This window comes from Neoarius graeffei, chromosome 8 (assembly GCF_027579695.1).
Source record: "Neoarius graeffei isolate fNeoGra1 chromosome 8, fNeoGra1.pri, whole genome shotgun sequence".
Taxonomy (NCBI): Eukaryota; Metazoa; Chordata; class Actinopteri; order Siluriformes; family Ariidae; genus Neoarius; species Neoarius graeffei.
In genome coordinates this window covers 64,031,991-64,176,169 of record NC_083576.1, presented here as the reverse complement: position 1 = coordinate 64,176,169, position 144,179 = coordinate 64,031,991, and the positions used below count along the sequence as shown (strand labels likewise).

At 41.8% G+C, this 144,179-nt stretch overlaps 6 protein-coding genes across 19 annotated transcripts; 1 reads left to right on the top strand and 5 right to left on the bottom strand.

The window, feature by feature from the left end:
* Positions 1–1,600: 1,600 nt before the first annotated feature.
* On the bottom strand, positions 1,601–33,086 carry b4galt7 (xylosylprotein beta 1,4-galactosyltransferase, polypeptide 7 (galactosyltransferase I)). 3 transcript variants are annotated; one of them, XM_060928016.1, is made up of 7 exons: positions 33,067–33,086; positions 32,585–32,984; positions 9,035–9,364; positions 5,767–5,992; positions 5,577–5,660; positions 5,368–5,472; positions 1,601–2,574 (listed from the first exon to the last, which is right to left on the bottom strand). In XM_060928016.1, the coding sequence occupies exons 3-7, from the start codon at positions 9,316–9,318 to the stop codon at positions 2,419–2,421; spliced, it is 855 nt and encodes a 284-aa protein (XP_060783999.1). In that variant the 5' UTR covers positions 9,319–9,364; positions 32,585–32,984; positions 33,067–33,086; the 3' UTR covers positions 1,601–2,418. The 3 variants fall into 3 exon arrangements, with proteins under 3 accessions (XP_060783999.1, XP_060783998.1, XP_060783997.1); XM_060928015.1 differs by having other exon boundaries at positions 33,063–33,077; XM_060928014.1 differs by lacking the exons at positions 32,585–32,984; positions 33,067–33,086 and adding an exon at positions 25,046–25,625.
* Positions 33,087–45,135: 12,049 nt separating this feature from the next.
* tmed9 (transmembrane p24 trafficking protein 9) lies at positions 45,136–55,889 on the bottom strand. The gene is made up of 5 exons (XM_060928013.1): positions 55,722–55,889; positions 50,865–50,965; positions 50,629–50,754; positions 50,302–50,448; positions 45,136–46,615 (listed from the first exon to the last, which is right to left on the bottom strand). Exons 1-5 carry the CDS (start codon positions 55,867–55,869, stop codon positions 46,466–46,468), a joined length of 672 nt encoding a protein of 223 aa, XP_060783996.1. The 5' UTR covers positions 55,870–55,889; the 3' UTR covers positions 45,136–46,465.
* Positions 55,890–60,118: 4,229 nt separating this feature from the next.
* lman2 (lectin, mannose-binding 2) lies at positions 60,119–86,488 on the bottom strand. Of its 3 annotated transcripts, none has more exons than XM_060928010.1 (8): positions 86,235–86,488; positions 72,792–72,910; positions 69,837–69,954; positions 69,395–69,468; positions 67,278–67,439; positions 66,385–66,499; positions 64,268–64,387; positions 60,119–61,358 (listed from the first exon to the last, which is right to left on the bottom strand). In XM_060928010.1, exons 1-8 carry the CDS (start codon positions 86,401–86,403, stop codon positions 61,198–61,200), a joined length of 1,038 nt encoding a protein of 345 aa, XP_060783993.1. In that variant the 5' UTR covers positions 86,404–86,488; the 3' UTR covers positions 60,119–61,197. The 3 variants fall into 3 exon arrangements, with proteins under 3 accessions (XP_060783993.1, XP_060783992.1, XP_060783994.1); XM_060928009.1 differs by lacking the exon at positions 69,395–69,468 and adding an exon at positions 69,508–69,590 and having other exon boundaries at positions 86,235–86,480; XM_060928011.1 differs by lacking the exons at positions 69,395–69,468; positions 72,792–72,910; positions 86,235–86,488 and adding an exon at positions 69,508–69,590 and having other exon boundaries at positions 69,833–69,909.
* A 1,668-nt stretch (positions 86,489–88,156) lies between these two features.
* On the bottom strand, positions 88,157–115,335 carry pld7 (phospholipase D family, member 7). Of its 5 annotated transcripts, none has more exons than XM_060927999.1 (11): positions 115,250–115,335; positions 98,107–98,964; positions 93,618–93,802; positions 93,346–93,529; positions 93,075–93,189; positions 92,861–92,988; positions 90,567–90,770; positions 89,346–89,485; positions 88,982–89,147; positions 88,785–88,884; positions 88,157–88,652 (listed from the first exon to the last, which is right to left on the bottom strand). In XM_060927999.1, exons 2-11 carry the CDS (start codon positions 98,887–98,889, stop codon positions 88,444–88,446), a joined length of 2,214 nt encoding a protein of 737 aa, XP_060783982.1. In that variant the 5' UTR covers positions 98,890–98,964; positions 115,250–115,335; the 3' UTR covers positions 88,157–88,443. The 5 variants fall into 5 exon arrangements, 4 of the variants coding, with proteins under 4 accessions (XP_060783982.1, XP_060783981.1, XP_060783983.1 ...); XM_060927998.1 differs by lacking the exon at positions 115,250–115,335 and adding an exon at positions 108,931–109,009; XM_060928000.1 differs by lacking the exon at positions 115,250–115,335 and adding an exon at positions 108,464–108,700.
* Positions 109,188–123,427, top strand: gpr137 (G protein-coupled receptor 137). 3 transcript variants are annotated; one of them, XM_060928007.1, is made up of 9 exons: positions 109,188–109,272; positions 117,844–117,987; positions 120,252–120,937; positions 121,026–121,075; positions 121,170–121,410; positions 121,545–121,694; positions 122,042–122,170; positions 122,590–122,705; positions 122,860–123,427. In XM_060928007.1, exons 3-9 carry the CDS (start codon positions 120,566–120,568, stop codon positions 122,951–122,953), a joined length of 1,152 nt encoding a protein of 383 aa, XP_060783990.1. In that variant the 5' UTR covers positions 109,188–109,272; positions 117,844–117,987; positions 120,252–120,565; the 3' UTR covers positions 122,954–123,427. The 3 variants fall into 3 exon arrangements, with proteins under 3 accessions (XP_060783990.1, XP_060783991.1, XP_060783989.1); XM_060928006.1 differs by having other exon boundaries at positions 109,221–109,306; XM_060928008.1 differs by lacking the exon at positions 122,860–123,427 and having other exon boundaries at positions 109,219–109,306; positions 122,042–122,186; positions 122,590–122,683.
* Positions 123,419–140,732, bottom strand: syvn1 (synovial apoptosis inhibitor 1, synoviolin). Of its 4 annotated transcripts, XM_060928002.1 has the most exons (17): positions 140,559–140,732; positions 140,094–140,204; positions 135,751–135,889; positions 134,696–134,788; positions 134,443–134,595; positions 134,115–134,163; positions 133,589–133,692; positions 129,123–129,249; positions 128,907–129,006; positions 127,467–127,532; positions 127,264–127,380; positions 126,972–127,132; positions 126,729–126,881; positions 126,399–126,524; positions 124,354–124,537; positions 124,156–124,241; positions 123,419–124,068 (listed from the first exon to the last, which is right to left on the bottom strand). In XM_060928002.1, the coding sequence occupies exons 3-17, from the start codon at positions 135,880–135,882 to the stop codon at positions 123,905–123,907; spliced, it is 1,815 nt and encodes a 604-aa protein (XP_060783985.1). In that variant the 5' UTR covers positions 135,883–135,889; positions 140,094–140,204; positions 140,559–140,732; the 3' UTR covers positions 123,419–123,904. The 4 variants fall into 4 exon arrangements, with proteins under 4 accessions (XP_060783985.1, XP_060783984.1, XP_060783988.1 ...); XM_060928001.1 differs by lacking the exon at positions 140,094–140,204; XM_060928005.1 differs by lacking the exon at positions 140,094–140,204 and having other exon boundaries at positions 123,419–124,065.
* Between the last annotated feature and the right edge of the window lie 3,447 nt (positions 140,733–144,179).

Genomic DNA, 144,179 nt, shown 5'->3' with positions numbered 1-144,179 from the left:
GAGCAAACACATTGTACCATTAGAACACTGGAGTGATACGGTAGTTGCTGGAAATGGGCCTCTATACACCTACAGGTATGTAGATATTGCACAAAAAACCAGACATTTGCAGCTAGAATAGTCATTTACCACATTAGCAATGTATAGAGTGGATTTCTGATTAGTTTAAAGTGATCTTCATTGAAAAGAACAGTGCTTTTCTTTCAAAAATAAGGAAATTTCAAAGTGACCCAAACTTTTGAACAGTAGTGTATAAGGTTGCCTGAAAAAATATGGAAATCTGAGGTCAAAGTGGAAAGAGAGGCCTTGTTGGGTTAGATTTCCTATCCAAAAGTAGCAGTGATTTAACGCAATTGGCCTTTGAACAGATGAACCCCATACCCACTGCATTATGGTGGTGGAAGTCGGATACAAATACTAGACACTTCAAACATGCATTTCCATAACAATCTCCCAGAAGCATTTTGAAAGAAGTCAAGACTTGTTCCTGCATATTTTCATCTGTCAAACTGATTCATCTCATCTTGAGCACTATGTGCCAATACTATTAGTTTGCTGTCAGTTTTATATATTCCAATTAGCATCAGAGTGGGTGTGACATTCATGACATCAGCTTTAAAAAAGGTGCCTTTCGTCACACCTAAGGCATGTGTAATACCAGTTGCCAACTAGCACACACCGCTTCAAACTGGATATCCAGTGCCCTGATTTGGTGTATCTGTATTAACCAACAATTCTTCAGCAGAACTTGGAGCCAGCGGGCAAAAAGCCAACAATCAGCTAAATTTACTCTCAGTAGCTCAGCATTTAAGCTACAAGATTGAGTTCAAATCTCATGTTAACGTGTAAACATTGTAAAGCCCTGTCTCTCTTGCAAGTCAATTTGGATGAATGCATCAAAGTAAAATGCCAATATATTAGGAGAAGTTGGGGGAAATTCCCAGGTGACAGCAGCTTGGTTGGGCAGCTTTTGGTAACGTGAATATTATCATGAAAAATTAAAACATGACTAGAATAATAAAGTTTTGAACGAATACATCCTTCCTGTGATGACCTATGGTAGCAAAACTTTGGCCCTAACAAATGCTGAAATGGAAATGCTGGCAGTAGCACAAAGAACGATGGAACGCATTATGTTAGGGATAATGCTAAGAGACGAGAAAAGCAACACATGGATAAGACACAAAAACAGGAGTGGTGGACATTATCGATGTCATCGGAAAATCATTACATTGCTGGACAGGACATGTACTCAGACTGCCAGATAACAGGTGGACTGCCAGAGTGACAGAATGGACACCAAGGAGGTGGACAAGACCAAAAGAGACCAAAAATGAGACGGAGGGACAAACTTCTGGGACCATTGTGGACTAGGTTGGCTCGCGATCAGGATGCCTGGAAGCAGGTCGGGAAGAGGTTCTTCCTTCAGGAGGGAAACAAACCATAGATTTCATTGATTGATTGACGGCAGCTTGAAAAGATGCATCTTGGCAGAAGTACTTGTTAGCCTTCACCATCCCCCTTTGGTAGCTGTTGTATAATTGGGGCGAGTTGGCCTATTGGGTGGGAAGTGAAATAATAAGAAAAGAGTAAACATACCTCTTGTAATAATCCCATTTAATCCAGCTTTGAAAGTGATTGAAGCTTGCTCTTGTCAAAATGTAGTCATTCAACACTTACATTCTTTGACCAAGTTGTAAAAATTTAATTTTACCCCAGTGACCGTCACATCCGTATCACAGCATGTTGCATCTTTACCCTAAAGAGGTTGAGACGTTTAGGCGTCCTTGTTAAAGAGAATGCAGGCATGTTCCTCTCTTCTTATAGTATAACTCTCAATACTGCAGACATGCAGTGTCATTCATTCATTCATTCATTCATTGTATTCTAGCCCAAACCAACTAACTTTTAGAAATGGGATAAAACATGGTATAAAAACTAAGTAGACTTCTCATATAAATATGAAGTGTGCAAATGTCCTCAAAGTACCTTCAACCTATTTTAAGTACATGAGCATCAAGTCAGTTCTGAAATCAGCATCCACAAATAAAATGTTAATTACTGCATCATGAGAAAGAATCCAAGAAAATGTCACTGCTACAGCTTCACCAGTTTGAAACTCATCTTGTGAAATTCATATCATTAAGCTCATATTAGTAGTAACACTGCTAACGTGCTCTCAGTGCAGTACCGGAAAGGTCCGACAGTTCAGTTCTGTCCATGTAAATCAGCGGCAGGTTCATCAAAGATCATCATAATACTGTCCGGTAGCAATAAAACCTCAGTGTCTGTCTGTGTCTTGTTTTCGGCGTTTCCAGTTAAATAACCAGGTTATTTATGCAAAACTGTCCACAGCAGTAACCCTATACATAGAGAAATGGCATTATCATGGCACAGAGCATCAGCAGGCCAGGCGTGTTAGCTGAACTGACACCAGGGCGTTTGGCTGATGTCACACTCCAGCAAGGTGCTGATGACAGTGCAGGGGGCGCCACTGATCATCAGTTCCTGTCTAGACTCTACCTTGTAGCGCAGGTTGGTTAGACCACCCTCTGGGTCAATTTTAAATTGTTCCTGCCAAAAAACACATTAAACACAATCATTAAAATGTACAAAACATAATAAAGGATGAATAAACAAAAAATATTCAAGTTAAATTAAAAAGATTATAATCAGTCGTACCAAGTAGCACAACGGTAAAAATAGTTACACTGTTTTGGCTGTCACAACAAAATGAACTCCGCATATGAGTTTATAACAAAACAAAATAAAACAAAAAACCCATTTACACAACTTCAGAAAAATTATTTCTACTGCAATGGAAAATTCTTAGGACCGGCTTGTTATAACAATAAGAAATAACCTCTTTGTATTTAGACCTGGGCAGCACGGTGGTGTAGTGGTTAGCACCGGTGCTTCGCAGCAAGAAGGTTCTGGGTTTGAGTCCAGTGGCCGGCGAGGGCCTTTCTGTGCGGAGTTGGCATGTTCTCCCCGTGTCCGCGTGGGTTTCCTCCGGGTGCTCCGGTTTCCCCCACAGTCCAAAGACATGCAGGTTAGGTTAACTGGTGACTCTAAATTGACCGTAGGTGTGAATGTGAGTGTGAATGGTTGTTTGTCTCTATGTGTCAGTCCTACGATGACCTGGCGACTTGTCCAGGGTGTACCCCGCCTTTCGCCCGTAGTCAGCTGGGATAGGCTCCAGCTTGCCTTCAAGCCTGTACAGGATAAGCGGCTACAGATAATGGATGGATGTTTAGACCTCATTAGTTCGGTTTTATTATACGGAATGAGCTACTCCTGGGAGGCGGCACGGTGGTGTAGTGGTTAGCGCTGTCGCCTCACAGCAAGAAGGTCCGGGTTCGAGCCCCGTGGCCGACGAGGCCCTTTCTGTGTGGAGTTTTCATGTTCTCCCCGTGTCCGTGTGGGTTTCCTCCAGGTGCTCCAGTTTCCCCCACAGTCCAAAGACATGCAGGTTAGGCTAACTGGTGACTCTAAATTGACCGTAGGTGTGAATGTGAGTGTGGATGGTTGTCTGTGTCTATGTGTCAGCCCTGTGATGACCTGGCGACTTGTCCAGGGTGTACCCCGCCTTTCGCCCGTAGTCAGCTGGGATAGGCTCCAGCTTGCCTGCGACCCTGTAGAACAGGATAAAGCGGCTACAGATAATGAGATGAGATGAGCTACTTCTGGTAAAATCGTGTGCTCTGATTGGTTGCTTGGCGGGTAGAATTTTCTCGTAATGCCCGTGGGCGATTACAGACTTTCTTTCCAAGGTGCCGGCTTTCAATATTGCAGAAAACAAAACAAACAAAATAAATAATAATAATAATAATAATCGGAACTCCATTTTGTTGAAAAATAAACCAATGTAGATTATACTTTTAACTTTCTCAGAATGTGTCATGTGTTACTTGAGTGGAGAAATAGTTTTAAAACCGCTAGCTGTTTATTCTGCATGCATGACTCAATTACGTTACAAATATGACGTGACTGAAAGCAGTGTCACGCCTCGTTATAATGACCATTTATTTTCATCTTAGAAATTAAAAAAAAGCCATATAATAAACTCCTTATCAACCTCGCTTGCTCGGTCTTTACGGGAAAATATCAGACATCGGTCTTTTTGTATGGATCTTGCCTACGGCTTGCGTTCAGTTAATAAGTAGTTAATAATGCCTTTTTTTCTTAACAAAACAGTATTGTTTAATAGTGTGAAACTCTGTGGCACAGAGAGTAACATTGCTGGCTCACAGCTCCAGCGTCCCATGTCTGTGTGGGTTTCCTCCCATCTCCCAAAAACAAAAAGGCAGGTGGACTGGCATACGTATATACATGGTTCCCTACCATGGACTGGTTCAATCAGCGTTCCCGGGACAGACTCCAGATCCACCAAGACACCAACTCTAAGGGTAGTATCTCACTGGGCTGTGACAGCTTGCGACAAATTGCGAACGTCATTCGCGAGAGAGTTTCAAAAGTGTCTTGAAACATTCGCGGGGCTTCTCAATTTCCTCACGAGTCGTAAAGTGTCGCTCCTTTGTCGCTGAAATTTTGAACATGTTCGAAAAAATTAGTACGACAAAATTTCTCTCAAAATAGTCACAAACGCGTCGCTGGTGTCGCAAAGCCGTCACGAACCCTTCTCAAGTCAGTTTCCACGAGGCTTCCTCTACGTCCCTGCCTGCCGAGGGAAAGCCGGGCTGCGACAGCCTGCGACTAGTTGGAGACAACAATTGCGGTAAAATATGCGAATATCAATTCAGTGTGATTCCAGGTGAAAATTGTCGCTAATTCGCATATTTTATCACAATTGTTGTGCCTCCAACTAGTCACAGGCTGTCGCAGCCCAGTGAGATACTGGCTTAAAGCTTACTGAAGATGAATGAACACAGGGGCTCTAAACACAGGTCTTTGATTTATCTTCAGTAACTGCTGCTTTATGGTGGTCAGAGTCATGATGTAGGGTGAACTACTATTGTAGTAGTATGTGATTTAAGAGATCAGCCTTTTTCTGCAGGTACCGGGTCTTCTTTTAGAGGCTGCTGCCACCTCCTGGTTGGAGGAGTTATTTTGAGTAACGCAGGTGTAGAATGTATTGTCATGTCTGCAAAGTGATTGAGTGCAACTTTTTCACAGTAAATCAGTAGGAGGGGATTATAAACTTGGTTTTCCTGGCGCTACTTCTTTGTCAGAATCTCTGGATAGGTTTAGCCGATCATGAAACTGATCAACTACGCACTTCCAAACATTTTCTGACTTCAGAAATTCATCACAGCCGCAGACAACTCGATTCAACGCGTTAATCAATCAGGCATCGTTTACAAAGAGTCGTCTATTCGCATGCGTTTGAGCGTTCCTCTTCTGTACCTGCTTTTGTGCAGCTATCCTCTTCTGGTCTCTCTTCCTCCAGGCAGGGTCGTGAATGTGCCTGAACGTTTTGTACCCTGTGGTTATTCCTTTTGGCCTGAACAGCTGTGTGAAGATTAGACAGCAAGTCAAAGCACATGCTATCCAAGGCAACATTTAATTTAAAAAAAAAAAAGACTTTGATCAAATGAATTTTCTCGATTATCAACCTGCAGTTCTGCTGTTCGCAGTCTTCTGAAGAACTCGTCATCTTCTCTTCCCCAACCCCAGAACCGATTGGACATTCCATTGCACTACGAGTAGAATTACCACCGTGTTGAGTTAGATACACTTTTCTCTAGTGTCTAAAACACAATAAAAATAATAATACTAATAGAGAGCTGCATTGCAATTTCTTACCATTTGATAGTGTTTCTTGGTAAGCAGCAGAATTCCTCCTACATATGTCTTATAATGATACAGTGGGTGAAGCTCTGGTGAAGCGACATGGAAGGGTCCCTCTTCTGGGAATCCATAGTCTAGAGCTTCGTTTTGAGGCAGCAAGTCTACATCATGCATCGCTATGTAGTCTGTATCGTTTCCGCTCTCCATGTAGCCGACGTTGATGAGAGAGGCTCTGTTGAAACTGATACACAGGACATGACAATTACAAGTTCCTCTATCTAAATTAAGTAGCCTTCAGTTCTGCAAAGTCGGGACCGACAATGTATTACACGCCAAGTTTCAGCATGTTACTTGTCATTAATGCTTCATCCATATTATGAGGAACCTCAAGCTTCCACACGTATTTTTCTTTTTCATTTGGCATTTACGTGTTTACTCGTTTTATTTTAAACGATTACAAGAATTCAAAGGCTGCTGCTTCTGATACATGGTGCTGAGAATTGGCACAAAAGTTACATGTGGTCAGTGTTGTTCTTTCTGGTGACAGACAGGGCAGAGGTCCCGACATTGCGAAAAAGAGGGGAAGAATATCCAGAATTTCCCAGAAAATCCTTAGCTATTTCAGGTCATGCAACAGCAAAAAAATAGCAAGGCAAAAGTCCAATGTAAAGGCCACTTAATAATTGGTTTAACTGAGCAAAGACACTAGCCTAGTAAACTAGACCCACCCGCCTAGCGGCCAAAAATATTTTTGCCTAGCGAATGGGTCTAGCCTCGCACCATATAAACAAAAACACCCCGGGCATCAAATCGTGCCCGCCAATCACAACGCAAGGTTTTTGTTTGGATTCTTTGGGCGGGCTTTTGCAGGAGTGACGACAAAGCTGAGTGACGCTGGAGAAAGCACAGCAGGAAAGATGGCTACGGGCTAGTGAACAGCGCGCGTTTGACTCCGCTTTGGAATCAGTTTTAGAAGAATTAGACTTGGAGTTTTCGTTGAAACATGAGCAGGAAGAGGCTCTCTGCTCATTCCTTTTCAAGAAGGACGTTTTCGCTGTTTTGCCGACCGGCTATGGCAAAAGTCTGATCTACCAGCTGGCTCCGCTCGTAGCCAAAAGGATGGGGCTAGTTTGTGCAGTACGAAGAATTAATAAACAGCTTTGAAACATTACTTTTTGATTGTTTCTTATTTTCCCGTTATTTTAAATTTAAGGGAAATTATTTCACCAAACACCACTAAATAAAAACTCTCAAAAACAGTTTAAGCAAACCCTTGAAAAACACTTGGAAAAAAAAAATGAGTGTAATGTGGTACAGACTCCAAACTTGTGGTCATTATCTCCAAACTTCTTAATATCTAGAACCTGTTTATTAATTAATACGCATTTTGAAAAATTATTTATTTCAAGGCCTCCCCCACTGCTTTCTGTCGCTCTGACTACGTCTCAGTCACTGTTGCGCTGATTGGTCAGAGCGTTGGCCTATACGCACAGAGACAGTTTGAAAGACAGCGGGTTGTTCCTCCCACCCCCTTCGGAAATGTCTACGGATTGAGGCCAGACTAAATATTCACATTTAGTCTGGCTTGCCAGGCTACAAAGACACCGCAGTCCTGAACAATTGTTTTGTTTTGTATTGGATCACCAGAATGAGACTCGCCAATTCGCAAGTTAAAGTTTACCTCGGTAAACGTTGTACAAAAATAAAGAAACCACTACCATAATCATATGCGCCTCTTTCATTTCCCATCAGTGAAACGTATTCGCATTTGGTCTGACTGCTGCTTTAGCCGAGAAAAGAGAAACGTATAGTTTCCCAAGGGCTCCTCTCTCATCCTCGTCACTGCATACAAGGGGTGAAAAATTGTGAATGCAACAGCTAAATTGTAGATGTTGGCACCTCAGCAGAGAGGAGCTAATGAATTGTGCTCCTATCAGTAACTGTGCACCTATAAAATGGCCTACAGTACCAGTCGAAAGTTTGTACACCCCTACTGATTCATAGGTTTTTCTGTATTTTGATTATTTTCTACATTGTAGAACAATACTAAAGACATCAAAACTATGAAATAACATATCTGGAAATATGTGGTAAACAAAAGGAGTGGGGCGGCATGGTGGTGTAGTGGTTAGCGGTGTCGCCTCACAGCAAGAAGGTCCTGGGTTCGAGCCCCGGGGCCGGCGAGGGCCTTTCTGTGCGGAGTTTGCATGTTCCCCCGTGTCCGCGTGGGTTTCCTCCGGGTGCTCCGGTTTCCCCCACAGTCCAAAGACATGCAGGTTAGGTTAACTGGTGACTCTAAATTGACCGTAGGTGTGAATGTGAGTGTGAATGGTTGTCTGTGTCTATGTGTCAGCCCTGTGATGACCTGGCGACTTGTCCAGGGTGTACCCCGCCTTTCGCCCGTAGTCAGCTGGGATAGGCTCCCGCTGGGATAGGCCTATCCCAGCTGGGATAGGCTCCAGCTGGGATAGGCCTGCGACCCTGTAGAAGGATAAAGCGGCTAGAGATAATGAGATGAGATGAGACAAAAGGAGTGTTAAACAAACAAACAAACAAAATTTAATCCATTAGATTCTTCAAAGTAGCCACTGCTTATCTTGATGACGCTTTGCACACTATTGGCCTTCATGAGGTAGTCATTACATTACATTAATGGCATTTAGCAGATACTCTTATCCAGAGATACGTACAACACACCCAGAGCACCCTGGGCAGCAGTTGGGGGTTAGGTGCCTTGCCCAAGGACATTTCAACCATTCCTGCTGGTCCAGGGAATCGAACCGGCAACCTTTTGGTCCCAAAGCTGCTTCTCTGACCATTAGGCCATGGCTCCCCCTCTGGAGTGCTTCGTTAAAACTTAATTCATGCAATTTCTTGCCTTTTTGATGTGTTTGAGATCAAACAGTGAATAGTAAATAATAAAAATACAGTAAATAGCCCTATTCCACAACTGTAGTAATCCATATTATATCAAGCACCGCTCAGCTAAGTAAAGAGAAATGACATCCATCATGACTAAAACATGAAGTAGTGTCTTTTAATTAATAAAAATAAAGAAAAACCATTGAATTAGAAGGTGTCCAAACTTTTGACTGGTACTAAGTTTAATTGTAGTCATTGAGGCTGTAGGTGTTCCTAATAAACTGGCAAAAGTGCGTACAAATTATAGCTTTCCAACAATATTTCAATAGAACACTTTAAATGTGTTTAATAAAGGCCCACATTAAAACACTACAACTTTGCGTGCATGTCCAGCATAATAAAATAACAAAACCAAACTCACCGTAAATGATCCACCTGGTTGATGACGAGAATCTTGTGTCGTATTTTCTTTTTGTTGAGGAAAGCGTGCATGTACGGCACAAAAATAAGAAGTTCTTCAAAACGCTCCCTGAAGGGAACAATGACGGCCATTTTGTGAGGGCCCCATGAGGAGTCATCAACGGGTGCGATGTGTCTCTCTAAAGGACACGGCTGATGCGGCGGATGATCAGCCAACAGCGCCTGGTTCAGATCAGCTGAACAGCTCAGCTGCAGCCAGAGAAGAGAGCCAAGGACGAGCACCATGCAGAGACCGAACAGCTTCAGCACCGTGCACTTTTTCCATAAAAATCTGAGGCGGAGAAGAAGAAGAAAAAAAAAAAAGCGGAATTGTCAAAGGCAATAGAAAAACTCTCTCTTTAAAAGTTCATTCAACAAGAACTTTGCTAGCAAAACGGGTTAGTTGTAGAGGTGCACAGATCCAATAACACAGTTTCCGCATGGGGTGGATAAAACACACGGTCACTGTACGTCACAGTGACATACTTTACACTGCGAATTAGGCTTGGGCGGGATCCATTTTTTCATACCCCGGTATATTCCTGACTAAATACCCCGGTATGCCGGTATTTAGGCCAAACAAAATAATATATGTGTTTCCTGGGTTTTCAAAATAGGGTAGGTAGGTAGGTAGGTAGGGAAAAAAAATTTGTTTATCCCAAAAGTTTACGACAAATTTTCTAGGGTAGGTAGGAAAAAGTTAGTCTGGCTAACGCGACTTCAAAGCTCTGCGAGCATTTGGTCTGGCAAAGATATTAAGCCCAACCGTTTCCCAAAGCACGTGGTTGACCCGCCTCCCTGAAATGCCTCAGTTTGCTACTGGTCGAAGCCAGAAAAGGCTGTGATGAAGCTTAAACCAAATCACATCACTCTTTCCTCTGACGTATGTGACGTGACGGAAACTGCTTGAGTAACAGGAAGAAGATAAATACCTCCAGGGCTGCTCTTTGCTCCATTTTCAATGAGAACTTCCCACTGAATACTTTCAATACAGCATCTACCGCTGTGTCAAAGGCTTGCCGCTGCTCCATGTTCGTAATGTTTCTAGTGAATGAAGCGCTTCCGGCATAGATTCTGTAAACAATCTATGGCTTCCGGTCGCAGTTCTACTACGTCACTGCCTTGAACACGCCTCTACCCAGGGCCGTTGGAGATGCTCAAAGTTGATTGGCTCCCGATTTTTCGGGAGCTTGGAAGAGCTGGAGATAGCTTGCCTTGCCAGACTAAGCTCGCAACAGGCCCTCGTGTTGCGTCACACTTAGTATGGGCGGGCCCAGGCTAGGAAAAAGTGAGAAGTTTCCTTTGAAAACTTTTTTTGCAAAATACTCATTCAAAACTAAACCTAGTCATCAGATATCGTTGATGATATAAGGATGCCCTTGTATATAAATTGTTCTAATAATGATGGCATACTTTCATTTTCCAGGTAAAATGGGAATATTTTGGTGGATGATCTATTTGGTGGTGGCCAGAGTGGTGGTGGTGGTCCAGTACCTAGATCTATCCCTTCAGTTCTGAACATTTCCAAAATGTATTTTTATATACTAGTGGGGACTTTCATACTTAAAACTGATGTCTTGTGTGTTTATCAAAATTGGGTGCATGCCTAACATCTCGGCCTTAATATTTGCTTCATGTTTTTTCTTATTCTGTCTATGAATGCAATGTTCACTTATGTTGTTCTAATGAATACAGCTGCTCCGTGCCATTTTCTTTTCAAATAAAGAAACTAAATTTCCTATATTTAAGTTTCCTATTCTGTGTTTGTAAATTGTGTTGCAAAATAAATGCAAATGCTTTCATTTTTCAGCCCTGTTAGTCCATGGTTCATACTATTTGCTCTAAGGTTTAAATCAGGAGGAAATCAAGGAATGTAGCATTTCACTGACACAAACTCCTCCAATTTCAGATTTATTATCAATTCAGATATCTTAAGTTGAGTATAGAATAGCATTGGAAGTGTTGAATACCTGATTTATACCCTGAGCAAACAAGTTCCTTGTGATGTATGCATTATTTCAATCACTATCTAGCCATATCCACACTAAATTACCATCCAGATTCACCCTGAATCATCATACAATCTATTTCAAATATATCATATCAGTTGAAATTCGTTATAGCAACGATGTCCAGTGATTTCTATACCTACCATCGTCGATTGGGGCATTAGCAGACGCCATATTTCCAAGGTTGTGATGTACGCTCGTAAGGTGAACCGGAACTACATCTATAGCACAGTGGAAACTGGGCATGTTGGTTGTCAATTTACTCCTGACGGGCCTCGTGTCTTTCGGCAAATACCAAGTGGTTTATATGACACGCCCTAGCGGTTCTCGTTTGACTCGCCAGGTGGCTGCCAAGCAGGTAGGGTCGGGCGTGAGAAATAGTTTGTTTATCGTGGTCATAGACAGTTGAAGGGTCACAGTGTTTTTACAGGGTCGGTCAGGTAACCGGAAACACATATATTATTTTGTTTGGCCTTATGTTTTTTGTGTGTGTGTTTTTAATATATACTAATGTAGGCTTTATTTCATATCTTCTTCACATTCTATAGTAATTTATGTTTCTTTGTTATTCTATTTTTTTGTTATGTTTTAGATATTCTGTATTTGACATTATAAAACAAACAGTTGAAATGTTTAAAGACATTTAGGCCCACTTTACACGGGGACGGTCTGAAACAAAAACGCAAAAGTCCGTTTTCGTTCTCACTTTTTTCCGCGTCTACACGACCGTTTTCAAGGAGGAAATCTGCGTCTATACGGTGATGCATAAATGTGTGGAATTCAATTGGATGTGCATGCCAGGCGGCTAGGTGGTGCTGTGAAAGACCTCCGCTATGCCTGCACGCATGCGCAACGTCTTCCGTCTTGTCTGATCTGCACATCTGTGTCGCGAAAACTTTGACTACTATGGTAAGTAAGAAAGTAAGTAAAAAAGTAAGAGCATACTATACCCGCCTCTGTTCATTAACGGTATATGTGCAGATTCGGTATAGATGTTCGAAGGACTCCTGGACGTTTATTAAAGCTGCCAGAGCAGCTTGAAGGTCCGTTGGATCGATGTAATCAGACATGCTCTTACTTTTTTACTTACTTTCTTACTTCCCGGGCTGGCATGTACAGTATATGACATATGTATGACGTAAACGCGTACCCGACGGGGGCAGATCCGAGCAGAGTTTGGCGTATTGGGTAGTTTAGACGGATATGCAACGGAGGCTGTTTTTAACTTATCCACTCTGGAAGGCGTTTTCAATTTTTTCCGTTTTTCAGCCTCGGAAATGCCGTCCCCGTGTAGACGAAAGGCACTTCCGATAAAATATTTAGTCGTTTTTACCCGACAACGTCCTCGTGTAAACAGGCCCTTATTTAAACTGCCAGGATGACATGTTTTTGAACTCAGTGCCAAGCAATCAAGTAGGCCTATATTAATGTTGGAAATAAAAACACACATTAATAAAAATAAAGAAGTGCAAACGCCAACAAAGCCAGCAGAAAAAACAAAAAACATTGCATGGGAATTCAAATCACATCTTTTATAAATCAAAAGAAAATTATTTGCCTAATTCAAGCAATAACAGGTAGCTTTTTTCCACTCAAACAGGCAAATAGGCGATACAGGTAATGAAATAAAGCTATTTCGGGCTGCTAGTAGGCTGTGCCCATTTAGAAGAAAATTAGGAATGCACTAAAAGCCTCTTTATGCAAAGCAAACGGGTTAGCATCCTTAGCTGAGTGATTGGAGAGAACTCGAAACATAATGCAATTCAGTGCAATAGCCAATCCAAGGCAGAAACAACAAACATGAACAGAAACCATACATAGGGCCCCATGCTCCCAACAGCCTAAATGAAAATAATTCGCTAACTTAAATTTACATTTCTGGTAGTGGTAGGCCACAAGCGATTCTTAATTTCTATCAGACATTCTTTGCCAAGAACACCAGCATGTTTACTTTATCTGGCTTCAGTTGGCAACGCTGTGGTGTGACCGCATTTCCTGCTGTACTGAATATGCGCTCAGATGCAGCGCTTGTCGCGCATATGCAGAGGTATTTGCGGGCAACTTTTGACATCATTGGCAAACGTGTTTCCTTCAGTTTCCACCATTCAAGCGGGTTTTCTTCAGCATGGATTGTGTCCTCTTGCGCATATACTGACAGTTCTGCCTGTGCACGCTCCACTCGGCTCACCTTTATCATTCGGCAGAAAACCAAAATGCTCCCAGACAACGGCTGAGGCATTGGCCTTTTTGACTAATTCTGCACCGCCATCATTTGCAGTCGCCATCCTCATGCACTGACTGGGCCAACTGTCGCTGCTGCCTGTTGACCAAAAATTCTAGAATCTTTGCTGTTGACCCGCAAACTGCCACCTAGTGGCGTGCGCACGCTGTACCAGAGACGGTTGTACTATAATAAAATGACATTACAGTCGTTTCGAGTAAGTTGGATAAAAATACAAATATATTTGTTTTTGACGGTATTAAAAATATATCGCCGGTATTTTGTCGTACCGCGGTACACAATATTTTCACCATACCGCCCAAGCCTACTATGAATGTGTGTGATGTTGACACAAACGACCCAACAAAGTCCTGCACTGAGCAGTGAATAGAGTTTATCTTGAAAGCCCTAATGCTGTCAAGCCACTAATGCAATAAATACACAACAGATTGAACAGTTGAGTTGAAGGATGTCAATATCTGATCAATATCAGGTGTGAGCAGATACACAGTGCTCCAATACATAGTTTTCACTGACGTCACAGCATTCCGGGGAACGCCCTCCAGCCGCCATCTTGTGGGTCAAAATTACTACGTTATCTCAGATGAATTTATGAAGTTATATAGTCAGTTTTCTAAAATAAAGATCAATGGTCGGCAAAATCAAGCAAACAGAAGTATATAGATACATTAGACGACATCTCACGACAACGGTATGCAGCCAAACTGGCCTTGATTGGGGGAATTGACCCCTACGAAGTGGACAAAGATGCATTTTCAAGTGACTATGCAGGACTGCCAAAGCCTGAAACTGCCAAAGCCTGCTCCAAAGCCTGAAACTGACTTCATCAAACCTTAAAGGCTGTCTGATATATACAACTTTATATATTCTACAGCGCGCCCTTTTGGAGGATGCCGCCTTTTTCACGGCTGAATCGCGCAGATCCGATTTTTTTTTTGGGGGGGGGGGGGGGGGGGGGGGGGCGTTGGAGTGTCTGATTATAATTTCAAAGTAAATTCTGCATTAAAATTACTAAATAAGCAAATCCGTTACAGTCCATGAAACATAGGAAGTATAAGGATGAGAAAAAAACAGTTTAAATCGGAAAGCTGCGCACATTTGCGCAGCCCGAGCGGTGTGCAGGACTGCGCAAATGTGCGCAGCTTTCCGATTTAAACTGTTTTTTTCTCATCCTTATACTTCCTGTTTCATGGACTGTAACGGATTTGCTTATTTAGTAATTTTAATACAGAATTTACTTTGAAATTATAATCAGACACTCCAATGCCCCCCCTAAAAAAAAAAATCGGATCTGCGCGATTCAGCCGTGAAAAAGGCGGCATCCGCCAAAAGGCCTGCTGCTTGCATCCCTGGTTGATTAAACACAAATCAAATCATACAGAATAGACCTAAAATGTTTTCCAAAAACAAACTTAAACACGATTGTTTATTTAAACAACTTACCACTTATAAAATGATCAGAGCAGACTTTGCTGTGTTTGGAAGGCTGATAATCCTTGCGGTTGATTCTCGCAAGCCATAGATTTCTCCTTTGTATGCCGAGTTTCTTTGTTTGCTCGCCTTCATGCTCCCGTACAGTGGGAATTCCATAAAAGCTCCGCTTGACGTCATCATCTGACCTATTACGGCAGCCGTGAATACAATAGGTGTGCACCATTGCTAGCTTTAAATAGCCTGCTTGGGTTCTTTTGAAGACTTTGTACTCGCGCGTTACAATGTGTGCTCAGTCACCCGTACGGTAAGCTTGACCCACAAGATAGCCACCACTAGGGAATCCCCGACTCTGTGACGTCATGTGAAAACTATGTATACTGGGATCACAGAAGAAATTTTTTTTTTAAGTAAGATCAGTGCATCCCTGGTTAGTCACTACCACAACACTGACCTTTGCAGGACTGATGATGCAGAAGACAGCTATTTGCAAAACAACCTATTTGTCTAAGCAAACTATTAAACTGATGGCATGCTGAGAGCATCCTGACGAACTGAAGCTGCTCCAGAAATACAGTGCTGTGCAAAAGTCATAAGCACATGCAAACAAATGCTGTACAGCAAAGATGCATTCATAAACTATGAAATTAAAGATTTCTGCACTTTGAAAAAAAGACTACAGAAAGCAGAAAACAGTAATAAATGAAAAAAGTTAACATTCGGTGAGACAACCCCGTTTCTTAAACCAAAAAAAAAAAGGTCTCAGGTACAATTAGTGCAGTCTTATAAGGAAATGAGCATCTTGCAGAACCAGCCACAGTTCTTCTGGACACTTTGACTGTCACACTTGTTTCTTGTTTTTGCAGGAAAACCCAGCAGCCGGCGGCACGGTGGTGTAGTGGTTAGCGCTGTCGCCTCACAGCAAGAAGGTCCGGGTTCGAGCCCCGTGGCCGGCGAGGGCCTTTCTGTGCGGAGTTTGCATGTTCTCCCCGTGTCCGCGTGGGTTTCCTCCGGGTGCTCCGGTTTCCCCCACAGTCCAAAGACATGCAGGTTAGGTTAACTGGTGACTCTAAATTGAGCGTAGGTGTGAATGTGAGTGTGAATGGTTGTCTGTGTCTATGTGTCAGCCCTGTGATGACCTGGCGACTTGTCCAGGGTGTACCCCGCCTTTCACCCGTAGTCAGCTGGGATAGGCTCCAGCTTGCCTGCGACACTGTAGAACAGGATAAAGCAGCTAGAGATAATGAGATGAGATGAACCCAGCAGCCTTCATTGTGTGGGTTTTTGTTGTTGTTTTTTTTGTCTTGTCTGAAAAGTGTCTCTTACATAATATGCTGCTTGCTTTACTGACATTCAAACATTTTTCTGTCACGTTTAATTTTCTCATCTCATCTCATTATCTGTAGCCGCTTTCTCCTTCTACAGGGTCGCAGGCAAGCTGGAGCCTATCCCAGCTGACTACGGGCGAAAGGCGGGGTACACCCTGGACAAGTCGCCAGGTCATCACAGGGCTGACACATAGACACAGACAACCATTCACACTCACATTCACACCTACGCTCAATTTAGAGTCACCAGTTAACCTAACCTGCATGTCTTTGGACTGTGGGGGAAACCGGAGCACCCGGAGGAAACCCACGCGGACACAGGGAGAACATGCAAACTCCGCACAGAAAGGCCCTCGCCGGCCCCGGGGCTCGAACCCAGGACCTTCTTGCTGTGAGGCGACAGCGCTAACCACTACACCACCGTGCCGCCTCACGTTTAATTTTGTTCTGGAAAACTAACGTTTGGAAATCTAAAATTTTTTTTTTTTTTTGTCCTGACTCGATAATGTAGAAGTGATAAAATAAGAAATTTATAACAACGTTTGTACAGATAAAAAAAAGTGATCCAGGATGCCTGAGACTTTCGCACAGGGGTTTTTGATGAAATCACATGATTCACCAAACAGCATTAAAAATGCAGGGAAATACACCACTGGTTTCATATCAATGCTGACCACAATTAAAAATACTTTTACGTATGAAGTATTTAGAACATAGTATTTTATCCATATTGCGCAGCCCTAAATCACTATTGCTGTGTAAATCGTGCAATCATTACTTATAATCCAAGTGTAGAAGATAATTCACAGGAGCAATGTTTGCTAAAGTTAAATGAAGAATTCATCTGATCTGATAATTCATAGTGGTTAGCACTGTCGCCTCACAGCAAGAAGGTTCTGGGTTCGAGCCCAGCGATCGATGGGGGCCTTTCTGTGTGGAGTTTGCATGTTCTCCCCGTGTCTGCATGGATTTCCTCCGGGCGCTCCGGTTTCCCCAACAGTCCAAAGATATGTGGTTAGGTTAACATGGGACGGCCTTGGGCTGAAGTGCCCTTAAGCAAGGCACCTAACCCCCAACTGCTCCCCGGGCTCTGTTAGCATGGCTGCCCACTGCTCTGGGTACGTGTGTGCATTCACTGCTTCAGACGGGTTAAATGCAGAGGAGGAATATCACTGTGCTTGAGTGTGCATGTGACAAATAAAGACTTCTTCTCAGTGATTCGTTGTGCATGCAACTGAATCTGACTGACACACACACACACACACACACACACACACACACACACTCGGGCAACTCAACACTTGCATAAAAAACCACAATCATTTTTGCTTTAAAAACAAGCATATGGAAGCCCATTTCTAGTTTCTCATAATTATGACAAACTCTCAGAATAATGACTTAACGTCTCATAATTATGATCTCAAAATTACAACTTAGTATCTCATAATTGTATCATTATGATACAATTATGAGATAGTATCATTCATCATAGTATCATTCTTAATTTCTCTGAGGGAACCTGCCCAAAGGGATCAATAAAAGTTCTATCTAATCTAATCTAACCTAATTGAGAGTCGTAATTTTGAGAAAAATTATTACTATGCAATAGTAAGTCATTATTTTGAAGTAATAATTATGGCATAGTATGTCATAATTATGAGATACAGTCGCATTATTATGACATACTGTGTGATTTTTTTATGGCCTATCATACAAGCCGGCACACAGGTGTAGATACTACTCACAGCACATCTGCCTCACGATGAGCCTTTTGCTTTTCATGTCTTAGATGTTCAGAAATGAAGAAAGAAACAAAACAACAGCTACTTCTTAGCTGCCTATACAGTATGAGTGCAGTGTGGAATCATCAGGTCTGGCTTTACGTCTATAGTCAGGGAGCATACAGTATGTAACCTACTTTGCAAAATTTGCCAAGTCTGGTTTCTCAGTATTAACCCTTTATTTACATCCCGAACAAATTATTTTTACTTGTCTTGTTGTAATGTCAGCAATCACCATTTCCACCAAAAAAAGGAAATGTAGAGATGAAAGTGGAGCAAAGAAAAAAAAACCCTGAACTTTTGAAAGTCAAACTAAGATTGTGTGTGTGTGTGTGGGGGGGGGGGGGGGGGGGGGGGGGTCAGGGGCAACGTCCCCCGAAAATATTTTAATAACATAACACGCAAAACCCTGCATTCTAGTGCATTTTAGTACTTATTTTCACTAAAACAAGTTAAAACTTTTAAGCCTTTTTCTTTCATGTACATTAATGATTAACATGTCAAAAATATCAAAATTTAATTCCCATAGTTAATGAGTAATTTTCAGGAGCGCATTTAGGCTACGTTTACATTACGTCGAATCAGCGGATCATCAGATTAACGTCCTTAAAACGATTCGCGTTTACACTAAAACCGTTAGCCGTGCACACAGCAACACCAATACACGGATACGCTCGGCTCCGCAGGCATCCTGCGCTCCAAATCACTCCGCCCTGAACAGCGAGTGCCCTCTGGAGGGTGCGCACTCCGGCCCTGCGCAGCTCACACAGCGCGCGAGTGAAGTGCACAAGCCACGATTCGGGACTGAGCCGCTGTGTGTGAGATCCCAGCGCATATCACTTACTACTTGCAAGTGGAAGGATGGCAAGCCTAAAGACAATCATAACTACACAATGGGCAGTATTTGCATCAGTATTTGCAGTATTTTCATACTTTTATACTCTTTAATGAAAGGTGATACAAGGCGGAAGTCCGCGCCGTTTTTCAGCAGTCGCGTCACATGACCAACGCCAGCGAATCAGGAAGGTGGATGTCACAGTGACGTTGTCCAATGACGACGCCAGCTAGAGCTCAGCACAGCATATCCGCGTATCTCAATGTTTACACAGCACCGGACCAGATACGATCTAGATTGAATACGTGGACGCTGGCGGATTCCCGTTTCCCGGCGTTTCCAGGTGGTTTAATGTAAACGGACAGTGCATCCGCGAAGAAAACGAGACAGATACGGTCTAATGTAAACGTAGCCTCAGAAAACGCGGTGATTTTCCTGCTACACAGTTCATTACTTTGAAAAAAATATCAGACAGTTGAAGGTAAACTCAGCAAAATCCCAAAACAGTGCTGTTAAAAAGTAAAGGTCTGTTAGAGTTTCTAAAGCTTCCAGGTTTCAATGTTGGGGACATTGAGCCTCGTTTATCAATCTTTTAGTAGAGTTGTGCGTTTGCGTAAGCTAAAGTGAACTAAACATTTCCAATTCATATTTATGAGAGTTGAAGCCAATTGTTTACATTAGTTCGTATTGTCTGTAAATTTAAACACCAATGAAGACCAAATTTCTCATGTAAATCAGGGGTGTAGCTAGGATTTTTCAGGGTGTGTGTGTGTTACACACTGACTGGCAGCCTGAGTACATTATGTAACAAAAAATAAATTCCCATTGCTAGTTTTAGGTAGCTTAGAAACCGGCTCTTCCATTATTGCTGTTTCTTCCACGTTTTCTTGATGTTGTGTTCTACAAACGCCACACTAAAACTTGGCTTCGAAACCGCAAAATGCAACTTTGATGGAAAAAATATATATAATAAATTGCTTACCTCTCTTCACGTCGAAAGGAGGAAAGTTTTGCTTGTTTTGACATAGCGAATTAACAACACGAGGAAATACTTGTAATTTGCAACTAAAAAGACTGCAGCTACACTGGCAGCTTGACCAGGCTTTCTAGTGTGATTGTGTCAGTCCTGCGCGCCTAACGAGCTCCGGCACGTGCGCTGTTAACAAAGAACACCTGTCTTTAATCAATGAACTGTGTTTGGGCTATTTAAGGACCCATGTAAGGACGATGCGAAGTATTACGCTGCGTCTAGGAACGTGAAAAATCTGAAAAATAAATTTCTCCATTCTGAAAACCGGAGATTTAAGAGTTTTGTCAAATATCCGGATTTCCGGGGCGGCACGGTGGTGTAGTGGTTAGCGCTGTCGCCTCACAACAAGAAGGTCCGGGTTCGAGCCCCGTGGCCGGCGATGGCCTTTCTGTGCGGAGTTTGCATGTTCTCCCCGTGTCCGCGTGGGTTTCCTCCGGGTGCTCCGGTTTCCCCCACAGTCCAAAGACATGCAGGTTAGGTTAACTGGTGACTCTAAATTGACTGTAGGTGTGAATGTGAGTGTGAATGGTTGTCTGTGTCTATGTGTCAGCCCTGTGATGACCTGGCGACTTGTCCAGGGTGTACCCCGCCTTTCGCCCGTAGTCAGCTGGGATAGGCTCCAGCTTGCCTGCGACGCTGTAGGACAGGATAAAGCGGCTAGAGATAATGAGATGAGATGAGATCCGGATTTCCGGGTAAATCCGGAAGACTTTCATCCCTGGAAATGCTAAATATCGCATGTAAAAAGTAAAATATATATATCTGTATCACTTAAGTCCATTATAACATCTGTATTTTTTTTAATTACCCGTTTACTAACTTTATGTGAAAAGAAATCATATATTTACATGATATCATCAAGTTTAAAATGAGACATTTAAGTACATAGAGAACATAAAAAAGCCAGAAATATTTAACACTATTGCTACAGAACTTGAGAACATTTATAGCTTATCTACATTCCAGAACTCGGCTCACAATCTCTCATTTCAGAAATTTCTGTGACACATTTATTACTAAGCTGCTAACAGTTTCTGGGGTTTTTTATGTCCAAACTACATCAAGAAGTAACACTTTGCCTAAGGATTCAAACACAAAACATGAAGATAAAAGCAGTTATTGGTAACACATATTATGACCAGAAGTAAAGCAGAATGAGCGTTTTCTAAGAGCAGGCATATTAAGCTACCTTCAAATGTGTCCACGTGTTTATGATGCAATGAACTCATCATTTGATATTCCATATTAATGAATAAGCAAAAAAAAAAAAAAAAGAATGATACTTCTAATTCGAACTATTATATTTGACGTGCAGGTTTCAAATTTTGTCTTATAAAATCTTTTATTCAAATAAGGAATCACTTATCACAGCTTTTTATTGAAGAGTTGGTATATGGACACATTGTTATTAAGTATTAGCACAAAGCATATTTGCAGGACAGGTGCAAGGATGAGGAATCTGTTGTGGCTGTGCATGGACAGATAAGCATCAGACATTTCAGTAACTCTATAACTAACAGGTTCACTAGTTATCTACAATTTGTAAGAAAGAGTTATATTCTTAATTATGGCAGACATCTGAGACAAGCATGCAAACATACAGATAGGCAAAGATAGGCACACAAAGAAGCGACAAACACTACGTTCAGACTGCAACCTGAAACGACCCATATCCGATTTGTTGTGAAATCCGATTTTTTTGTTAGGCCGTTCACATTACCAATTATATGAGACTTGTATGCGATCTCCAATATGAACGGAAAACGACCCAAAAGTGTCCCGCATGCGCAAATTGACACATAAGCACATCTACGTAATACGTAAACAAAAAAAAAAGCGCACTCTTCAAGTTTAATGATTTCTTTTTTTGTTTGTTTGTTTAATTATCTGGTTAGTGTTAAAGTGTGAGGTCTCGTGTGTGTTTTTGTTTCTGAACTGAAATGAAAACGTGCAGCCTGGTAACGAGGGTTGACTCCTAAATGTGTCTCTAATTTCTATATAAGTGCACTATATGTTACTAGGAAGTAATGGATTTTTAAACTCTATATAGTGCACTCGAGCTTCAGTAGGCAGTCATTTGGGATACGGCCGCTGTATTACCAAACTCTTAATTCAGGCTTAATGATTTGCACATATTTATTTCGTCATATTAATAAACTTTTTCTACATTTTTATAAATAGTTATTTAGATTGTTTATAGCCAGCTGAATTCTGCAACTTCTCTCAGCGCTGGCTCAAGGTGCAGAAACACCAGTGCAGTTTGCTATGGAGATGAGGCGAGACCTGGCGATGTGGTTTTTGTGGCGGCGGCGGAACTCACACAATAATCTGATTAATGTGGGCAGCACAGTAATGAGACCGAAGGTGTCAAATTACTGGAAATTTCCAGAACAATCTTATAATCTTGTAATACAGGATGGTTTAAGTTATAAATCAGTTATAGAAACTGTTTTATTTAATCAGGCTAACAGATCAACATCCAGGTCCCTACCAAATCCACCATTAGCTTGATCAATTCTATAAAAGTCTATTTAAATTCTGAAAACTGTACAAATGTTGTTTTCCACCAAAGAGGCGGGATTAGCCAACGCAGAATAGTGACGTTTGTCTCTTGTTGATGACGTGTAGGTCGCATGAATGCGACCTGTCCGGTCAGACTGCAGTCGCATGTGAAAATAACGGATATGCATCGGATTTAGGACCACATATCCAAGCGGCCTGGGTCGCATGTGAAAAAATCGGATCGGTGTCGTTCAGATTGTCAATAACAAATTGGATACAGGTCACATATGGGCAAAAAAAAATCGGATATGGGTCGTTTCAGGGTGCAGTCTGAATGTAGTCTAACTTGCTGAAATATTTTTGCAGCAGCGTTATGGGACCCCAACAGAAAATCAGTCACCTTGTTAAACACTTTTTTTTAAACAAACATACTTTTAGATAAAGAATCTATAGAGTAATAAACTCCTAAAAGCAAAAGGTTATGTCAGTTGAATAGACTAAGCAGCACGCACACACACACACACACACACACACACACACACACCACCTCTGAGATTCGAACTGATCCCACTCAGTTTTTTTAAATTCATTCCTTTCATAAAAATGCACAATATACAGTATTTAATTAGAACATAATTCAAGATACATAGATCAAAGTGACTCTTTTCATGATTGGAAAGGAGCAGCAAGAAGAATATAATTCTTAGTTTTGTCTGCCCCTTAGTAAAACATAAAGGATCTTAAAAATGGTCTGTAAATTCCAATTACCGACACCGCATATCAGTTACCTACACCATCAGCTACATATGCCAACAACTTAAAGGAAAAAATAACCAATAAAAGCAAAAATTTATAAGCTCAAAACAATAAAAATGATCTACATTCGATGCCAACAACATAAAACAAAAAATAACCCATTAAATGGGTATCTAATGTATGAACCATGCTTTTAACCTGAGTAAAAAGGTTGTGCGCTACAAATAACACCTATTATGGATATAATAATTGCATATTAATGATGTAATACTTTTATACCAATTTCGACCACCTCGAAGACCAAGGAGCTGGTCATTGACTTTGGGAGGTCCAGACCAATTCTGATCGAGGGAGTCGAGGTGGAGGCTGTGGATTCCTACAAGAACCTCGGGCTGTGGCTGGACAGGACTTGCAACACCAACCACTTGTACAGGAAGGGACAGAGCAGGCTGTGCTTCCTGAGGAGGCTGCGGCCCTGCGGGCAGCACGGTGGCGTAGTGGTTAGCGCGGTCGCCTCACAGCAAGAAGGTTCCAGGTTCAAACCCAGTGGCCGGCGAGAGCCTTTCTGTGTGGAGTTTGCATGTTCTCCCTGTGTCTGCGTGGGTTTCCTCCGGGTGCTCCGGTTTCCCCCACAGTCCAAAGACATGCAGTTAGGTTGACGTGGGGAGGCCTTGGGCTGAAGTGCCCTTGAGCAAGGTACCTGACCCCTGACTGCTCTCCGGGCGCTCTGGTGTGGCTGCGTGCACACGTGTGTGTTCACTGCTTCAGATGGGTTAAATGAAGAGGATGAATTTCACTGTGCTTGAAATGTGCATGTGAAAAATAAAGGTTTCTTCTTCTTCTTAACATCTGCAAGAAACTCCTGTGGATGTTCTATCAGTCCATGGTTGCCAGTGTCCTGTTTTACACCGTGGTGTGCTGGGGGGGCAGCACATCCAAGAAGGACACATCCAGGTTGGACAAACTGATCAGCGGGGCCGGCTCTGTGGTCAGCATGAAGCTGGACTCTCTGGTGACGGTGGCAGAGAAGAGGCCTATGGACAAAATGCTGAACATCATGGACGATGCCAGTCACCCTCTGCACACCGTCATCAGCAACCACAGGAGCCTGTTCAGTGACAGAATGCTCCTTCCCAAGTGCAGAACTAACAGACTTAAAAACTCCTTTGTCCCTCACGCCATCAGACTGTACGACTCCTCTCGGGGAGGGGGCAACAGGATGACAGAGGACAGGAAGGAGCAGCAGCCTAGCCTGACAAAAAGCAATACTGGACAATGTACAATACCTCTCCTGCTGGGCTTTTTTCCCCCCATATCTTATTCTTTTTTATATTTGTATATGGGGCGGCACGGTGGTGTAGTAGTTAGCGCTGTCGCCTCACAGCAAGAAGGTCCGGGTTCGAACCCCATGGCTGGCGAGGGCCTTTCTGTGCGGAGTTTGCATGTTCTCCCCGTGTCCGCGTGGGTTTCCTCCGGGTGCTCCGGTTTCCCCCACAGTCCAAAGACATGCAGGTTAGGTTAACTGGTGACTCTAAATTGACCGTAGGTGTGAATGTGAGTGTGAATGGTTGTCTGTGTCTATGTGTCAGCCCTGTGATGACCTGGCGACTTGTCCAGGGTGTACCCCGCCTTTCGCCCGTAGTCAGCTGGGATAGGCTCCAGCTTGCCTGCGACCCTGTAGAACAGGATAAAGCGGCTAGAGATAATGAGATATTTGTATATGTAAATAATTTATCGAGAAGTTTTTCTCTGTTTTCTGTCCTCTGTTTATCCTGTAATGATGATGCTGGAATTTAAATTTCCCTGAGGGAACCCTCCCAAAGGGATCAATATAAAGTTCTATCTAATCTAATCTAAATGTGGTTTCAGGGCTCTTATTATGCACAAAGTTCCCCTGCATAATTAACTATGAAACAGCAGCCTACAAACATTACAACAAGACTTGGCAAATTTTGCAAAGTAGCCTCCAAATATAAACAAATACCACCTGACTACTAAAAATACCTTTTAAATAAACTCCAGATGAAACTATTCCCAGCTGTGTGTGAAGTGTCCTTACCTTTTGTCCTCTTTAAAGTAGAGCACTGGTTTTCTCCGGGAAGAGTACATCATCTTGGTTCTATTAAAAGCGTGACTGTTGTTTGTGAGACTTTTTGCCTGCAGTAGTCAGACACACGGACAGCACTGCTGGCTGAAACTGGGATCTCCAGCTGGCTACATTATAAACCCAGCTCTTTCCCAGTTCCCCCTTTCCTGCTTCCCGTCTCTTTCGTTAATAGCAAAACATCCTGATGTTTGCTCTCCTTCATCTTTGCGGAATTTCAGGGTTTCTAGTTTAATGTTTGTTATTTTGCGGCTCTTCCTCGACCATCAATAAGTCACAGGGTTTTGTGGCTGCCTGAAACCAGGCAAGTTCCGACACGTAGCAGCACCGCTAACCGGCCATAAAGTCGCAACAATCAACTAATCTATACCCTTTGTAGCCCTTATTAGACAAATTATTGCCTCTTACAAAACTGGTTGCCTAATAAGACACAGCGCGGTCTGTTTTGTATACCGTCACATCCGTGTACAATAGTGTAAACTGACACAGTGCGGCAAAAAAGAAAAAAAAAATCACACGCTGGCTATTTTCATTGAGTCCGCCAGCTAAAGGATCCGGAAGGAAACAAGGTGGCCTAGGAGAAGGTTCCTAGGCTTGTTTGGAGCAGAACAGACAATTGTATTTTAAGACACTGACCAGTCTAAGATAAGATAAGATAACCTTTTATTATCCCACAAGAAGAAATTTATATTGTTACAGCAGCAATATACAGAAAGAGAAAAAGAAAGAAAGCACAACTTTATTCATCACACACTTGTGAAATTCCTCTCTGCATTTAACTCATCTGAAGCAGATGGGATTTATGGCTCTTTGATGGGATCCGCATCTTTGTGATCCGTTCTTTGAAAAGAGCCGTTCAAAAGACTGGCTCATTTGGCTCTTTTTAAATATTTATTCAGTTTTAAGAAGACGGCGTCTAAAGAAGCCAGATCCCTCTGCTTAGACAGTGACATCAATATTTCTGGACATACCTTTTATATAAAGCAAGCTAGACTTACATTATTGTAACCCCTAAACGCTCATAAATAACCATTAAAAAACAATGAGGGCTTCAATGAATGTCCATGCAGAACGGCTTTTCTGTAAAAAAAAAAAAAAAAAGAACCCACTCAAGAACATAGTTACCAAGAACGCAAGAATATTTTATAGAAAAACACTTGTTTTACAAAAATATTTAAGTCTGAGATACAAAATAGATACAAGTACAATAAATATAACACAAGAACTAGTTATCACACAAGAACATTTTAATAGAAAAAAAACAAACTTTCTATATTAAAAATATTGAAATTGTAACAAAAATAGATACAACTAAACAGTCAGATAAATACACAGCAAAATCCCCAGTGTTGAATTAACACCCAGAGTGTTGATTTAACACCCTACTGTGTTTATATAGGTCCAACTGGACACAAATTAACTCTGAAAGTGTTAATTCAACACTGAGGAATTTGCTTTGTAGATAAAGTTATAACAAGAACACAAGATTATTTTAATAGGAAAAAAACTATTAATGCAAAAAATATTATTATTAGAAAAATAGATACAACTAGACAAACAGATAAATAAATAAAATACACAAAAATAGAACAAACAAAATGACGATAGAATAAATTAAATGAACGTCCGTGCAAAGTAGTTTTCCCACAATATTATCATTAATATCACACAACAACATTATAAACTATATACAAAACAATTTGAACTATTAGGCAAACAGATAAAACTTGAATAAATAAAAGGCAAATGCTGTTTAGCCTACTTCTTGTCCTTGGGCAAAAGCTTTTTCATCTGAAACACAGTACAGAAAAAGAACGACAGAAAGAACGGCTCCCCCAGCTCGAGACTCGGTTCTCATCGTTCATGCCTAGGAGCCGTTCAAAAGAATCGGTTCGTTCGCGAACGTCACAACACTACAGTGAACACACACTTACAGGCCTCTGCATGCTCTTGCGACAAGGCTTTCACAGATAGCTTTTCGCAGACAGTTGTAATTTATCGTTGAGCGGGGAGTAATAGGCGTGCGCGATGTTATTCACCGCTACAACGCAAGGGGGCGCAAAGTCGCGAAATCGCTAGGAGTAGTTGGTGGGTGTGGTTAGTGGAGTGTTTATCCTCCGGTTACTTATAATGACTAGAACTGGAGTCGTATAGATGTCCGTACTTCCTCACTTCCTCGATCAACCGCTCTTCGTGCTGCTCCATCTTCGCTCGTATTTTTAAAAATGGCGGTCGTGAAAACAAACCAAACCGGGAAAGTAGGGAAGCGGAAGTGCGTGTACAGCGGATGTAGAGTGGACCAATCAGAGCCCTCTTGTCTGCGACGCTGTCTGCGAGGCTTCTGCGGTGGTCACAGTTTTTGGGAGGTGCGCGCAGAGCGTCTGCGAAGGTGGGGGGCTACGCAGACGCTATTTGCGACACCGTCTGCGAGGACTGCGTTGTCAGCATAAATTGGCCTGACATATAAACATATAGATGCCGCATTGAGCTGGTGGCCCGGTTGCTGGGATACGTCAGATTGTCCGCCATATTGGATGTGGCAAATCTTCCCCGTAAACCAATGCAAGTAAATGGACTGAACTTCATAAAGCCCCTTTCTACAATAATATTTAACTCGATGCCTTTTATTCACTCATTAAGACACACACGTATATATTTGGGAAACAAACAGGCATCAAAACAACATATATAACTTTTAATGTGATGGTTATAAATAGTGTGCGAAATACCCTGTACACTGCAAACTAGCGACAGATACGCGATAGATAGCTCAGGTAAGCTAATCAGTCAGCATACCGCAGCAAGCTACCAAAACCTGAGGCCACAATAACCAACCTACAAGACTGAATATGATAAATGATGGAAATAGTGGAAAAACTGGAAATAGTGAATGAAAATAAAAATGTACTGTTTTATTTATTGAGTCACCACACAGACCTACTCTCGTTGAATAAAGTGAGCTGAATGACCGCCAAATTGAGTTCGGCCAGGTTCTAACGTCATACCAAAACAAAATACATCACTGATTCCTTCACATTCAGAAAGGTTAAAAACATTCATCATAGTGTGGCACTGTGTTGTGTTTTCATTACTGCATTACTGTTATTACACCATGCCAGCAGGAGGCGCACATACAGGATTCATATGGGACTGTGTATAAGTTGTGTGATGAAGAAGTCTAGGGTGTATTCAGACCAGGATAGTTCGATAGTTCACTTGCTTTGGTCCAAACCAAATGTTTTTTTTTTATTTTTTCATTTTGGTGCGGTTCGCTTTCACACTGTACATTTTAGTAAGCGGACCAAAATCTGTCAACAAAGCCACGCGCCCTGAGGTCGTTCAGCTATTGGTCAGAGATGACACGCACACAAAGCGTTAAGTTCAAAAGTAGTCATGGAGGCTTTCCGTGCTGTTATTCTTTTTAATGTCATCAAAGCTATATGTTTTTTCCAGTTTTTACTGTTTTCACAATTGTGCGATTACTATGCTGTTGTACAAGTAATTTATCAACGACGACTTCAAAGGGCAAGGCGGCTACGGAGGATAGCGCTGATGAGCGCACATCATGTTGTGACAGTTCTGGCTATTCACGCAAGACGGAGGAGGTATGTGTCGGGATATTCGCCTTATCCATCGTAATAGATGAATTTCTTTTTTGCGTCGCTAGTACTGCCACTTTTTGAAAGAATGTCCCTGATTTTAATGTAGGTCTGACGGAGTTTCTTCACTTTTAGCCGACATTGTTCTGGGGAGCGCGTGAACCCCTTCTCCTTCATTTTCTCACTGAATACAGCAAACACGTCGGCATTTTTGTGTGTTCTCTCCAAAAGCTCAGATATGTGGACATCTGCCCATATATCCACAAGGGTATGTGTTTCTTCCTCGGCCCACGTTTGCCCCCTACTCATTTTTTGTACTCTGTAGTCTAGCCTACCACTGGTCTGAATGACTGAACGACTGTTGTAAGGTTCCCTTGACAACCGAAACAGTGTTTGCACTTTGCGGTGGAGTGTCAAGACTCTGTTTCCCATAATGCTCAACAAATGACGGAAGCTCCCGAGGTACAAAAAAGCAAAACTGTCGGATTAGGTCCGGTCTGCTTTCACACCTCCAAAAGATCCGCACCAGGGTTCCTTTGGTCCGGACCGAGTCCGACCTTGCAGCTCGGTCTCGGTCCGCTTGTTTGGTCCAGACCAGAGTTCGGTGGTTTGTATTCAGACCAACCCAAAAGGTCCGGACCAAGGGAAATTTGGTTCGTTTGGTCGTTTGGTCCGGACCAAACAACGTAGGTGTGAATACGCCTTAAGAGAGAAGTGTGAGTAAAAGTGAAGACGTTCCGACACCTGCTTGGTCTCCCGGTTATTTCACACTGTATACTAGTAAGTTCAAGTCTAGTATAGAACAAATTGGCGACGAGGATGGCGAATACAGTGACATTACCTGCGTTATTTCTGCCGTGTGCCGGTCAACCTACAATCCCCTTCGAAACGTGGGTAAAAAAGTTCCAGAACTACCTGCTAGCTATTCACGCAGAGGGGGACGACTGGCCAGACACGAGGCTATGTGCACTCCTGCTACATTGCCTGGGTACGGAAGGTCAGCCTGTGTTCTACACACTTGCAGACACCGGTACGACCTACAAATCAGCTATGAAAGCACTACGTACACCCTTCAATCCTGCAATAAACGTTGTTGTTGAGCATCACAAATTCAGACAGAGAATCCAGAAGCCGCACGAGTCCATTACAGAGTATGTGGCAGCCCTGCACGAGTTAGCAACAACGTGTGGGTTTGAGGGTAATACAGATGAAATGATACGTGATCAAATAATTGAACATGCAAGCTGTGCAAAAGTTCATGAAAGACTGTTAGTGCAAAGTGATGCAAATTTGACTTAAGAGAAAACTTTGAAAATTGCATGTCAAGTGGAATCGGCAATCGGGTATGCACGCACACTGGGTGCAGAACCACATGCACCTGTGCAAGCTGTGGCGGCAAAGCCGAAGCACCCCAGGAACAAAAGGGGCAACCACGCCGCTGCTGCGTCTGCTAATGCCACATTGAGACACGAGCGACGATGCTGCTTCAGATGTGGGTCGTCAGCACACATTGCCAATGCTCCAGATTGTCCTACGCGAAAGGTAACCTGCTGCAAATGCAATAAAGTGGGACATTTTGCCAAAGTTTGTAAATCCTCCGATAAGCCTGCCAAGAAAGTGGGTGTAGTGACTGTACTGGGAATTAATCACCCTCATGCTGCTGAGAAAATAAAATGTGAAGTGACAATTAATGCAAAGTCAAATGTCCATCCAGTTGAATTAGTGGTAGATATGGGCGCTGCTGTGTCTATTATTACCGAATCCTTCTACAGACAGCACTTTAGCAACGTGCCTCTGACTGAACCTACTGTTAAATTAATCTCATACACCAAGTCAGACATTCCAGTACTAGGCTGCTTATCTTCTACAGTGCAGCATGCCAATACTACAGTGCCAGCGACATTATACGTGGTGAAACAGACAGGTACCGCTGTCTTGGGAATGGACTTGTTCAGGGCACTCAGGCTCTTGATCGTGAACAATGCTGTGCATTCACCTGCTGCTGCTCCAGTGACTGAGGTCAAAACCGCACCAGCCACTGGCGTGAAACTGGGCTTAGCCAAGAATTTCGTTCACCAAGCGAAGGTGAAAGAGGGCAACAAAGCAGTACGGCCCGTGCAACAAAAGCTGAGAAGGCTTCCCCTTTCCGTGAGACAGGCCGTCTCCGCGGAACTTGAGAGACTGCTGCAGCTGGATGTGATTGAGAAGATTGATGCTTCTCCGTGGGTCTCACCCATCGTAGTCATGCTACGGAAGAACGGTGCAGTGAGACTGTATGTGGATTTACGTGAGCCTAACAAGGCAATTGTGATGGACAGTTTTCCTTTGTCTCACATGGACTATTTGTTTTCTAATATGAGTGGTGCTACAGTGTTTTCTACAATCGATCTCGCAAATGCGAGGTGCTCTTAGCAGAGGAGAGCCGAGACCTAACTGCATTCATAACACATGATGGACTATTCAGATTTAAACGAGTACCATACGAATTGTGCTCAGCTCCAAGCGCGTTCTCCAAGATGATGTCGATCGTGCTGAAAGGCCTCAAGGGGGTCCAGTACTTCTTGGATGATGTCATCGTGTACGGAAAGAACAAGGAGGAACACGACCGTAACCTGCAGAAGGTGCTCACTGCGATCAAAGAGGCCGGTCTCCAGTTAAACAACGAGAAATGCCAGTTCAACAGAACAAGCCTGCGGTTCCTTGGGCACACCATCTCCGCCCAGGGCCTGCAGCCACTCACTGAACACGTCAGAGCCATCACAGAGGCTCCGGCGCCTATGGATGCTACTACACTGCGCTCATTCCTAGGGCTCACAGCGTGGTACCAGAAGTTTGTACACAACTATGCCTCGCTCGTGGAGCCCATGCGCGCGTGTTTGCGCGAGGACACTTTCCAGTGGACTACTGCTGGCATGCGCATTGCGCGTTGGTCTGCCAGACTGCTGTGCTTCACATACAACATTGAGTACCGTCCTGGCTCACAGAACCAGGTTGCCGACTGTTTTTCCCGTCTACCACTCCCAGCTGAGGAGGATAAAGAACCAGTGACCGAACCAGAGCTCGTTGCATTGTTGGACACTGAGCTGAAAGCACTCTCAGTACGCCAGTTTACTGAGGCATGCAAGGCCTGTCCTGAATTGACAGCTCTCAGAGCACAGATTCACAAGGGCTGGCCAAAGACAGGAAAATCTCTGCCAAATGAACTGAAACCGTACTTTGCAGCAAGAGACGAATTGGCAGTGCAAGACATGATCATCTACAGAGGCTCGCACCGACAACTTGTGCCAGTGGCATTGAGAAAACAGCTGGTGGACTTAGCACACGAGACACACCAGGGGGTCGTTCGCACGAAGCAGATGCTGCGGGACTTATACTGGTGGCCCGGTATGGACAAGTGTGTGCAAGAGACAATTCGTACATGCGGAGCTTGCCAGCTGAACGACAAAAGTGCAAAGATTCATGTAGCTCCTCTCCAGCCTGTGCCACTCCCTGATGCTCCATGGCAGAAAGTGGGCATAGACATTGTGGGACCGTTCGAGTCCGCAAGCTGGGACTGTCGTTACGCAGTCACTCTAATCGATTACTACGCAAAGTGGCCGGAGGTTGCTTTCACTTCTACTATCACCACTGCTGCAATCACTTCCTTCTTGTCTTCCATCTTTGCCAGGTTCGGGAACCCTACAGAACTGGTGAGTGACAATGGAGTTCAGTTCACCTCCAGTGAGTTTGCGGAGTACCTTGCTGCGAGAGACATCACACACCGTAAAGTGTCACTCTACTACCCGCAAGCCAACGGAGCTGTGGAGCGCTGGAACCGTGTTCTAAAAGAGACATTGCTATCTGCCGAACAAAAGCAAAGACCGTGGAAACCATTCGTACAGGATTTTCTACTTACATATCGTGCTACTCCTCATGGCACCACAGGCGTGTCCCCGCATGAACTCATGGGCAACCGACCGATGCGCACCAAAGTAAACATTGGGCCTGCGTGCAAGCGTGATCCACTGCCAGAAGAGCAACTGTTCTAAAAGAGACATTGCTATCTGCCGAACAAAAGCAAAGACCGTGGAAACCATTCGTACAGGATTTTCTACTTACATATCGTGCTACTCCTCATGGCACCACAGGCGTGTCCCCGCATGAACTCATGTGCAACCGACCGATGCGCATCAAAGTAAACATTGGGCCTGCGTGCAAGCGTGATCCACTGCCAGAAGAGCAACTTCGCAGTCGGGTTGCCGCCAAGCAGGAAGCATCCAAAATATACACTGACGAGAAAAGGGGTGCGAGAGTGCCTGAGATCAAAGAGGGGAGTTTAGTGCGAGTAAAGAAACCTTTTCATGTGAAAAAGGGACAGTCCAAGTTCCACTTACCTACCCTAGTTATGCGTAAAGCTGGTTCAAGTGCTCTTGTGCTCGAGGATGGGCGCACTTGGAATGCAGCACACCTTTCCCTGGTCCCTGAGGCGGAACCAAACATGGAGGCTGACACAAAACAAGAGACATGCCCTGCACCTGTGTCAGAACCTGTCCAGAAAACAGAGATACCCCAACAACCGGCTGGTGTTGAGGCCATGGACAGACCAGTGAGAGTGAGAAGGGAGCCTGCTTGGCTTCAGGAGTATGAACATTAACTGTTCTGATGGACTGTGATTACATTGAGAAAAAAAAACTGATTGATGGACTGTGGTGAAACTGGAAAAAGGTGGAAAATAATACTGATGTAAAAATGCAAATAATTGTTGTTGACTACTAGGAAAACACTGCTTGATGTTGTTTATGTTAACACTACTTCTAATTGTTTGATACATGGATACTGTGATGCTAAGGTTTACTTCTACGTTCAGGTTCGAGATATACATCCACTTAGGTAAACGTTATCTGATAACAATGCAGTTTGTTATGGTTATTTCTAGCAATTGATGAGGTTAAGTCTTGAGCTGATGATAATAGAATGCCATTTGAGTTATTGCTTCACTGAATTTACTGCTCTACTGAATTCTGATTTATTACTGTGATGTTTTGGATTATTAAGTGCCTATGATACTGATTTCTGACTTTAGTTAACGGTAAGCTTTTCTTAAGAGAGGGGAAATACATTGTGTTTTCATTACTGCATTACTGTTATTACACCATGCCAGCAGGAGGCGCACATACAGGATTCATATGGGACTGTGTATAAGTTATGTGTGATGAAGAAGTCTAAGAGAGAAGTGTGAGTAAAAGTGAAGACCTTCCGACACCTGCTTGGTCTCCCGGTTATTTCACACCGTATACTAGTAAGTTCAAGTCTAGTATAGAACACACTGTATTATCTAATTCTCACTGCTTATAACTATACACCTCCCCGGTGGAGATGAGCTGGGAAACTGAAGACTGAAGGAACAGCTCCCTCTCTGATCCTGACTGTCTGACCTGTTCTGTCCAAATCCTCCGTTCTGAAGTGTTCACTGCAGAGCATGGATGACGGAGTAGCAGAAAACCCTTCCCGTCGCACAGCTGTCTCCCACTGCTTTTTCATGTCTTTATTTTTGGGAAACCTACATAGTATGTGAAAAGTTAGCTAAGCAACTAACAACAATCAGCGTAGTTACGAAGGAAATACTTCGTTGTTTGGAGACAGGTTTCACCGAGCGGCTATTATGCGCAAGACTTCATATTAGCCACAAAGTCAGAAAAATCTGTTCGTAAAATTACATTATAATGACCAAATACAATGAAAAGTATTTTTCCAGTCTTACCTGTGAAAGGTAATCCCATGTGATCTCATTTGGACGGTAAACCTGTTGGTACAGTTAAACGCAGCACATGAATGAGGCATCTTTATTCTCGGCTACTGTCTAGACGCTATACCAGAGACGGTTGAAGAATCTCCACTTTGCCACATCCAATATGGCGGCGAGGATGACGTATGATTCTACGCAGAAGGCGGCGTCTATGTTTTTTATGTCTATGCACACACATACCTAGAGCAGTGGGCAGCCATGCTAACAGCGCCCGGGGAGCAGTTGGGAGTTAGGTACCTCGCTCAAGGGCACCTCAGCCCAAGGCCGTCCCATATTACTGGGTCCGGAGCTCATCTCATCTCATTATCTCTAGCTGCTTTATCCTGTTCTACAGGGTCGCAGGCAAGCTGGAGCCTATCCCAGCTGACTACGGGCGAAAGGCGGGGTACACCCTGGACAAGTCGCCAGGTCATCACAGGGCTGACACATAGACACAGACAACCATTCACACTCACATTCACACCTACGGTCAATTTAGAGTCACCAGTTAACCTAACCTGCATGTCTTTGGACTGTGGGGGAAACTGGAGCACCCGGAGGAAACCCACGCGGACACAGGGAGAACATGCAAACTCTGCACAGAAAGGCCCTTGCCGGCCACGGGGCTCGAACCCGGGTCCGGAGCTTTTTTATTTTATTCTCATCTCATCTCATTATCTCTAGCCGCTTTATCCTTCTACAGGGTCGCAGGCAAGCTGGAGCCTATCCCAGCTGACTACGGGCGAAAGGCAGGGTACACCCTGGACAAGTCGCCAGGTCATCACAGGGCTGACACATAGACACAGACAACCATTCACACTCACATTCACACCTACGCTCAATTTAGAGTCACCAGTTAACCTAACCTGCATGTCTTTGGACTGTGGGGGAAACCGGAGCACCCGGAGGAAACCCATGCGGACACGGGGAGAACATGCAAACTCTGCACAGAAAGGCCCTCGCCGGCCACGGGGCTCGAACCCGGGTCCGGAGCTTTTTTATTTTATTTTCTCTTCTTTTTTTATTCTATTTTTTTTCCTTTTTTCTGTGTTTGACGTTTGTTTGACTGTTTTACTCCGCCGGTTGTGGTGTAACTCTGGACCCAGTTTTGGGCGTCGGTTCCCTCTAGGCCTTGGTTCGCCGTGGGTGATGCCTGTGCTCCCAGCTATGAACTGCAGTGAGCTCGTTGCTTATTTTAACATCGTGGTTGTCCAGTGCTCTGTGCTTTAATGCTTGGTGTGATGTTCCGAGCGATGTTGCTCGGTGGCATCACGGCAGCTGTGCAGGCGGTTTGGGACATACCGGCTCTCTACATGGCGGTGCTTCTGTGCTCGCTTTGTGGATCCATGGCGTGGTGTCCGAGCGATGTTGCTGGCGGCGTGACGGCGGCTGTGCTGGAGATGTGGGACTTGTTTGCGAGAGCCTTTTGATGGGACTGTGGCTGCTACACCACTGGAATGATATCTTGACCTCTGTTTGGTGGACTTTTTTTTTTGTCTATTATTGTAAAGCGACCTTGGGTTTTGAGAAAGGTGCAATATAAATTGAACATATTTATTTATTTATTTTATTAACCTAACCGCATGTCTTTGGACTGTGGGGGAAAACGGAGCACCCGGAGGAAACCCACACAGACACAGGGAGAACATGCAAACTCCACACAGAAAGGCCCTCGCCAGCCACTGGGCTCAAACCCAGAACCTTCTTGCTGTGAGGCGACCGTGCTAACCACTTACACCACCGTGATAAGGCAGTGAAGGAGTACTGCAAAAGTACAGTGGTGCTTGAAAGTTTGTGAACCCTTTAGAATTTTCTATATTTCTGCATAAATATGACTGAAAACATCATCAGATTTTCACACAAGTTCTAAAAGTAGATAAAGAGAACTCAGTTAAAGAAATGAGACAAAAATATTATACTTGGTCATTTATTTATTGAGGAAAATGATCCAATATTACATATCTGTGAGTGGCAAAAGTATGTGAACCTTTGCTTTCAGTATCTGGTGTGACCCGCTTGTGTACCAATAACTGCAACTAAACGTTTCCGGTAACTGTTGATCAGTCCTGCACACCGGCTTGGAGGAATTTTAGCCCATTCCTCCGTACAGAACAGCTTCAACTCTGAGATGTTGGTGGGTTTCCTCACATGAACTGCTCACTTCAGGTCCTTCCACAACATTTTGATTGGATTAAGGTCAGGACTTTGACTTGGCCATTCCAAAACATTAACTTTATTCTTCTTGAACCATTCTTTGGTAGAACGACTCGTGTGCTTAGGGTCCTTGTCTTGCTGCATGAACCACCTTCTCTTGAGATTCAGTTCATGGACAGATGTCCTGACATTTTCCTTTAGAATTCACTGGTATAATTCAGAATTCATTGTTCCATTAATGATGGCAAGCCGTCCTGGCCCAGATGCAGCAAAACAGGCCAAAGCCATGATACTACCACCACCATGTTTCACAGATGAGATAAGGGTCTTATGCTGGAATGCAGTGTTTTCCTTTCTCCAAATGTAATGCTTCCCATTTAAACCAAAAAGTTCTATTCTGGTCTCATACGTCCACAAAACATTTTTTCCAATAGCCTTCTGGCTTGTCCATGTGATCTTTAGCAAACTGCAGATGAGCAGCAATGTTCTTTTTGTAGAGCAGTGGCTTTCTCCTTGCAACCCTGCCATGCACACCATTGTTGTTCAGTGTTCTCCTGATGGTGGACTCATGAACATTAACATTAGCCAATGCGAGAGAGGCCTTCAGTTGCTTAGAAGTTACCCTGGGGTCCTTTGTGACCTCGCTGACTATTACACGTCTTGCTCTTGGAGTGATCTTTGTTGGTTGACCACCCCTGGGGAGGGTAACAATGGTCTTGAATTTCCTCCATTTGTACACAATCTGTCTGACTGTGGATTGGTGGAGTCCAAACTCTTTAGAGATGGTTTTGTAACCTTTTCCAGCCTGATAAGCATCAACAATGCTTTTTCTGAGGTCTTCAGAAATCTCCTTTGTTTGTGCCATGATACACTTCCACAAACATGTGTTGTGAAGATCAGACTTTGATAGATCCCTGTTCTTGAAATAAAACAGGGTGCCCACTCACACCTGATTGTCATCCCATTGATTGAAAACACCTGACTCTAATTTCACCTTCAAATTAACTGCTAATCCTAGAGGTTCACATACTTTTGCCACTCACAGATATGTAACATTGGATCATTTTCCTCAATAAATAAATGACCAAGTATAATATTTTTGTCTCATTTGTTTAACTGGGTTCTCTTTATCTACTTTTAGGACTTGTGTGAAAATCTGATGATGTTTTAGGTCATATTTATGCAGAAATATAGAAAATTCTAAGGGGTTCACAAACTTTCAAGCACCACTGTACTTATACAAAAAAGAATATATATAAAAGAAATAAACTACAAATTTAAAGATAAAAATGAACAAATTTGTATAAATTATATATAACAAACTGGACTGGACTAACAACACAGATGTCCTGTACAAGAAGGGCCAAAGTCGTCTCCACCTCTTGAGAAGACTGAGGTCTTTTGGTGTGTGCAGGACACTGCTTAGGACTTTTTATGACTCTGTGGTAGCATCAGCGATTTTCTACGCTGTGGTCTGCTGGGGCTGTGGAAGTTCAGAGAGGGACAGGAAGAAACTTAATAAACTGGTCAGAAGGGCTGGCTCAGTCTTGGACTGTCCTCTGGACTCCATTGAGGTGGTGGGTGAGAGGAGGATGTTAGCCAAGCTGACCTCAATCATGGATAACCCCTCTCACCCCCTACATGAGGCTGTGGGGGCTTTAAGCAGCTCTTTTAGTACTAGACTGCTACACCCACGGTGTAAGAAGGAGAGATACCACAGGTCATTCATACCTACTGCTGTCAGACTGTATAACACCCACAACTTGTAACGTAGCACCAATAACCTGTTTGTTATATTTGCACTACTTCACCACTACTACCTCTGCCATCTCTCATCGATGCAATTATTATGTGCAATAATATAGGCCTTAAACTATTTTTATGCATACTTATATATTATTTATGTATATATGTGTGTATATATACAGAGTCTACCGGTAATGTGCAATTTTTCCAAGCCTCTCAATAAGGTAATTTTTCTATACTTTTTCACGATAGATAATGCAAATAGCCCTCTGTATTTAATCCTTCGTTTTGTCTAATTTTTATTTCAGTTTTATTTGTTATCTGTTTGACATTTTTCTTGCTACTGTAACATGTGAATTTCCACGATGTGGGATGAATAAAGTGAATCTAATCTAATCTAAATTAACAGATTTGCAGATATACAGTTAACATAAGTGTATTACACAGGTGGAATTGCACGTGTAAGTATTGCACAGGTAGGGAGGAGGGTGGCACAGTGGTGTAGTGGTTAGCATTGTCACCTCACAGCAAGAAGGTCCTGGGTTCAAGCCCAGTGGCTGGCAAGGGCCTTTATGTGTGTGGAGTTTGCATGCTCTCCCTGTGTCTGCGTGGGTTTCCTCCGGGTGCTCCGGTTTCCCCCACAGTCCAAAGGCATGCAGGTTAGGTGTGAATGGTTGTTTGTCTATGTGTCAGCCCTGCGATAACCTGGCGACTTGTCCAGGGTGTACCCCACCTCTCGCCCATAGTCAGCTGGGATAGGCTCCAGCTTGCCTGTGACCCTGTAGGACAAGATAAGCAGCTACAGATAGTGGATGGATGGATGGGAGTAGGGAGATATTTACTTCTTTGTAAAAGTTAAACATGTTCATAATTTTTTATTTAATTTGTCACATAGCCCTTTGGCATCAGTTTTTACACCAGAACCCTTCCCCATCTTACCAGGCTTGGGACTAGCACTAAGTATGCACTGGTTTGTGCAACCCCAGTTTGGCTGGGTATTTTTATGTTTTTTAACCTAATCTGTCTGTCTGTCTTTGAGCCATGGGGGAAACTGGAGCACCCAGAGGAAACCCACACAGACAGAACATGCAAACTCCACACAGAAAGGCCCCTGTCAGCCATGGGGTTCAAACCCAGAACCTTCTTACTGTGAGGCAACAGTGCTAACCACTACACCACCTCACATGGAAAAAAAAAAAAGTTTTTCAAAACTTAAAAAAAAAAGTGTTTCACAATTTCAAACACACTTTAGGATTTGCAGCAGGCCTAGTTCTGACTGATCTCACTTTAGGCGTCTGTTTCACAGAGGTTGAAGTTGCAGTTTGTAATTTTGAAACTGTTTCTGAAGTCCTGGTAATTTCAAAGATACCACAGAAAAACAGATTTCATCAGTCTTCTCTTTACATTTTTACACATTCGAGCTGGAAAAGGATTCTTGCCCTTTTCATTAAGCCAAAATAGGCGTTGGTGAATGTAAAATGGAGTTTCCCTTGAAATTTTCTCACTAGGTCAAACACTGGAACCTGGTGGTTATCTTGGGTTCAAAGAACCATCGCTAGAACTGTTACAACCACACAATTTAATTCCTCCAAATAACCAGGGATAACGAGCATCACCTGGGTAACTTGTGGATTCCACAATGTCATGAGGAACCAACCCTCCTGGGAACAGTGCTCCGAGGTGACCTCCTGAGAGTGGCGGCATTAACCTTGTAATCCAGAGAAGGAGTACGGTGATACCCAGGTCTGCAGCACAAATTTCCTGGAAGTGCACAAGCCCATGGGGATGAGACACTTCTGATAGAGTGGTATGTCACAGTAGGCATCCATCCTGCCAACAGGCCATAGTGGTGAGATGATACCACCCAGTGGGCCAGTCTATTTTTAGACATGGGGCCCCTCGTTTTTGTCCTCAATAACAAACAAACAGTTAATCTGAGGAGTGGATGGCTGCCGTTTGGTCTAAGAAGTACAACAGGGTGCATACTGAGCAAAACAAATAATTCTCTGTAGATTTGCTTTCATGGAGCACTGCAAGGTCAATCAACTTTTTAACCAACTCGCACTCATTCTTCTGAAGTGATCATTAGGACAAAGGCATTTTTCACAGACACCCATTTCATTTCAACATCTTACATTGGATCATAGCACAAAGGGGAGAGCACATGCCAGGCTGCTGAGGATGGAGGCCCCTCACCTAGCTCACAAAACTATAATAAGTTTATGAGGTCCCAGAGATATGCCATCTATGGTGCTTTGACGTGCCACAATGGCTGCCACATACAACTTTAGTATATATTGAGACCACTATCCAGCAATCCCTGAAGAAAGATTAGGGTTTTAAGAATTGGGAAGTGCACCAGATCTAGTTGATAAGGCACACACCATTTGTGGAATGGCTTCTACCCAAGGACATACAAGGCTCATGTACTTGTGTTCAAGTGTGTTTCTTGGACTGCTAGGTCATAATTCTCAGATCATACTTCATCCTAAGGGGCTTAACCCACCAGCACAAATAACCTGGCTGGGGGTGCCAAATCTTTTCATCCATTTAAGACAGCAGATCTGCTGAGGGATGAAGCTATCAGGATGATGTTTCAACCACTAGTGAAAGTATTAGTTGGAACCAAGGTCAGGGCAAACATCTTGTAGTCACAAGTAGGACTTTACCTTTCTTGTAGAATTCTGCACAAAATGGGAAGAATAAGCAGTAGAGGTGGAAAGGTGTGCAATACGTAGATGGCAGGGCCAAACATGGGCCAGTCTGGATCCACTAGAAAGAACCACAATTGGCAGTGAGTTGACTTGGCACCTTGCCATACTTGTCCCTAGTCTGGGACACCAGTTCAGGGTGAAGTTGCCACCGTCCCAGATGTTGAAGCTGTCTTGTTTGTACAGATGACTATTAGTCCTAGTAGGTGAGTTGCTTTCAATGATTTAGTGTACGAGCCCATTGAATAGCTTCATTATTTTATTGCATCAATATCTTTGTCAGGAATGCTGAGTTTGGCCACAGTGTGACATGTTTGAACTCCAACACAGACACTGCCCGACCTCCCAAAAAAAAGTCACAATATTTTGCTGGACTGCCTTTAGCTTTGGTTACAGTGCACGTTTAACAATTGCATTGTTTCACAACATTTTATTTCCATCCAGAGTTGCATTAATTTTGCACCAAAATCTTTTCTTGACAATGGGAAAGTCCAACCACTTTGTAAAGTCTTCTCCAGCACATCCCAAAGACTTTCAATGGGGTTAAGGTCAGTACTCTGTGGTGGCAAATTAATTTGTGAAAATGATTCCTCATGTGGGGCGGCACGGTGGTGTAGTTGTTAGTGCTGTCGCCTCACAGCAAGAAGGTCCGGATTCGAGCCCTGTGGCCAACGAGGGCCTTTCTGTGTGGAGTTTGCATGTTCTCCCCGTGTCCGCGTGGGTTTCCTCTGGGTGCTCCGGTTTCCCCCACAGTCCAAAGACATGCAGGTTAGGTTAACTGGTGACTCTAAATTGACCGTAGGTGTGAATGTGAATGGTTGTCTGTGTCTATGTGTCAGCCCTGTGATGACCTGGCGACTTGTCCAGGGTGTACCCCGCCTTTCGCCCTTAGTCAGCTGGGATAGGCTCCAGCTTGCCTGCAACCCTGTAGAACAGGATAAAGTGCTAGAGATAAGATGAGATTCCTCATGCTCCCTGAACCACTCTTTCACTATTTGAGCCCTGTGCCATCAGGAAAGAAAATATCCACTGATAGAATAACCTGGTCATTCAGTACATTCAGGTCATCAGCGGACTTCGTTTTATTCATACATAACGTTGCTGAGCCTCAACCTGACTAATAAAAGCAACCCTAGATCATAACACTGACTCCAGAGGCTTGTACAGTCGCCACTATGCATGATAGGTGCATCTCTTCATGTGCTTCCCTTCTTCCCCTTATGCTCCCATCGCTCTGGAATAGAGTAAATCTGGACTCATCAGACCACATGACCTTTTTCCATTGCTCCAATCTTTATACTCCATAGCAAATTGAAGCCTTCTGATTAGTCTCGCTAACAATTCTTATGGCCACACAGCTGTTTAGTCCCGAACCTGAGCGTTCTCATCGCATCGTGTGTGTAGAAACGCCCTTTCACTATTAAACACAATCAAGAGTTCTACTGTTGACTTCTTACGATTCAACTTCAAGTTTTTAAGTGGTCTCATGGTCAGTCAAGATTTTATTCTGACAATTTCACCACTATTCTTCCAGGTTTTAATATTGCACTGGACAGTTCTTAACACAATTGCAGTAGTTTCAGCAGTCTCTTTAGTTGTTTTCTTAGCTTTACGTAGGCCAATAATCTGACTTAGGGCTGCGTACCTAAACGTAACATCAGGTACAGGTACAGAGGTTTAGGTACAGGTCCGGACCTGTACCTGAACCTGAACAATTTGACAAATTAACATGTGTTCTTCTGAACTTCTTCAATAATGACAGAAACATTAATAAACTGTTGACAGCTTGTCAGTATCTTTATTCAAAGAAAACCGAACATATGTTTCCTACCTCACTTCTCAGTCTCACACTTAGTTAACTTGGGACAAAAAGTCATAAGTTGTCTCAGCGAGAAGTGACTACACTAGAGTATTACAGACTATGCGCAGTCCGCAGCCTTTAACTTACGCGGCAAAATTACACAAAGCAACTAAGGCCGCCAATGCCAGCAAAGGAAAAATGGCTGACCTGCTTTTGAGTCTTTTTGACCAATCAGAACGCTGGATCAGCCAAGCTCTCACAATGTCTCCTGAGACTGTGGCGAGAGGATCTCAAATCAAAGATGGCTCTGATTTCAAGTTTCAGCGCGGCATTTTACGTCTTTTCCAGTGCTAAATTTTCATCTTTGTGGTAGGATTTACGCATCTTCAGTCACAAAATAAGCATATACTTGGTGTAAATTTATATCGGTACAGTACCGGTACTTCATGATCCGGTATTTTGGACCTGTACCGAATTGATTTTCACGGTACGGTACCAGTACACAGTATCGGTACGCAGCCCTAATCTGACTGTTCTGAAACACAATAACATCTTTTCCATGACCACAGGATGCATCTTCTGACAGGGTTGATTATGAAATGAGAAACTACTCACTGCATCAGTTAGGATTAAAAGAATTGAAGTCGGTTGAAATACATTAATCACTACAGTAATTATCCAAACAAAGGCTCTTAAGTATCAAATGCCTTTTTTTTTTTTTGCACCCAGGCAGTGTAATTCGCAAACTCATTTTTGTCCAAACTGCTGAACACCACGTCCAGGTACCACCGTGGGACCATTTGTGTGATGGTTAGAGACATTACACACTTTGAAGAAAAGTTCTGAATAGTTCATGCACGCTCAGAGGCAATCAGTCCGTCACTGTAGCACAGACGATGCTGCCACGTGGTTTTAGGCTACACCCAGGGAGAGACCCTTCCAGCCACCTCTGAGAGAAGAGGGGGAAAAAAAACAAAACATAGCCAACATGCCAATATTATGGGGAGTGGCAACACGACACACAGCAGGAATACAACCCAGATGGGATGCAATTCTCACACCCACACCCCAGGGCAATTTACAGTAGCCAAAACACCTAGACACTTGAACATATGAAATGCTATATAGACAGTAACCCTAGCTCAAGATTAAGTCCAGGGGCTACTGTGCCACTATACCATCCAAAAACTGCAAACTGCTCCTTGAATATTGAGTGCTGGTCCAGGATTAGCAGGAAAAAAATGGGCTTGCACTGTGGTGTGGAGGACTGAAAGTGGGGAGGATAAAGCAGAGACTTCAGATATTTCCATAATATACACCTTAGCATGTCACTTAAAGCGAGACGGCCTTTTGAGTTTATAAAATCTGTGAAATTTAGTTCCTTCTAAAATTTGGTCATTGTGATACATGTTTATTGCTGTAATATCTCAGAAAACATCAGGCCATTCTGTGGCTGGGAAGTTATTTAATTTGAGGAAATTCCCGAGCAAATAATGCACATGAAATCGCTTGCTTCACGCAGTCAAACAGACAGAGGAAGTCCGTGTGTGCATGTTCACCTTGACTGTGCACTGACAGTTACATCATTTTGTCGCTAAACGAACAGTTGATCACACCAAGGTGCTCGCTGACCGCTGATATTGATTAGTTTGGTCCTGCGTTTCCTTTCCTTTGCAACATATCTTTTCTTCTCGCTTTCCGTTACTGTAGTCGGTCTTTCATGCTTCACTCGCACACTCATGTCGTCCATTTTTCTCTCCTGCTTCAAATTTATATCCCATAATGCCTTGCGTAAACAGGGAAAGCCCACCATGTGATACATGACAGTATCTCGAATTGGGTCATGGTGAAGCAGGCAAAAATAGCAGAGAATTTTAGGGCCAGGTGGCCCTATATTTATTAATAGTTCTATTAAAAAAAAAAGGTTTTTAAATGGAAGTCTGCGATTCGAATTCAGTAGCTTTCAGTCCACTAAACAAATAACTGGATGTCAGGGAAAATTCTTTTTATGACCTACACTTGAAAAATCTGAAAGGCAGTCTAAGCTTTAAGAAAAGATTCTCGTTGAATGCAACAGTCCCAAGACCATTTCTTGAGGATCTACAAAGTTTCTGTCCAAACTTTTTTAAACAGATATGTGCGTCAGTAAATCAGCACAAAGTACAAAATGTTGAGTGCATAATAGATTAGGCAATTGTATCACATTTATTACTGCTTTCTTGGGAAAAGCAGTTTACAGTAGTATATTGGAAAAGATGTTACTACTGAACTGGAGGGAGATGAAAACTTTATTTGAGCGTAATCATGAACACATCATGACAGATTTCCCCTCTCGTCATTTAAAAAAGCTTAAACCCTCAGCCAACAATATCCGTGTATACACATCTATCAGAACCCCAAATTAAAAAAGTAGTACATGGTCACATCCTACATGGTTCAAAAATGGGGAAAATCTATAAAAGTAATAAAGTTGAAAAATAATTTATATGGGACAAAGAAACTTCAAGTAATAAAATTGAACTGAAAAGCAAAATTCAGCCTTAGAGCGCATTGAGGATGACCGCAGGGTTGATATTTCAGCTCTTCATGAAGGGAGGGAAAAAAATAATAATTTGGTGACAAGTCATTTCTATCGAATCAGAAATACCTGAGTATCTGAGCACACAGGAAAATAAGTGGCCAAGGTATATTGCAGGATGTTAAAATAATTGTAGATAAAGGATGACATTAGAATTTTAAACAAACCATGCAAGAATGGTTTATTAAAAAAAGTGACTCTTGCCTAGAATAAGCCAAATATTCTTCCAGAAAATATACAGTTAAGAGAACATTATAATTCTGTCTCTCCCTCCAAAATTTAAAGTTCAAAGCCCAAACAGTACTCAACCACAAATATGCAATTTTTCCCCCTCAACACATTATATAATGCAGGGGAGGGGAGAGAAGGGAAAAAAAAAAAAAGTGTCATTTTTCAGTACAGATCCGGTGTGTAGCCGCCTTTCTGCAAGCAACAGGAGCTGTAAACAACCTCGTGCAGCCACATGAGCTCAGAATCAGGCTGCAAAACAGCTCATGCTAATTGAACAAATGAATATTAAATAAAACTATTGACATACATTCATTCTGAAATAACCAAACTTTACATACGTCACTAATTCCTAACCAACAGAGTTTTGTGCACAAAAACAACAGAATCGGAGAGTTGATTTTTGTGTCTAGGATAAATGTGTGCATCTTCAGTGTAGGACAAGTTCACACAAGACTCCTGATATCATGCATTAAAAAAAAAAAAAAAAAAAAACTTCAGATCATTTTCAGACTTATGTAACGCTTTCCTTCAGACTGGACAAAAAAAAAAATCAAAATAATTAAAAAAAAAAAAAAAGTTATGTGGTTTTGGCCTTAAAGTCAGCTGGTATACAGCCAAGAGGTAAGTGGCATAGAAACAAAATATGGTGAAGAAAATAAATCTCGATGCAATTCTGGGAGAAATTTGAGTTGTTTCAACTTGGAGGTTCATTTCAGCAGTCTGGACTCGACTTTTCAATCAGCTGTGTACTGCATACTGAAATCAAAAACACTGACACACACGCACACACTTTACACTAATTTCTTGGCTTCAAAGAAACTCTTAAGATGCCTCATCTGCCAGAAACCGATAGCCACCAGGATCAGTGTCTGGACAATAGACCACCACAGGACTCTCTGGTTGGTGCTCTCACTGGTCTGTCTGAAGCGCTCTTCACGGTACTGAAAAAGGAGGACAGGACATTATTACATCATTTATACAGTACACACACACACAGGTGTGTAAGCGATACCCAATTTTTCACATTTTTACATGTGGTACATCAGTGACATCTAGAGATGGGCAATGTGATCTGTTTATTGCCCCAAATATCTATTCTGGATTTAAACCTAAATAAGCAAGTTATTTTTAGGGCTGTCAATCAGTTAAAATATTTAATCACGATTAATTGCATTACTGTCCACAGTTAACACATGATTAATTGCAAATTAATCACACTTTTTTTTAATCTGTTCTAAATGTACCTTTCAAGTTTTTGGGAGTAAGTGGACAAATCTGCTTGCTTTATGCAAATATATGTAGCCATGTCAGGAAGGATAAGGATTAACACAGCAAAAATTATTTTTGTGGGTATTTTATTCCCCCACTGCATTTAAAAAAAAAAAAAACTAAAGCAGCTATAAAACGTTATAATTGAGGGTTTAGCACAATTTGGTGTGAACAAAACAAAATATAGTATTTTCCTCTAGTTCTGTACTTAACTTCCAGCCTCCAATAAAATATACTAAAACGAGGTGATGTGGACGCTGGACAACAGTAGTGGCCATCTTTAAATAAAGAAAATAAAAATACAAAACCCAAATAAACATTTGTTAAGCCACACAGCTCATGAAGATGTTTTCCAGTAAAATACAATAATTCCGTGGTAAACATACAGTACATTCATGAGCAAATATTGCATTTATAAACACTTACATAACTCACAAATTTCTCAGAATTAAACAAACGCTCACTCCAGTGTGCAGCCTGCACACTTACACACAGACACACCCCTACCCACCCTCCTGGACCTTCACACATTATCTTTTCTCCCCTCTGGACCATCAAAAGTATATTAAAAAAAAAAAAAAAAACATTTAATGTAAACAGTCAGAATGCAGGCGGCACGGTGGTGTAGTGGTTAGCGCTGTCGCCTCACAGCAAGAAGGTCCTGGGTTCGAGCCCTGGGGCCGGCGAGGGCCTTTCTGTGTGGAGTTTGCATGTTCTCCCCGTGTCCGCGTGGGTTTTCTCCGGGTGCTCCGGTTTCCCCCACAGTCCAAAGACATGCAGGTTAGGTTAACTGGTGACTCTAAATTGAGCGTAGGTGTGAATGTGAGTGTGAATGGTTGTCTGTGTCTGTGTCAGCCCTGTGATGACCTGGCGACTTGTCCAGGGTGTACCCCGCCTTTCGCCCGTAGTCAGCTGGGATAGGCTCCAGCTTGCCTGCGACCCTGTAGAAGGATAAAGCGGCTAGAGATAATGAGATGAGATGAGTCAGAATGCAGCAATACAAGTCGATTCTGTACAGAAGTGCACTTTATCACGACTTACACCGACCAGCTACTCACGACACTACTCGCTTGTGCTACGTCACTTCCTGATTTCCCAAACTATGAGGGAGGGGCACAGAACGTACATGCGTTAGTCACGCACGTGAAGCATTAGGTATGAAATGTAAAGTGATAGATTTGACAGAATTGTTTACGCTCTCTTTAGGTGCTTCCGGACCAAACAGTTCTAGGCAGCTACCTGAGAACTGTATACCTCCAAGGGCTTTTGTTCCTGTTTGCATTCACACTGCCATTAGAAACGATGATGTGACATAAGACAGCTTGCTAGTGTGACGTTAGCAGGAAATGCATACCTGTCAACCTTGAAAAAAATTTTATGAGTACAATTTTACAATTTCATGATTTACCCCCCCCCCGCGTCAACCTCACCCCGACCCGGCGCGCATGCGCCCCCACAGACCACAACCAGCAGACCAAAAACACACTTTCAATCCAGTTTTATTGATTGACCTTGGGAACATAGTCCAGTTTTGTAAAACATTCCTATTGATAGACTTTGGGAAACTGTTATTGATGGCTCTTGGGAACTTCCGTCCGTTTTGAAAAACACAACAAACATTAAATACATGTGCAAATGAAATGAAATTAAACCAGAGCCACTCTTTCAAAATAAATAACACATTAAATTAATACAGTATGTAAAAAAGGCACTTTCAACACAAAACATGGTATGCACAAATTTCCCATGCAATAGGTTTAGACTTTTGCATTTTTTAACATGTTGGAAGTATATTGCATTATCCAGTAAAAATATTGCAGTATTTTGTAGTACGCCTTTTTCATGTGCAAACTATTGCATTTACTGCAGTAATACTGTATAAAAAAGCATTTGATACTGCAGTACCACGCAGGTTTTTTCATAAGAGGGATGACCAATTTTCGACTTCACATCATCTGCAAACATTCTAGGCTACCACTGACAGAAGTTACCGACTGCCCTTAAGATATACAACACGCTATGTTTTGTTGAGCACATCAATAAAGTGGTACTTATCATAGTGATTCAATGAGAGCGCGAGAGGAATTGTAATCAGGTTTCGTTGGTTACCGCATCGAATATGCGACCTCGAGTGACGGCTTCCAAGTTAAATGAAGAACTAGCCTGTACTGTTGGTGTTGTAAATGCACAAAATAACGGCTAGGAAGCTCGAGTACACGTGAAACACAACCGTTTCTGTTACAAATATAAAAACGACGTTTCAATCCCCGACTCGCTCTAGCCACCTGGCTGCACCGCTGCACTCAAGTCAGAGACGCGAAGGAGGAAGGGGAGGAGGTGAAGAGGGCAGAGCTACACGCTCTGGAAGAGGGGCGGGGACATTGGGCAAACTGTTCCATTCTGGCTTTGAGTTTTCTCACAGATCAGCGGTATCAACTTCAGCGAGAACTTGACTGAAATGAGAGTTCGGACAATATGCGTACTTTTTAATGTGAAAACATACAGTCGTACAATGAGGTAAAAATTCGTAGCGGCTACGCAAGATGCGTACAGGTTGGCAGGTATGGAAATGCTAGCAAAAATAGAAATATTTCGCTTAAATGCGTTAAAACCGTGCTGCGTTTCCTCCATCACACTTGCACTGAGTAAAGAATGGACTTCACTGTCAGTATATTTGTCCTCATTCTTTTTATTTTTAATGCCAAGTGTTAATAGCTGTTTACATGAATAAAAAAAAAAATGGCAGTTGCTGCACTGGCTTGTGTTTGGACCAATCAAACGCTGGGAGCATACTAAGAACTGTGTTCTAATAACTTTGATTGTTCTCAGTTCCAGCAGTGCAGAGACACACAAAAAAAAAAAAGGCAGGAACTTCATTTAACAGTTGTACGAACAATGAAAAGGTTCCTCTGGTCTGAAAGTGTCTTTTGAACATCAATTATCACATTAGCCAGAAATATGTCTTAAATATTATACTATTATACCCCTAAGAAAATGTCTGCTACAGACTTTAGCAGGACAAGACAAACGACTATACATTTTATTTTATATTAACTGACGTATTTAAAGCTTGCAAATGTGCAAATCTACATTCATAGCTACTGCCAAACTAACTGCTACCCAAGTTATTTGAGTATACGTCATTTCACAATCCTTTCTCGTTCGAATTTAATGCTTCTTTCACAAGACAAATATTACCTGCATTTAATTTCCCTGCTGCAAGAGGAACCGGTCCATAACGCATGCACTGTGGCTCCTCTGAACGCTTATTTATAAACCCTCTCTCTGTGTCAGGTCACATATTCTCTCACATGCAGCCATATAAATCAGCTTTTTGCAAATAAGGGATTAAACTTACTCTTTGATAGTTCTGCTCCTTCTGGATCTGATCAACCTGCTCCACAAGCTGGCGTACTCTCAGCTGCAGCTCGGTCAGCTTGTCTTTCGCAGCGATCTCTGCATAGTTATTGGCGTGCTCACCCACCTGGATGTCCAGATGAACTCGCTATGGAGAGGACGCAAAGTGTGACACGTTATATAGAAAACAGCACTAAAATCCACACACCATATTATAATATATATATATATATATATATATATATATATATATATATATATATATATATATGGACTTGAGCCATTCATGTTTTTTGACTGTAAAACATGAATGCATGTTTTAACTCACAAGCATTCCACCAGCGAACAAAGAAAATTTGGAGGAGTTGGAGTGCAAACAGATCTGGTGTTCTCCAGGTGTGTGGGAGGTGAAGGTGAAGCGGCCTTCTGACCCATACTGACGAGACAGGATCACCTAAAACCACATGGGGGTAGGTGTGTGTGAATACACATTCAAATTTGCGCTTTTGAAGTACTGAAATAATTCCCAATGCTTGTCAATTAGCATGCTGGATGGCAACTGACCTTCTCATCAGGATCTTTTACTTCCACAAACATCCCGAGCCCTGGCGTAGCAGGGAGATATGATTCTGACTGCTTGTCATACAGCTGCGTTCGGTAGTTTCCTGGAGAAGTTGTAATTGCACAGTTAGAAAATGCTTAAAAAAAAAAAAAAAAGATTTGGCTTTTAATATGCATCTTCTGCTCCGGATATGTTTTTACCGGTAACTAGCAGAGCTTCAGTATTGCGAAAAGACACACTGCAGCTACAGGATGTGGTTTCACAACAGTTGAAGGATAATTGTTTAACAAAGTCTGCTGTGCTTAAAATACACAGTGTGGATATGGTATATTATACCAAAGTAGATTTAAAAGAAAGGTATTTTTAACAAAAACTAAATCAGTTTTAATACTGGATAGTGATTTAAAACAAAAGCAAAAAATACACACACTAGCCCTAGTAATACTAATTGAGTACGTTCCCTATAATTTATATTTCGCAAACATTTAAAGAGAAACCTACACGATCATGACTATGATATTCTAATCTATATACAATATGCTTCTATATTAAAAAAAAAAATTATCCAGCCACTATCTATACTGCTTATGCGACAGGGTTGTGGTGAAAGCTGGAGCCAATCCCAGCTGACTTCAGACAGGTCAGAATCAGAAAAACTTTGTCTCATCTCATTATCTCTAGCCGCTTTATCCTGTTCTACAGGGTCGCAGGCAAGCTGGAGCCTATCCCAGCTGACTACGGGCGAAAAGCGGGGTACACCCTGGACAAGTCGCCAGGTCATCACAGGGCTGACACATAGACACAGACAACCATTCACACCTACGGTCAATTTCGAGTCACCAGTTAACCTAACCTGCATGTCTTTGGACTGTGGGGGAAACCGGAGCACCCGGAGGAAACCCACGCGGACAACATGCAAACGCCACACAGAAAGGCCCTCGCTGGCTACGGGGCTCGAACCCGGACCTTCTTGCTGTGAGGCGACAGCGCTAACCACTACACCACCATGCCGCCCAGAAAAACTTTGTCATGACAGAAAATCATCTTAGGTGTGGCTCACCAACATACAAAAACAACCACCAGACAATTGACACAAAGGCTCTATTGCAAGGTTAACATGGAGACGAACAAGCATTACACCTATAAGCAATTTAAACTGTTTTTACACGGGCACTTGCACCAGAAAAAAAGTTGCCCCGGTGCACAATTTGACACCCGTGGGCGCAACTTGCTCCACTTTACGAGGCGGTACATCTTGTTGCGGGCGCAACTTGCTCCTGCTTAACGCAATCAATGGCAAGTAGGAGAGCTTTCCATGTGCACTGTAGCATTCATCTGGGTCATTTATCATCCAGACAAGACCGCGTCACAGAAAATTCAATGGTCCATTCTTCTCGAGTGCTTTTCCTTGTCAAACTTCTCCATCTTTAAACGATGGAGTAAAGCGATTCCCAAGCCAATCGCAGTGATAACTGGACTAGTTCTTATCCTCATTCAGTTGTGGGGAGATGCAGATCATTGTTTGCTTTTTCAATTTAAAATTCATCTCAAAGAGTCAACTCAGAGGGGCGGCACAGTGGTGTAGTGGTTAGCACTGTCACCTCACAGCAAGAAGGTCCGGGTTCAAGCCCCATGGCTGACGAGGGCCTTTCTGTGCAGAGTCTGCATGTTCTCCCCGTGTCCGCGTGGGTTTCCTCTGGGTGCTCCGGTTTCCCCACAGTCCAAAAGACATGCAGGTTAGGTTAACTGGTGACTCTAAATTGAGCATAGGTGTGAATGTGAGTGTGAATGGTTGTCTGTCTCTATGTGTCAGCCCTGTGATGACCTGGCGACTTGTCCAGGGTGTACCCCGCCTTTCGCCCGTAGTCAGCTGGGATAGGCTCCAGCTTGCCTGCGACCCTGTAGAACAGGATAAAGCGGCTAGAGATAATGAGATGAATGAGTCGACTCAGAGTGTCGGTCCGTTCCCTGAAAGACACATTACTCGGAGTGAATCAGTCTTCCAGAAGCGAAAGTTTGATTTGCCGCCAAATCACCAAGAGGACAATAAAGCAAGTTAAAATCAAGCTTCTGATCACTGATTTGCATATGCACGCTGTTGTGTTTACCTGTCTAACATCCAGTTTGCCAACGATAAGAGAATGAGCATATAAACACGAAGGAAGGTGGACACAACTTGTTCCCACTGCCTGTGTAAAAAGCACATTAGAGTAGCCAGCTGATCTCATCCACATGCCTTTGCACTGCGGGAGGAAACCCACATGGGCACAGGGAGAAAAACTCCACACAGAAAGGCTCCAGTTGAACACAAGGTTCAAAACAAGAACCTTCTAGCTGTGAGAAAACAGTGCTACCCATTGCACCACTGTGCTGCCCTGTAAATTAGTTAACACTGTGTACAGAAACACAATAGGGCAGTTCTGTATTGGAGTCTCAAAACTTCTTCCCCTCATGCTCTGAACTCCTGAACTGTTATTCAGGTGAAATTCAAGACAAGTCCTGAATGGGGTCCTGGAGTGAGGGTGGAGCACATTCTCGAGCAGTGAAGAAGGAATTAGTTATGTAGCATATTTACATTTCAGACTGTGTAAACATCAGTAAAAATGTCAAGTCCAACCCAAAGTCTCATATGCGCAAATCTCAAGTCAAGAATATTGGAATGTGCGGTAACATGGCACTAAACCATTCGTAAGTTTTTCACCCAAAGAGTGGCCTTGTCTTCATAACAGTAGGTGGGTTTCCATTAACATTTTTCATATTTAAGTCACATGACGAAGAACGAAACCAAAAGATCACTGTGCCAGCACTTATCAAGCCTTGGACATCTGTTGCCATGTGTAGTTGGAATGACCATTGTGTTTCAAGGACTTAAAAAAAAAAAAAATCACTTCTATTCTGCACAAAACTAAATACGCACATAATGTCATCCAAGAATAATTACTAATTGTATTTAAAAAAGAATAATATAATTCTTAAACAACAAAAACAACCAAGCATCATACTTAGTGTATATCATGGGTAAATTCAGGAGCAAAATCAATGTAATTCTCCTATTTCATATTAAACTTTGGTCAAATATCTGTTATATTTTGTGCAATTTTTTTTACCTTGCGCAATACCAGAAAAATTCAGTTGAAATCAAGCCATTTGAGGCGAATTGGTCCGCCTCTGAAAAAACTTGGCATTTGGATTTCTCGGCAAACATTGATTTGTGTGACGTCGCATGCGGGACGCCTCCTTCTGAATCCTACATCAGCACTGGTTTATTTATGAGAAAATGACCTGGTGGTTTTCTGCAAATTTCTTCAACGTTTTCACGTAATTATTAAAATTAATAACAGATGTACCGTAGGAGGGTGCAGCAACACCAATCATGATGGGATTAGTACTCATCGTTTTCCAAAAGACCGGACAATGAGAGAGAAATGGGAGCGCTTGGTCCACACAGGCTGTGCACTGAAACTGTGCAAGCACTTGCAGCCTGCTGGCGCTTCCGCAGATAACGTCACAAATCTGGCTCCAGACTCCCTTGGGATTTTTCCAGACGCATTTTGTTATTTTAGTTTTTTCTGCTGTAGACAGACGGCCTTGTGCAAAATTACCCTTCTGGATGAGTGTGTAAAGGGACATACTTTCATATAAAAAAACAAACAAACACGAAATTGGTCCAGAATATGCACTTTAAGGCATGACACTAGAGGTAGAAATAAATTCAGGTCACATCAATCATTTTTAAATTTCTGGATAAGTTGCATCCAGAACACGCCTTCTTTTGAATTATATCACTAAAATAAAATTTTTACAGTTTTTGTCCATTCATGTCATCACATTATCTAACTGAAGAATGATCTAAGCTCCGCCCACTTTATCACGGCACAATTACGTCATGACCAAACGCTTATTTTCTGAAATACGCATCAATTTCTTTTATAAACCACACTAATTACAGTGAAAACGTTACGGCACATAGTTAAAATACAGTTTTTTTTATTTCTATCCGTGATGAGACATGTATTACAGATAAATTCAACAATAATGAGCATTTTGGAGAAGTTTTTACACAGAAAAGGGGGGACCCACACACAAACTAATTTTAAGAGTGTATGGTATTTTCTTGGGTTAAAAAAAATTAAAATAAAAAAGCAATAAGAAGATGAGCATCCCTGACTTTTTTTTTTTGGTAAAAGTATTTCTCAGTAGTGTCTTCACAGTGAAAACCCAATATCAACAGACTAGACTTCCGGTTTTTAATTAAGTATAGTAATGGATGCATATTTAAATAAATAACAGCTTATTTGTATAAGAAAATACTTGTAAGAACATCTGCAGTCAACTGGCAAAGAAGGCTTTTTTGCCTTAACAGATGGAAGCAGTGTTGAATAAATTGTCTTTGGTTTCCTCTAAATATAAACAAGAGGCAAGCGGTCAGTCAGTCGCTCTATTACAAACAGCTTGTTAACAAAATTATTCCTAGTGCCAAAATGTGACCATCATTATTTTTGAACCAAAGTACCTGCTACACTTTCCAAACCAGTCAGTAAGTTCAATGAGAATCTGAGAGTCACCAAACCTAGCATAGCTAGCATAACCTAGTAACCAAACCTAGCATAGCTAGCATAGCTGTCGCAGCGAGCCGGCTAGCGTCGCGGTGTTTACATCACCGATATAAAAGTCCAAACATATTTCCAACCCTAGTACAGATACAATATAAACAACAAAATGCTAAAACGCTAAGTTATTTTATCCAGCGAGCTACTGCAGGTAGCCGTCAAGCTAACCTGACAGGATATCGGCTAACCTTTTAGCATTTAGCTACAACCGTCTCCCTGACCCGGAAAACTTCCACTTGACATACTGACCGATTATCATGGTTTCATCAGGAATTTCTTCAATGAAACATTTCTTTTCGGTCTCGCCGATATGAAAGTACAGTGCAGAAACGAGACTGCAGCAAACATGTAAAAATACAAATGAGCTTAGCATTAACTGCATTTTCAACACCATCATGCAGCCACTGTCGAGGAACAAAGCACTGAGTCTGCGCAGAGCCACCAGTGCCACGTAAACGTTCACAGGCTGTCGACCAATCACAGGCGGCGATCGGGCTTGTTCTGACCAATCGCAGCAGTTTCCGGTCTCACCTTCGCAAATAAATGAATGGCCCTCGGAAACTGACGTGAGCAAAACTACTGGATAAACCTAAAGGGACTTAAAGAAAGTTACCCAACAAAGATGGTTGTAGAAGCTTGTTGGGAGAGAGAAAAAGCACACAAAAAAGCTTTGGATGGATATGAAATTGCATTGCAGAGCAAATGAAAGTCCTTGAAGTGGAATTTTGCCCAACTGTGATATAGCCGGTAAAACCAGAATGGATGCTGGTGATGTAGGTTTGGAGCTACTGAATATCTCATCTCATTATCTGTAGCCGCTTTATCCTGTTCTACAGGGTGGCAGGCAAGCTGGAGCCTATCCCAGCTGACTACGGGCGAAAGGCGGGGTACACCCTGGACAAGTCGCCAGGTCATCACAGGGCTGACACATAGACACAACCATTCACACTCACATTCACACCTACGGTCAATTTAGAGTCACCAGTTAACCTAACCTGCATGTCTTTGGACTGTGGGGGAAACCGGAGCACCCGGAGGAAACCCACGCGGACACGGGGAGAACATGCAAACTACACACCAAAAGGCACTCGCCAGCCACGGGGCTCGAACCCAGACCTTCTTGCTGTGAGGTGACAGCGCTAACCACTACACCACCCTGCCACCCCGCTACTGAATATCTCATCTCATCTCATTATCTCTAGCCGCTTTATCCTTCTACAGGGTCGCAGGCAAGCTGGAGCCTATCCCAGCTGACTACGGGCGAAAGGCGGCGTACACCCTGGACAAGTCGCCAGGTCATCACAGGGCTGACACATAGACACAGACAACCATTCACACTCACATTCACACCTACGGTCAATTTAGAGTCACCAGTTAATCTAACCTGCATGTCTTTGGACTGTGGGGGAAACCAGAGCACCCGGAGGAAACCCATGCGGACACAGGGAGAACATGCAAACTCCGCACAGAAAGGCCCTCACCAGCCACGGGGCTCGAACCCGGACCTTCTTGCTGTGAGGTGACAGCGCTAACCACTACACCACCGTGCCGCCCCGCTACTGAATATTAAGCAGAGAAATAAGACAACAGGTCTAGTCCAGGAATACTACAGCCATGGGTGGTATAGTGGTTAGCACTGTCGCCTCACAGCAAGAAGGTTCTGGGTTCAAGCCCAGCAGCTGATGAGGGCCTTTCTGTGTGGAGTTTGCATGTTCTCGCCGTGTCTGTGTGGGTTTCCCTCACAGTTCAAAGACAAGTGGTTAGGTTAACATGAGGTTGAAGTGCCCTTGAGCCTGCTCCCCAGGCGCTGTAGCATAGCTGCCCATTGCTCTATGTATATGTTTATTGCTCACGTGTGTGTTCGGATGGGTTACATACAGAGGAGGAATTTCACTGTGCTTAAATGTACATGTGATGAATAAAGCATTCCTGTTGGATAGTTTTTACTGATGGATCCTTTGAAGCTGCTTTTACATGGGCACTTGCGCCAGAACAAGTTGCCCTGGTGCAACTGCCCATCTAAACACAATTTGTTCGGGAACAGTTTGATACTGGTGGGTGCATCTTGTTCCAGTCGCAACTTGTTCCCGCTTACCCTCTCAACACAATCGGTAGGCAGTAGGAGGGCTTATACCGTATGTGCAACAGGACCGTTCATCCAGGTCATTTATCATCCATACAAGCACAGTACCGCTTCATGGCAAATTCAGTGATCAGTTCTTCATAAGTCCTTTTCCTTATCAAACTTCTCCACCTTTAAACAATGGAGTCAAGCAATTCCCAAGCAAATCACAAAGAAGTAGTTCTTCCCCTATCCTGTTGTGAAGAAATGCAAAACATTGTTTACTTTTTCAATTTAAAATTCATCTAAAAGAGCCAACTCGGTCGATTTGTCCCCTGAAGAACATCACTTGGACTCAATCAGTTTTCTGGAAGACAGATTTACCACTGAATCACAGAGCGTTTAAACAGAAATGAGCAGCAAGAGGACAATAAAGCAAGTTAAAAAACAAGCTTCTGATCATCAGTTTGCACATACACACTTTTGTGTTTACCTGTCTAACCTCTGGCTTGCCACCGACAGAGAGTGAGCGTGGAAACAAAGGAAAGTGGGTGCAACTTGTTCCTGGTCTCTGTGTGAAAGCAGTTTTACATGGGCAGCGGGAACAAGTTGCACCCACTTTCCTTTGTGTTTACACTACCACTGAATTTGCCGTTAAGCAGTCTTGTCCAGATGATAAATGACCCAGATGAACGCTACCCCACACACCTAAGCCCTCCTACTTGTCACCAGTTGTGTTTAGATGGTAACAGTGGGAACAAGTTGTGCTCACCGGTGTCAAATTGTTCCAGAACAAATCATGTTTAGATGGGCAGCTGCACTGAGACAACTTGTTCCAGTGCAAGTGCCTGTGTAAAAGCAGCTTAACAGGGGCAGCAGTAGTGATCCCTAGTCTCCAGACTGGTGTCAGTAGGAGAACATCAGATAACCGGAGTGTGTATACTGTTGAGCTATTTGGAGTTCTGCTAGCACTGGAGTGTGTGGAAGAGGTGGTGGCAAATATACTCAACAAAAATAAAAACTTTACACTCGTTTCAAAGTCAATAATTTGAACATTTTGGAAAATAGGTTTGAAATAATGATTGTATTCAATTATCTTGTTATTAAAGATGCTATAGCATACAGATCATGTTTGTCATGGAATCGGTTCCACCGGAAATGCGACGACAATGTCCATGATCAAAAACTGTGAGTCACAACTTAATGAAATCATGTCAATATCGGGTGTGTCCTCCATAAGCATTCACAACTGCGATACGTCGTCTCCTCATGGATTGGATGATGCATCTGAACACAGCTTGGGGAATGCGCCGCCATATTTGTACCAACATGGCACCAAGCTCCTGCAAGTTCTGTGGAGGGTTCCTTACGGTCGGCTGTGGTGCCAGTTTGATGGAGACGTGTCTGGAGATTATGGATGGTCTGTCGACTGCATCCCATAACCCTCGCAACGTCAGTGTCGGATGTTCCCGTATTCAGCATGCCAATGGCACGTTCACGCTGAATGTTTGACAGTCGTGGCATTGCAAATTAACAAATAATTAACCATAAAACCTTGTTTTTCTGAGATGACACTCTACTCTGCTACCGTGAGATCAATTGCACGTGTATCAATAGGTCACGTCACTTGTGTCACGTGGAAACGTGATTTTAGCGTGCAGTGCTCTCGCACGTGCTACGTAGGCCCGACCAGTAGAATGAATGTGTGACGTAATGCCCTTGACAATGCATTTAACCATAATCACAAGAACTCTTTCAAGAAAAGTTTCTAAACACTATTTGAAAAATAACGAGTGTCAAGTTTTTATTTTTGCTGAGTATAATATACTCATCTGTAGTGATTCAGTGTCAGCACTGTCAAGTATTAAAACAGGAATAGCCAGAAAAAAATCAAGACTTAATATACGAACTGATATTCGCTAACTCCGGGCTCGCTAGCCAAGGAGGGAAATGTAATGTTCATGTGGGTTCCAGCACACTCAAATTCCTGGGAATGAAAAACTAGACAAGCTCGTGAAGGAAGTGGTCAGAAAGAGAAGTATGGAAATTATTAATAAACTTTCAAAATCAGAGAGGAAACTACTGTTTGGAAGGAAATAATCAACAGCAGCAGTACTGGGACAGTGAGACTAAAGGAAGACAGCTGCACAGAATTCAGAATAAAGTAAGAAGGGCAAGAATTAGAGGAACCAGCAGACCTGGTCATTGCAAGTATTGTCATGCAGTGGAGTCAGTGGATCATGTCCTGATGTCATGTGCGTAGTCTAAAGAGGAGAGAAAGGAAACGAATACGGAGTTACAGCCTAGGACAAGAAGTATCCAGGATTAAAGATGTGCTGCAGTACGGGGACACGATGGAGGGGAGAAAGTGCTTCTTTTGGTTTCTGAAAACAACCGGGCTCATCACAAGTGTAATGGACAACTAAATCCAAAAGGAGTCAGTACTGCAACAAGTGGATACCAAATGCCATAAAACCCTAAAAGGTACAAGAAGACTGGTGTGATCCATTTATGGTCATGAAACATAATGAATAAAAATTTAATTCATATTATTTGTGAACACAATGTAACAAATTCCCACCACTACTGGAAGAAGTTCTTTATTAACCATCCAGATGTTGTACAAGTCTTGTCCTTATTCCTTCACAGAAAATGGACTTTTTTGTAGCGGACAGCCAAATCAGTGCATTTTGACCTGTCTGTAAAACATGTACTCTTACATTCACAAGATTCCCATCATACAGCTTTGTTATTTCAGGTTGACAAACATTGTTGTTTTATTCTATTAAATTCCACAAGTTGTGCTGTGTCCTTACATGTGTACTGAAATAAGCCATTTATATTAAAGCAAATACAGATTGCAGTGACTTATGCAGCCAATAATACTTAAGACTCTGCGGTCGCAAGTCAAAAGAAATTGAAGCTGAAGAAAAAAGAAACACCCTCAACAGGCATGACGCAGGTTGGTAAACTGAATCAGGTTAACTTAACATCCCCCCCCAACTTTTTTTAAATTGCTTTTCCTTTTCCTAAAAAGCAGTTTAGAGTAACAAAAATGCAGCAAATACAATCGAGAACCTTGGTGTTGTGTTTATTCCCAGGCAAAATGGCTGTAGCTTGCAGCTGGGATACAATCCATAGTTTCTCAACCCTTACTGGTTTACCACCAAACCCTATTCAACCCTTAAAGTTTACCATAATCTCCTTCAAAACCCCCCAAAAATGTAATTGATGAAAACAAACTGACTGAAACTAACAAGTACACCTAAAGAAACAAATGATTCGGTTTAAATCTAAAAGCACTACAATCACGTATATGAATTACACACGTTTAAAACAGATCATACCAGTAAACGGATCAGAGTGGGAAGTGTAGACTAAACAGTGTAGATGAGAAAATTTAGTTACATCACATGGCCTCCATTCTGATTTCAAGTTTGTTGGTTTTTAACTTAAATTTAAAAAAAAATTATGATCGTGTACACTGCATGAACCCGAAACCACTGCTGCTACCCATCACCCCCTTCTTGTATTTTATTGTTCATTTCAATATTTTGACATTTGTCCAACTGCTTACTTAAAAAAAAAAAAAATTCACATTAGCCTCTCTCATCCACATTTTTTTTTTTGAGTTCATAGAAAATGTCCTGTTTAGACTGTGGTCTAGTAAAACCTCCTGTTCCTCTCTTGTCGTTTCTGAAAGACCACTGCTCCCACAACAGCACAAACAACAATCCCGAGAAGAGCGCACAGGAGAAGCAGGAAGACCTTCCAGCCTGTAAGAGGTGTACTCCGGAAATTACCAGTAGGATCGTCAATGTTATCTGTATCACAAAAAAGCAAAAAATATTACAGACTGAAAATGAAGATGTATATTTCAGTATGAAATACTAAAATGTTTACAAAACATGCCATGTAGATGCGTTTTCATTTGTAATGTAAGTATTCATCAATAATGATAATAGTTAGCCTGGGCCTGCCCATCCTAAGCGTGACGCAACACGAGGGCCTGTTGCGAGCTTAGTCTGACCAGGCAAGCTATCTCCAGCTCTTCCAAGCTCCCGAAAAATCGGGAACCAATCAACTTTGAGCATCTCCAACGGCCCTGGGTAGAGGCGTGTTCAAGGCACTGACGTAGTAGAACTGCGACCGGAAGCCATAGACTGTTGACAGAATCTATGCCGGAAGCGCTTCATTCACGAATGCTGTATAGACCCCTTCGCAGTAAACGTCATTCATACGTAAGCGGAAATTGCGCGCGCAGCCTGGACCCAAAAAAGACTCAGAAATGCCTTAGTTGTTGTTGTCGGGTGTCAGAATCGTAGCAGTGATGGGGTTAAAATGTTCAGAATTCCAGCAGGATCTCACCCATTCCAAAAAAAATCGCCGACGTCTATGACTACAAGCCATCACACGTGTAGACTGGGATGAAAGCACTATCCGCAGGTTTGCAGCGCCCACTTCATCACAGGTAAGATCAGGCTATTTATCAAATCTTTCTTTTTTATTCTTTCTAGTCTTCGTTTATTGATGTAGCAAAATACTTTGGTAGCGTTTGTTTGATTAGCTGGGTCATAGTTACACAATGTAATGAATATTGTTAGCATGTTAGCTTAGCTTTGCATGCAGTTTTGTTTGTAGGAGAGGTCTCGCTTGACTCAAGCAGTCCAGATGTTGTGCCATCATTATTTGTGTATGCCGAAAATCACAATTTTAAAGCAAGGATGGAAAGGTAAAATTGTGTGCCCTCACTCTAAATGCCAACTTACGTTGACTGCTCTAACCTAGCTCCCGCCCCGTTCAGTTTCATTTCTGCTCTCTGCCTCTCGCTTTTTACGCAGCTCTGATTTCTCTTAGCTGCACTCTTTACACTATCATTCCTTTCATGCCATTACCTCCTGCAAATTGCTGTTTAGTGTTGGTATTTGCTGTTGTAGCTAAAGCCACATTGCCATCACATCACCGGCATAATTTGATTAAAACAAAATGAATATGAATGTCCCATTGTTAATCAAGTTGTACATGCCCGCACATAACAATCATATGCGTCTAAAGACTTGTAGGCACGAAGTTTTTCGTGGGTGTACACTGAAGTCTTGTCAATAAGGTACGAGTATATATCTGGCCATTGTATACCAGGGAACTTACTAACATCGTCCGTCCACTCTTTAATTAAATGCGGATCCGGTAGGCGATGTCCACTTGTTAGAGTTAACTTATTTATGTAGCATTCTCGATCTTGTAACGACAATTGTTTAGCATAATCTGACAGCTCATAATGCCGGTCTATGGGCAGCGCCATTGTTTCTGGGTCCAGGCTGCGCGCGCATCCTGGCAACGGTCAGTTTGTTTACAAACATGCGAAGGGGTCTATAGAAAGCATTCAATGGGAAGTTCTCATTGAAAACCGAGCAAAGAGCAGCCCTGGAGGTATTTATTGAAAGGAAGGACGTTTTCGCCTTGCTTCCGACCGGCTTCAGTAAGAGTTTAATAATAGGATGTCTATGGTTTAATCCACCAGTTAGCCCCGTCGCGTCGCATACGTCAGAGGAAAGAGTGATGTGATTGGTTTAAGCTTCGTCACAGCCTTTTCTGGCTTCGACCAGTAGCAAACTGAGGCATTTCAGGGAGGCGGCTCAACTACGGGCTCTGGGAAACGGTTGGGCTTAATATCTTGGCCAGACCAATAGCTTGCAGAGCTTTGCAGTCGCGTTAGCCAGACTAGATAATAGTAACTTTGATACCACAACACTGTCACATTCTCAAATCTGACTGGCCAGAAGTTGTTGATTAATTTTCCATATGAATGATTAGAGGAGGTTGATTCTTTTTCTCAGATTAAAAAAGTGCTCTTCTTGAACAAACAAAAAGCTAGCAATGAAATGGTGGCGCTTTCTGCAAGGAAACAGTTATTTAATATTCTTGCAAGGCATTTCAAGGGTCAGCGCTTTCTAAACAATCAGAGAAGTCGTCTTATTAACGTTAAGAATCAAGCTGTATGCAAATACTTGTATATACAATGTGCGACCTCATCTCATCTCATTATCTCTAGCCGCTTTATCCTGTTCTACAGGGTCGCAGGCAAGCTGGAGCCTATCCCAGCTAACTACGGGCGAGAGGCGGGGTACACCCTGGACAAGTCGCCAGGTCATCACAGGGCTGACACATAGACACACGGACAACCATTCACACTCACATTCACACCTACGGTCAATTTAGAGTCACCAGTTAACCTAACCTGCATGTCTTTGGACTGTGGGGGAAACCGGAGCACCCGGAAGAAACCCACGCGGACACGGGGAGAACATGCAAACTCCGCACAGAAAGGCCCTCGCCGGCCACGGGGCTCGAACTCGGACCTTCTTGCTGTGAGGCGACAGCGCTAACCACTACACCACCGTGCCGCCCACAATGTGCGATGTTTAATTGATACAAATGTAATCCTTGGTATATTGCTGTAGGGTGAGAGGAATAAGAGTTAGGGGCATACTGTTTAAACAAAATCATCAACATAGCATGCCCTGTTTTCTTCTATTCCTTACATACAGTATACAGCACCTTTCAAAAGATTACACTGCAGCACAAAGGACTTTATAGCACGTAAAGAAAAAGCCCAAATATTATACAAAGAACTAAACACAACAATAGTTAAATAAATTAATTGTAAGTGCACAGCATCACTACAATGTGAGTAGCCAGATGTATTGCACTCTTATAGCAACTTCTAACGTACCTTTGGGAGACTTGAGCAGACTGACGCTGGGCTCAATCTTCGTCCAGTCTTGGCTGTCCTCCTCAGGAGTGTGTTCTACCATCAGTTGATACATTTTCATAGAGATGATATCATGGTTGTCTGCAGAGTCAAAAAAAAAACACTTACAGTATTAAGAATAATTAACAGAGGTGCACTATATATGATGTACACTGTGAAGTATTTGGACACTTGTCCATCACACCCATATGTGGTTCTTCCCCAAACAGTTGCCACAAAGTCAGAAGCACAGAATTGTATAGAATGCCTTTGAATGCTGTAGCATTATATTTTCCCTTCCATGGAACTCAAAGGCCCAAACCTGTTCCAGCATGACAATGCTCCTGGGCATAAAGCGAGATGTATGAAGACATGGTTGATCACAGAGTGGAAGAACTTGAGTGTCCTGCACGGAACCCTGACCTCAACCTCACTGAACACCTTTGGGATGAACTGCAATGCCGACCGCACCCCAGGCCTCATCCAACCTCAGTCCCCAACTTCATTCAAGCACAAGAGCATTAGTGGGGACAAATCCCCAAAGCCAAAACCTCGGAGAAAACCTTCCCAGAAGCATAGAGGTTATTAGTATAGGTAATCGTATGCAGCCGAGTAAAATTAAGTTTTAATTTCACGAGCGATTTCGAAGTTTTGAAAATTACCCGAATCATGAGTGAAATTGATCCTTAATTTTACGAGGAACCATATAATTACTTGTTTATAATATATAGGGCCAAATTCATACTTCAGAAGCCATTCAAGTTCACAACATTTGTCATTCACGTTTTCTGAACCAATCAGGGCGCAAGACTATCTTGCAGGTTTGAATCAGTTTCTAAAGCGTCTTTTGGCTAGCCTAGTAAACTAGACCCACCCGCCTAGCGGCCAAAAATATTTTTGCCTAGCGAATGGGTCTAGCCTCGCACCATATAAACAAAAACACCCCGGGCATCAAATCGTGCCCGCCGATCACAACGCAAGGTTTTTGTTTGGATTCTTTGGGCGGGCTTTTGCAGGAGTGACGACAAAGCTGCGCGACACTGGAGAAAGCACAACAGGAAAGATGGCTACGGCTAGTGAACAGCGCGCGTTTGACTCCGCTTTGGAATCAGTTTTAGAAGAATTAGACTTGGAGTTTTCGTTGAAACATGAGCAGGAAGAGGCTCTCCGCTCATTCCTTTTCAAGAAGGACGTTTTCGCTGTTTTGCCGACCGGCTATGGCAAAAGTCTGATCTACCAGCTGGCTCCGCTCGTAGCCAAAAGGATGGGGCTAGTTTGTGCAGTACGAAGAATTAATAAACAGCTTTGAAACATTACTTTTTGATTGTTTCTTATTTTCCCATTATTTTAAATTTAAGGGAAATTATTTCACCAAACACCACTAAATAAAAACTCTCAAAAACAGTTTAAGCAAACCCTTGAAAAAAAATATGAGTGTATGTTAAGTATGTGGTACAGACTCCAAACTTGTGGTCATTATCTCCAAACTTCTTAATATCTAGAACCTGTTTATTAATTAATACGCATTTTGAAAAATTATTTATTTCAAGGTCTCCCTCACTGCTTTCTGTCGCTCTGACTACGTCACAGTCACTGTTGCACTGATTGGTCAGAGCGTTGGCCTATACGCACAGACAGTTTGAAAGACAGCGGGTTGTTCCACCCCCACCCTTCAGAAATGTCTACGGATTGAGGCCAGACTATATTCACATTTAGTCTGGCTTGCCAGGCTCTCTTTTGGCAGTTTCATTTTCGCTTGCAGTTTTCAATTGGTTTATCATTTCTTCATCAAATATAGCGAAACGCGGCATTGCTGAGTAAGCAGAGTCAGCCATTTTGTTGACAAAATTTGCTAATTTTTGTAACCGTAACCAAGCAACGAACTAGCCAATAGCATTTCAGAAATACGGTCTTGTGTTAAGGGGGGAAAAAAAAAGCCCTCCTTGATTGACCAATCAGAATTGAGTAATTTGGCCCCATGTATTATAATAACAGGAAAAGGTGACTAAATATTAAATGTGATGGTCATAATGTGGGTGTGATTGATCAGGTGTCCACATACTTTTGGCAACACAGTGCACAGTGGGAACCAGGATTACCGGAGAGATCGCCTGTAGCTGCAGACGCTCCAAAATAGTAGCCGGTAGGGAGGCGGACACCCCCGATATCGATACACTCTTTCCACTCATTCTTGTCATCAAGATCAACCATAACCTACAGAGCAAAAGGTAAATAAACAAGGACATGCTGAAGAAATCCTGTGTTCAATAATTACACTCAAATGAATAGAATTACATTGTATTAGGGGCAAACAGGGAATGGAATTAACCACAATGCAAAAATGCACCTCAGGCACACTACCAGTCTGATTTTAAAAAAAAAAAAAGACATAAAATTAAAAAAGGTGCATTCGATAAGATTCCCTCCCCAAGATGAGGTCTCTAAGTGGGCTCGACATGTGAATGATTCCCACCCATGTTCATGAAGCTTCATTCCCAGGATCTATGTTGGCATGTAGAGTGTCTATAAAATGACAGACAGGAGGCACATCCAAACTCAAACCAGCTTCCGGACCAGATGTTCATTTTCCAAACTGTTTTGTGAGCAACTTCATACACTTTTGCGAATGGCACAGCTTAATCCGTTGTATTTTTTAGCATGTTCTACATATCTCCCAGGTTATTTGTACAAGGAAGGAATTAAAAGAAATATATATATTGAGTATTGCATATTTAAAAGCACAGCTTTTATTAATAAGATGATGAGATTACATGCATATCAAATTTGCTTTCAATGTAAACACCTCAAAATTAAATGACTTGACAAAATTCTTGTAACAAAAACAAATCATTTCAAACATCTTCATAATAACATGGACTCAAAGAAAATTTCTTTATAATGGAAAAAAAAGTGTAATGCCTTACTCTGTACGAGAATGCTTTGAATTCAAGGATTTAAAAACAACAAACAGTGTGTATAATGGGATTCTTACTGTAAGTCTGCCTTTGGAGTATCGAATAGCTAGATATGTGTCATGGTCTATGTTTCTGATTTCAGCTGAGCAGCCCCCCAGTTCTGTAGAGCGGCCATCGTTTCCATGATCATAGGACAGTGAGCCATTACTCACCATTGCAGAAATGTAGGGAAAGGAACGCTAGGAGATCACAGGACAAGGAGGTCATCACATCCACATGTTTTACAGAGGCTGTTAATGCAGTACCAGATAATGCATGCATATACAGTGTCTGAGGCTACATCCACACGACAACGAGATTTTTTTTAGCGGGTAAAAAAAAATAAAAAATAAAATAAATAAAATATATCGCGTCCACACAGGCAATGGATCAGTAAAATATCAGGTACATATGGCAACGCAACGCTTGCTGAAAACGATGCAATACACATGCCACACCTCTACGTGCACTGTAAGACGGTCCCATCGGAGACACCAGAACAATAGAAGAAGTAGGACGCATGCGCATAAACCCCTTCTTCTACCCGGCGTGAAGCACTCACAGGAACAAACACACAACAACAAGAAGAAGATGGCTGCGACTACGCGAGGAAATCGTGCCTTCTGTGTGTACAAATTAGTTTTATTAGTGTGCATAGTTTTATATAACTTAATTTTCTTATTGTGTGTGAACATTTTGAAAAGCATTTTTATATAACTTTTTATATTGTGTGTGAACATTTTGAAAAGCAGTCTTATCCAATAAAAAAAAGAAATTCAAGAAATGGTTCAGTTACTTGTTTATTTAAAAGAAAAGCTGTATACAAAAGTGAATGCAATGCAGTGGTTCATACAAAACAGCGAGAGTGCTGCTTGTTCTAGTCATGTGGTTGTGACGTCATCGTAAACAAATCCGTTCTACTCATCCAGACGACTTCGCAACGGCGCCGTTGCCAGATTTTTCCACTCTGGAACCCGTTCTCAAAAAATATCATTTTGGGGCACCCAAAACGCCGGTGCCGTGTGGACGCCAGGCCGAAACGATAAATTTTATCAGATTCACCTGAATCTGTTGCCGTGTGGACAGGGCCTGAGTCAGTTCAAAGCAAACAATAATTCCTATTTTAGAGATTATTCACAAGAAAGACGCAAAATAAAGGCCGGCATTCAGAAACAACATTCAAATGAAGCAACTTAGCAAAATATGAAACTGAACAGAATGCAAAACATTTGTAAAAATGATGCGAATGTCAAAAAAAAAAAAAAAAAAAAAGACGCATCTTAAACGATTCATAAACTAAATAATTCGTATCATTTGTACAAACTTGTTTTGGTGTGTGTGGGGAAAATTATCACATACACCAAAAATGAAATCATGCTAGGACACTGGCAAAAAAAAAAAAAAAAAAAGTGACACCATATGGAATTACAATTCTTTCTACGTACACTTCTTAACAGAGGGGGGGAAAAAAAAAAAAAGGACATGAATCTCAGCAGAAGCCATATTAAAGGGAAAGTTCAGGATTTAAAGACACCGTGGTGTTTTTTTCTGCATTTCAACCGTACAGCTTAAACAAATGTTTCAACTGAAACCAACATTCATATATTTTTAATTACGTAGAGCATAAACACGTAGTTTTTATGCCAGCTTTGTCCACAAACATGTTATTTTCATCAGCTGTGTTGTACAGATTCAAACTAATTACCCATTTTAAAACCTAACAAGTTGTCATCAAATCAAATCTTTAGATTCATGCGAGACAATGAATAATATTCCATTTTTGCACTCACACTTGTGTCAGTATTGGCAATGTAGTCCTTGCCTGGGAATGAACTGCACATCTTCAAAATGTAAATATTCACTTACAATTTCAAATCAGTATTCAACAACTGGTTTTGAGTGAATTTAAGAACATAATGGACTGAGCAGAAAACTAAAGGCTGAAACTACTGTCCTGAACTATCCATTTAATCGCTACTCAAGTTGTGGAAAAGAACAAATCCAAGAGATGGGATTTCATGATCAGTTAAAACATTTTCACAAATGGATATTGTTTTACCAACAATGACCAAGCAAAAGAAAAAAAAAAAAAGCAGCACTATAAGATAAATACAAGCGATGTACACATATATACACCGTTGTTCTTTTAACTCACATAGGAAGCTTCATCGTTTGGGTATGTGTCTATAAATACGGCCAAGCCATGGAAGTTGTCATTGCTGCCAGGGCCTGCTGGGAAAAAATCACCTGTGAGTAAAGCACACTTACATCCATGCCGGTGAGGTCATTGCGGAAAGTATCCATAAAAACAGCCAGGCCTACAAAATGGTCCTGGTTTCCAAAGACTGCTCCTAAATGAAGGTGGAAATATGACAAAAACACAATCAACTGGAGCAAAAACTCACACAAAAATCATCTGCAGGTGAATATGCTGGTCTATACACAGATCAGACTCATTTCACTGCGTTATTTAAAGAATATGATATACTAAACAAAAATTGAAAAACATTTAAAAAAAAAAACCCTTCCCCCCACAACACTCAATCCAGCTCGAGTGCTTTAAGACGACCTCGCTACGAAGTTGTTTACACACCTACCAGGATGCAATCGCTCTTTTGTGTACCAAATTGCAATGCCATCCCCATGCAGGTTCTTCTTCCCTGATCCGTGAATTTTAAATTGCACATGCATCTCCCAGTCTTTCAAGTAACAGGGCTGCAAAGAAGGGAGAAACATCGGACAGTAGAGAGACAAAACATTTATGTCATGTCAATAAAAATGAAATATATTGACTTTTCTTGGTATTGGGAATTACTGTGTAATACACTTTTCTGTATAGACCCTTCCCACGTGATGCCACGACAAACGCGGCCGCCATTTTGGACATGAACTACCAGTAGTCTACCACAGCCAACAACGAGGAACGACGGCGAAGCATCGAAAGGAATAGAGCCATCAAAGAAAGTTTTTACTTTCAGCAAGACTTCCATCATGCCATTATATTGTTGTGCACCTGGATGTAGTAACCATCAACACACAAGGCAAGATTTATCATTTTATCGGATCCCGACAGATGCTGACCGACGGAGAAGATGAATGGTCTCTAAAATATTGGCAAAATGATGTTTATTGACATAGCAATCGTGTGTAACGGGAAGCATTTGCATATCCGAAGTGTTGTGTTTACATCAAAGATAAAATAAACCGATATGACAACGACTGCTGCTGCCAGGTTGGGGACACAAACTAGTAGAAAGGAAGTGTGCCAACAGACTTCCTTTGTGGTCGATTCTGCTTTAAGGTAAGATGCATTTAATTATTCGTCTGCTGTGGGTTTGGAATCGGTAGCCTGACCGATTCGTTCATGTTTGTGGTGCCATTTGTTTGTTGACGCGTGTTGAAATGGAAGATTGGTTGTTGACATGATTTCCAGTGATGCTTTGGTGCTGCTGTGGATCAGATGTGTTGAGTAGCCTGACTGTTTTTTTTTTTTTCTTGCGTGTGGTATCATTGTTGACGCAAGGTTGTTTTTTGAACATGCCAATGCGGACACGATTTCCCCTGATGAGTTATGACTTCAGATGCGATGCGTGTGTGGAGTCCGCGTGATATGTGCGTAAGATAGGCTTCTCATATGTTTGGAGAGCCGCACTCTGATACAAGCGCAAGCACCCCCCCCGAAAATATCGGCATAGTTCGAACACTGGGTTGGAGAAAGTAATGGCAAATAGTGAGTGCACAAACCATAGAAGGTAAATTGTACACAGCGCCAGGGCAGTGTGATGGTATGTCTACTTTTAGATTGTGTTAGCTTATCAATGAACACACTCGTCACTCGACGAGTTTCACGTCTTTACGACGGATACTTAAATGTGTGTTAGGTATTATTGTTGCAGTCTAAGCAGTCATTGTAGCAGCTAGATGAGCGAGAACCGAAAGGGTCTGTGCCGTAAACCGTTATTTCTTCATGTCCAAAATGGCGGTCGCGTTTACGAAGGTCACGAGTGAAAAGGGTCTATAGTTACTTTTGCACTAGTGTTACAGTGGCTTTCATTAGATTTGACAATTCACTTTAGTGAATGGAAAAGTACAAATTTAAAGGAAAACTCTACCCTGAAACAAATTACAACACGAACAAAGCTACAAATCTAATGAGCCAACCAGCATACAAGGATTTGAGACAGCAAAGGTTCAACACAAAGTTTCAGGATGCAATGCAGCTACACGACGCGGGTGTACAGAGTTACGGCAGAGACTCCACTTGGCCAGTTAGTGACCTATGACATGGCAAACATGGTGGCTTTGACATTGGTATTAGCATGAAATTTGCAAGCAGCTTTGAAACCTGATTTGTGTGAGATAAGGAAGTGTGACACCAGGACGGATTACAGGACTAACGCACTGCTGTTGGGCATTGCCATGAGACTGTGGTGGACAGTTTGATACAGATGCCCAACAGATCGCTAATGATAGTTTCACTTGGATAGCTTAAGAATTCAGCTACTGAAAACAGTCTATACCCAGGTCTCGCTCATTGTTCGGTAGATATCTTCATTTGGATGCTATAGTTTTCAGTTAATAATGCGTACCGAAGAGCCTTTCAACATACTCAGTACTGTATGAGCTTGTAGCATACAGCTGCAGAAGAGTAAGAACTCATTCGCATTATCAGGTGTCACCAAAGAGAGGACGGCTCCCTGTCTGGTTCCTCTCATACCCCTTTTCCATCAAGGTCGTTCAAGGGCTGGTTCAGAGCTGGTGCCTGATCTCAAACCAGTTCTTAACGTTTCGACAGTCAAAGAAAACTGGTTCAAGAGCAGCACCAACACTTTGCTGGTCTAGAACCAAGAACCTCTTATGTCAAGAGGCTGGGGGCAGGATTATCCTCACCAACAAGACCAAGTAAAACTTTCTGATCGGCATTTTTAAAACGAATGGAGCTCATGTAGTGTCTAATCTGCCTAGTCCAATAGCCTGCCATTGTTACTGTTGTGCTTGGCACAAACGTTGCCAGGAAAGCAGAGATGTATACAGAGAAGTAAAGATGTGCCTCTATGGTGGCTCTCTAACCCTTGGAAAAGCAAACCGGTTCTTATTAGGTTCACAAGTTGAATCAACTCCAAACTGGCACTACCAACCCAGAAATAGCACCTAGTTCACATTGATGGAAAGGGGATATCAGAGTTTCTTCCACAGGTCATATCAGGGAGTGTTTCTTCTTGACACTGTCCCCCCCTCTGAATTGCTCATGAGAGATCCAAATCTATATTTGGTTTTCTGTAAACCTGCTTTGTGACAATGTCAATAGTTAAAAGTGCTATAGAAAATAAATAAATAATTTTTGAAAAATTCGTTAAAGATTAATATACAAGTCGTTCAGGGTCAGTCTTCTCTTTAAGCTGACATAAAATGGAGCAAAAACAAAACAGCACAATATAATAAAACAATTCAAACTTACATGATTATGTTACATTTACTAGAGAGAGAAAAAAAAAAGAGTAAAGTCCAACCCTAAAATTAAAAAAAGGGGGAGGGGCAGTGATGTCACTCACCACTGTGTTCCAGATGGAACCTTGCTTGCTACGTTCGTCAGGCGTCAGGCGTACATAATGGCTTGTAATTAAAGTACTCCCCCAAAAATCCCATTGACTTGAAGCACTTGTTCCAATACCTAAATAGAAAAAAAAAAAAAAAAGACCTCTCAAATCATCTCAAACAAACAGTCTCACTTTATTTACATTTTGATCATAGAGCTATGCTGTCCTTGGAGGTGTTTTTTTTTTTTTTTAGTTGACTTTAAACGGATATGCAAAAAAAAAAAAAAAAGCATTCAAATAAAATGCACAATGCAGCTAAAGTGGCTGAAAACACGATAACCTGAAGGACATTTTTAGCAAAAGTACTTCTTCCAATTCTTGCACGCAGTCTACATTTGGAAGGACTGTACACATTTAGTGGTTCTTTCCTTTATCTATTGTGTGTGTTCAGGTCAATAATTTACATGAATGTGTGATTGGATGAGCCACAACAGAAGATCTGTTAAGTGTTGTCAACTTACAACCTTTTAGACCCCACCATTTAAATAAATAAATAGCCCAGTGACACATTTACTGGCTTTCTGAGCAGTACAGAAGGAAATTCTCATTTACTTAGATGGAGTTCTTTTAGTTCAGTTCGTTCAAAAGATTTGTTCAGTCATTCAGTACGCCAGTACTTCCGAAAGCCCGATATATTGCAGCTCCTTCACTTGCAGTTCGCTCCCCGAATCTTTCAGCTCCTACAGTTGCTAATTTTCTTGTAGCCAAATTAAAATTACAAAATAGTAGCCTAATAGTTACATATTAAACGTACCATTGCATAAGATAAATTATTAGCCAACGTTAGAGACAATATATGAAAATAGCCTACAAATAACCTGGATTTTCAGTAACTCCAAAAGATACCATGTATATGCTGTTTTGTGAAATCATTTGATTCGTCTTTATTACACGGCTGTTTGGAACATTACAGAAAATTACACTGCCTGGCCAAAAATAAAAGTAGTCATCTCATCTCATTATCTCTAGCCACTTTATCCTTCTACAGGGTCGCAGGCAAGCTGGAGCCTATCCCAGCTGACTACGGGTGAAAGGCGGGGTACACCCTGGACAAGTCGCCAGGTCATCACAGGGCTGACACATAGACACAGACAACCATTCACACTCACATTCACACCTACGGTCAATTTAGAGTCACCAGTTAACCTAACCTGCATGTCTTTGGACTGTGGGGGAAACCGGAGCACCCAGAGGAAACCCACGCGGACACGGGGAGAACATGCAAACTCCGCACAGAAAGGCCCTCGCCGACCACGGGGCTCGAACCCAGACCTTCTTGCTGTGAGGCGACAGCGCTAACCACTACACCACCGTGCCACCCAAAGTAGTCATTTGGATCTAAATAAACAAATACTTAAAAGCCTTTGACTGGATAATTACTGCAGTAATTAAATGTGTTTTAGCTCGCAACAATTATTTTCACCCGGAACGATGCAGTGAGTAGCTTCTCATTTCTGAAACAAACACGTCAGAAGACGCGTCCCGTGGTTGTGGAAAAGATGTAACTGTATTTCAGAAGGATCAAATTATGGGCCTGTATCAAGCAAAGAAAACAACTAAGGAGACTGTTGAGATGACTGGAATTGCGTTAAGAACTGTCCAACGCATTATTAAGATCTGGAAGGATAGTGGTGAACCGTCAACTTTGTGGAAGAAATGTGGTCAGAAAAAAAAAAAAAAATTATTGACTGACCGTGATCAGAGAGCGATTGCTTAAAACGCTTGAAGTCCAGTTGTTTTAATAAAGAAATAAAATTCTCACGATTATGTTTAATAGTGAAAGTAAGAACATTTCCATATACACAATGCGACAATAACTCACAGGATTGAGACTAAACAGCTGTGTGGCCATAAGAAAACCAGTTGTTAGTGAGGCTAATCGGAAGAAAAGGCTTCAATTTGCTAAGGAACATAAAATTTGGACTCTAGAGCAACAGAAAAAGGTCATATGGTTTGATGAGTCCAGATTTACTCTATTCCTGAGTGATGGGTGTGTCAGGGTAAGAAGGGAAACGCATGAAGCAATGCACCCACTATGCACAATGGCCACTGTTCAAGCCTCTGGAGGCAGCGTTATGATCTGTGGTTGCTTCAGTTGGTCAGGTTGAGGCTCAGCAACGTTATGTGGCAAAAAAACAAAAAACAAAGGGCTGACGACCTGAATGTATTGAATGACCAGGTTATCCTATCAATGGCAATTTTCTTCCTTGATGGCACAGGCATAAAATTAAGGCTCAAATAGTGAAAGAGCAGTTCAGGAAGCATGAGGAATCTTATGCCGCTTTTCCACTACAAACGCGGCTGAGTCGAGCTGAGCGGGGCTGTTGGAGTTGCATTTCGACTACAACCGTGCTGAACCGTGCTGGCTGGAAGTGGGTGGACACATTGGGTGGAGTTAGTGAAAGTGGGTGGACGTCACGTGATGTCGTTAGGCGGCGCAAACAGTGACATCAGTGATCTTTTAAGCGGTAGTCTCACGACCCGGAGAGTAAACAATAAACATGGAGGACATGGAGTCGTTAGTGTTGCTGGTCTTGGTGCTGTGGCTTGTTGTCACCAACAACGCCAACAGATACTGGCAAGAGCGTATAGATGAGGCGAGGCGCATAAGGCTTCAGAAATTCTCGTAATTCGTAATTATTATTCTTCCGGGTTTACGGTGTTTACAGATCCCAGCATGCTCGCGGGGCGTGTGTGGGCGTGTGAGGACACTCCTCCTCACCAATCAGTGCACAGGGGAGTGTCTGCTCACGCCCCTAGCCCCACTCGGCTCGGTTTGGCTCGCTTCAGCCCCACTCCAAAACCGTGCGAGTTTTGGGTGCTAAGCAGGGCTGAAGCGAGCTGAGTCGTGCTGCTCTGAGATAGTCGAAACGTGAGCCGTGTCGGGCTGAAGTGAGCTGAAAAAGGGTAGTGGAAAAGGGCCAATAGTCACACATGAATTAACCACCACAGTGTCCTGACCTTAATCCCATTGAAAGTCTTTGGGATGTGCTGGAGAAGACTTTACAGAGTGGTTCGACTCTCCCATCAACAATACAAGATCTCAGAGAAAAGTTAATCTGGCTCTGAATGGAAAGAAATGTTGTGACATTGCACAAGTTAGTCAGAACAATGCCACAATGAACGTGCACCATAATCAAAGGTAAAGGCGGTCCAACGAAATATTAGCTTGCGTGACTTTTTTTTGGCCAGGCAGTGTATTATAGACAATGTGATTTATGTAAATAGCACAATATGTTTCTATTATGCTTATTAGTAAAAAGCTGGTTTGTTCAGCGAAATGTCAAACAACTGCAAATAAAAGAAGGCAGGTCAGTGGATCGTTTGTTCTCCAACAGCGGTCCCGGATAAGGCCGATAGGCTATGCTGCCATATCCAGTTCTCAGTCGTTTACATCTCCTCCTCTTGCTCCAGGCTCCTACGGTCATTTGCAGTTGCTTGATCGACATGTCAGGTAGCCAATCAGTCTCCAGCTCTTGGCCAGTTCCATGAGGAGCTGGGAGGAGGCGAAGAATGAACGGGAGTCGTGCACTAGTGCTTGTAGACAGTAAAACGACAGAGTCCGATGAACAAATCACTGATCAGTTCAGTTCATTTGTTCAGTCGGTCAATCGCCATCTCTCCTGAGCAGACACTGACTGTCCTGTACTCAATATGGCTCTCCAGCTCACGTCACAGCTGCTGGTTATATGAGCTGAGAGGGCAATTTCAGTCAGTCAATCTCACCACCGGTGTGTAAAGTCTGACTGAGTCGCACTCGAATTAAAGTAATAAAACATTTTAAGATGTTCGGTTATAGTAAAATAATCCTACTTGACATTGGACCACGTTTTTATTTTATTTATAAACTTCGCCGTTAAAAACGGCAAGAAATCCTCAATAGAGCAATAAGCTCCAATACCTGAGGTCCCACAAAATTAAGCAGTACAATTAAAATAGATCAACAATAAATAATACAATACAGGGTTTTTTCTAGAAAAATTTAGTATGAGGGCGCTCACCATGGCGAGGGAGCGAAGTGGGGGGGGGGGGGGGGGGGGGGGGGGGTTTGCCGGTTGCCCCCCCCCCACCATGCAAAGCCTTTGAAAAATGCTCCAATGGGACATTCTGAGTATCTGAGAGGGAAATTGTAACAAATTGTCTGTCAACATTGAAAAAGAAAGAAGTAATCATCTTCTGCCCCGGACAGCCTTTGGCTTTCTTCCGCTTCGTGCTGCGGGATGACATCTTTAAATGCCCAAGTGTCAACAAAAACAACTCGCGAACTACTTCTGTCAAAAGCTCCCGCGCCGGTGGGTGAAAGGTCATTCAGTCTCGAGAAATCTCGCTCTACAAGTCAGCTGACCTTGTATGTAACCCATGTCAAATCTCGCGAGAGCAGCCGCGACAAGTAAACAACTAAACAACATGGCGCCTCAGTCTGGAGAACGCCAATTCGGATTGTTTTTGCACCGTCTGGTGGTGTATCTACTATGATTGGAATATTTTTGGAGCAATTATAACGTATTTGATGATCAGACACACTGTCACGTAGTGTTGCTGGGATGTTTTCACGGAGTCGGTAAGGGGGCGCACGCCGAGAGTAAGAGGGCGCAGCGCCCCTGTTCCCCCGTTTAGACGAAAGCCTGCAATATACAGGTTGGACAAAAAGGTATAAACAGCCCGGGAATATATACAAACTAGTAGCAGCACAAGCTGGTCTGTCGATGTTGAAATAAAACCTCGTTAAATATTACTATAATATGAAGAAAGATCCTTCTTACACTGTGAAAGTGATTGATTCCTATTCCTTAAAGGCGTCACGCAGTGGCGATAAAAGTCGCATTATTCTGCACCAGAATGCTTTCGAGATTCGAAATAAATTGACCGTCGATTTTTCAAAAGCTTCCCGCGGTTGTAATCGGTCCTTATTTGATCATGCCCATCACTTGAAATTTTCCGCGTTCGCAGCGCCCCCTCTCGGTCAATGGAACAGCTGCGTGACGTCATACCAGTAACCACTTGGTGCAGTTGCAATGACGGACACACCAGAAAATAGGAGCGATGCTGAGGAAATTAGCTTTGATTTTACCTATACAGAAGAAAATGGCCCACAAGTAGAGATTTTGACAGCTGAATGTCCTGGTGGTATCCAGCCTTACAGATTTGAACCTGAGCGCTCATCTTCAGAAGAAAATGAGGACGAGAATGAAGACTTGTTTTGGTTGGTTTCTCTGACTAAATCACTACTTATGTGTATTTTTAAAGACCATTTTCACTTGAATTAGAATGCTGTGTGATTAATCTATGATTATGTGTAATACTAATAGCTGTAGGGGGTGAAAGTATAGCTAGAAAGATTGAATTCTAGCAACTTGACAGCTTGCGATCTCGCGAAATGCAGTGGGCCTTCTGATACAGTAGACCCCTTGATATTCCAGTTTTCATCATTTTCCTTTTATTGCAGTTGATTTTAACTTGATATTCAGTATGTTATAGGCTGGGAGCATTGAGCTTTGTATTGTATTGTTTAGTAAACGTACAATCATCAGTAATAAGTGATAATTATTAGTTAAAGGCAGCTCTGTGGCATAAATCTTTCAATTAATCTTCTGTCATCCATTTGCTAAAATTATGTGCCACATGTGTTATCAAGACAACACTTCATGTGACAAAGATATGACAAATACATAAATGTATGAAAATAATTTTGTACAATTAATGATTGATACATAGAAACACTTAAAACGTGTGTGGCAGCGGGGGCGTGGTCAAGCGCCGGTCTGTGACAGGAGGGCGGAGCCAGGGAAGGTGAGTGGCAGAATCATTACACCTGACAGTAGTTAACCTGTTTTCCCAGTAACCGCGCCCTATTCAAGGAGGCAGAGCAGAGAAGAGCTCATCCCGGGACAAGAACACAGTGTGTGTTTCGCTATCAGATTAAAACTGGCGGTTATACTGAGAAGTCTGGCAATAAAAAGCCTATTTGCATCTGAAGCGTTGTCCTGCCGTCCTCTGTGCTCCACCCACACTTCAGAGAGCTCTACAGTGGTGCCAAAACCCGGGACAAGGTGGAGCACCAACCTCGCAGCCCCATGGAATCCTCCCCGTTCGCAGACCTGGTCCACGCCCTCGCCACGGCTCAGCGAAGCCAGCACCAGGCGCTCGTCACGCTCCGAAAGGAGCAAGAGCGGCGCTTCGAAGCCCTGGTGCTGGCCCAGCAGGAAGATCGCGAGGCGTTCCGGCATCTCCTCGCGTCGGCGGGGTCCACCAGCGCCCCGGCCGCGGGCCCGTCTCCCCTCACCGTGACCAAGATGGGCCCGCAGGACGAACCCGAGGCGTTTCTCACATTGTTCGAGCAGGTCGCCGAAGCCTCGGGGTGGCCGATGGAGCAACGCGCGGCGCGCCTCCTCCCCCTCCTGACGGGAGAGGCGCAGCTGGCCGTGCTATAACTCCCCGCTGGCTGGCCTACATGGACCTTCGCCGGGCCGTCCTCCAGCACGCGGAAGCGCTGGCGCTGTTGTTCTGGCGTGCGCCCCACGCGCTGGAGGACGGCCCGGCGAAGGTCCGCGTAGGCCAGCCGGCGGGGAGTTATAACGCAGCCAGCTGCGCCTCTACCGTCAGGAGGGGGAGGAGGCGCGCCGCGCGCTGCTCCATCGGCCACCCCGAGGCTTCGGCGACCTGCTCGAACAATGTGAGAAACGCCTCGGGGTCGTCCTGCGGGCCCATCTTGGTCACGGTGAGGGGAGACGGGCTCGCGGCCGGGGCGCTGGTGGACCCCGCTGACGCGAGGAGATGCCGGAACGCCTCGCGATCTTCCTGCTGGGCCAGCACCAGGGCTTCGAAGCGCCGCTCTTGCTCCTTTCGGAGCGTGACGAGCGCCTGGTGCTGGCTTTGCTGAGCCGTGGCGAGGGCGTGGACCAGGTCCGCGAACGGGGAGGATTCCATGGGGCTGCGAGGTTGGTGCTCCACCTTGTCCCGGGTTTTGGCACCACTGTAGAGCTCTCTGAAGTGTGGGTGGAGCACAGAGGACGGCAGGACAGCGCTTCAGATGCAAATAGGCTTTTTATTGCCAGACTTTTCAGTATAACCGCCAGTTTTAATCTGATAGCGAAACACACACTGTGTTCTTGTCCCGGGATGAGCTCTTCTCTGCTCTCCCTCTGCCTCCTTAAATAGGGCGCGGTTACTGGGAAAACACAGGTTAATTACCGTCAGGTGTAATGATTCTGCCACTCATCTTCCCTGGCTCCGCCCGCCTGTCACAGACCGGCGCTTGACCAGGCCCCGCTGCCACAATGTGTTTTTAAAAAAATAAATTATTTTTTCTATCAATACCTAGCCATGACCTTGAAATCAGATCCATTGATAACAACAGTCACAAATAGTGTTCAGTGTTCCTTGTTACAGCCAAACACAATACACCGATTAGGCATTTTGTATCACAGAATATTAATACATCATTTCATAGTGTTTTGAGTGTTCAAAACTATCCACAAACTGAATAAATCCACAAAATCCACAATGTAAACAACTCTGGTAAACGCACGCTATAGAGAAAACATGGGGACAGGCCTGCATCACCCAAGGGAGGTTACTGGTATGACGTCACACACAAGTTGACCTAGTTAACGGCTGGCTGCCTAAATTTGGCTGTGCGCGTCAACTTTAAATGCTTGTAGCGGGCGCATCGTGACACTGAGATCGCAGGAAACCGAGGGGCTTGAATTACCCACCAAACCCGACATTTTGACACATGATATAGCCTGATTGCTGAAATTACCGCATGACGCCTTTAAAGGTCATAGGCAAGGGTCGGAGGTGGAACGTAGAATGTCAACTTTATTTTCTAGAAGAACGACCCAAAAAGCGAATTCAATCTTCCTGGTGTCTAATTTGCACCCTAAAATTGAATAAAACGGTTAAAATATACTGGCTTGCACAAGTTCCGAAGGTTTGTTTACATCTCACTTGCGCGCATTTTTACCACCAGGGGACCGTCGTCGTGACATTATTCAAGGCAAACAAACTGGGAGCAGTTCTGTGTTTACTTGCGAACCGAGCACACGTGTACGGACTTTGGTCGTGAGAGGTTGTGTAAAACTTCTTCCTGAACTGGTCCCGTTGTTACAGTTCACTGCATAACAATAAGGCATGGGGTTTTTCTTTGGAAATTCCCAAACGCATGTCTGCACTTGAGCTGAACGGCAATGCAAATAAACTGAAGTGGACTCAACTCAAGCGATTTGTTTGCCTTGAATGACATCACGCGCCGAGTGGTCACGAAAATCGCCGCGATCCGCACTAACTTACTTTAATTATTACTTATTAACAATACTTCTGGGGACCAGAAGAAAATTACAGAGGGTTTTTTAACATATAAAAAGTTTCAAACGTGCATAAATTGAAAACCTTTGCCTATGACCTTTAAGTGTGGGGGTAAAATGTTCCAAATTCTAGGGCCCTGAATATAAAAACTGGTCTGAAAAGTTACAGTATTAGCCTTGGGTACATTTAACATAATTCCCCTGGACTGATCTAATTGCCTAGTAAACCTAGATACACTGATAGAAATATTAAGGTCTGTTGACATTGATTTGAAAAGATAAACAAGGTCCAGGTACTCATGCCAGTAACACAAGGGAAGGAGTCCTAGCTTTAACAGTCTGTCATTGTAGTTAACATCTGATCTGAACAGAAGAGATAGAATGTACTTAGTTGCACGTCTCTGGATTCTCTCAACTGAGTAAAGCAAGATAACTGATTGCGGAGCCCAGACTTGAGAGCAGTACGCCAAACAGCTTCTGACCAGAGAGATGTAAAGTGCCTTCTGTACCTTGGTATCCCTAACCTCAAAACGTGGATATTCTAACAAAGCCCAACATTTTACTCGCTTTAGCTAAAGCCAATTGGACACGAGAGTTCCACTTGAGATATGACATAACCGTAACGCCAAGGTCCTTCTGCGACTCAGTCATTTTGACAGGCGCATACGTGGTCAGTAGAGGCTTGGATCTTCTCGTGAACGACTGAAGCCCACACAGACTTATTGAGGTCCATCCTCCAGAGATCGCACCAACTGCATATGCTGTCAAGATCGTTCTGCAGGCTTGTTGATTAATTTCCTATAACAGCACACTCTGCTGCGTTTTATTCCTTGCCACGCACTCATGGCAAATTTACGTACTTTTTTGCAGTATAAATATTTGACATTAGAAGATTGGTCGAACTTTTCATGATATGTATTTGAAGATAAACAACACAGCCTGGATTTAAAACACTGCTTGTGCATTCTAAATGTAGAACTTGCTTAAGTTTAGTACCGTACTGTATATCTTTGGTGTGTACGTGTGAAGCAACAACACTGATGTCTTAAAATATCCAAAGAGTTTGATTTAAATACATACACAAAGTCTGCTGTACAGAAGCTTTGCTGCATATCTCTGCTTGGCAACGAAGTTGCATACTGCGATAAACCGCCACGAAAACTAGGTGATGTTATTTTTTCGGCCATTGTGAATGGTTCTTGCCAAACAATTTTATGCGCATGCGCAATATTACGTCACGCTCTAGTTTGGCAAACTCTCGCATACTTAGTTCACTCAGATAAGCTTAGGTTTTTCTGTATTTCTACACTGCAGAATAATACTGAAGACACCAAAACTCAAACAGATGGAGCACATATAGAATGTGTGATAAACAAAAAGTGGTTATTTAAAACAAAAAAACAGAAAAACACCCCACACATTTTAGATTATTCATAGTAGCCACTGCTTAGCCTCCTTTTTCCTCCTTCCTTATTTTTATTAAATCTCTAGAGATAATCTTCATGCAAGACTGATTGATATGCAAATCATGATCATAACTAAATGCCTATAGAAATTATTCCGTAACGTTTTCTAGCGACTTCTAGGATGCATTAGCTACTTTCCCCTGAAAGAGTTGCTAGCACCGTGTTAAACCATGACTAGTGTTTTTTTTTTTTTTTTTTTAAGTGTGCTTGCCAAAGGCAAGCACACTATTGTTATTCTTAAGTTTACTTATTCTGCCTTATTCCGACATGTTTTTTGGATCCACTCCTCCTCCTAGGGCATTCGAGATAGAGACACCGTTCCAACGCAGAGACGTCTGGCCCGAAGTGGTGTAGTGTGCTTGTATACAGCTTTTAGATCAACGCGCCCGTTCTCTTGTTCTTGTCGTTTTTCTTTTGTTTTTTTCCCCCATAGAGAATGAATCGAATCGTCATACTTGGACACGCTCCATCACAAATGCACCAAACCTCATGTGATACTTCAGGCCAACTCCCCCAACACATACATGCAATCGGTTCTGACCCGCACTCATTTTTCCTTTCTTTTTCCTCCTCCCTTTTTCCTCCATAGGCTTACATTGATTTTGGCCCCATTGAAAATGAATGGTGTTTCAGGAGAAAAACTTTCACTCTCCATCAGTTTTTTTTAACCAAGTGACCAAACTTGAAGAAACTTCACTTGATGCCTCAGGCCAAGTCCCCGCACGGATCCATCTCCTCATCTGAGACCTGCACTCATCTTTTCCTTGGTTTTCACGCATCTCTTTTTACCTCCATAGGCTTCCATTGATTTTTGGCCCCATTCAAATGAATGGAGTTTTGTTCAGTAACACTTCAATACACATCCACCAAACTTCATATGGCACCTCAGGCCAAATCACCCATCACACACATGATATCAGTTCTGACCTGCACTCATCTGTCTTGCCTTTCATCCGTCCGTTTTTTCTCCATTTTGCCGCTAATCAATGGAAGCTTGACTAAGTCATTCCTCCCTTCCCCTATACATGATGATGCATTTGGCAAGGATCTGCTCATTTGAAACTTTGACAGCAAATCAACTTCAACTCAATGGCCACTTTATTAAGAATACTTACACGCACACACCATAGCAATTAGCACATAAGCATTCACGTGTTACCATGCTAGCTGTTAGCATGTTACCACGGGCGATTGCTCTAAGACAGGGGTGTCAAACCTGATCCATAAAGGGCCGTGTGGCTGCAGGTTTTCATTCCAGCCATGCAGCAGCACACCTGACTTGGCTCATGCAATCAACTGAACTGTCTTCACACAGTCAAATACTTGCAGCCACACCCACCCTTGATTAAAGGGTGGGTGTGTCAGTTGATTGAATAAGCCAAATCAGGGTGCTGCTGCATGGCTGGAATGAAAACCTGCAGCCACACGGCCCTTTATGGATCAGGTTTGACACCCCTGCTCTAAGACAACGAGGGAGGCTCAGCCTCCTCTAAAAATGACGAACATCGTGTAGGATGAATTGCGCTAGGCTTATGTTATAGCCGACCTTATAACATTGCTATTTCAGATCCAGAATCATAGAAATGTGTGCGCTCAACCCACTACAGTGCGAAATCATTCCGTTATAACTTTCCCCAGTTCGCCTAATGTGTGCGTGAGTTTTTCCCCCTCGTGACAGCGCGATGCAGCCCAGCCTCAGTGGACTGGGAGCTATGTGCTTGTCAATCTCAAAATGCAAGACGATTATTGGACAAATACTGCGAAAACGCACGCCCACGGAGTCTCACAGACTCCCAGCCTCAATGGACTTCAATGGCATTTGGGAGCTATGCGCTTTTCAATCTCAAAATGCAAGACGGTTATTGGACAAATACTGCGAAAACGCCCGCCCACGGACTGATTGATTGGGCGGCTTTAAGTGCATTTTGGCGGGTTTTGAACATATTTTGGGCTAGATAACGTCAGCAGTATCTGGCAACATCAGTTCAGTCCCATGCGGATTCGCAAGTGCTGTGGTGTATTGTAAGAGATCAGCTTACATTTCAATTTCATTCATTACATACGGTTTCTACCAGCTTTTTTAGTTTGTATATATTTTCATTGCAAATAAAGTGTAAATATAGTGTTGTCAAGTTTGCTATCTTAGTTCCAGAAATGTCGTTTATTTGAGTGACTGAACTTGAACTTGAGGGGGCTAGTCAGCTAGCAAGAAAGCTGCGCACGGATGCCAAGCATTGCTGATTTAATTTTGGCGAAGCCATTTGCCAGTCTTCCTTTGAGGAAAAAATTAAAATTAAAGAGCAAGGTAGACCAACACCTCAAATTGACTTGGTGAAAAAGGTAGGGAATAATACTCGTTCCTTTCAGCTCTCCTGGTACGAGAAAGTGAATTGGCTAACAGCAAGTGACCCACATCAACAACAGTAAATAGGCTACTTTAGTAATATGTCATGGATGGACCAAAAATATAGAATCTATTTAAAATGTTTATGCTGAGTATATTATATTGGAATATATGTTTTTCTGGATATTAATTAAACACAGCTACAATTTGGAAAACATTTTTAAACAAAAACACAGCCGAGGTCAATTTTTAAACAACATGCCACAATTTTAAAATATAAAATGTTAAAATATACCCCCCCAACACTACCATCATCATCATGTATATTGGACAGTAGGCTAATGGGCCAAAAGAACCTGTTATTTCACAGTTTGTGACCCTGCCAACAATCAGCCAGATCAGAGGCAAGAGTATGGGCAAAATTGATGTGTTTTTTCTTTTAAAATCTGGAAATATCGTAACTGACCAGCCTCCCCTGTTTGAAAGACTACCAGCCGCCACTGCATGTTACCCATTACGATATCATACCTGCTGTTAGCTCGCGAGTTGTTAACATGCTAATGGTGAACATGCTATCATGAGAGCTGTTAACGTTAAGATTAGCATGGTAGCATGCGGAGTTCGCATGTTTGCTGTTAGCATGCTAAAAGTTAACATACTAGCCATTAGCATGATAGCTGTCAGCATATTAGCCTTAAAGTGTTAGAATTTTAACAAATAGCATGTTAATCATTAGCATGTTAGAATGCTAGCTGTTAGCATGTTATCTATTAGCATGCTAACTGTTAGCATGCTAGCTGTTCTGCTACAGCTCAGCAAGCACACGTTGCATTTTCTCTGCGGAAATGCAGTCCAGTTTTAAACGTTCTTCTATAATATTTGTGCTCAAATAGATTCTCTGAAATGCTTTGCACGATAAGTGTCAGGTTAACTGCAGCCTAAATACTACACTCAGAGAAAGGAGTGATCAGATGTTCAAAAGAAGAGAGGAAACGCTAACAAGTCTTACAGCGTTAACCAGAAGAACAAGCGTTTTGTGAAAACTGCTTGAAGACATACAGCACTATCTTTCTGAGGAAGTCCTCAGACGGACGAGTGCTAATGAAATATTAGCTAGCCTAACATTTAGCTCTGTTTAAAACACAGGTTAGCCTTGTAACATGCAAGACTATGTTCGAAACCAGACGTATTTATTCACTAACTTTTCAAAAGTAGCATATACTTGGTTCACTCAGATAAGCTTAGCTCTTCCAGAAGTTTCTTGACTAGCCAGCTAACTCACCTTGATATGGCTTTATGAGTGAATGCTCCCGCTTTAAGTGTTCAGCGTTGCCGTCTGTTATATCTGAGCACACGGAAGAAAAATACAACAACGCGGCAAAGAGGAATATTTTCCAAACGCCTGTGTGAGGGGAGCTGAAGAAAGATGACAGCTGTCTATCTGTAGCCATTTTTTCCGCGAGCTACTCTATTCTTTCTTGAAACCTCAACTTCCGGTTTCCGACGAGAAACAAGTGCTTTTACTTATTGATCCGAGCGCAGCCAATCACAGCGATGCAGCACACGGACACATCCTGATCCGCTCACTGCTAGAATAAACACTACACTGGAAGAGCAGGCTATAATAAAACTTTTTTTTTTAAATGCCTTCGCCACCTTAAAGTGCCATTCCACCATTGGATGTATTCTTTGGCATAAAATACAATACATTTTATGACATGACTAGACAGAGAAATCTTTTAGCTTCAAAATGATATCTCAAACATAATTTTTTGACAAGTATATTAATTTTGCGACCAAAGTCACCTACCCTTTTAATTTCCGCGCGGTAGTGAAACGTGACGTCATCGGCAGGTTCCCCTTCTTGTGTACGACGTCACGTGTGACGTGGCACAGATTATCAGCAATGGCGGATAGAACGCGATTTCCACTTGTCGATTGCTGTGCCGATATTCACCATCGACCGTCTCCTTTGGGCATCACTTGCTATTTTCCTTCGCTTCTTTTCCGAAGCTGACAATCGCGTTCTATCCGCCATTGCTGATAATCTGTGCCACGTCACACGTGACGTCGTACACAAGAAGGGGAACCTGCCGATGACATCACGTTTCACTACCGCGCGGAAATTAAAAGGGTAGGCGACTTTGGTCGCAAAATTAATATACTTGTTGTCAAAAAATTATGTTTGAGATATCATTTTGAAGCTAAAAGATTTCTCTGTCTAGTCATGTTGTCATAAAATATATTGTATTTTATGCCAAAAAAATACATCCAATGGTGGAATGGCACTTTAAAGTGCAGGAGGCATTATGTTCTCGGGTTGTCCATCTGTCCGTCCCGGAACCTTGTGAACACGATATCTCCAAGGCTAATGAAAAGAATTTCACCAAACTTTCACCACTTGTGCATTTTGGGATAAACATGAACTGATTAGATTTTGAGGTTAAAAGGTCACAGGTCAAGATTACGGTGAGGTCAAATGTCCATCCCCAAACTTTGTGAACATCTCTCAAAAACTAATGAAAGGAATTTCACCACACTTTCACCATTTGTGCACTTTGGGACAAAGATGAAATGATTAGATTTTGAGATCAAAAGGTCACAGGTCAAGATTACTGTGAGGTCAGAAGTCCATCCCCAAATCACAACTTAAGGCGTGTAGTCTACCAGGCAGAGGCATCCCCATCGATGCCGTTGGCGTCGAGTTCTATCTAGTTAAATATACATTTACTAGTATGGTATATTCATCTCATCTCATTATCTCTAGCCGCTTTATCTTGTTCTACAGGGTCACAGGCAAGCTGGAGCCTATCCCAGCTGACTACGGGCGAAAGGCAGGGTGCACCCTGGACAAGTCGCCAGGTCATCACAGGGCTGACACAGACAACCATTCACACTCACATTCACACCTACGGTCAATTCAGAGTCACCAGTTAACCTAACCTGCATGTCTTTGGACTGTGGGGGAAACCGGAGCACCCGGAGGAAACCCACGCTCACACGGGGAGAACATGCAAACTCCGCCCAGAAAGGCCCTCGCCGGCCACGGGGCTCGAACCCGGACCTTCTTGCCGTGAGGCGACAGCGCTAACAACTACACCACCATGCCGCCCCTATGGTATATTATAATAAAAAAAAAAAAAAAAAAAAAACATTAAAAAAAAAAAAACATATCAGGAATAAAAATGCAACTGACGATTATTTGACATGCTGTTTGAACCCTTTACTCAGGAATGCTTCTGAGCATAAGTCTGAACAAGTCTTGCAGAAATTCAGGTTTTAGGACATGAAAAAAAAAATGGAGCCATGTATACAGATCATAAAAGCAAAAATATACACAAGCTAATAAAATATACACATTACAGAGAAGTTATTGTCATGACCAAATGTTGCCCAGAGTAAAGGCAAGTTTAGATACATTCCAAGTTACAGCAAGTCACAAGGCCAAATGTAAATAGTGCATAAACGCCAAAGTCTCTGATACAACAGCTTTACAGTGCTTTTTTCCTCCTGCTGCAATACTCTACGACATCGTCCGTGAGAGGACGAGCAAAGTCAGAATTCCAGTCTCTCTGGAAAATCTTCTGTAGTTGATTCTGCACTGTTTGCTGACCCTTTTCCAGCACAGAGCCTGTCTGATTCACCACAAACCCAACTCCAGCTGTCTGGGTGAAATAATTTTCAGACCAATTGGAAGTTCCTGCAAATGCAATAAAATTACCAGAGATTAGGAGTTTTAAAGGTGTTCAAAACAGACAGTTGTACTGCCATAATAACTTGAGTTTCAATTATACCGACACAACAAAGCTTAAAGCAAAGCGAGTACGCTCACCGATGTAGACGACACGATCTGTTACCATATACTTGGCATGGTTCACACGGGCAAAAGGGATCTGATGTTGGGGCGGTGTATAAGGAACCTCGAAAATTTTCTGGAAAGCGCACAAAGCAACTCAAATGACGTCAACATCTTGATAAAAAGTTAGGTTATGATATATTTAAAACACAAGTAGGAAACCTTTGACATACAATATGAATGTTGCATCCGAGCGGTGTCTTGCTGAGTACTGATAAAGACTGCAAGAAGATGAACATAGTTTCAGGAGAGTGGGTCCAGCAGCTGACCAGCAGATTCACGTCCACCTTTCGGGCACATGCGGCGTCCCGCAGTGCCGAATCGATGGCAGGCCAGAACCTAATACAACATAGTGGACAGAATAAATTTCTCTCTTAAATAAATAAATAAATAGAAAGTTGTACACTAGCTTAAACGTTTAAGCACCCAGCACATAGGATACCATTTTTTTTTATTATTTGCTATAATAAAAATAAATAAATAAAAAGTCTGATCCTAATGATCTAAAATCACTGATCCTCTACAAAAGGTGGTTACCTTACTTCAGGGGTGAAATCAGACATTGGAAGGTAGTCCATCACAGACACGTAGATGAATTTTTTGGCATCAGCAATTACTGAGAGAATAGCTGATAAATCATCTGTCCGTCCGTAAGTGGCTAACTGAGGTGGAGCGCTCTTAAAGGGGGGGAAAAAAAAATAGGCAAGGTAAGGTTTGCTAATTTACATACTGCCTAACTGATAAGATAATAAGTAAAGAATAAAACACGACAGGGTGTGCTGTTATGGGAAAGTAAATCAATGATGGGATGATTCCTAGAACTAAACATCCAGAAGTCTTAATTCCTCTTATACCACAGCAATTTGCCAGTGATTACATGTTTTATTAATTAAAAAACAAACCATGTCATGCGTGTTAACTGTCTATGGTTACATTTTAATCTTGTAGAATATCCACAGGTCAAGTTAGTTGCTGTTGTCATTTACATTACAGCAGATACAAACACTCATGCCCTCACCAGCCTCTCCATTTTTCTTCCTCCTGAAGACAATAAGACAAAAGAAAAGCCCCAGAAAGCACAAAGTCCTTTGTCCTGAAGACTTTCTAGTGGTGGAAAACTTTACCCTTAAGATGCCTGACATTGGAGACTCCTTCCATGAATGTTAAATAAATATCTGCTTACAGAAAACAGCAGCGTAAAAGTTATTATATATGTTTTTCTTTGTTAAATAACACATTTTTAATCAATCAATTACTAGTCTTCGATTATGTGGCACATCTGCCATACAAGTGCAAGCAATTTTGCCATTAGCAAATAACGTATTCAACCACACGCATTAATATAAACGTGATTTGCAGGAGACACTATGGCCACTGATGTACTGTTAGTGAGAACCGTTTAACGCCTTCTGACCAAACAGAATTGATAATTCAACAGCGCTGTGGTATAAAGGCACTTTACCGTCACCAAGTGTTCATAAAACTGTTCCATGTTTACAGTCAACAAGTTCATGCAAGTGTCTGGATCCCACTGGATATCACAGATTAAGAGATTCATACACATAAAAGGAGTCAGTGAAGGCCAAAGAATGAGAGTGAATGTGTCAGTGGATTACAGTACTGTACGCGAGAACTGTTGAGTAGTTTGATAAGTAAGTGATCACATTTTGAGACAGAGAAAAATGGCATCCATGTTATAACTGTACACAGTGTGGCATCCATTTGATACACTTGTGAGAGCAAGGCCATGGAACTCACAGACAGATAGACACGTGCAGGAACACCGTTGAATTTAACAGTTAATGGATACTTAATGCTGGAGAGGGCGGAGAATCGGCCAGGCCAGTAGTGAGGTAAGGAACTATTTTTCTGAGCACCGAGTTCCCAGTAGACTCCAAATATCCGTGACGCATCCTGTGCCAAACAACTGCAATCCTCCACAGAAACACCAACCTCCTTTACCTGCAGAACATTTCAGTGGAAGGAATAAAATACTGACTTATTGTGGTGCCTTAAAGGAACAGTCCACCGTACTTCCATAATGAAATATGCTCTTATCTGAATTGAGACGAGCTGCTCCGTACCTCTCCGAGCTTTGCGCGACCTCCCAGTCAGTCAGACGCGCTGTCACTCCTGTTAGCAATGTAGCTAGGCTCAGCATGGCCAATGGTATTTTTTGGGGCCGTAGTTAGATGCGACCAAACTCTTCCGCGTTTTTCCTGTTTACATAGGTTTATATGACCAGTGATATGAAACAAGTTCAGTTACACAAATTGAAACGTAGCGATTTTCTATGCTATGGAAAGTCCGCACTATAACGACAGGCGTACTAACGCCTTCTGCGCGCTTCGGCAGCGCATTGATATCTGAGCTCTGTATTAATGCGCTGCCGAAGCGCGCAGAAGGTGTTAGTACACCTGTCGTTATAGTGCGGACTTTCCATAGCATAGAAAATCGCTACGTTTCAATTTGTGTAACTGAACTTGTTTCATATCACTGGTCATATAAACCTATGTAAACAGGAAAAACGCGGAAGAGTTTGGTCGCATCTAACTACGGCCCCAAAAAATACCATTGGCCATGCTGAGCCTAGCTACATTGCTAACAGGAGTGACAGCGCGTCTGACTGACTGGGAGGTCGCGCAAAGCTCGGACAGGTACGGAGCAGCTCGTCTCAATTCAGATAAGAGCATATTTCATTATGGAAGTACGGTGGACTGTTCCTTTAATAAAGTTCAAAGTGTATGTCCTAATTGTATGATTTATCTGGCATAAAAACACCCCATGTCTTCTTGAAAACACAACCTCATGTCTTTGGTCCGCTATGGTGGTTACACCATGCTATTACCCATGGTGCACTGCACTGGGAAAATACATTCATGTCGTATGTATCAACTTCAGGCCAGTTCAGATTTCAAAGCAGGCATATTAGCACACTGCTAGCCAACTAGGTAGATAATAAACTAGCTGGTACATATGCACAGGATTTCAATATCTGGGTCTTGATTTGCATTTATTTTCTCAGAAATCTCATCTCGTTATCTCTAGCCGCTTTATCCTGTTCTACAGGGTCACAGGCAAGCTGGAGCCTATCCCAGCTGACTATGGGTGAAAGGCGGGGTACATCCTGGACAAGTCGCCAGGTCATCACAGGGCTGACACATAGACACAGACAACCATTCACACTCTCATTCACACCTACGGTCAATTTAAAGTCACCAGTTAACCTAACCTGCATGTCTTTGGACTGTGGGGGAAACAGGAGCACCCGGAGGAAACCCACGCGGACACGGGGAGAACATGCAAACTCCGCACAGAAAGGCCCTCGCCGGCCACGGGGCTCGAACCCGGACCTTCTTGTCGTGAGGCGACAGCGCTAACCACTACACCACCGTGCTGCCCTTTTTTCCGAAATATGGAAGCCAAATATTTAACAGTTATTCCACAAAATCGAGTCATACTTGAGCTGGTAGCCAATGAGGCGCGTAGCACCAAGTTGGCTATAAGCCATGTACGATGAGATCGAGTGGAATAACTTTTTTTTTCTATCCACATTCACTGGATTTTGAGAAACAGAGCATTTTTATTTTTTGCAAACTCAATAAATAAAAACTTTATACAAAACGTCCGACAAAATAATTTCTGCTTAGAATGTAAACAAACCGGCAAAATAACAGTTGCAATTTATGAAAAATGCGATAATTCTTAAAAAAAAAAAAAAACATTCTTACCATCAAATACTTGTATTCCATATTTTGTTGCTTTTTTTGTATTTTGGGGGGTTTTGTTTTCGAGTAGAGTTTTTATTTCGTCCTCGGTTGGTTCAGAAAAACACTCCATTTTGTTTCACTCTATTCACGGTATAGGAGCTGATAGCTTCGTAGTACAGTGGCCAATCAGAGCACGCAATTGCTCATCCAGTGAACGTGGATAGAATAATATAGTATGTTCAGTATAAAGCATGTTTTTATCTTTCTGGGTTTCTGAGCAGCATGTTAAAACTGTCCGGCGTTGACATTCAGAATGCCAGATGTTGATATTTTTGGAAATACCTGGGTTAGTGAGCGCCAATCCATGTTTGCACTTCCTACATACATGTGCTTCTTGTCCACAACCCAAAGCTTTGTGTGGACGATGCCTCCAGTGATGTTTTTAAGGTCAACCTCTCTGACTTCTGCACCTGAATGCGCAAAAAAAAAAAAAAAAAAAGGATAAGACACATTGCTCCTGTGGAAATTCTAAAGACAGGAAACCTGTCAAATCTACCTGTTCTTGTTAGCTCGTCTGTGTCTGATCTGTTCATCTGAGGGCCATTCACTGCAATCTGTAAATTCACACCCCTAGATTCAAGCTGCTTCAGGTGATCCAACAGTACTTGGCCCTGAAACAAAACATATAATCAAACTGCAAGAGTAAGAACTGATGTGCTTAGTCAGAAAGCAGATGACTTTCTGAGCCTGAACAGTGCGTCATGAAGGATAACCTGGTGGAGAATATCAGTTGTTGCATTGAAACCCACACACCAAAGCCGTTTTACCTGCAATGCACTGGGATCAGTCAGGCCGATATCGGAGTCTCTCAGCGTGAGGTAGAAAGCAGCGATGTTGACTGAGCTGTTAGCTCGGTTCAGCAGGTTGGTCCAGGTGTGTGAGATGCTCTGCAGGTGTGGGGATCCAGAAGGGAAGAGCATTCCTTCAGGAATACTCTCAGCCAGAATCAGTCTAATGGGTAGGATTTAAAACATGTTTAAGCATCTTGTAAAGATTTTAGTGTTCTCAGTTTTCTGAGAAAAGATTTTCGCTTTCTCACCTACAGTCAGAGCTGCATTCCTCTTGGGGCAACCAGAAGCCTTCAAGCCAGTGCAGTTCCAGCTGCACCATGAGGTGGGACACAGATCTAGGGACCCCATAGAGCCAAATGTGTTGACCAAATCCACCCAAAATCAACAGGATAGTTGGGAAGAAACAGAAGAGAGCAAAGCTCCTTCCTCTTGTCTACCAAACACACAATAACAAAATACTTTAACTTGCCTTCATAGAAAAGACACACATTACAGAATCCACCCCATCTGTCCATCCATCCATTATCTGTAGCCGCTTATCCTGCACAGGGTCGCAAGCAAGCTGGAGCCTATCCCAGCTGACGACATGCAAGAGGCAGGGTACACCCTGGACAAGTCGCCAGGTCATCACAGGGCTGACACAGACACAGACAACCATTCACTCTCTCATTCACACCTACGGTCAATTTAGAGTCACCAGTTAACCTAACCTGCATGTCTTTGGACTGTGGGGGAAACCGGAGCACCCAGAGGAAACCCACGCGGACACGGGGAGAACATGCAAACTCCACACAGAAAGGCCCTTGCCAGCTGCTGGGCTCGAACCCAGGACCTTCTTGCTGTGAGGCGACAGTGCTAACCACTACACCACCATGCTGCCCCACCCCATCAGTCATTGGGTATAATTTTTGTTTCCAAAAATTATTCATGTTTATACCACAGCACTGGGGCAGCACGGTGGTGTAGTGGTTAGCGCTGTCGCCTCACAGAAAGAAAGTCCGGGTTCGAGCCCCGGGGCCAGCGAGGGCCTTTCTGTGCGGAGTTTGCATGTTCTCCCCGTGTCCGCGTGGGTTTCCTCCGGGTGCTCCGGTTTCCCCCACAGTCCAAAGACATGCAGGTTAGGTTAACTGGTGACTCTAAATTGACCGTAGGTGTGAATGTGAATGGTTGTCTGTGTCTATGTGTCAGCCCTGTGATGACCTGGTGACTTGTCCAGGGTGTACCCTGCCTCTCACACTTCGTCAGCTGGGATAGGCTCCAGCTTGCCTGCGACCCTGTAGAACAGGATAAAGCGGCTAGAGATAATGAGATGAGACCACAGCACTGCTAAATTATCAAATCTGGTGTTGATTAATTTTCTAACAGCACTGACAATGGTTTTGGCTGTAATTTAAAGCACGTTTATATAAATACTACAGTTTCTACATTAAAAGCTCATTTACAGGCACTTAATAGTTCTGAGGCACAGATGCTCCATATGCCTCCTAATGAACAAATTTAAGTGTTATTTATAAAAAAAAAAGTGCATAATCAGTAGAAAGAGTCACCAGTGTCAGTGCTCTGTAACACTAAGCTTAACATGATGGGAGAGTCTTCAAAGCAGACAATGAGCTTTGAGCCTTTCGGTTATTCAGTAATGTTATTTTTGTCTTAACTTCAAGACAGGCAAAAAAAGAGAGGTTTGTGTGAACGACTGCTTATAGCTCATACATGTCAACCTATACGGAATATCCGTATTTTATACGGATTTGATTCAATAAACGTAGTATACGGGCGTACAAATAAAGTTATACGGATTCTTTAAAAAAACTTCCATATTTATTTAGAGCTATAATCAATTCCCACGATGATAAAAGAGCGCATAACATTTACAAACGTACTGTACACCACAGAAAGCACAAACAGTCAGTAAAGAGTCTTATGAAATTGCGCATTATCTTGTGGTAGCGAGACTTCGTTCCACTTCTGAGCATGTGCACAGCGCATTGCAAGAATCCCGCCAACCGGGAAGTAACATTTTGTTTGAAACGCGCATTTCCACCTGAGCGACTGACAAGATTCTGAATGGGCACTCCGGCAAGATCAACACAGACACTTGCTGTGACATGCAGCCTAGTGAGGTATTGGTGCAGACTGCTAAAAAAGCTGTCATGGAGTACAATTCAGAACATTAGAGTGACACTTTGTGTTTTTGTCAAACATTGGAGCTTTGTATTCATTCTGAAGGTTTATTGTTATTAATATTGAATAAAAAGTAACTTGGATATATCATTGTTAATCATTATTCAAATTTTAGGTAAATTATTTTAATTTGCATCTTATAAGGATTTTATAAGGGAAATACGGATTTTGGAGGTTGGTTACACAGGTTTGATTGACCAAAAGGTTGACATGTATGATAGCTGCTATAACGTAAGTAAAAATGGGAACTAACCTTTCTCACATACAACCCCAATTCCAAAAAAGTTGGGACGCTGTGTAAACTGTAAATAAAAACAGAATGTGATAATTCGCAAATCATGGAAACCCGATATTTCATCGAAAACAGTACAAAGACAACACATCATATGCTGAAGCTGATTTTTTTTTTTAAATATATATATTTATTTTGAATTTAATGTCCACAACAAGTTTCAAAAAAGCTGGAACAGGGGTATGTTTACCACTGCGCTGCATCACCTCTACTTTTAAGAACACTCTGTAAATGCTTGGGAAATGAGGAGACCAATTGCTGTAGGTTTGAAAGAGAAATGTTATCCTATTCTTGCCTGATATACAGTTTCAGGTGCTCAACAGTTCAGGGTCTCCTTTGTCATATTTTGCGCTTCATAATGCACCAAATATTTTAAATGGGAGACAGGTCTGGACTGCAGGCAGGCCAGTTTAGCACCTGGACTCTTTTACTCCAGAGCTATGCAGTTTTAATATGTGCAGAAAGCAGTTTGGCATGGTCTTGATGAAAAAAAGGAAGGCCTTCCATGCAAAAGATTTTGTCTGGATGGCAGCATATTGCTCTGAAATGTGTATATGAGTGATTCCACGCTTATGGGTACTGAAATGGGGACATGAACTTATTTTTAAAAATTCACCTAAAACCATTTATTTTTTTTTACCATCAGGTCACAAAACATGTAATCTTTAATGAATGATGTGTTAAAAGATAACTTTAATTTTCTGAGATGTAATAACATATTTATATGCCAAAGTCAGAACGTAATAGAAGTGTTGTGGACATATATATTCTCAATTTTAACAATGTAGAATTACTTTTTGAAACATAGGAAGGTGATGTTTTAGCAAATATAATTAATAAAAACGTGTAGTAGAATAAACATACACATTCTTTCAATAAGATTAACATGGTATATAGCTAGATTGTAATTAATTTGTAACAGATGCGAGATGGACAATCGTAACAGAAGTAATGTAACACATCATTTTGGAACTCATAGGCTTGACTTTGGCATATAAATATGTTTTTATTACATCTCAGAAAATTAAAGTTATCTTTTAACATATCATTCATTAAAGATTACATGTTCTGTGACCTGATGGTAAAAAAAAGAAATGGTTTTGGGTGAATAAGTTCATGTCCCCATAAGCATGGAATCACTCATATATATCATTCAGCATTAATGATGGCACCCATGAACGCACCCTCATACTATCACAGATGCTGGCTTTTGAACCGTGCACTGACAACAAGCTGGATGGTCCCTCTCCTCTTTAGCATGGAAGACACAGTGTCCATGATTTCTTCAAAGAACTTCTAATTTTGATTTATCAGACCTTGGATAATTTTCCACTTCGCCTCAGTACGTCATAAAAGAGCTCAGGCCCAGAGAAGGTGGCGGTGTTTCTGGATATTGTTTATATACAGCTTTAACTTGCATTTATGGATGCAGTAATGAACGGTTTTCACAGATGATGGTTTTCTGAAGTGTTTGAGCCCATACAGTGATTTCCACAACAGACACATGTCTGCTTTTAATCCCTTGTCACCTGAGGGCCTGAAGATCACAGGCATCCGATGTCAGTTTCCAGCCTTGTCTCTTGCATACAGAGATTTCTCCAGATTCTCTAAATCTTTTAATGATATTATGTCCCATAGATGATGTGATCCCCAAATTCTTTGCAATTTTATATTGAGGAACGTTATTCTTAAATTCTTGCACCGTTTGCCCACGCAGTCTTTCACAGAGCAGTGAACCCCTCCCCATCTTTACTTCTAAGAGACTCTGCCTCTCTGGGATGCTCTTTTTATACCCAATCATGTTACTGACCTGTTGCCAATTAACCAAATTAGGGGTGTTTTTTTTTTTTAAGCATTACACAACTTTTTCAGTCCTTTGTTGCCTCTGCCCCAACTTTTCTGAAACATGCTGCTGACATCAAATTCAAAATGAGCATACATTTTTCAAAAGAAACAATACAATTTCTCAGTTTCAACGTTTGATATGTTGTCTTTGCACTATTTTCAATTAAATACTGTATAGGGTTTCCATGACTTCCAAATCTTCACATTTTGTTTTTACTTTTCGTTTTACAGTGTTCCAAGTTTTTTGGAATTGAGATTGTACATTCTACAACATTAAATGTAGCTATAAATGTTGTAGCTCTTTAATAAGTAATAAAATATAATCATTGACAAATTACTGTAGTGTAAGCGTTATAACACGCCAGGACATGCTGTTATTGGAATATAATCCACAGTGTAACAAATAGTTTATATCATACCCTTGTGGATGTGTCATTTTTGTCTTCTGTATGTCTTGAATAAACCGTTTTACTCCTAGCAGGGGAATCTACATCGTTTTGCTTCATAATATTTTCAGAAGGCACTTCTGTGGGAGGCTTTTCAGTCTCTTTTAATGTCAAACAGTGCTTTTGGACATCCTCCATGATTGATGCAGACAGCGTTTCTTTTAAAAGCTTCTCCTCCAATTCATCTCCGATACCCTGTATGACTTCGCTGAGTTTTTGTTCAAGCTCATCCTGAACAACAGTATCGGATTCTTGCTCGTCTTTCAACTGAAACATTGTACTTGCGTCTTGAGGCTCTGCGGCTGAATCTGTGTCATAGGATGCTGTGTCTACTCTAAGACTCGCTCGGTGAAGTGATTCCTCAAGACCCTCAGAGTCATTTGGTTCAGGAGAGTGGCTAAGTTTAAGTGGAAGTGACGTAGCCTCTGAAGTTTCAGATAGGATGGGATCGAACATCCCAGCAACAGAGAGATCATCAGTGCTTTGTGAGTGTATTCGGGTTGACAGAATAGGCAAGGCTGTTTCTCTGTCACCAAACACTGGCAATTTAGTTTGCAAAGTCTCTCCAGAGCCCATCCCCCTCTCTTTCACTTGGCATTCTCGACTGGATCCCTCTGGCTTTGGTGGCAGCTGTGACTCTGCAATTTGGATGTTGGTGGTTCGCTTGCGAGCCAGTGAGCTTTGGAAAGTAGGTATACGAGAAGAAGGTTTTCCAGCTTTGCGTGATTCTTCCCCCTCCATCTTCTTTTCAGCCATGCCCTTACCATCCTCCTCTTCCTCCTCCTTTAAAATCTGGTGCTCAGATGCCCCAGTATCGATAGCTTCAGTTTCCTATAATGATAATTCAAAGACACATTTATAGTTGAGCCTATTTTATAGATCTAGTTCATTTCACTGAGTAAGATGCCAAATTAATTCTTAAAAATAAAAAGGGTGCTTTTGGAATGATGTGCATTGGACCACACCTTTAACTTTCAATGCATGAAAGAGCATTTAAGCAAAAGGGGAAGCAAAACAAGCTGAGACAAACACAAGCAACAGTACACATTACTCGAAAATAATACAGACCTGATTAAAATGGCTAAACTATCTTATGTGTTTTAATCAGTGAGCTACATACCTAGGACGTTAATATTCGGTGCACCAGTGATAAAATTAGCTAACAAGCTTAGCTAGATGTACACAGCTAAAATAATATTAACTTGGCATTATTTGAGTCGTTATTTATCAACTAGCAGTACTAGATGTACTTTAGCTAGATGGACACAGCTAAAATAATATTAACTTGCCATTATTTGAGACGTTAATTATCAACTTGCAGTACTAGATGTACTTTAGCTCGATGCACACAGCTAAAATAATATTAACTTGCCATTATTTGAGACGTTAATTATCAACTAGCAGTACTAGATGTACTTTAGCTAGATGGACACAGCTAAAATAATATTAACTTGCCATTATTTGAGGCGTTAATTATCAACTAGCAGTACTAGATGTACTGTAGCTAGATGCACACAGCTAAAATAACATTAACTTGCCATTAAGAGACGTTATTTATCAACAAGCAGTACTAGATGTACTTTAGCTAGATGGACACAGCTAAAATAATATTAACTGACCATTATGAGACGTTAATTATCAACTAGCAGTACTAGATGTACTTTAGCTAGATGCACACAGCTAAAATAATATTAACTTGGCATTATATGAGCCATTAATTATCAACTAGCAGTACTAGATGTACTTTAGCTAGATGCACACAGCTTAAATAATATTAACTTGCCATTATATGAGCCGTTAATTATCAACTAGCAGTACTAGATGTACTTTAGCTAGATGCACACAGCTAAAATAATATTAACTTGCCATTATCTGAGGCGTTAATTATCAACTAGCAGTACTAGATGTACTTTAGCTAGATGCACACAGCTAAAATAATATTAACTTGCCATTATATGAGGCGTTAATTATAAACTAGCAGTACTAGATGTACTTTAGCTAGATGCACACAGCTAAAATAATATTAACTTGGCATTATATGAGCCGTTAATGATCAACTAGCAGTACTAGATGTACTTTAGCTAGATGGACACAGGTAAAATAATATTAACTTGCCATTATGAGGCGTTAATTATAAACTAGCAGTACTAGATGTACTTTAGCTAGATGGACACAGCTAAAATAATATTAACTTGCCATTATTTGAGACGTTAATTATCAACTAGCAGTACTAGATGTACTTTAGCTAGATGCACACAACTAAAATAATATTAACTTGCCATTATTTGAAGCGTTAATTATAAACTAGCAGTACTAGATGTACTTTAGCTAGATGCACACAACTAAAATAATATTAACTTGCCATTATGAGCCGTTAATTATCAACTAGCAGTACTAGATGTACTTTAGCTAGATGCACACAGCTAAAATAATATTAACTTGCCATTATTTGAAGCGTTAATTATCAACTAGCAGTACTAGATGTACTTTAGCTAGATGGACACAGCTAAAATAATATTAACTTGCCATTAAGAGTCGTTATTTATCAACTAGCAGTACTAGATGTACTTTAGCTAGATGCACACAGCTAAAATAATATTAACTTGCCATTATTTGAAGCGTTAATTATAAACTAGCAGTACTAGATGTACTTTAGCTAGATGCACACAGCTAAAATAATATTAACTTGCCATTATGAGCCGTTAATTATCAACTAGCAGTACTAGATGTACTTTAGCTAGATGCACACAGCTAAAATAATATTAACTTGGCATTATATGAGCCGTTAATTATCAACTAGCAGTACTAGATGTACTTTAGCTAGATGCACACAGCTTAAATAATATTAACTTGCCATTATATGAGCCGTTAATTATCAACTAGCAGTACTAGATGTACTTTAGCTAGATGCACACAGCTAAAATAATATTAACTTGCCATTATATGAGGCGTTAATTATAAACTAGCAGTACTAGATGTACTTTAGCTAGATGCACACAGCTAAAATAATATTAACTTGCCATTATGAGCTGTTAATTATAAACTAGCAGTACTAGATGTACTTTAGCTAGATGCACACAGCTAAAATAATATTAACTTACCATTATATGAGCCATTAATTATCAACTAGCAGTACTAGATGTACTTTAGCTAGATGCACACAGCTTAAATAATATTAACTTGCCATTATTTGAGGCGTTAATCATCAACTAGCAGTACTAGATGTACTTTAGCTAGATGCACACAGCTAAAATAATATTAAATTACCATTATGAGCCGTTAATTATCAACTAGCAGTACTAGATGTACTTTAGCTAGATGCACACAGCTAAATATTAACTTGCCATTATTTGAGGCGTTAATCATCAACTAGCAGTACTAGATGTACTTTAGCTAGATGCACACAGCTAAAATAATATTAACTTACCATTATGAGCCGTTAATTATCAACTAGCAGTACTAGATGTACTTTAGCTAGATGCACACAGCTAAAATAATATTAACTTACCATTATATGAGCCATTAATTATCAACTAGCAGTACTAGATGTACTTTAGCTAGATGCACACAGCTTAAATAATATTAACTTGCCATTATTTGAGGCGTTAATCATCAACTAGCAGTACTAGATGTACTTTAGCTAGATGCACACAGCTAAAATAATATTAACTTGCCATTAAGAGTCGTTATTTATCAACTAGCAGTACTAGATGTACTTTAGCTAGATGCACACAGCTAAAATAATATTAACTTGCCATTATATGAGGCGTTAATTATAAACTAGCAGTACTAGATGTACTTTAGCTAGATGCACACAGCTTAAATAATATTAACTTACCATTATGAGCCGTTAATTATCAACTAGCAGTACTAGATGTACTTTAGCTAGATGCACACAGCTAAAATAATATTAACTTGCCATTAAGAGTCGTTATTTATAAACTAGCAGTACTAGATGTACTTTAGCTAGATGCACACAGCTAAAATAATATTAACTTGCCATTATATGAGGCGTTAATTATCAACTAGCAGTACTAGATGTACTTTAGCTAGATGGACACAGCTAAAATAATATTAACTTGCCATTATATGAGCCGTTAATTATCAACTAGCAGTACTAGATGTACTTTAGCTAGATGCACACAGCTAAAATAATATTAACTTGCCATTATATGAGGCGTTAATTATCAACTAGCAGTACTAGATGTACTTTAGCTAGATGCACACAGCTAAAATAATATTAACTTGCCATTAAGAGTCGTTATTTATAAACTAGCAGTACTAGATGTACTTTAGCTAGATGCACACAGCTAAAATAATATTAACTTGCCATTATATGAGCCGTTAATTATCAACTAGCAGTACTAGATGTACTTTAGCTAGATGCACACAGCTAAAATAATATTAACTTGCCATTATATGAGGCGTTAATTATAAACTAGCAGTACAAGATGTACTTTAGCTAGATGCACACAGCTAAAATAATATTAACTTGCCATTATGAGCTGTTAATTATAAACTAGCAGTACTAGATGTACTTTAGCTAGATGCACACAGCTAAAATAATATTAACTTACCATTATATGAGCCATTAATTATCAACTAGCAGTACTAGATGTACTTTAGCTAGATGCACACAGCTTAAATAATATTAACTTGCCATTATTTGAGGCGTTAATCATCAACTAGCAGTACTAGATGTACTTTAGCTAGATGCACACAGCTAAAATAATATTAACTTACCATTATGAGCCGTTAATTATCAACTAGCAGTACTAGATGTACTTTAGCTAGATGCACACAGCTAAAATAATATTAACTTACCATTATATGAGCCATTAATTATCAACTAGCAGTACTAGATGTACTTTAGCTAGATGCACACAGCTTAAATAATATTAACTTGCCATTATTTGAGGCGTTAATCAACAACTAGCAGTACTAGATGTACTTTAGCTAGATGCACACAGCTAAAATAATATTAACTTGCCATTAAGAGTCGTTATTTATCAACTAGCAGTACTAGATGTACTTTAGCTAGATGCACACAGCTAAAATAATATTAACTTGCCATTATATGAGGCGTTAATTATAAACTAGCAGTACTAGATGTACTTTAGCTAGATGCACACAGCTTAAATAATATTAACTTGCCATTAAGAGTCGTTATTTATAAACTAGCAGTACTAGATGTACTTTAGCTAGATGCACACAGCTAAAATAATATTAACTTGCCATTATATGAGGCGTTAATTATCAACTAGCAGTACTAGATGTACTTTAGCTAGATGGACACAGCTAAAATAATATTAACTTGCCATTATATGAGCCGTTAATTATCAACTAGCAGTACTAGATGTACTTTAGCTAGATGCACACAGCTTAAATAATATTAACTTGCCATTATTTGAGGCGTTAATCAACAACTAGCAGTACTAGATGTACTTTAGCTAGATGCACACAGCTAAAATAATATTAACTTGCCATTAAGAGTCGTTATTTATCAACTAGCAGTACTAGATGTACTTTAGCTAGATGCACACAGCTAAAATAATATTAACTTGCCATTATATGAGGCGTTAATTATAAACTAGCAGTACTAGATGTACTTTAGCTAGATGCACACAGCTTAAATAATATTAACTTGCCATTATATGAGGCGTTAATTATCAACTAGCAGTACTAGATGTACTTTAGCTAGATGCACACAGCTAAAATAATATTAACTTGCCATTAAGAGTCGTTATTTATAAACTAGCAGTACTAGATGTACTTTAGCTAGATGCACACAGCTAAAATAATATTAACTTACCATTATGAGCCGTTAATTATCAACTAGCAGTACTAGATGTACTTTAGCTAGATGCACACAGCTAAAATAATATTAACTTGCCATTAAGAGTCGTTATTTATAAACTAGCAGTACTAGATGTACTTTAGCTAGATGCACACAGCTAAAATAATATTAACTTGCCATTATATGAGCCGTTAATTATCAACTAGCAGTACTAGATGTACTTTAGCTAGATGCACACAGCTAAAATAATATTAACTTGCCATTACTTGAGGCGTTAATTATAAACTAGCAGTACTAGATGTACTTTAGCTAGATGCACACAGCTAAAATAATATTAACTTGCCATTATGAGCCGTTAATTATCAACTAGCAGTACTAGATGTACTTTAGCTACATGGACACAGCTAAAATAATATTAACTTGCCATTATGAGCCGTTAATTATCAACTAGGAGTACTAGATGTACTTTAGCTACATGGACACAGCTAAAATAATATTAACTTGTCATTATGAGCCGTTAATTATCAACTAGCAGTACTAGATGTACTTTAGCTAGATGCACACAGCTAAAATAATATTAACTTGGCATTATATGAGGCGTTAATTATAAAACTAGCAGTACTAGATGTACTTTAGCTAGATGCACACAGCTAAAATAATATTAACTTGCCATTATGAGCTGTTAATTATCAACTAGCAGTACTAGATGTACTTTAGCTAGATGCACACAGCTAAAATAATATTAACTTGCCATTATGAGCCGTTAATTATCAACTAGCAGTACTAGATGTACTTTAGCTAGATGGACACAGCTAAAATAATATTAACTTGCCATTACTTGAGGCGTTAATTATAAACCAGCAGTACTAGATGTACTTTAGCTAGATGCACACAGCTAAAATAATATTAACTTGCCATTATGAGCCGTTAATTATAAACTAGCAGTACTAGATGTACTTTAGCTACATGGACACAGCTAAAATAATATTAACTTGCCATTATGAGGCGTTAATTATAAACTAGCAGTACTAGATGTACTTTAGCTAGATGCAGACAGCTAAAATAATATTAACTTGCCATTACTTGAGCCGTTAATTATAAACTAGCAGTACTAGATGTACTTTAGCTAGATGCACACAGCTAAAATAATATTAACTTGCCATTATGAGCCGTTAATTATCAACTAGGAGTACTAGATGTACTTTAGCTACATGGACACAGCTAAAATAATATTAACTTGCCATTATGAGCCGTTAATTATCAACTAGCAGTACTAGATGTACTTTAGCTAGATGCACACAGCTAAAATAATATTAACTTGCCATTATATGAGGCGTTAATTATAAAACTAGCAGTACTAGATGTACTTTAGCTAGATGCACACAGCTAAAATAATATTAACTTGCCATTATGAGCCGTTAATTATCAACTAGCAGTACTAGATGTACTTTAGCTAGATGCACACAGCTAAAATAATATTAACTTGCCATTATGAGCCGTTAATTATCAACTAGGAGTACTAGATGTACTTTAGCTACATGGACACAGCTAAAATAATATTAACTTGCCATTATGAGGCGTTAATTATAAACTAGCAGTACTAGATGTACTTTAGCTAGATGCACACAGCTAAAATAATATTAACTTGCCATTATGAGCCGTTAATTATCAACTAGGAGTACTAGATGTACTTTAGCTACATGGACACAGCTAAAATAATATTAACTTGCCATTATGAGCCGTTAATTATCAACTAGCAGTACTAGATGTACTTTAGCTAGATGCACACAGCTAAAATAATATTAACTTGCCATTATATGAGGCGTTAATTATAAAACTAGCAGTACTAGATGTACTTTAGCTAGATGCACACAGCTAAAATAATATTAACTTGCCATTATGAGCTGTTAATTATCAACTAGCAGTACTAGATGTACTTTAGCTAGATGCACACAGCTAAAATAATATTAACTTGCCATTATATGAGGCGTTAATTATAAAACTAGCAGTACTAGATGTACTTTAGCTAGATGCACACAGCTAAAATAATATTAACTTGCCATTATATGAGGCGTTAATTATAAAACTAGCAGTACTAGATGTACTTTAGCTAGATGCACACAGCTAAAATAATATTAACTTGGCATTATATGAGGCGTTAATTATAAACTAGCAGTACTAGATGTACTTTAGCTAGATGCACACAGCTAAAATAATATTAACTTGCCATTATGAGCTGTTAATTATCAACTAGCAGTACTAGATGTACTTTAGCTAGATGGACACAGCTAAAATAATATTAACTTGCCATTATTTGAGGCGTTAATTATCAACTAGCAGTACTAGATGTACTTTAGCTAGATGCACACAGCTAAAATAATATTAACTTGCCATTATGAGCCGTTAATTATCAACTAGCAGTACTAGATGTACTTTAGCTAGATGGACACAGCTAAAATAATATTAACTTGCCATTATTTGAGGCGTTAATTATCAACTAGCAGTACTAGATGTACTTTAGCTAGATGCACACAGCTAAAATAATATTAACTTGCCATTACGAGCCGTTAATTATCAACTAGCAGTACTAGATGTACTTTAGCTAGATGCACACAGCTAAAATAATATTAACTTGCCATTATTTGAGGCGTTAATTATCAACTAGCAGTACTAGATGTACTTTAGCTAGATGCACACAGCTAAAATAATATTAACTTGCCATTACGAGCCGTTAATTATCAACTAGCAGTACTAGATGTACTTTAGCTAGATGCACACAGCTAAAATAATATTAACTTGCCATTATTTGAGGCGTTAATTATCAACTAGCAGTACTAGATGTACTTTAGCTAGATGCACACAGCTAAAATAATATTAACTTACCATTATGAGCCGTTAATTATCAACTAGCAGTACTAGATGTACTTTAGCTACATGGACACAGCTAAAATAATATTAACTTGCCATTATGAGCCGTTAATTATCAACTAGCAGTACTAGATGTACTTTAGCTAGATGCACACAGCTAAAATAATATTAACTTGCCATTATTTGAGGCGTTAATTATCAACTAGCAGTACTAGATGTACTTTAGCTAGATGCACACAGCTAAAATAATATTAACTTACCATTATGAGCCGTTAATTATCAACTAGGAGTACTAGATGTACTTTAGCTACATGGACACAGCTAAAATAATATTAACTTGCCATTATGAGCCGTTAATTATCAACTAGCAGTACTAGATGTACTTTAGCTAGATGCACACAGCTAAAATAATATTAACTTGCCATTATATGAGGCGTTAATTATAAAACTAGCAGTACTAGATGTACTTTAGCTAGATGCACACAGCTAAAATAATATTAACTTGCCATTATGAGCTGTTAATTATCAACTAGCAGTACTAGATGTACTTTAGCTAGATGCACACAGCTAAAATAATATTAACTTGCCATTATATGAGGCGTTAATTATAAAACTAGCAGTACTAGATGTACTTTAGCTAGATGCACACAGCTAAAATAATATTAACTTGCCATTATATGAGCCGTTAATTATCAACTAGCAGTACTAGATGTACTTTAGCTAGATGGACACAGCTAAAATAATATTAACTTGCCATTATTTGAGGCGTTAATTATCAACTAGCAGTACTAGATGTACTTTAGCTAGATGCACACAGCTAAAATAATATTAACTTGCCATTATGAGCCGTTAATTATCAACTAGCAGTACTAGATGTACTTTAGCTAGATGGACACAGCTAAAATAATATTAACTTGCCATTATTTGAGGCGTTAATTATCAACTAGCAGTACTAGATGTACTTTAGCTAGATGCACACAGCTAAAATAATATTAACTTGCCATTACGAGCCGTTAATTATCAACTAGCAGTACTAGATGTACTTTAGCTAGATGCACACAGCTAAAATAATATTAACTTGCCATTATTTGAGGCGTTAATTATCAACTAGCAGTACTAGATGTACTTTAGCTAGATGCACACAGCTAAAATAATATTAACTTGCCATTACTTGAGGCGTTAATTATAAACTAGCAGTACTAGATGTACTTTAGCTACATGGACACAGCTAAAATAATATTAACTTGCCATTATGAGCCGTTAATTATCAACTAGCAGTACTAGATGTACTTTAGCTAGATGCACACAGCTAAAATAATATTAACTTGCCATTATATGAGGCGTTAATTATAAACTAGCAGTACTAGATGTACTTTAGCTAGATGCACACAGCTAAAATAATAACTTACCATTATTTGAGCCGTTAATTATCAACTCTATCTAAGCTAGCTAAACGAAACAGGTTTTCTACCTATTAAAGTCCCAGGTTGTGAATTAATAACTAGCCTTAGCTAAGGTGCTAAGAGCTAATGTAGCTAGCGAGAAAGCGATAAACTCTTTCTTCCTTTCTGCTACGTGGCTGTGGTTCAGTACAGAGAGAGAAAGAGAGAGAGCGAGAGAAAGAAAACCTCGCCTACTTTCCCCAAGCTCACTTAAAACACCCACCTCTAAAAAAAAAAACCCCCTGTAAATATGCCTGAGTCGTGCTGAGCGCCGCAGTGCAGTGTTTGTATACGAGATGCTGCTGACCGCTGTCGCATCTCACTCAATCAACTAAACACGCTTTTAACAAACTAACACTCTTAATATTTTAGAAAAAAACAAACATGTACACTGCTGCACAATGCAGTTCTAATACACAGAGCCCAAGAGATTGTGTTGATTTTTAAACCGAGTGATGAACCGCACCACAGCTCGGGTGAACTGAATGTAAACAGATTATGAGCCAAATTGAAGCAGCCGCGGTTTCCGGTTCTCACTCTCCATTGGCGCTGTGACTGAGGGACCGGAACACCGCAGTCCACCTCTCCTCTAGAGGGACACACACACACACAGCAGCAATAAAGAAAGACAGGAAAACATCAGATGTAATGGTCCCAAGTGACAGCGACATCAATTAAAAAAAAAAACACCTGGAAAGGATGTGAAGGATCCTGCAAGTGGTCTCAGTTGTGATAAAGGCACTAGTGATGTGTTATTCGTGAACGATTCATTCATTTGGAACGAATGACTCGCCTGACTGCGTGATTCGTTCGTTTTAGCCGCGCATGCGCACCACCCAGGCTCAGCTTCGTGCACGAGCTGGTCTTTCGTTCCCTTGTCTCGTGACCGCTGCGGATTCTCAGTAGGGCGGAGTTATCCTTTCACTAATGTGTTTACAACATCGTGACGTCATGTGAGCAGTCACATGACCAGTGCTTTGACTGGAGACGAGAGCTTGGTAACTTCAGCTGGTCAACTAGAACAACTTCGTGGTGAGTTCATATATCACAAGTCTTCAGTGACCAGGTAGGTGAAAGTGAATAGAGTTATTGTACAATGAATAGAGAGGTTGTATTTGTTTGTTGAAGTAGGTGCAGCACTCTTATAGGGACAACTGAACTTGAAGTAAGAGCTTAACAAAAGTGCACTTGTGTGTTATCTCATCTCATCTCATCTCATTATCTCTAGCCGCTTTATCCTGTTCTACAGGGTCGCAGGCAAGCTGGAGCCTATCCCAGCTGACTACGGGCGAAAGGCGGGGTACACCCTGGACAAGTCGCCAGGTCATCACAGGGCTGACACATAGACACAGACAACCATTCACACTCACACCTACGGTCAATTTAGAGCCACCAGTTAAACTAACCTGCATGTCTTTGGACTGTGGGGGAAACCGGAGCACCCGGAGGAAACCCACACGGACATGGGGAGAACATGCAAACTCCACACAGAAAGGCCCTCGCTGGCTACAGGGCTCGAACCTGGACCTATAATAATAATAATTAATATTATTATTAATGGGCGGCACGGTGGTGTAGTGGTTAGTGCTGTCGCCTCACAGCAAGAAGGTCCGGGTTCGAGCCCCGTGGCTGGCGAGGGTCTTTCTGTGCGGAGTTTGCATGTTCTCCCCGTGTCCGCGTGGGTTTCCTCCGGGTGCTCCGGTTTCCCCCACAGTCCAAAGACATGCAGGTTAGGTTAACTGGTGACTCTAGATTGAGCGTAGATGTGAATGTGAGTGTGAATGGTTGTCTATGTGTCAGCCCTGTGATGACCTGGCGACTTGTCCAGGGTGTACCCCACCTTTCGCCCGTAGTCAGCTGGGATAGGCTCCAGCTTGCCTGCGACCCTGTAGAAGGATAAAGCGGCTAGAGATAATGAGATGAGATGAGATTATTATTAATGGGCGGCACGGTGGTGTAGTGGTTAGTGCTGTCACCTCATAGCAAGAAGGTCCGGGTTCGAGCCCCGTGGCTGGTGAGGGCCTTTCTATGCAGAGTTTGCATGTTCTCCCCGTGTCCGCGTGGGTTTCCCCCACAGTCTAAAGACATGCAGGTTAGGTTAACTGGTGACTCTAAATTGACCGTAGGTGTGAATGTGAGTGTGAATGGTTGTCTGTGTCTATGTGTCAGCCCTGTGATGACCTGGTGACTTGTCCAGGGTGTACCGTGCCTCTTGTCCACAGTCAGCTGGGATAGGCTCCAGCTTGCCTGAGACCCTGCACAGGATAAGCAGCTACAGATAATGGATGGATGGATAGTTAGAGCTTATGCCATCCTGTGTTGTCTGTCCGTTGTCTACATTTTATGAAAATCGTTTCTTCTCTCTCATTTCTTCACCGATTTTTATTCTTTTTGGCAGGAAGGTAGGTCTGCCTGTGGAGCATTTAGCTTCTACCCAAATTTGCATAATTGCAATTAATAATGACAATATGGAGTAATTAAGCCATAACAAACAGTTTCATCACAAATCGCTTCTTCTCCCTAAATTCTTCACCAATTTTGATTCTTTCTGGCATGAAGGTAGGGGTACCTAGGATGCATAAAACTTCAACCCAGATTTGCCTAATTACAATAATTAATCAAGTTATGGACTAATTATTAATGAGCAGTTCAACAAAAATCGCTTCTTCTCGGTCAATTCCTTGCTGTTTTGGATTCTTCCTGGCAAATAGGTCGGTATTCCTAGGGCGTATATAGTGTATATAGCCCTGTGATGACCTGGCGACTTGTCCAGGGTGTACCCTGCCTTTCGCCCGTAGTCAGCTGGGATAGGCTCCAGCTTGCCTGCGACCCTGTAGAACAAGATAAAGCGGCTAGCGATGATATGAGATAGTGTAGATAGCGTTCAACATTTATTGCGCAAGGTGGCCCACTTTAGATCATTCCTTCTGGACTAGACAGGGCCGGAGTGAGCTACACCATCATTGACGGTCTTGTTGTTATACTTTACCAAGTGAAGCAAAACATGTTGCTCTTTCTGTTTAGTTCCAATGAACCAAATGAACGAATGATTTGAAAGAAGATTCACTCATTTTACTGAATGAGATTCAGAGATCCAAGTCAGTAAACAGATCTGAACTTTCAATCACGAAGGAGCATTTGGGGCAGTGACCCCGCCCCCTAGTTTGAAGAAGTGACTCTGACCAGAGCTGTGGGAAGACAGACAGACAGACAGACAGACAGACAGACACAGAGACATAGACACGTCACCGGAGGTCCAACATGATCAACACATGATTCATGTAAACTTCACATAGTTCCAGAAAGTCCTTGTGCAAGTAAATTGAACGCATGAATACGGAGAGACCAAACTGGGATTTTTGGAATTTAGTAGTCAATAATTTACAATATTTATATCGCACATTGACATGTGTATGTAGTTACACCAATATGTTTTTAAAGTAAAATTCAGTAGTATTTGAGAATTAGAGGGAAGAGTTAGTGTACCTGCTGTGTTGACATTAACTTTACCTGAACTATTGCTATTAAATGTCTGTTAGTATTTACATCAGTAACATGGACATTATGAACCATTATTATTATTTTTTTATTATTATAATACTACATTTGAGCACTAATGTATAATTCTGACAGCATGTAAAGCTAAATGAAGGCTTTAAGAGCTCCACCTTCCTGTGTATTTATGTGGATGTGAAAAGTCAAATATTTACCCACTATCTTTACTTATCCTACATGGGATATTTCAGACCAATTTAGATACCACATACTTCACTCCCTTTAGGATTAAAAGAAAATTTGGTTTGAGAGAGAAGCTTTTAATTGCACTCATTGTAAACACATTATCACCATGATTAAAAGATGAGATATTTTTACATCGCCTTTTGATCATTAATTATAAACAGGGGAAATAATCTGACCTCAGGTCTTAGATTTCATTTTATATATATATATATATATTTTTTTTTTAAATAATTATTTCTATATACAGGCGGCATGGTGGTGTAGTGGTTAGCGCTGTCGCCTCACAGCAAGAAGGTCCTGGGTTCGAGCCCCGGGGCCGGCGAGGGCCTTTCTGTGCGGAGTTTGCATGTTCTCCCCGTGTCCGCGTGGGTTTCCTCCGGGTGCTCCGGTTTCCCCCACAGTCCAAAGACATGCAGGTTAGGTTAACTGGTGACTCTAAATTGACCGTAGGTGTGAGTGTGAATGGTTGTCTGTGTCTATGTGTCAGCCCTGTGATGACCTGGCGACTTGTCCAGGGTGTACCCCGCCTTTCGCCCGTAGTCAGCTGGGATAGGCTCCAGCTTGCCTGCGACCCTGTAGAAGGATAAAGCGGCTAGAGATGATGAGATGAGATTTCTATATACATTCCCCATCAAAAGTGGTCATGTAAATTTAATGTGTTTTTGTTTAAACTGTGTTTTAAATACTCCAAAAATTATTATAATAATAATAACTGAAAAACTAATCAAGGAGTAGGCATCAGTGAAAAGAAATGTGTATTATTACATGATCTGAAAAACAGGACAGTAAATCTAAATGTTATCTAATGTTTAATTAGATTAAATGAACTCTTACGTAATCAGAAAAGGCCAAAATCTTTATCATCCGAATCTATTAACGTTCCCGAAATCTACTAACTACTAGTGGGGAATAATCCACTAACATGCTCATTTGATCCAGATGTGCTGATAATATACAGTCGTATTCCTTAAATGTTACAGTATATAGCTCTACTGTGTTATTATTTGCTGTTAACTTCTGGGAAATATTGAGAGGCTTCATGATATGCCAGTGCTGTGTATTTAAAAAAAAAAACAGGTCCATTGGAGAGAATGAAGAGTGAACTCTCTCTCGACAGCTGAATTTTAAAACGTTCAGTTGTTCGTTGGAGTCTGGATACTAAATTTAATTTGTAATTTTATGCACAAATTTTGTAAAGATATACCATAAACATTCTACACATAGAATGTTAAATAGCAGAACACAGCAGAAATCAAGATAATGATTTTCTCAAGTAATTTTGTGGTGATGTATATTTAATATTTTCCTCAAAATTGCCTTACGTTGATTGTCCATAAGCATAGACACTATGCATGAAGACCCAAATTCCACTGCCTCTTTTTAGGCACCATAGATCATGAAGACGTGGTTGGTGTTTTTTAATAGGTAATGAAGAGCTCTGGGCGGCACGGTGGTGTAGTGGTTAGCGCTGTCGCCTCACAGCAAGAAGGTCCGGGTTCGAGCCCTGTGGCCGGCGAGGGCCTTTCTGTGCGGAGTTTGCATGTTATCCCCGTGTCCGCGTGGGTTTCCTCCGGGTGCTCCGGTTTCCCCCACAGTCCAAAGACATGCAGGTTAGGTTAACTGGTGACTCTAAATTGACCGTAGGTGTGAACCCCGCCTTTCGCCCGTAGTCAGCTGGGATAGGCTGCAGCTTGCCTGCAACCCTGTAGAACAGGATAAAGCAGCTAGAGATAATGAGATGAGATGAAGAGCTCTTTTATACCATAGCTCTTGTTCTTTGTTATAACCCAGAGCTGTCAGGCTGTCTGGCACTTGACAAATGAAAACAATTCCTGTTTTGGAACGACAGACATCCCACAGAAGAATGTGATCACATGACCAGTGTGCCCTCTCTGTCTTAAGTCTATGGTGATCTCAATATCCAAACTTTTTGTTGTTTAACTACAACATATCAAAATGACCAATTGAATTGATTCAAATGTTTTTATTTCAGTAAAATATTCCAGTTACTTAAAGGGGAACAGAGGGCAATATATAGAGTAAATATAACAATAAAACACACATTGATGAACCTTATTCAAGACTTACAAAAGTTTTTTGTTCTAAGGTTGGAAAGTTATAGTGTTTTGAAAGTAGCTCGAGCAAACTATTTGCGCAGTTTGAACAGCCCGCCATGATATTAATTTTATCCAATCAGAATGCACGTTCATTTTCTCTGCGTAACACTCATGACGTATGTATGTGCCCAGTTGTGTTGGCTCATTGAGGTTGGGACTAGCACGTGTGAAATACCTGTTTCTGCCTCTTGCGACGATTTCGCAAGTCCACGGGTGGCGCCTATCTCATTGCAGCAAATAAATTCTGCTGGACTCGTGAGCAACTCCACGTTACATTTTCCGCACGAGCACCACGCCGTGTCACCTGCACGCAGACGCTCTGCCCCACGCTCGCCATGCCCATGGTCAGCATCAGTCTCATCCTCGCCGTCATCCGAGCTTTCTTCTCTTTCTTCATCACCGGAGTCGAGAGTACCTCTCCTAGGGTCAAACTGGTACCCTTCTAAGCCATAGCCTGCTTGCAGTGTGTCTTGCGGGATCTCTTCGTATGATTCGACAGAGCTGTCGCTTTCACTTGATGCGCCCGACGCCATGATTACACGCTTATCTCCTCTATTTCGGAGAGTTCCGCTAGTGCAGTGGGTAGCGCTGACGTCACAGTCTTTTAAAAATGGCGACTCGTGTGCGGTTTAGCGTATAAAGTATTATATTTACAATTACCAAGATATTTCGTTGTTTTCTAGTACATAAATTTGATAGAATACTTAAGAATACGTTACTTTGTCACATCAGCAACCGTATATATTATATTTTGTACCCCTTTAAAAAAAAGTTTTTGTATGGTAAATGATGCTGTTTCAAACATAGTTAGTACACCTTTAAGCTATTTTTAAAAAGTCGCAAATGGTGCTGTAATGAAAAGAATTAAAAGACTGTAGAAAGTAGAAACTGCAATGGACATGACGAAATTGGGTTATTAATGTCAAAATTTATGTCTTTCTTTCTGAGGTTGAAAAATGCAAAAACAAAGCAGAAAAGGAGAACCAGAGCCAAATAAACAGAAGTCATTAATGCTAATTAATTGGATTTATTCTGTTTGTGCACTGACTTCAGTTAACTAATGTAACTGGCAAAATCCACCTTTCAGAAAACATTTCTTCTAAAGTACAAATAAATGTACATATTTAAAAATAAAATCTTTTTTTACTTACCAAAACATGATCACGCAAAATATTTTGTTCCTCTACAGGTGAAACATGGGCGATTTAATACAGTGTGTTAAACAGATTGAGTCAGAGTGTGTTCACTTCACTGAAAACCAGGGCCACATGTCAACATCCTGGAATCAGTTTGTCATCACAGCACTTGGTGGCATCAACACAGTGGTTTGAGTGTTAAGGCTCATCGATGGGGAAGTGGGTTGTTATTTTAAATCACAAATATTTAAACCGCTCTCAGACTTCACTACATGATTCCTGCCATGTGGAAAAAAAAACAATACAATATAATAATATTCGAGGAGAAATAACTATTACAGTATTTAACAAACATTTACGGTTTCTATAAAATGAACCAGTTTTGCAACAGAAACCATGAAGAAATCATCGACTCTCACAACTTGGGTATCAGTGGAAAGCCCAGGTTTGTGCTTTTCAGTGTGCCACAGGAAGTTACAGAGTAAATCACATGTGGCATGGGGTGGGGGGTTGAGAGAGAGAGAAAGGGAGAGAGATCCTGCTGGTGCTCACCACTGACAAATATAATCCATCAGTGGCGAAGAGAAAATTACTAGCAGTCATCACAGTGACTAATGTCTCATCTCGTCTCATCTCATCTCATTATCTGTAGCCGCTTTATCCTGTTCTACAGGGTCGCAGGCAAGCTGGAGCCTATCCCAGCTGACTACGGGCGAAAGGCGGGGTACACCCTGGACAAGTCGCCAGGTCATCACAGGGCTGACACATAGACACAGACAACCATTCACACTCACATTCACACCTACGCTCAATTTAGAGTCACCAGTTAACCTAACCTGCATGTCTTTGGACTGTGGGGGAAACCGGAGCACCCAGAGGAAACCGACGCGGACACGGGGAGAACATGCAAACTCCGCACAGAAAGGCCCTCGCCGGCCACGGGGCTCGAACCCGGACCTTCTTGCTGTGAGGCGACAGCGCTAACCACTACACATTGTGCACTTCCATTTCTGAGATAGCAGTCTGAGGAAGTCCTTCATTAGGGCCGATGATCCGCTGCTCACAAAGTTTTTGGCCATAAAGTTGATTTGGTCCGAATTCTAATGCTGCGTTCATGTGCTATGGGAAGATGATATTTTCCAGTTGGGAAGTGGTATTTACCAGTGTGTGGTGTTCACATGCTTTTGTTGTTGTTGACAAATTAAAGATGGTGGACCAGATTCAGAATCAGGCCTGTTATTTGGCTAAAGCAATTATAGATTGCCTTGTTCATCAGCTGCAGCAGGAATATGAGTTATCAAAAGTCAAAAGGTAAATAATGCTGAATATTTCCTCATCATGACAAGTAGAGATTTTCTTAACACATTGAATGCCACGCAGTTTTTGGAAATTTGGCTGTAGCCACAATGAGAGTAGCCAGTATCTAGATCATTGTTGGCGTTCTTTGGACAGCCACAGTATATTTTGTATATTAGGCTATAATATACATATTATAATAATATAATATCCATAACATGACTCGTTTAAAAGGTGAGAGTCAGCTTTCCGTAGGTGAAAACCACTTCTTTCTTGGTTCATAAGCTAGTCTTGTACCGCTTGCCGCCATGTTGAAAAGGTTAAAGTTCATCTCATCTTGGCAACTCATCTCATCTCATATCATCTCTAGCTGCTTTATCCTTCTACAGGGTCGCAGGCAAGCTGGAGCCTATCCCAGCTGACTACGGGCGAAAGGCGGGGTACACCCTGGACAAGTCGCCAGGTCATCACAGGGCTGACACATAGACACAGACAACCATTCACACTCACATTCACACCTACGCTCAATTTAGAGTCACCAGTTAACCTAACCTGCATGTCTTTGGACTGTGGAGGAAACTGGAGCACCCGGAGGAAACCCACGTGGATCTCGGCAACTCATCTCATCTCATTATCTCTAGCCGCTTTATCCTTCTACAGGGTCGCAGGCAAGCTGGAGCCTATCCCAGCTGACTACGGGCGAAAGGCGGGGTACACCCTGGACAAGTCGCCAGGTCATCACAGGGCTGACACATAGACACAGACAACCATTCACACTCACATTCACACCTACGCTCAATTTAGAGTCACCAGTTAACCTAACCTGCATGTCTTTGGACTGTGGAGGAAACTGGAGCACCCGGAGGAAACCCACGTGGATCTCGGCAACTCATCTCATCTCATTATCTCTAGCCGCTTTATCCTTCTACAGGGTCGCAGGCAAGCTGGAGCCTATCCCAGCTGACTACGGGCGAAAGGCGGGGTACACCCTGGACAAGTCGCCAGGTCATCACAGGGCTGACACATAGACACAGACAACCATTCACACTCACATTCACACCTACGCTCAATTTAGAGTCACCAGTTAACCTAACCTGCATGTCTTTGGACTGTGGAGGAAACCGGAGCACCCGGAGGAAACCCACGCGGATCTCGGCAACTCGTGTATCAAAATTTTCTACGAGTTGCCCAGTGGAAAATACCACAAGAGGGGGCGTTCATGTGTGCTTTCCATGTCGGCGTTTGGTATTTACCATAATTCCCATAGCACATGAACGCACCAGAACTGCTGCTCTTCTCTCCTCTGCTCTCAGAGACGGTGTCATACCCGAGTCTTCCGCTAGATGGCGACACTGTAACACAGAAATCTGTGCTGGGGGTTTGTTGTTGAAGCGGAGAAGTGAAAGCGCTGAGGAAGTTCCCGACGTCAGTGTCCCAGCTGATAACTTGGCATTCAGGTACGGTGAGATTTTCAGATTAAACTCATTTATTTATTTTTACGAACGTTTGGATTTATACTCACACACTCTCTTTCCCTCGACCGTTTCCTTTTGGTGGTTTGTGTTAATCGGCTTTAGCTTTAACCCCAGCAGCAGCAGCAGCTCGCGCGAGCTTTGTCTGACAGCACAGTTAGCGTCACAGTTTGAGGAGCTAAGCTAACTGCTCACAAGCCAAGCTTATACAACTCACTCACTCACTCACTCTTTATAAATCATGTCTGAGGTATTCAGACGGAGTGTCCAGCCTGGACAGGGAGTGTAGAGTTTCCCCAGCAGCGCGTTCTGTTAAATATTTTGGGAATTTGTGCTGCGAACGTAACGAGAATAATTTTGCACTTTTCTGTTCAAAAGTTTGGGGTCACTTTGAAATGTCCTTATTTTTGAAAGAAAAGCACTGTTCTTTTCAATGAAGATCACTTTAAACTAATCAGAAATCCACTCTATACATTGCTAATGTGGTAAATGACTATTCTAGCTGCAAATGTCTGGTTTTTGGTGCAATATCTCCATAGGTGTATAGAGGCCCATTTCCAGCAACTCTCACTCCAGTGTTCTAATGGTACAATGTGTTTGCTCATTGCCTCAGAAGGCTAATGGATGATTAGAAAACCCTTGTACAATCATGTTAGCACAACTGAAAACAGTTGAGCTCTTTAGAGAAGCTATAAAACTGACCTTCCTTTGAGCAGATTGAGTTTCTGGAGCATCACATTTGTCTCATCTCATTATCTCTAGCCGCTTTATCCTGTTCTACAGGGTTGCAGGCAAGCTGGAGCCTATCCCAGCTGGCTACGGGCGAAAGGCGGGGTACACCCTGGACAAGTCGCCAGGTCATCACAGGGCTGACACATAGAACACTATTGAACACTATTCACACCTACGGTCAATTTAGAGTCACCAGTTAACCTAACCTGCATGTCTTTGGACTGTGGGGGAAACCGGAGCACCCGGAGGAAACCCACGCGGACACGGGGAGAACATGCAAACTCCGCACAGAAAGGCCCTCACCGGCCACGGGGCTCGAACCCGGACCTTCTTGCTGTGAGGCGACAGCGCTAACTACTACACCACCGTGCCGCCATTTTAAAACTTATGGTGGTAAATAAAAGTGTGACTTTTCATGGAAAACACAAAATTGTCTGGGTGACCCCAAACTTTTGAACGGTAGTGTATGTATTCAGTTTTGTTCCTGAAGTGATACTTAAGCGAAATAAAGGATGAAGCCAAGACAAAAGTGACAGCTGCAAATGTTTCAGGGCCCATCACTGTGGTGTCTGTCTCCTTGGCAATAGATTTGCTTTTATCCAATTGGTTGTTGCCAGTTGTCTGTTGCCCTAATTAGTTGCTCTGTATCTCACCTGGATGCCCGTTGCTGGCAGCATTGCCCTAAAAGTTGCCCCATGTATCATCACCTTTAAAGTGCCATTCCACCATTGGATGTATTCTTTGGCATAAAATACAATATATTTTATGACAACATGACTAGACAGAGAAATCTTTTAGCTTCAAAATGATATATCAAACATAATTTTTTGACAACAACAAGTATATTAATTTTGCGACCAAAGTCACCTACCCTTTTAATTTCCGCGCGGTAGTGAAACGTGATGTCATCGGCAGGTTCCCCTTCTTGTGTACCACGTCACGTGTGACGTGGCACAGATCATCAGCAATGGCGGATAGAACGCGATTTCCACTTGTCGATTGCTGTGCCGATATTCACCATCGACCGTCTCCTTTGGGCATCACTTGCTATTTTCCTTCGCTTCTTTTCCGAAGCTGACAATCGCGTTCTATCCGCCATTGCTGATAATCTGTGCCACAAGAAGGGGAACCTGCCGATGACATCACGTTTCACTACCGCGCGGAAATTAAAAGGGTAGGTGACTTTGGTCGCAAAATTAATATACTTGTCAAATTATGTTTGATATATCATTTTGAAGCTAAAAGATTTCTCTGTCTAGTCATGTTGTCATAAAATATATTGTATTTTATGCCAAAGAATACATCCAATGGTGGAATGGCACTTTAAATGCTCAAAATGGCCAGAAAAATGTCTTGACTATATTTTCTATTCATTTGACAACTTATGGTGGTAAATAAAAGTGTGACTTTTCATGGAAAACACAAAATTGTCTGGGTGTGACCCCAAACTTTTGAACGGTAGTGTAAATAAGTCATTATTGTGCGTTTTCAGAGAGTTTTATCTTTTTCTTTTCCAGGTTTGGACCACAACTTGGTTTGGAGCTGATACTTGGTCCTGAAAGTTTTATATTAACACACTGTGTGTGTCTGAAGTTGTTTGTACTTCAGCCAGCCAGCCATTAACGTAAACAACTTTTTTAGGGCTCAGATCCTAAACATTCCTCGGCTGTCTAAAGGAAATGATTGATCTCTTTGGAGTTAGATTAACCAAAAAGCAAAGTTCAGGCGTTTAAGGGCTTCTCAGAGCTGTGAAGCAAATTTCCTCTGCTTAAGAGTCTGTTTGGATTATAAAATTAAAAGTTCTCATTCCCACTTGGTCTTGGTTTGCATCATGACAGTGACACTCCCAAATTCCAACTCTTCTGTCCCTCCACCTTTCCCAATAAGGCCAGCTGTGGCTCCGTCTGTCCAGCTCGGAGTCACCATACTTTACACTTGTCTGTATGGAGCTCTATTCTGCATAGTGTACATCCAGCTCTGGTTGTTGTTGTTATTCTATCGCCATAAGAGATGGAGCTACCAGAGTGTTTTTCTGTTCCTCTGCCTGTTTTGGGCAGCCCTCCGTACTACTCTGTTCTCCTTTTACTTTGGCGATGCTGTCGCTGCCAATCACCTGCCCACTCCGATATACTGGCTCCTGTATTGCTGCCCTGTGTGCCTGCAGTTCTTTACTCTGAGCCTCATCAATCTGTACTTTACACAGGTAAGGCACATACAAACTTTCTAAAGTATCCCGCTCATTTCTTCTTTGAAAACTTTTTTTTTTTATTTGCATTGTTGTACGTTAACAGGTCTTGCTCAAAGTTAGAGACTTCTTCCATATCGAACCCAGGAAAGGATTGTGAGTAACTACTGTTTTTTTTTTTTAAAAATACATAACCCAAAACAATTTTTTTTTTAAAATAAGGGCCCAATTTAAACACTTTTTCTCTCAGGTACATGGCCCGCTGCATGTATGCAGCCATGAGTGTGGTCTTCTTGTGCGTCAACGTGGTTTGTGCCAGTCTCGGGGAGCGAGGGGAAACAGGCAGAGCTGGGAACAAAACATGGACACTGGTTCTAGTCCGTGTCTTGGTAAATGACCTCCTTTTCATCATCGAGGCTGTATGCCTGGCTACTTTGCTGCTGCTCCTGACCCGATCCTCTCCCACAACCAGCCCTTATTTACACAGTAAGGTAAATAAGTCTTATTTTGTATTAAAGACTCAGGCAGTTGCTGTTATAATAAGGTCAACCTGGGAGCAGGTTTGAATTTACTAAAAGAACATGCTTTGTGTCCACCCACAATTCATTGTCCTCTTGTTTTTCAGGGGACCAGCCTTTGCAGGACCGCTGTGTTAGGAACAAGTGTGATCCTTCTCTTCTTCAGCAGAGCATGTTATAACCTTACCGTACTCATCTTGTCACAGAAGTACAAGGTGGCGTCCTTCGGCTTTGACTGGTACAACATCTCAGATCAGGTATCGAAGCATGAGAGATTTATAAAGTTCAGGCATGATGGAAATGCACCCAGACATTGAACAGGGGTGATAGCGTTCCGGCGCCGCGCCGGATTTCCGGCGTACCGTGGCTGGGGGGAAAAAAAAAAAATCTAGTTCGCCCATTGTCCTGTCATTCTGAGATGCGCAGATAGACAGTAAAGGGAATTCCGAATTCCCTTTACTGTCTATCTGCGCATCTCAGAATGACACAGGACAATGGGCGAACTAGATTTTTTCCCCCCAGCCACGGTACGCCGGAAATCCGGCGCGGCGCCGGAACGCTATCACCCCTGCATTGAATCATGTTCACTCTGGTTTCTCTCAAGGCTGATCTTCGTAATGATCTTGGAGACATGGGCTACATTGTGTTTGGAGCTATTCTTTTCATATGGGAGCTCCTCCCCACAAGCCTGCTCATCCTCATCTTCAGAGTGTCGCGTCCTCCGAAAGAAATGGTTAGCTTTTCTTCTGGTAATAACTGCAGACCTGCTCATTTTTAATGAATTTTGGAAAGGGGCTCCACGTTTTGACATTGGAGTACACGGTTACAATTTTCTGACTCAAATTAAAAGCCAAGAGTCTTTTTCCTCCAATAAAAACTGCAGACGATTGGTCAGCCAACATATGAAGCTGGAAGTGTGTAACTGAAATTAACAGACAGCTCCGTCTCATTTGCAACAATTTTGGCTAGACTCGCTCTTGAAAGAGGCAGCAGTGTACAAACACTATAGCTTCTACTTTTAAAAAATGTGTAAGGTTTTTAGCCCCTGCCCTTTGAGTGCATCTGCATGTTATGTTCTCCCCAGTTGGGGTTGGCACATCTGTAATTGTTTTACACTGACTGTGTCCGCCTGTAAATTTTAATGCTTTTCAGAAGTGTAGTCCGGTCATCAACGCAAGAGCCTCACGCTCGTATTTCTTGGACGATCCACGAGGGATGGATGGAGACACAAGTACTACTTGGTCATATAGTATACGCCCTAATAGCAGGTATCGTGAGTGTTCACATTCTTGCCTTTAGCAGTAATGCTTGAATGTCTGTCTATGTAGGCTACAAACTTTGTATTTTAGCAGTATGCTTTCAAACGGTAGACACACGAGACAGGCTAAATACTAAAAACACACACCACTTTGTTCCGAGCAGCTGGTTTGGCTCCAGTGAGACGACTCCGCTGTTGTTCAACAGGACAGAACAGACAAACCAGCATCACTCCCTCTACTCCACCCCGCAGACCTGACCGCTCCACAGGAGGGTTTTGTGGATTTGACATTGAATATTCTCAGGCAATATTGCATCAGTACCTCAGCCTATGGAGCCTGATGGGTGAAATCTGCACTGAATCCTGGTGCACATGCTCGCACATTCCATTTTCATATTTCTAACTTGAATATAGCAGCATTTTAAGCAAACTTGCAGGTTCTACCCAGTTTACATAAATAAGGACCACTAAAGGGCTTTCCACCCCTCACCTAAACCTGTATAACCTTTTTTTGTACAAAGTTTTAAAAATATGATACCATACTAGCAAAGCTGACACTGCTTAATGTACAGATCCCCCCCCTCCCCAAGACGGAGTTTAAATTTTAAAATGACTAATATGAATAACTTGATCATTTTTGCTTCAGTTGACTTTTCTAATTTAATTGCATTAATATTCCTTAAATGAAGTATTTTTACATTGTCTTATGGAATAAAAAAAAACTGAGTTGAATGATTTATTCTGCATTATTTACAGATTTACCTGAAATATTAATTTTATACAGTATGTACAGTGTTAATTTATGCCACACAATGGTAAATTCTCCCCCTCAAAAGCAAATGAAATCCAGAGCTAGAAATAAGCCAAACAATACAAAAAAAAAACCCCAACTATGTCCATGTCGTGGGCTTGCAGGAAAATAAATCGGTATATTTAAAACAAAAAAATTATGCATGTTAAAAGACTTTACCAGGGGTATTTTATTAATTCTGCACAGAATTAATGTGGAATCCAGTCTTCTATCTGAATCTCCTATACAACTTGATCATTCTTTGGAAGTCTTTACATGCTGCACTGAAGATCTGAGCCCACGGAGAGATAACCAGACATCTCAAGCACCCAAAGTGCCAAAGCAGGGTACGTGAGATGAATTTCTACCGTGTAAAGTCCTTTGTCAAAAACGCATTGCCTGGACTATTAGATGAATAATCAGTGGTCCAGAGGCGGTGTGGTGTCCAGCTTACGTAGGCGGCGACGTCTCAATTCAGCAGCGCTCGGCTCCCCGTCGACCTCTGCCTCCTCTTCCTCCTTCTTCTCGACTCCTGTGGTCGAGTCTGGTTGGGAAAAACCGCTCGCTCCAATGACCGGACCTGCTTTAAGGAGCAACAACGAGTGGAATATGTAAATCACAAAAGGATTTAGTTACAGATATGCAAGAACAAGTGTTAAAGTGCTCTTACTGATGTGTGTTCCATTCTCTTGGCTGGAAGCTTCAGTTTTGCCTGATCCACTCACTTCACTGGTGCTGCTCTCCACTCGAGGAGGACTGGGGATGAGCGGGGGAAACGAAAGGACGGTTAATAAAAATGCACGAGTGTGATTAGTACTTCTGTTGCAGCTGTACAGCATTTAAATTCCTGCAAAAGGCCATAGTGTACCTGAGTGTAGCGACAGTAGTGAGGTAGTGGTGGATGTTAAGCATGGCGGCATCCAGCAGTGTGTGGATGTTTTGAAGGCACTGCAGTCTGGCCTCCAAACCACGGCGGCCTTCCTGCTCCAACTCCCTCAGTTCCTCCTCCGACATCGTGGACAGAGACGGCGGGGGGGGAGGCATGGATGACACTAATGGACAAAGAGAAGGGCGACTGAGCTCAGAGCAAGGGCTGGCACTAACTCCGTTAAACCTAGTTAAGGTCATCCTGAAATCTTAGTAATAGTAGGACCAAAGTAAGCCTTATAGATTGAAACACAATCTTAAATATATTACATACAAGAATGGATGAAGCATTTAAAGGGGTACCAAATATAATATATACAGTTGCTGATGTGACAAAGTAACGTATTAAGTATTCTATCAAATTTATGTACTAGAAAACAACGAAATATCTTGGTAATTGTAAATAATACTTTATACGCTAAACCGCACACGAGTCGCCATTTTTAAAAGACCGTGACATCAGCACTACCCACTGCACTAGCGGAACTCTCCGAAATAGAGGAGATAAGCGTGTAATCATGGCGTCGGGCGCATCAAGTGAAAGTGACAGCTCTGTCGAATCATACGAAGAGATCCCGCAAGACACACTGCAAGCAGGCTATGGCTTAGAAGGGTACCAGTTTGAACCTAGGAGAGGTACTCTCGACTCCGGTGATGAAGAAAGAGAAGAAAGCTCGGATGACGGCGAGGATGAGACTGATGCTGACCATGGGCATGGCGAGCGTGGGGCAGAGCGTCTGCGTGCAGGTGACACGGCGTGGTGCTCGTGCGGAAAATGTAACGTGGAGTTGCTCACGAGTCCAGCAGAATTTATTTGCTGCAATGAGATAGGCACCGGGCGGCACGGTGGTGTAGTGGTTAGCGCTGTCGCCTCACAGCAAGAAGGTCCTGGGTTCGAGCCCCGGGGCCGGCGAGGGCCTTTCTGTGTGGAGTTTGCATGTTCTCCCCGTGTCCGCGTGGGTTTCCTCCGGGTGCTCCGGTTTCCCCCACAGTCCAAAGACATGCAGGTTAGGTTAACTGGTGACTCTAAATTGACCGTAGGTGTGAATGGTTGTCTGTGTCTATGTGTCAGCCCTGTGATGACCTGGCGACTTGTCCAGGGTGTACCCCGCCTTTCGCCCGTAGTCAGCTGGGATAGGCTCCAGCTTGCCTGCGACCCTGTAGAAGGATAAAGCGGCTAGAGATAATGAGAGAATGAGAGAGAGAGAGAGAGAGAGAGAGAGAGAGATAGGCGCCACCCGTGGACTTGCGAAATCATCGCAAGAGGCAGAAACAGGTATTTCACACGTGCTAGTCCCAACCTCAATGAGCCAACACAACTGGGCACATACATACGTCATGTGTTACGCAGAGAAAATGAACGTGCATTCTGATTGGATAAAATTAATATCATGGCGGGCTGTTCAAACTGCGGAAATAGTTTGCTCGAGCTACTTTCAAAACACTATAAATTTCCAACCTCAGAACAAAAAACTTTTGTAAGTCTTGAATAAGGTTCGTTAATGTGTGTTTTATTGTTATATTTACTCTATATATTGCCCTTCGTTCCCCTTTAAGTTTATTCCTCCAGTTCAGTCATTTGACTTATTACCACCAGACAGGACTTATTTCATTCGTTCATTCCTATTCAGTAGCCACTTTATCCTGTAGGGGATCCAGGGTCTAATCCAGAAACCAGTCCATCTCAGGTCATAGTAAAAACTGACTTACTATACACAAAGGCAATTTCACATCCCCAAATCCACCTACTGGTACACTTTTGGCTGATCAGAGGAAACCCACACAGAGTAAACCGTGCTCGGGTTTTACCTAGAGATGGAGACAATACTACCTGTTGCACCACTGTGCCTTTACTAGACATGCTGACTTCTCAGAACTACCTTTTAGGTTGTAAAATAATCATAACCCACATTATGTTTTGAGTATAAAACCAGCTTGGTAGGTTTTGGTGAACAAGTGTTTGCACTGTAGCTGATTCATACTCACTGAAGGGTGGAGGAGGAGGCATGGGCAGCCATGGTGGGGGCATGGAGAAGGGAAATCCAGGCACTCCAGCCACAGGTGCTGCAGCAGCATCTGCACCAGTCTGGCTTGAGCTAGTGGCTCCTGATTCTGCACAATCAGTGTAAAAATGGCATTTATAAAATCTGCTTACAATGATACAGATTTAAAAAAAAAAAAAAAACAACCGACCTCATTGACTATTACACCTGTTCAATTTAAGTGAAAAATATGCCAGATACACTAATGTACTTCTCAGAGGAAGTTGTTTAATTCCTCTTCTAAAGTGCAGTAACCAGATGATAATGCCCTCACCTGCCCCTGAAGTTTGGGTTGCATCTGCACTGGTCTGTGGTGTGCTGGAGGCTGCCTGACCAGCAGGAGGTGCTGCAGGAGGAACTGCAGCAGGGAAGGGAGCCCAAAAAGGGAAAAGGCCTGGTGGGAATTGGGGCATGACACCCTGAGCAACTGGAAAGAATACACACAAAGCATTAAAAGAGAAGGCGTAGAACATTGGTTTAGACTCGTGTTTATATATATTGGAGAGCTGATGTTTACCGTTAGCGGCCGGGGGAGCAGCAGCATTAGCTGGAGCTGCTGGAGCTGCAGGGGGTGCTGGGGCAGCAGGAGCAGGAGTGGTGTTAGGCTGTGATGCACGCAGAACATCCATACGGCATGTTGGACATGTCTGCTGCCTCTGGAACCACGACCGAAGGCAACTGAGACGCATGTAAATATTAGTCAAGTTATCGAACCAGTTGTTTCATCGACACAATCTGCTACCATATGCATCATGAACAGCAAACACTAGGTGAAATTAAGGGAGGGGAAGGAAAAAAAAAGGGGCAACCTTGAGTGAAAAATGTGGTTGCAGGGCAGTTTCTTGGCACCGGTTACCATCTCCTCTCGACAGATGATACACACATTGTCCGAGGCTTGCAAGTCCTCAGGAGTTGCATCCGGGTAGCTGCACAAAACAAAGACCTGTTAAACGCTTTAAATACCAAAATGCATGTAGTCCATGTGCTTAAGATGTTTTGGAAAATCGCTTACAGTGTGTTCATGTTGCGAATGGCTCGTCGAGACATTATGGCATCTGTTACAGCCTTCTTAAATTGCCTGGGATGGAAAAAGAAATATTTAGGAGTTAGAGTTAATTTAAAAAAAAGTGTACACACACAAAATCCCTATTTGAATGGAACTGCCATGTGAAGTTGTTCTTTGTGCGAGCTATTCTGAGTCTCTCAAACATTTAGTTACCACAAATTATATTTCAAAACTAACTGTGGTCAAACAGGCAACATCTGCCTGAAACCAGCACAAACATCCATTTGGAAAAGAATAAAATTAGCGACAAAAACAAAAGCAAGAGGTAATTTGGGCTGGGATCTTCTCAGGGGCTGGGGGGGGGACAGGGAAGAGGAAAAAAAAAAAAAAAAGCCACACACGTTTTCAGTCCAACACCACCTATAATAGTGTAGCGGCTAACATGAAATTTTCACCAGAATATTTCACTTGGTGAGCAAAGCATGAAAATTGGCACACATGTAGATCAAACCATACTGTTTCCAAAACAATCGCTGGCCATCGCGATTTCCGCCGTTTTAAAGATGGCCGCCGCCGTTTTCAAAATGGCATCATTTTCAACAACCAAATTTCCGAAATATGGACATACATCTTTATCGTGGTTGTTTTTTTGGCCGGATTTTCACAATTTTAATGTAGAAGGCTTTGGTTATTATGTGAGTGAAGTTATAATGACTATTCTTTCAAAATAATTCAACCTGGATCAAAACTGCCCAGGAGCATGATAAAAGTTTGATTCAAAAGGGCAACTAAGAAACTGTTTTATATTCTCAAAAGAGTAAATTGCAAACACTACCAGGGCACAATGGTGCAATTTATTGCCGTTAAACTCGGCATAGGGTTCAGTGTAAGCTTTGTTCATTATTGATACAAAGTCTCCCAAATACATTACGATCCGCCCCGTATATACAGATCGTGATGTCGTATCCGAATTGACGGAGTGTGCCAACGCGGGAGAGCCAAGCCAAGAGGGACGGGGCTATTTATATAAAAAAAAAAAAAAAAAGTCTGTATTTCTGGAACGTCTTGCACATGCGCGTTAGTTTTGTACAAAATAACTATTATGGCTATGGGGAGTCATATTGAGGTAGATATTAGCAAAAGAAAAGAATTTAAATTAAAAATGGTACATATAATAATAAAACTAGTAGGCGAAAACTGTAAAAATGACACCATTTTGAAAATCATGGCAGCCATCTTGAAAATGGTGGAAACTTGAGTGGCCAACGATGATTTCTGGTCAGGTACATGCAGACAAAGTTTCATGCAAAATTTGGTGCTTTGCTCACCAAGTGAAATATTTTACCAGCTATCCGCTCCACTATAAAAGGTTACTTTACCTCAACTCCCCATCCAAAAAATATCAGTAGTACACCAAATTCAGAATAAGATTTCATATTGCCTCACCTCATTGCAAGGTACATGGGTCGAATGGCAAACAGGGGGAAGGTGTGCACTTTGATCATTATGGTCATGAACGCCATGTACAGCAGCACCTTAATAAAGCCTGAAATGAGGTTTTTAATAAAAGGTTAGAAATGAGACCAGGTGTGAGGGTGTGTGAAGACATCTACATTTTTGTGTGCCACAACCGTTCAAAGAAAAAAAAAAAAAACATCCCACCTGTAAAGAGCTCTGTGTAAAGCATGTAGACGGCTTTATTTTCCCACGGGTTCTCACTCTGGAGGTCAATGGTGTGCAGGGTGTATTTAATGAAGGTGGTGAGAACCATGGTCATCAGAATGGCGTACTGAAAGGTATCAGAGTGAGACAGAAAGCAAGGCAGAGAGGAGGAGTTAATTTTTCTAACATGACCTGTACACGGACACACGAGAACAAGAGCTTCCCAAACTAGGAGTCGTGACCCCACATGGGGCTGCTTGAGTTACGAACAGGATCATGAGAGAACCTCGTCTTTTGTTTCATTAATTTATTTTACCAATTAATATTAGAAATATCAAAAGATGTATGCGTGCTAATATTGTGAAATGTGACTGGGAGTCAGACAAGCCGTGTTTAAATTAATGCGCCATTTTAGTCTTTCAATATCCTGTGATAGCGTAATCCATCTACAACCCCGATTCCAAAAAAGTTGGGACAAAGTACAAACTGTAAATAAAAACGGAATGCAATGATGAAGTTTAAAAATTCCATATTTTATTCAGAATAGAACACAGATGACATCAAATGTATCATTTAAAGAGAAAAATTAGGTGATTTTAAATTTCATGACAACATCTCAAAAAAGTTGGGACAAGGCCATGTTTCCCACTGTGAGACATCCGCTTTTCTCTTTACAACACAGTCTGTAAACGTCTGGGGACTGAGGAGACAAGTTGCTCAAGTTTAGGGATAGGAATGTTAACCCATTCTTGTCTAATGTAGGATTCCAGTTGCTCAACTGTCTTAGGTCTTTTTTGTCGTATCTTCCGTTTTATGATGCGCCAAATGTTTTCTATGGGTGAAAGATCTGGGCTGCAGGCTGGCCAGTTCAGTACCCAGACCCTTCTTCTACGCAGCCATGATGCTGTAATTGATGCAGTATGTGGTTTGGCATTGTCATGTTGGAAAATGCAAGGTCTTCCCTGAAAGAGACGTCATCTGGATGGGAGCATATGTTGCTCTAGAACCTGGATATACCTTTCAGCATTGATGGTGTCTTTCCAGATGTGTAAGCTGCCCATGCCACATGCACTAATGCAACCCCATACCATCAGAGATGCAGGCTTCTGAACTGAGCGCTGATAACTTGGGTCGTCCTTCTCCTCTTTAGTCCGAACGACACGGCGTCCCTGATTTCCATAAAGAACTTCAAATTTTGATTCGTCTGACCACAGAACAGTTTTCCACTTTGCCACAGTCCATTTTAAATGAGCCTTGGCCCAGAGAAGACGTCTGCGCTTCTGGATCATGTTTAGATACGGCTTCTTCTTTGAACTAGAGAGTTTTAGCTGGCAATGGCGGATGGCACGGTGAATTGTGTTCACAGATAATGTTCTCTGGAAATATTCCTGAGCCCATTTTGTGATTTCCAATACAGAAGCATGCCTGTATGTGATGTAGTGCCGTCTAAGGGCCCGAAGATCACGGGCACCCAGTATGGTTTTCCGGCCTTGACCCTTACGCACAGAGATTCTTCCAGATTCTCTGAATCTTTTGATGATATTATGCACTGTAGATGATGATATGTTCAAACTCTTTGCAATTTTACACTGTCGAACTCCTTTCTGATATTGCTCCACTATTTGTCGGCGCAGAATTAGGGGGATTGGTGATCCTCTTCCCATCTTTACTTCTGAGAGCCGCTGCCACTCCAAGATGCTCTTTTTATACCCAGTCATGTTAATGACCTATTGCCAATTGACCTAATGAGTTGCAATTTGGTCCTCCAGCTGTTCCTTTTTTGTACCTTTAACTTTTCCAGCCTCTTATTGCCCCTGTCCCAACTTTTTTGAGATGTGTTGCTGTCATGAAATTTCAAATGAGCCAATATTTGGCATGAAATTTCAAAATGTCTCACTTTCAACATTTGATACGTTTTCCTATGTTCTATTGTGAATACAATATCAGTTTTTGAGATTTGTAAATTATTGCATTCCGTTTTTATTTACAATTTGTACTTTGTCCCAACTTTTTTGGAATCAGGGTTGTACCTCCATTATACAGACTACCACTGTGTCTCAAATTGCTTACTTATGTACTACTTTATACTGTTACTGAGTAACACTAACTGGTTGTCCTATTACAGTAGTGTTGACATTTAGTGTCTACACTTTTAAAAAAAACTCATGCTGGCTTCAAATCTACCAAAAACTGTATTGTGGATTTTCTAGATTAGTAATTTAATCTAAGCTCAGTTTTCCATTTGAAATGCAGCCCAGCACATCATCATAGCGAGGGTGAAAGGTTGTAGGAGAGACTGAGCTCTTCAATGTGTTTCACTTCACTGTGCATGAAATCACTCAACTGAAACCTGTTGGACTAAAATATTTTGGTTCCAGCATGCCATCTAGAGAAAGCCCCTTTTAAACCAACCAGATTCGCAGAAGATATGCAAATAAAATTATAAATGCCACTTATATTAAAGGGGCCAACTCACCCTTCCCACAATCCATTGTTTTTGTTTTGAAAGCATGTGACTGCTATCTGATAGCTCTCTGTGCAGCAAAGCCTCCGCAAATTCAGTTACAGATTCCTTTAAAACTCAGTTGTGGATTTACTATATTTTTATTATTTACCGTTTGATCTCAAACGTATTCAGAAAGCAAGAAACTTCACTAACTTTTGACGAGGCACTGTTAATTGAAAAGTGTTCCAGGTGACTCCCTCATGAAGCTGGTTAAGATAATGCCGATAGTGTGTAAAGCGTCGTTAAGGTAAACGGTGGCTACTTTGAAGAATCTAAAATATGAAACTTTTGAACCACAAAATCCCATACATGTTCCATATGTCATTTCATAGTTTTGATGTCTTCACGGTATTGTTGTACAAATGTAGAAAAGAAGTAAAAATACAGAAAAATCTATGAATGAATAGGCGTGTTCAAACTTGACTGGTACTGCAGATACTTTTTAATAAAGTATCTTCAATTTCATGGTACAATTTAGGGATGTTAACCGATGACCGTTTGACCGGTGGTTGACCAAATCAACGTTAACCGGTTAATTTTTTTTTTGGTTGTCGGTGAAAAAAAAAAATCAATCAATCGTTTTGAAGCTGCCGATTTTGGAGAGGAGAACCTGGAATTCTGTGTTTGTAAACACTTGGGGCATGCCATGCGGTGTAAGGACGACAGCTGACAAATCAGAAACACCCATTCAGTCATGTCCCGCCCCAGTTAAAGACAGCTGACAAATCAGAAACACCCATTCAGTCATGTCCCGCCCCAGTTAAAGACAGCTGACAAATCAGAAGCACCCATTCAGTCATGTCCCGCCGCAGTTGAACATAGCTGCCACCAGTGTTGCCAGATTGGGCGGTTTCCTGCCCATTTGGGCAGTTTTAAGTGGATTTTGGCGGGTTTTGAACATATTTTGGGCTGGAAAACGTCAGCAATATCTGGCAACATTGACTGCCACTCAGCGAGAGAAAAGTGTAGACACAGGCTTTTTAGCTTACAAATTACTATTCTGTTTTTTTTTTTTTAATTATTATTAGAAGGCACATCGAGTTTAGTCCTGCCTTGGCCAGTGCATTCTGAAAGTATGTTTCGGTCTGTAGCCAACAATGCATGTTATTGAAGATCATATCTCTCCACACAAACTAAAGGCGCAGATGCCGACTTTTTCACGGCTTTTTCATGGACTGTAACGGCATTTGCTTATGTAGTAATTTTAATACAGAATTTACTCTGATGAAATTTTTCAGACATTCCAACGCCCCCCCTAAAAAAAAAAATCGGATCTGCACGAGCCGTGAAAAAGGCGCGCCGTTTGCATCCCTGTTTAAACTCATAGGTTAACCGACTTTAACCGGCTAATGAGGCTCGGTGGTCGGTCAAGATTTTTTTTTAGTTTTCGCCATCCCTAGTACAATTTAAGATCTATGGTCTAAGTTGTTACAGATGGTTTTTGGAATATCGCTAGCATTGAAAATGGCGCCTTACTGCTTGGTGCAGAGGATTCTGGGAAGGGTGAGTCAGCCCCTTTTATGATGCTTTTGCACACACGCAAAATATTTTGTCACCTGTAAACCAGGATGCTTGGCGCCGGGCCGCATAACACGACACTGTGTGACACAAGTCAATGCAAGGCACATTTATATTTTAAAAAAAAGAACCTTTTTTTTTTTTAGTCACTTATGTTACCAACATAATGCTACAGTTCTCAATTATAACACACACAATTAGCAAATGTGGTCAAGGTGTGCGGTCACAAAATTCATAAAATGTCCGATTAGTATTGTTTGCCCCAAAAGTTTGAGAACCCGTGAACTAGGGCATAGTACTGGGATAAAACCAGGATTTAAAAGCATCCCTGAATTTTCCAAATTAGTGAACAAATTATTTCAAAAAGGCGTCAGTGTGAAATAAGGTCTCTTCAGGCGAATTTGTAAAAGCCTGCAAGAACCTCGAATCACAAACAAATCACCTCAAATCCGAAGACCAGCTGTACTGACGCTCCTCTGGTGATGATGCTGTGGCAGGCGTGATTGACGAATAAGAAGTCTAGTACTCCTAGCAACACCATTAGAGCTGTGAGGGAGGATTAAGAGAAAAAAAAAAATCAACAGCTGAGAAAACATGATGCAATATCAAGAAAACTTCCAAATAAGGTCGCAAAGCATTGTCTACAATTCTAAGACCAGGTGCAACCTCAAATTTTGCATAATGCTGAAAATAGAAAAGTAAATATGCCTGTAACCTGGGAATAGTTCAAAACGGTTTCAGTTTGTGTGATCACATTCAACCGACACTGCAACGTTACAACTATAAAGTATTAACATGCTGAACTAGTGTGCTGGTTTAACTGGTAAAAGACGGCCATGACATTTGAGTTTTAAATCCTCGAGCGTAAAACACTATCAGCATGCACTATATGTTGGCGATCATATAACCCAGAGCTGCTAAAACACCACCTTTGCTAAACAGTTGCTATTAATGCAATTTATACTCACAGAGAACTCTGAAGTGGAAGACCCATGAGATGTTTGGACTCCTTTCCATCTACAAAAAATAAGGACACAAATAAAAGAAACAAGTTCAAGCAATCATAACTACTGATAATTTTATAGCATACTTAACTGAGGGTGAAATTTCAGTGCTTCACATAAGTATCAAGCATTACCAATCAAATCTACAACCACTCATGAATTACAAAGCAGATAAACAAAACATCTAAGGACCTGTACACTGTTTCAGAATTTTAGCTGGGCATAACACATGCATCATCCACCAATAAATGAGCCTCAGGATTAACGGGATGTCTGAATAACATTTACATACAAAGTCCACTCTGTCTTCAGCCAGCCAATGGAAGCACTTGAGGAAGAGCAGCAGAGTGAAAAGGGCCACAAAACGGGGGGAAAAGTCGTCCCTGAAGACTGTAAAGGCTAAGCAGGTCTCAGTCACTGCATACCAGGAACGCTCGATCAGGTGCTGGTGGATGGAGGGACACAAGGAGAAATACAAGACTCGTGGATTACCTGTGCAGAAAAACCTCAGGCTAAATGAGGACGTGCTTTAAACAGATGCATACCTCCATCTCTGCAGCTCTCAGCTGGCCAAAGAAGACCTTGCGCATGAACTTTCCCAGCAGAAAAACCAACACAAAAGCCTGTATATATAAAACCTGCCAAAGAGACCAGACTGATATTAAAATGGTGTATGCACAGGACGCAGGATCTCTACAGAAGTTCATGGGTCAGAGAGACACAAACTAAGCTACATTATGCTCGAGATTCCAGCAGACACATTTTAGCAATCCAAGTTACACCAAATTGCATTTGTTAAATCAAGCCTTTGACATTTAATGTGCTCAGAGTCTAATCATCATTCACGTTTAAAAGCAGACATACAGAAACACCATCACTCTTCTGCACGACCACAGTTGGAGCTGATCTCTAAAGTATAGCAGTCTTAAAATTATTACTTGCCACACTGTACGAAATGATCCCATTAAACTCTTGGCTGAATTCTAAAACAGACTGCGTGCTAAAATATGTTCTCCATGTCAAGATCCTCTAACAAGACCTGCTATTAAATAAATAAATTAAATAAATAAATAAAATAAATAAATAAAATAAACAACATACATTCTGGTTACAGCAGCAAGATCAGGGCTTGTGTAGAACATGGGATAACCAACAGGAACATTTCTGTCCATTAGCATATTCCGTTTATGTTTCTTCACGGCTATGGAATCTGGACTGTAAAATCCTGTGGCATTTAGACAAATGCTATAGCAACAATCACACTAGGAGGAACACATGACACTGCCAGAACTTTGCCAGAGCTGTCGTCAGTCACAAAGCCACCAGTGAAAGTGTCAAGTTATGCAATCCAAGACCGCCAAGCTCGACTTGGCACCCAAGAACTCTCATGACAGCAAAAACAAGCTAGCTTGACTCCAAGTAAAAAACAAGTCTGCTCTGCATGTGTTGCTGCTGTATCTGTCCTACTTGACAAAGTAAGTAGCACCGATTATGAAAGTGTGCAATGAAACTGTAACCAAGTAATTATAAACTGACGAGCACCTTCACAATGAACTGTGTGATAAAAACAGGAGCGAGTGAACGGTTTGGATGCACTTACTGCCATGCTCGGACTGCTTTTGGTGAGGTATACAACTGTCGGATAGAACTGGTGCTTGAGGAAATAGGCATGAGCCACAACGGCACCAGTCAGGGCCAGACTAGTAGCTGTTACCAAAGCTGCTCGTACCATGTTTGCACTGCAAGAGGGAAATGAAACAAACAAAAAGACAGACCTCAGTTAAACTACGCAGGCTTTATACATTTATGAACCTTTGACATCATTAGTGATCAGGCTCAAAAGGAACAGTGTGGCCATTTTCACCTCAAACAGCATGAACCACTGAGTAATATAAAAGAGAAACCTATATCTTGACTCAAAAGGTGAAAACGTCGACTTAAAACAAAAAGTAAAAACACACTCAAGTCTTTCCTTCACACTTAACTGCATCTGTAATGTCTTCTTTAAAACTGTACCAATAAAAATAAAATATTTACAACAGAAATGTCCTAAAAAGCTCGTTTCCTGCTATATATGATATGGTGTTATGATTATACATATCATGTGTTATTTACAAACCTCACTAACTAGACTGGAGACATCTTAACCAGCTTCATGAGGTGGTCACCTGGAATGCTTTCCAATTAACAGGTATGCCTCACCAAAACTTAATTAGTGCACTAGTTTCCTGCCTTCTTAAATGGGTCTGAAATCAAACAGTAAATAATAAAAATATAGTAAATAGCCCTATTCCACAACTGTAATAATCCATATGTCAAGAACCGCTCAGCTAAGTAGACTAATGATATCCATCATAATAAGACATGAAGTCAAGTCACTTGGGCCTAACTTGCGACCAGTCCCTTGATAGTGAGAGGGCATTGTGGACAAGAAAGTAAAAAAAGTCCAATGCTAAAATAAAGTTTCTTTCTTGGCATGCTAACGGTGTTAGCAAAGAAAACGTTAATATCGGCCCTTATACAACATCATTAAGACTATGCTTGTACAGCTTGGTATTCTGGGCTGACTAAAAAGTTCAAGCAAAAATTGCAAGTTGCACAGAATCGGATTGGACGTTTCATTTTGAATACAACGGCCAGAACGCATATAGGGGATGAAGAATTTAAGCAGGTAAATACGTTGCCAGTTGAAGCACAAAACATCCAGCTGAAGCTGAACTTAACGTTTAAAGTTCTCCACGGTAATGCACCAAATTTTCTTTCAGCTTTGTACAAAATGCCTATTGTTTTAACACAAGGTCAAGTGGCACTTCTCTGCAGATACCTCATACAGTAGATCCTTATGGTGCTTCTACTTTTTTGTGCACGGGTATCAAGGCCTGGAATGCTCTTCCAGGCCATATTAAATCCATAAATAGTTTAGTCAATTTTAAGTCTGCAGTTAAATTTTAGCTTTGTAATCAACTCGTACACCAGGAAAAGAACACATTTTTAGCTTTTGTTCCTTTTCATAACTTTTGGTATCGTGTGTGTGTGTGTGTGTGTGTGTTCTGGCGCAGCATGGCACGGTGGTGTAGTGGTTAGATTAGATTAGGTTAAGTTAGATTAGATTAGATAGAACTTTATTGATCCCTTTGGGTGGGTTCCCTCAGGGAAATTAAAATTCCAGTAGCATCATTACAGGATAAACAATAGAAGTAGAGAAAAATTTCTAGATAAATTAAATTAGGTATTTGCATATACAAATAAGATATGGGGGGGGGGGGGGGGGGGATCTAACAGAAGAGGTATTGCACATTGTCCAGTATTGCTTTTTGTCAGGCTAGGCTACTGCTCCTTCCCGTCCTCCTGTTACCCCCCCCCAGAGAGGAGTTGTACAGTCTGATGGCGTGAGGGACAAAGGAGTTTTTAAGTCTGTTCGTCCTGCACTTGGGAAGGAGCATTCTGTCACTGAACAGGCTCCTGTGGTTGCTGATGACGGTGTGCAGAGGGTGACTGGCATCGTCCATGATGTTCAATATTTTGTCCATAGTCCTCTTCTCTGCCACCGTCACCAGAGAGTCCAGCTTCATGCTGACCACAGAGCCGGCCCCGCTGATCAGTTTGTCCAACCTGGATGTGCCCTTCTTGGATGTGCTGCCCCCCCAGCACACCACGGTGTAAAACAGGACACTGGCAACCATGGACTGATAGAATATCCACAGGAGTTTCCTGCAGATGTTAAAGTACCGCACCATCCTTTAACACCATCGCCTCACAGCAAGAAGGTTCTGGGTTCGAACCTCGTGGCCAACAGGGGCATTTCTGTGTAGTGTTTGCATGTTCTCCCCATGCCTGCGTGGGTTTCCCTCACAGTCCAAAGACATACAGATTCGGTACAATGTAACTGGCGCAAGCTGTCGTGGTTTCCCAGCCATAATGTACGTACATATATATCTTGCTATGGCAATGCTAATTAAATCAAAAAATTAAATCATAAAGCAAAGTTCTGTGATTCCAAGGACCACATTGGAAATAAGGATTTTCATGTGTTATCCTGGTTCTTAATGTCTTTCATATATTTGTTATACGTTTTACATTATTTACTGAATAAATCAAGAGTGACTTAATTAAAGAAAAAACAAGACACTGAAGTAGGTGGTGTCCAAACTTTTGACTGGTACTGTGTGAGAGTAAGAATATACATAAACACAGTGGTGCTTGAAAGTTTGTGAACCCTTTAGAATTTTCTATATTTCTGCATAAATATGACCTAAAACATCAGATTTTCACACAAGTCCTAAAAGTAGATAAAGAGAACCCAGTTAAACAAATGAGACAAAAACATTATACTTGGTCATTTATTTGAGGAAAATGATCCAATATTACATATCTGTGAGTGGCAAAAGTATGTGAACCTCTAGGATTAACAGTTAATTTGAAGGTGAAATTAGTGTCAGATGTTTTCAATCAATGGGATGACAATCAGCTGCAAGTGGGCACCCTGTTTTATTTAAAGAACAGGGATTTATCAAAGTCTGATCTTCACAGCACGTTTGTGGAAGTGTATCATGGCACGAACAAAGGAGATTTCTGAGGCCCTCAGAAAAAACATTGTTGATGCTCATCAGCCTGGAAAAGGTTACAAAACCATCTCTAAAGAGTTTGGACTCCACCAATCCACAGTCAGATTGTGTACAAATGGAGGAAATTCAAGACCATTGTTACCCTCCCCAGGAGTGGTCGACCAACAAAGAGCACTCCAAGAGCAAGGCGTGTAATAGTCGGCGAGGTCACAAAGGACCCCAGGGTAACTTCTAAGCAACTGAAGGCCTCTCTCACATTGGCTAATGTTCATGAGTCCACCATCAGGAGAACACTGAACAACGGTGTGCATGGCAGGGTTGCAAGGAGAAAGCCACTGCTCTCCAAAAAAAACATTGCTGCTCGTCTGCAGTTTGCTAAAGATCACATGGACAAGCCAGAAGGCTATTGGAAAAATGTCTTGTGGACAGATGAGACCAAAACAGAACTTTTTGGTTTAAATGAGAAGCGTTATGTTTGGAGAAAGGAAAACGCTGCGTTCCAGCATAAGAACCTTATCCGATCTGTGAAACATGGTGGTGGTAGTATCATGGTTTGGGCCCGTTTTGCTGCTTCTGGACCAGGATGGCTTGCCATCATCGATGGAACAATGAATTATACCAGCGAATTCTAAAGGAAAATGTCAGGACATCTGTCCATGAACTGAATCAACAGAAGGTGGGTCATACAGCAGAACAACGACCCTAAGCACACATGTCGTTCTACCAAAGTTAATGTTTTGGAATGGCCAAGTCAAAGTCCTGACCTTAATCCAATCGAAATGTTGTGGAAGGACCTGAAGCGAGCAGTTCATGTGAGGAAACCCACCAACATCCCAGAGTTGAAGCTGTTCTGTACGGAGGAACGGGCTAAAATTCCTCCAAGCCGGTGTGCAGGACTGATCAACAGTTACCGCAAACGTTTAGTTGCAGTTATTGCTGCACAAGGGGGTCACACCAGATACTGAAAGCAAAGGTTCACATACTTTTGCCAGTCACAGATATGTAATATTGGATCATTTTCCTCAATAAATAAATGACCAAGTCTAATATTTTTTGTCTCATTTGTTTAACTGGGTTCTCTTTATCTACTTTTAGGACTTGTGTGAAAATCTGATGATTGTTTTAGGTCATTTATGCAGAAATATGGAAACTTCTAAAGGGTTCACAAACTTTCAAGCACCACTATTTTCAATAAGCCTGTCTTGAGAGCAGCAAAAGTGGAAAAACACTTTAACTCAAACGTCCAGACGAAGTTTTTGTCGCTTCTTTTTTTTAAAGTATGCACATTTACACACATTTAACTGGATGAAGCTTCACTTACATTAACAATTCAGATTTTTTTCCGAATATAAGAATCTATAATCTGATAAATACTCACTGTGATGTCAAAACTGACTGTCTCGCCTTAAGTAAATCCACACCCACTGCAGCTCGACAAGATTAAAAGCTTCTTCCTGTTCTTATGGTCAATATCTTAGAATTGGTAACACTAGATAAACCAGACATTCGGGAAAAAATAAAATATAATATAAATTGAGCTCTATTCTCAGGTGTCAGCTCGCTTTAGACATGCTGTTTGGTCCAGCTGCTTTCATATTAATTATGCTAGCTAGCTAGCAGCTAAACAGTACGAGGCCAAAAAATAAAATACTACAAGAGGTTTTCGGAAGTAATAATGAGTTAAAGAAGTTAATTTAACTAAATGTAATTATCACCCGGCGACAAAATGTCTCTCAGGCATTACGAAAGTGGTTTATTTCTACCTCAGCGTGAATTAGCCACACAGCTAACCAGGCTAATCCTGCTAGCTCCTGCAGTGCGGACTGACTGAAACTCCTCTTACCGCCCGCTCGCGCTTCACAGAGTGGCCGCCGGAACCGACACAGAACCTACACGCGCGTCTGTCTCTCCATCCAACCGACACATATAAGGTTCGCAGGAATAATCAGGCGATTACGTGTTTATTTTTCGCTTGCTCTTCAAAAGGCCACCTCACTTCCGCCGCTCCTGCGTGACGTCACCATCCAAAACCGTAAATATTAGAAAACACCGTCCCTATGAAAAACGCTCGGCTTTTTTTTAAAGTTAAAATTACAAACTTACTCAAAACTACAGCCATATACGGTTTCTGCATTTCCCCCACTTATTTCCATAATTGTGGCCATAAGTTTACAGACACTCATCATGGATATAAACTGGGTGCGATTTGCTGGGGGGGGGGATCATTCCTCCCTCTGGTTTTTATCTCTGCTGAAAAAAAATCCTCGGGGACAACCCAGTCAATAAAACAAACAAACCAAAAAAAAAGTTGACATGACAGGCATGTTGTGACACAGTTTTCTATGGTCTACATTGCACTCACTTTCAAAATGACCCGAAGTGGCAGCTTTGATGTTCACGAACGTCCCCAGCAAATAGATACTCATCTCTCATCTCATTATCTGTAGCCGCTTTATCCTTCTACAGGGTCGCAGGCAAGCTGGAGCCTATCCCAGCTGACTACGGGCGAAAGGCGGGGTACACCCTGGACAAGTCGCCAGGTCATCACAGGGCTGACACATAGACACAGACAACCATTCACACTCACATTCACACCTACGGTCAATTTAGAGTCGCCAGTTAACCTAACCTGCATGTCTTTGGACTGTGGGGGAAACCGGAGCACCCGGAGGAAACCCACGCGGACACGGGGAGAACATGCAAACTCCACACAGAAAGGCCCTCGCCGGCCCCGGGGCTCGAACCCAGGACCTTCTTGCTGTGAGGCGACAGCGCTAACCACTACACCACTGTGCCGCCGCAAATAGATACATTGTAGATAATAACAATATCTTTGCGTTCTATACAGGGATGCAAACAGCGCGCCTTTTGGCGGATGCTGCCTTTTTCACGGCCGATTTTTTTTTTTTTTTAGGGGGGGCGTTGGAGTGTCTGATTATAATTTCAAAGTAAATTCATCTCATCTCATTATCTCTAGCCGCTTTATCCTTCTACAGGGTCGCAGGCAAGCTGGAGCCTATCCCAGCTGACTACGGGCGAAAGGCGGGGTACACCCTGGACAAGTCGCCAGGTCATCACAGGGCTGACACATTGACACAGACAACCATTCACACTCACATTCACACCTACGGTCAATTTAGAGTCACCAGTTAACCTAACCTGCATGTCTTTGGACTGTGGGGGAAACCGGAGCACCCGGAGGAAACCCACGCGGACACGGGGAGAACATGCAAACTCCACACAGAAAGGCCCTCGCCGGCCACGGGGCTCGAACCCAGGACCTTCTTGCTGTGAGGCAACAGCGCTAACCACTACACCACCGTGCCGCCCTTCAAAGTAAATTCTGTATTAAAATTACTAAATAAGCAAATCCGTTACAGTCCATGAAACAGGAAGTATAAGGATGAGAAAAAAAACAGTTTAAATCGGAAAGCTGGGCACAATGTGAACTGCGCCATCAGAGCAAACTGTTCATTTAGTATTCATGTATTTTAGTGATTTTCGAGTCCATTTAATCCCGAGGAAGAGAAACATCACAGCAACGCGACAAGCAATGCGAACTTTGTTGTGTGTTAGTGTTCGTGTATTTAGTCAGAGAGATAGGAAGATGAATTTACTATCTCTGGTTTAGTGTTCGTTTTCATTTAGTGTTATTCATTTGATATCATCGGATGTTATTGAGCTGTTAGCCTATTGTTACCTTAATTTTGTGACGTTTCATGATTAAAAAACCCCATCCCCCCTTCTGGTTTTTTGACAAATCGCACCCTGGATATAAATATCATGTATAATTTTGAAAGAAACTTTAAAATTCTTGTTCCCCCTTTATTAAAGATGTTCTCAATTCTGCCCCAGAAAAAAAAAAAAAAACAGTTTAAACAACTCACCGAAAGCCCAACATTACCATGACATTTCTAACCACAGGCAGAAGTTTATTCATCTTTATTATCTATAAAACACCTGGTCTGTAGCAGCTATGCATGTTGTCGTTTAGTGAAATTCTCAGACAATAATGAGCGAGATGTAGATACCCACCCTGCTGACTTCAACTTCAGATGGTTACTTATTTATGAAGTAAAGATCTGAAAAACTGAGATTCACTGAACTGAAGAGATTCACAGATAGCAGAGAGAGAGAGAATACCCGAATGAGAACGCGGTATCTGATTGGTCCAGGTAATCTCTGCACCACGGTAACCATTTTTACGTCAAATATGTTAGTGAGTCCAAATGCTGGATGTCTTACAGTCCAGCAGGGGCATTGAGCCACACATCAATAATCTGAACATTAAAGCTAAACGTGCATATGGACTGTTTATGTCGATTGCCACAAACTAGTGTTTCTCAAACTAGATATCTGGTAATTACTTCTCTAATTTAGGAGTTTTAGAGAAAGTGAAAATTAATTCGAGAAGTTGCAAGAGTGAAAATATACTAATGCTCCATTCATTCACACATTCACTATCTCATCCGTTTGCACATCACACTACAATCATTTGCATTACTGCTGTATCTGCTGCTATTGCTCATTTGCACTACTGTTCATATACACCTCATAAGCTACTCTTCTTTACACACACACACACACACACACGCGGTTGAAAGTTTGTGAACCCTTTAGAATTTTCTATATTTCTGCATAAATATGACCTAAAACATCATCAGATTTTCACACAAGTCCTAAAAGTAGATAAAGAGAACCCAGTTAAACAAATAAGACAAAAATATTATACTTGGTCATTTATTTATTGAGGAAAATGATCCAATATTACATAGCTGTGAGTGGCAAAAGTATGTGACCCCCTTGTGCAGCAATAACTGCAACTAAACGTTTCCGGTAACTGTTGATCAGTCCTGCACACCGGCTTGGAGGAATTTTAGCCCATTCTTCCGTACAGAACAGCTTCAACTCTGGGATGTTGGTGGGTTTCCTCACATGAACTGCTCGCTTCAGGTCCTTCCACAACATTTTGATTGGATTAAGGTCAGGACTTTGACTTGGCCATTCCAAAACATTAACTTTATTCTTCTTTAACCATTCTTTGGTAGAACGACTTGTGTGCTTAGGGTCGTTGTCTTGCTGCATTACCCACCTTCTCTTGAGATTCAGTTCACGGACAGATGTCCTGACATTTTCCTTTAGAATTCACTGGTATAATTCAGAATTCATTGTTCCATCAATGATGGCAAGCTGTCCTGGCCCAGATGCAGCAAAACAGGCCCAAACCATGATACTACCACCACCATGTTTCACAGATGGGATAAGGTTCTTATGCTGGAATGCAGTGTTTGCCTTTCTCCAAACATAACACTTCTCATTTAAACCAAAAAGTTCTATTTTGGTCTCATCTCATTCTCTCTAGCCGCTTTATCCTTCGACAGGGTCGCAGGCAAGCTGGAGCCTATCCCAGCTGACTACGGGCGAAAGGCGGGGTACACCCTGGACAAGTCGCCAGGTCATCACA

Bases quoted from the DNA above. Each gene is read 5' to 3' on its own strand.
- gpr137 (XM_060928007.1), top strand. From the start codon at position 120,566: ATGACAGTGACACTCCCAAATTCCAACTCTTCTGTCCCTCCACCTTTC. The intron at 121,695-122,041 runs GTATCGAAGCAT...GTTTCTCTCAAG, and splicing joins GGTACAACATCTCAGATCAG to GCTGATCTTCGTAATGATCT. The intron at 122,171-122,589 runs GTTAGCTTTTCT...AATGCTTTTCAG, and splicing joins CGCGTCCTCCGAAAGAAATG to AAGTGTAGTCCGGTCATCAA.
- b4galt7 (XM_060928014.1), bottom strand. From the start codon at position 25,098: ATGATGTACTCTTCCCGGAGAAAACCAGTGCTCTACTTTAAAGAGGAC. The intron at 5,661-5,766 runs GTAAGAAATTGC...TTCTACTCGTAG, and splicing joins CCAAGAAACACTATCAAATG to TGCAATGGAATGTCCAATCG. The intron at 2,575-5,367 runs GTACAGAAGAGG...GTTTTTTGGCAG, and splicing joins GGATAGCTGCACAAAAGCAG to GAACAATTTAAAATTGACCC.
- tmed9 (XM_060928013.1), bottom strand. From the start codon at position 55,869: ATGATGGTGTTGAAAATGCAGTTAATGCTAAGCTCATTTGTATTTTTA. The intron at 50,966-55,721 runs GTCAGTATGTCA...CAACTTCTCCAG, and splicing joins TGATGAAACCATGATAATCG to GAAACTACCGAACGCAGCTG. The intron at 50,449-50,628 runs GTGAGTTAAAAC...TCCTCTCCATAG, and splicing joins TGTTCGCTGGTGGAATGCTT to CGAGTTCATCTGGACATCCA.
- lman2 (XM_060928009.1), bottom strand. From the start codon at position 86,403: ATGGCTACAGATAGACAGCTGTCATCTTTCTTCAGCTCCCCTCACACA. The intron at 69,591-69,836 runs GTAGGTGTGTAA...ACCTTCATTTAG, and splicing joins AAAAGAGCGATTGCATCCTG to GAGCAGTCTTTGGAAACCAG. The intron at 66,500-67,277 runs GTAAGAATCCCA...TTTGCTCTGTAG, and splicing joins ACTCCAAAGGCAGACTTACA to GTTATGGTTGATCTTGATGA.
- syvn1 (XM_060928002.1), bottom strand. From the start codon at position 135,882: ATGGTACGAGCAGCTTTGGTAACAGCTACTAGTCTGGCCCTGACTGGT. The intron at 134,164-134,442 runs GTATGTAAATGT...TATTTTTTGTAG, and splicing joins CTGAAGACAGAGTGGACTTT to ATGGAAAGGAGTCCAAACAT. The intron at 129,007-129,122 runs GTGGGATGTTTT...ACCTCATTTCAG, and splicing joins TTACACAGAGCTCTTTACAG to GCTTTATTAAGGTGCTGCTG.
- pld7 (XM_060927997.1), bottom strand. The intron at 93,803-98,106 runs GTATGATATAAA...TGTGTTTGGTAG, and splicing joins AAAATGACACATCCACAAGG to ACAAGAGGAAGGAGCTTTGC. The intron at 89,148-89,345 runs GTAACCACCTTT...ATGTTGTATTAG, and splicing joins GATTTCACCCCTGAAGTAAG to GTTCTGGCCTGCCATCGATT.